Source organism: Zosterops lateralis (assembly GCF_965231275.1).
Source record: "Zosterops lateralis genome assembly, chromosome: 35".
Taxonomy (NCBI): Eukaryota; Metazoa; Chordata; class Aves; order Passeriformes; family Zosteropidae; genus Zosterops; species Zosterops lateralis.
The window spans coordinates 437927-579531 of NC_139795.1; the positions used below are offsets into that span (position 1 = coordinate 437927).

At 50.8% G+C, this 141605-nt stretch overlaps 4 protein-coding genes, 2 long non-coding RNA genes and 2 pseudogenes across 10 annotated transcripts in view; 7 read left to right on the forward strand and 1 right to left on the reverse strand.

The window, feature by feature from the left end:
- The window catches only part of LOC310921562 (class I histocompatibility antigen, F10 alpha chain-like), a 10822-nt pseudogene extending 10273 nt beyond the window's left edge, over positions 1 to 549 (forward strand). The window contains exon 8 of the transcript in view: positions 404 to 549. The product of the transcript in view is annotated as a class I histocompatibility antigen, F10 alpha chain-like (transcript). The remainder of the gene's footprint in view (positions 1 to 403) is intronic.
- Positions 550 to 14281: 13732 nt separating this feature from the next.
- On the reverse strand, positions 14282 to 72600 carry LOC310921489 (uncharacterized protein). Its single transcript, XM_083881623.1, has 2 exons — positions 72508 to 72600; positions 14282 to 16369 (listed from the first exon to the last, which is right to left on the reverse strand). Exon 2 carries the CDS (start codon positions 16340 to 16342, stop codon positions 15182 to 15184), a length of 1161 nt encoding a protein of 386 aa, XP_083737749.1. The 5' UTR covers positions 16343 to 16369; positions 72508 to 72600; the 3' UTR covers positions 14282 to 15181.
- Positions 33474 to 36769, forward strand: LOC310921492 (uncharacterized protein). The gene is made up of 2 exons (XM_083881625.1): positions 33474 to 33917; positions 34227 to 36769. The coding sequence occupies exons 1-2, from the start codon at positions 33903 to 33905 to the stop codon at positions 34572 to 34574; spliced, it is 363 nt and encodes a 120-aa protein (XP_083737751.1). The 5' UTR covers positions 33474 to 33902; the 3' UTR covers positions 34575 to 36769.
- On the forward strand, positions 41342 to 43431 carry LOC310921499. Of its 2 annotated transcripts, XR_014592146.1 has the most exons (4): positions 41342 to 41519; positions 42582 to 42773; positions 43139 to 43234; positions 43336 to 43431. It is a non-coding gene; the product is annotated as an uncharacterized lncRNA (long non-coding RNA). The 2 variants fall into 2 exon arrangements; XR_014592147.1 differs by lacking the exon at positions 41342 to 41519 and having other exon boundaries at positions 42365 to 42773.
- Positions 43430 to 44286, forward strand: LOC310921498. Its single transcript, XR_014592145.1, has 3 exons — positions 43430 to 43533; positions 43632 to 43709; positions 43830 to 44286. It is a non-coding gene; the product is annotated as an uncharacterized lncRNA (long non-coding RNA).
- Positions 72601 to 73577: 977 nt separating the features above from the next.
- Positions 73578 to 75507, forward strand: LOC310921629 (uncharacterized protein). Of its 2 annotated transcripts, none has more exons than XM_083881812.1 (2): positions 73578 to 73664; positions 73965 to 75507. In XM_083881812.1, exon 2 carries the CDS (start codon positions 74290 to 74292, stop codon positions 75007 to 75009), a length of 720 nt encoding a protein of 239 aa, XP_083737938.1. In that variant the 5' UTR covers positions 73578 to 73664; positions 73965 to 74289; the 3' UTR covers positions 75010 to 75507. The 2 variants fall into 2 exon arrangements, with proteins under 2 accessions (XP_083737938.1, XP_083737939.1); XM_083881813.1 differs by having other exon boundaries at positions 73580 to 73664; positions 74036 to 75507.
- Positions 75508 to 91730: 16223 nt separating this feature from the next.
- Positions 91731 to 98180, forward strand: LOC310921503 (class I histocompatibility antigen, F10 alpha chain-like; annotated as a pseudogene). The gene is made up of 5 exons: positions 91731 to 91806; positions 95673 to 95938; positions 96359 to 96634; positions 97520 to 97791; positions 97870 to 98180. The product of its transcript is annotated as a class I histocompatibility antigen, F10 alpha chain-like (transcript).
- Positions 98181 to 108957: 10777 nt separating this feature from the next.
- LOC310921491 (uncharacterized protein) lies at positions 108958 to 112144 on the forward strand. The gene is made up of 2 exons (XM_083881624.1): positions 108958 to 109079; positions 109738 to 112144. Exons 1-2 carry the CDS (start codon positions 109065 to 109067, stop codon positions 110683 to 110685), a joined length of 963 nt encoding a protein of 320 aa, XP_083737750.1. The 5' UTR covers positions 108958 to 109064; the 3' UTR covers positions 110686 to 112144.
- Positions 112145 to 141605: the final 29461 nt, after the last annotated feature.

Below are 141605 nucleotides of genomic sequence, written 5' to 3' on the forward strand. Positions count from 1 at the left end.
TAGACCTACTTATCCAAGTACCCATTTTTACTTGGTAAAATTTATTCAAAAAATTTTTTTGAAAGCTCTTTCACTCACACTCACTCACTCACACTCACTCGTGAGCTCTGGAAGCAGTTCGTATGACCCGCCCTTAGGGCCCCGACCACTGCCACAGCCAGCCCCCGGTACCCGTCAATGGCCTCAGCACCCCTGGTGCTTCCGTCACCACCCCAGCCGGTACCCTCTTTCACTCCTGCGCGTCCGGCGTATCCCCGTAAGCAGCCGGTCAACCTGGGCCCAGAGTTCCAGTCACTACTTCTGCCAGGATACACACACACAGTATGCGACTCACTCACTCGCCCTATCGTTAAGTTCCTCGCACGTTGGAACTCCCCTAACTTTCACTCACTGCACCCGGTAGCACCGGCCTTAGATACCCCCGACCAGCTTTACCTCTCCGTGTCCGGTAGCATAGAACTCTTGCCTACCCCCGCCCAACACGACACACTCAAGCCCGGTAGCGTATCTAATCCGACCCCCGCCCAGTGCACTCTTCACACCCGGTAGCGTGCTCCCCTTTGAGCACCCCCGCCCAGTGTGACCGTCCTGTACCCCGTCAGTTACCTCAGCCTGGCCACCCCTCTCCTGGGAGCAGCCCCTGGTAACCTCGGCCAGTACCTCTTTCTCTCCCCACACCCCTGCAGGTCCCTGGGAGCAGCCCCTAGCCACCCTTTCTCCTGCGTCGGTGTGGTGCGTGCCTCACACACTTGTCCCTGGCCTCCCCGCACACTTGAGGTGACCTGGGTGGTTTGCCCCTACAGGTTTAGGGGAAACCCACAGTACCACTCACTCTATGACGTGCCACTCACACTCTATTCAGCCTCCGCACGTCCGGAGGGGGGTCCCCTACACCCCTGGAGACGCCTCGCTCACTCTGTTTCCTCTCGCTTCCTCCTGTTCCTGACCACTCCTCTCGCGAAGATGTGGAAATGCAGTACTGAGGAGTCCTCACTCGCGGCGGGGGTCCGAGCTGCCGGCCCCCGTCTCACTCACACACACACTCGCACGTCTCCTGCTCCCGCCACCGAGTTTTATACTTACCCGGTGCTCCTCAACGGCGCCCCCTTGTGGCTGCTGTGCGTCCCTCGAGGCTGGCGTGCGTTGTCCTCGCTGGTTGTCCCTCGAGGCTGGCGTGCGTTGTCCTCTTTGGTCCAGGAGGCCAGCTGTCCAGGAGGTCCAAGGTGGGCGGCGCCTTCCCGTCTCGGTCCTCTTCTGGGCGTGGCCAATCCCGGACGAACCCCCAGTTGTTATGAATAAAAATGGGCGGAGAAAATATTAATCTCCATAAACGCCTTTATTAATCAGCTCTTATTAATATTTGCCCGAGGGGTTTGGTCGCCGTGGAGGAGGAGGGCTTTATCAGCTCTGCTGCATGCAGTTCAACAGAGCTGGAGGACTGGCCCTCGCCTGGGGAGCAACCCCAGAGTCCTGTCAGTTCTTTGTTTTCTCCTGTGGTCTCATCTCTGGTTTGGTCTTTTTAACTTACGGCTAGTAAGCAAAACTGGAGAAATTAGCTCTTCTGATTCTCTAGGGTCCACACGGCTGAGTATTAGTTCTTATCCATTTTAATTTTATTTGGTTTTTATTTGATAAGGGGTTTTTTATGTTAGATTTCATCCCGGGACGCTTTTGGAGTTCTTAATTTGCATGCGGGATCACCGGGGCGGGCACTTGGAGCTCTCTGCGGCCATGGGCTAGTTTTTGCCGCAGAAATGGCGTCCCAGTCTCATGCCGCTCTACAGCGGCGGCAGTGCTGTGGGGGGGGTGGAACGTGGTGGGTGTGGGGTTTTTCTTTTGAAGTGGGGCAGCGGTCCGGCCGGCTCGGGGGCGCTTCATCTGGCCGAGGCGGCTGACCGCGTGGCGGCTGCGGGTGGATGGGCGGCCGGGGCTCTTTTCTCTGCTCCGGCACGGGGAACGGCTGGGGCTTGGGGAGAGGCTTTTCCGTGCTCCGGCACAGGGAACGGCTGGGGCTTGTGGAAAGGCTGCTCCGCGGCTGCGGGTGGGGGCGGCCGGGATTTCTCCGCGCTGGACCGGCGGCGCCTGACTGCGGGCGGCTTTGCGGGCTGGACGGCCGGGGCTTTTCTGCGCTCCGGCACGGGGCTGACTGCAGTCAGGCTTCTGCTCGGCTGGAACTCTTTGTGCTGAGCCTGGGGGGGAAAGCGGCCGGCTCCTCTGCCCTCCGCTCCGGCGGCGGCGGCGGGGGTTGGGACCTCCCCGTGCCAGACGGCCGACTGCCTCGCGGCTGGAGCTTTACTGAGGCGGGAGCCAGGCGGGCGGCTCCGCAGGCTGGACGGCCGGTGCGGGAGGCTTCGCAGACTTTTGGGGTTTTTTTTCCCACCGGCTCCCGGCCGCGGATGGGGCTGGGATGGGGCTTTTCTGCAGCGAACCGGGGGGGGAAGACGGGGCGGCATGGGGGGGGGAAAGCGGCCGGCTTCTCTCCGCTCCGGCGGCGGCGGCGGCGGGGGTCGGGACTTCCCCGTGCCAGACGGCCGACTGTTTTGCGGCTGGAGCTCCGTTGAGGCAGGCAGCTCCGCTGCGGTTCTTTCGCCCCATCTCTGTCCTGGGGTGGGGGCGCGGTGCTTGAGCTTTGATGGGAACGGGTTCTTTGTTTTTGAGGTGGTCTGGGAGGAAAGGTGCCACGTGCCACTGAGGTGGCTTTCCACTGTTACATCATAGGACAAACACCCCAAATTTCATTTTTAACACAGGTGTCCAGGAAATGGGATTCAGGGGGGTCCCTTCCCGGGTTCCAGGGTTCAAGGGGTCTCGGAGCCTGAAAATGGAGGTTCAGGGGGTCCTGGTGCCCCGAAATGGGGGTTCAGGGGGGTTTCCTACGTGGGAATGGGGGTTCAGGAGATTCCAGGTTCCAGATAAGGGGGTGCAGGGGTTTTTGGGGCTGGGGAAGGGGTACAGTGAGGTCCTGGTGCCTCGAAATGAACGTTCAAGGGGGTCTCTGTGCCCAGGACCAAGGGGAGTTTACCCAGAAATGGAAGTGCTGTGGAGTCCCCGTGCCCAGGAATTGCGGTTCAGGAGGGTCCCGGTGCTGGGGGCAGTCACCGGTCCTTGGGCGGATCCCGGTGCCGCAGCTTGGGAGACGCGAAAGTGACCAGGGAAGGGCGGGGAGGGAACAGAGGAAACCCTGGGAATTCCCCTGAAGCCCTCCCCCCCCCCCCCCCCCCCCCCCCGGACCTCCCATCTGAGATCTGAGACCTGAGACCCTCCAGGGCCACGCTCTGCGGGACCCCCGGGCCGGGCTGTGCTGAACTCCCGGGCCCTGCACTCAAACTCTGCCCGGACCCCGCTAGGTTCGGCCCAAAGCGGGGGAAGCACCAGCAGCAGCGGATCCAATTTTTCCTGCGGCTGCAGGTCCCACCCCCCGGCCGAGCAGGACTGGGCGCAGGGATTCCGATCCCGGATTCCCGATCTCCTGCTCTTGCTCTCTCCTGTTGTCTCCCTTTCCTTTGCATGATCACAAACCCCAGAGCGGCTGGAGAACCCCTTATTGTTCAAGTTTCCCAGGAAAAGGAGGCCTGGGGGTGAGATGCCCTGGGCTGGCCGGGAATGGGGGCCTGGGGGGTCCCCGGGGTAATGGAAACAAGGGATCCAGGGCTGGGAGAGGAGGATACCTGGGAAAGGGGGTGCAGAGGGGTGTCAGGGGGGATAAAAGGGTGCAGGGGGGGCCTGGAGCAGGGGAAGGACATGCAGGGGGGGTCCCAGTGCCTGGGAATGGGGCAGGGGGAGGGGCTGGATCCAGAAAATGGTGGTGGCTGCTGGGAAGGGACTGGGACAGGCTGGGATGGACTGGGACACACTGGGAAAAGAACCCACTGGGAGCAGAACTGGGGCACCAGGGATCATACTGGGGTATACTGGAACCACACTGAGGGCTACTTGGGAGCATGCTGGTGACAACTGAGGCATACTGGGAGAGACTGGGAGTGGTTTGGATCATCCTGGGACTGACTGGAATCATACTGGGAGTGGCCAGTTCCACAGTAGGAGCGAATAGGAGAAACTGGAATAATGCAGAGGGCAGCTGGAATCATACTGGAAGCAGCTGGGCCCATACTGGGGTCATGCTAGGGTTATACTGGGACTGACAGGGTTATACCTGGAGTGACTGGAGTAATACTGGGAGGCTTTGGGAGTGACTGGGATCATACTAGGGGGTGATTTGGATCAAACTATACTCATACTGGAAGTGTCTGGAGATTGCTGGGATCATACTCAGCGTGACTGGACTTGCACTGGGAGCAACTGGAACCATAGTGGGTGCAAATGGATCGTAGAAGGTTTGACTCATAATGGAACTGACTAGGGCCACACTGGACTCTTACTGGGAATAACTGAGAGTGAAAGAAACCATACAGGTGATGACTGGAAGCCACCGGGACCATGTTGGGGACAGCTGGGAGTGACTTGGATCCCGTGTTGGGATCCTACTGGGACTGACTTGGAACATACTGGAGGTGACTGGGATCATCCAGGAGGTGACAGGGAACCAAAATTGAGGCGGCACTGGCGGAGCTTGGAGGCGGCCCCAGCGCAGGTGGGAGCCGCGCTCGGTTCTGCCAGGGCTCGGGGCTGGCTGCGGGCGGAGGGGGCGGCAGGGGGCTCTGGCAGGTTCCTTGTGCCGTGTCGGCGCCGTGTTCCCCGTGGCCTGAGGGCACCGCGGGAGCGGCTGCCTGCGGTCTCCTTCCCACTGCTACCTCGGCAGGAGCCGCTGCCGGAGCAGCGCCGGCTCGTCCCGGTTCCTGTGGGGAGGACGGAGGTGGCCGCCCTGTCCCCGGGGCTGTGCGGGAAAATTCCCAGAGGTCGCCAGAGGTTTGTGTCTCCAAAGGAGAGCAAGGAGTCCTGTAAAAGTGACTTTATTCCTGAACAAAGGGAGAGGCCATGCGGCATTTGCCGGGGGGTCTCTCCAATTGTTGTAGTACGCAGCCTCCTTTTTCTCCTGATTTTCCCTTCTGCATCTCCCTGTCCCTTTGCCCCGTGGCGAAGGTCCTTGGAAAGTTCCGACTTCCCGATCCGCCTCCTGCATGTCCTCATTAATATGCACCCTCCTCTTGTATAACATCCGATATTCACGGCTCTGGTCAATCTTTGTTGTTCTTCTCCATGTTCAGGAATTTCACAGGATCTTGGCTAAGCAGCAGTCGGTGTCAATGAGTAACATTTTCTGAAACTGATGGTTTCTGCAGTTAATTCCTTATCTCCAAGTCCCTGGCCCTATCTCCAAGCAGATTCACTCAGTGGCTCTGTTTTTCCTTCCTGGGTCCTCTTTGGTTTTGGGATTATTGTCAGTGACCTCCTTCCCTGTCCTTTTGTAGCCGTGTGTGGCTCAGGAGGCCTGGCTGCCACCTGCATCCCCTTGCTCAGCTGCTGAATGAGCTGCCCTCAGCAAGGTGTGGTGCAGGGCCCAAAGATGAGAGTCGCTGTAGCACAACAGAGGAGAAAGAGCATTTGTTTAACCCCTGCTGTGCCAGGGAACCAGGAAACCGTGTCCCTTTCCCATCCTTTCCACGTTTGGAATGGAACATGAGCTGCTTTCTTATTTCCTTTTTTATTTGTTTTGCCACTTTTCGGTTGTCATCTATATGCTAACAGCATCTTGAGTAATTTAATTTTCCACAAACTGCTTTTGCTCATATATAATCTGATCCTATGACATGGTGAAATGCTGCATTCTTCATTTGAGTGGATTGGTGGGCCAGACTGAGGAGCTGGATCTGTCTGGTTGGTTATTATTTCGAGGACATCTTGTAATCTAATTCTGCCATTGAGATGATCAATGGGTTCTCTGGCTCCTGATGTGAATTGGTTTGGGTTCTCAGGGGCTGGTCCATCGTGTTGTAGGATTTGTTCAGGTGGCCGTTCATCTTTTCCCCATTTTTGGGTGCTCTCTCCAGCCAGGGCTGCATCAATTGATCTCTTTTCTCTAATTAAATCATCACAGACTTGGATTCCCAACTGATTTCTCTGAACTTGTGCTAGCACAAACACCCCAGTGGTCTGATGCTCCCTGTGTGACACAGACAGTGACAGTACATGTTGGAGTGGGGAGAGGGATAATTCCCCCCACTTATTGTAGTGAAGTTTTCACACCATTCTCCACTGGCTGTTTCCCTTTGCAGCTGAAGCAATTTGTGTTGCAGAGTCAGATCTCCTCGCTGTGGGCTCTGCCTTTGGCTGTGCCAATTCCATCTGTGCAAGCAGGCAGAGCTTGGGCTGAGGGGCAGAGGGAATCAGCCCAATTCCTCCCGCAGGCAAGAAGAGCCTGGTGCACTGTCCCCACTTTTCCCCAGCAGTGTTAATTTGCATTTCTAAAGCTCCTCTCCTGGGTGCCTGGAATGGAGCTTCTCTTCCAGAGCAGCCATTCAATGACTCACATGCGGCCCCACCAGAATCTGTTTTTTTATTCTTTTTTTAACAGTATTTTATTAACTGTTTATGCATTATAGGGTCACCTTAACGTTCTTCTAGTTTTGCAAAATGCAATCTAAATGTGAACACTGAAAAACCCATACCAAAATTTTGCCATCACTAAGGACTGCACACAAACATACACAGAAACTGTCAAAAGCAATCAGGGATTTTTTACTTCTTCTCTTAGGACTAAGAATTGATTCTCACACCCCTGGCCCAAACCTAACTGACAATATAAAAGGACGATTATTACAAAAAATTATTCTGATAGTGTAATCTTCTAACTCAAACTGTGGGAAAAACGAAAACTCTCCAACAATATCTTTAGAGAGTCAGGGCTGTGCTTGATTCTAGCCAGGATGTGCAAGAGAAAGAATTTCATCCAACCATAGCCCAGGAGTGCAGAGAAAATCATTCCATGACATGTGAGTTTTACTGGATTTTTCCTAAACTTTATACAGTCTGTACCCATAGAAATCCATTGTTTTTGTTATAAATTATTAGAAGCCAATTCAAATTAAAAGAATTGTTATAAATTATCAAGATCCAATCCAAAATAAAAGAATTTATTTAGCAATTTTCCAAGATCGAATTAAAAGGCCACAATAAAATTGGACAACGTCAATCGAATGCTGGGTGGACACGGTGACAGCAGCAAAGGTGCCGTCCAACCTTGCCCACAAATACTGGGTCTTGGTGTACAGCTTTTATACAGTTTTTTGGTGCAGAGGCTAAGTCTATTGAAAGTCCGAATATTCATGCATTTCTTTATTCCCCGAGTAAGGTTTTGAAAGGGTTTCCCATAAGTCTGAAAGAAGTCTCAAGAGCCTTCCAGGACTCCTCCTTTGGGGTGCTGATTTGATCATCTTCTGGATCCTCCACCAAGACTGATATCAGGTCTTGAGTAGCTGTGAAGTAGAAGTCCATCCGTGATGAATGGCCCATCTTCAGTCCAGCCCTGTCTTTCTGTTGCAAATTTTGTGGTTTCACAGCTGCACAATGGGCCTTGGAATTTCAGAGACGCCCCAAGTAGCTTTTAATACTCCAAAAATTTAATACAATATTTTATACACTAATTTATATACTACATCTATGACAGTTTAATGTTCATTGCTTCCAAGTTCTGAAGTTCTGAATATTCCCTATTGGAGCTGGATTTCTTTGCCTCTGATGTTAATTAGGTCCTCACTGCTGGATTTCCTTATCAGCCTTTTCCAGACCAGGTGTCTCCAGCTATTCCAGGGGCAGTGTCTGGGGTAGATGTTGGTTGCTGTTTGCTGATGGTGGTTGATGTTTTGTTGATGGTCGTTATCTTTGTGGGTGCCTTTTGGGCTCTTCCCAGTCTGCTGAGATGTTAAACTCATCTCTGTTGAGTGGTGTAAAATCCTTTTAAAAAAACTCTATAAAATTCCTTTCTCTGAGGCAAAGGCAAACCAAGGCTGACTAGAGAAATGAAATACACAATAATTTCCAAGTTGGTATATTTTCCAGCCCAGTATGTGAGTCTGACTGAGACCCAGAGTCAAATTCTCCCGTTGTCTTCCCCAGCCCGTGTGGCAAGTGCAGGCACAGAAAGCCCTGAAGCTGAAGCAGTGGCAGCAAGACTCTGCCCCCAGTGTCTGGAGATGGCCCAGGAGGTGCCCAGGCAGACTATTCCAGCAGAGGATCTGTGGGCAGGCACAGGGGCTTCCCCTGCTGTGGAGCCCTGGCTGCTGCTCCCTTGCCTTCAGGGCGGGGTCAGTCCTGGACTGTTTAACATTCACAGACAACTCCAGTTCCTTTTCTGAGTCTGGGAGAGCCATGGCTGGGGCATCAATCATTTTGGTTTCTTCATTTTCTCAAGGTTTGTTCTCTTTCTCATGTCCATACCATAACATTGAGGCTTTCTGGGGTTAAAAAGTCATCCAATGTTCTGGCTCGAACAGAGAATCCTCAATCCAGGTCCTGCAGTTACCCACTGATCCTTAGAATTGTCGCATCTCCTTTTTAGTCCTGGGTAACATTACTTCTGACATTCCCTGGACCCTCTCTGGGTTAATACAGCACCAACCTTCAGTCAAAATATGTCTCAGATTTTTCACTGTTTTCTCCACCATATCTGCTTTTTAATTCAAATACTCAAAGATGCTTTTTAGCCTGAAAATTGAGCCATTTCACAGAGGCTTCTTCTACCACTTCTTGTCCTCCTGATTGAAACGAGTCATCCACATCCTGTATTAACCCAGTTCCTGAGGGTGAGGTAAATTATTTTGATATTTTCTGCAAGGCTTGCCCAAATAAGGCTGGTGCTTACATGCATCCCTGCAGAAAGACTGTCCATGTCCTTCCCATTTTCCCTTCTACCACTTGTTCCCACACAAAGGCCAAATCCTGTGTCAATGGGCATCCCTAGAAAGCATCTTTGACAAGTCCTGAATGGTAGCAGTGTGAGGAGGGAACATGGTTCCAGCTGGTGTAAGGATCTGAGACTCTGGGGTGCCTGGGTTTAATAATCTCATTTCTTCTTTTAGGTCCTGCACCATTCTGTGGATTCCATCTGATTTCTTGATTGGCAGCATAGGAGCTTTATAGGGAGAGATCCCTGCTCCAAAAGCCCTGCCTTTGACAGGGGCTCAATACCAGGCTGTGAGCCCTTCCTTCCCACCCTGGGAATAGGGTATTGCTTTTAGACACCACTTGTCCTTCAGAGTAATTTGGAGAGGCTGGGGATCTAATTTTCCCTCTTTCCCTGGGGCTGCCCACACTTGTGGGTTCACTTCAGCCTCGGCCTTGCCAGACATTTGACACAAAGGTACTACAGAACTGGCCTGTATATCACCTTCTGCAATATTAATTTGCATTCCCAATTTAGCCATCAAATCCCTTCTCAGTAAATTACAATCACATTTAGGAGCAAATAAAAATTTCATGCATTTCAAACCCATGCCCCACATCTGTTAAAAGTGGTTGAATAAAACACACCTTCTCATCTTTCCCACTTATCCCCTGGATAAGCAAAGACAATTTTGGCATTTTTCCCCCCTTAGCTCTGAGATTGAGAGTGGATGGAGAGGCCCCTGTGTGTATGAGGAAAGGCCTCCTGTGGATCCAGCCCCAGCCTGAATGTTGTCAAGGGCTCCAGTGTGGTGGGTCCCTGGTGTAATGGGAGCTCTGGCAGCCCTAGGAATCCATGTCCCTGCAGGGCTGGACTTGCTCCTGCTGAGGGTGCTGCTGTGTGTGCTTGCAGTGTCCCTGTGGGCTGCAGATGGATCCCTGCTTCCTTGGCAGGGGCTGTTTGGGTGGGCTCTCCCCTGCCGAGGAGGGCAATGCCTGTGCCAGGTGCTTGTGGCCGAGCCTGTCCCCTCAGTGCTGGGGCCCCCTTGGGCCCTGGGCTTCATCCCTCAGGGGCTGTGGAAACTCTGCCATGGCCTTTGCCTTCAGCTTGGCCTTTTCCTCCTCCCTTCTTGCCTTCACCTGCTGTGCCTTTGTGACCAAGTGCTGCAGGGGCTTCTTGTGCCCCTCCGGCAGCCCCTCTGAGTGCCTGTGGGTGCTCACCCTCTGACAGCTGCTAAGCTTTCTGCACAATCATTCCTTTCTCCAGCGCCCCAAACAAGATCCTTCAAAGATGATCCAGGAATAATGCACATTTCCCAGCTGCTCCTTCCTTGCCGCTGGTGCTTGTGCTGGCCGTGCCCTGCAGAGCCCGTATCCCAGAGCCGGTGCCTGTGGTGCCGCAGTGTCCAAAGGCGGCTCCCCCGGCGGGCAGGGCTGGCAGCTCCACGGGGCCGGGCAGCGGCCGGGGCGTCCCGCAGCCTCCTGGGGGCCGGGGGCCAGTGCCGGCCCTGCCCGGGGGGTGGTGGGGTCAGGCAGCGCCCGGCACTGAGCCCCGGCTGCCCCACAGCCCCGGCCCGGCCCCGCAGGTCCCCACAGGCCCCCAGCCCGTGCTCCCGGTGCCGCCCCTCTGCGCCCGCTCCTGCCGCTCCCCAGCACAGAGAAATCCCCTGGGATCCTGACCTCCTTGTTTGCCTCTCCTGGAAACCGGGGCTACAAAGGATCTTCATCATCTGGCAAATTTAGGGGATAAGACCCTGCTGTAAACTGTCGCAGTCCTCAGTTTTTTTCTCTTCCTGTTCTTTTCCATCATCGTTTTTCTTCCCACAGAGATTCCTCCTGCTGCTTCTTGCCTTAATAAGAATATTCCTGCACACTCTGCTTCAGCCTAACCCTTCCTCACACACCAACACCATCCATCCTGTTGTCTAAATCCCTTCTGGACTTCCCTTGCTGCCCCTCTGGGTGTCCATGTCCTTAATTACCTCTGGGGGTATTTGCAAACTACCTCAACATTCTCCCAAGAGACCCTTCAGAGATATTTTGGCATGGTCATGCCTTTGGCCAGGATGCCTTCCTGCCTTTCCATTGTCTGCCCTCCATGGGTGCCCTGCCACGTTTACTCCCTGAAGATCCCTGTGTCCTCACAATGAGATTTTCAGTGCTCTCTCCCAGGGCTCTGGGCACGGTACGGGCTACAAGGCCACAAGGCGGGGCTGCTCCAGGCCGCTTCCACTTTGTCCCTCTGTTGTTCGGGGCTAAGTGTGGCGCTTTGTGACACGGGCGTTTTAAGGGCCCTCGGTGATGCAGGACATGGTGGTGCTGCCGTGAATGACAGTGTTTGAGATTGCTTAAAAATCAGTGGCAGGGGCACGAGCAAAAGTCAGATTTAATATGAAGTGACAGCACAACGAGTTGGTTGGCAAGATTCACTCTACTGCCTACAGGACCGGTAAGGCACAACAAGGGAAAACAAGCACTAACAAAACCAAACAAAATCCAGGCAAGCAGACTAGAAATGAACCGAGAACTCTCTAGGGGTGTGTGTGTGTGTGTTGTGTTTGGGTGCATGGGACAAAAGACAGAGTGGGTAAGGATCAAAAGGAACATGCCCCAAAAACTTAAAAGCACTGAGCAGCATTTTAACTTTGTTATGAATAAGGTGTGGTAAAGATTGGCTCATGCAAATGAGAAAGAGTTGTTGAGTAGGGTGGGGAGAAGTTTGTTGTGGCTTATAGTTCTTTTGACATGTACTTTTGCTATTCCAGTGTAGTTTAGAACCTTTTCTGTTTTCTCTTCTATCCTTCCCTCTCCTTTTGTGGCTCCTGCCTGGCAGCTCTGGCTGGCAGGCCTGTACAAACATGTGGTGCAGGAGTTTATTTGTCCCTTGTGAGGGGCGGCAGGGGGCGGGGACAGTTGGGCTGAGGGAGGGGCAGGGTAACTGCTCAACCAATCAGGATACGAGAAGGGCTCTACCAATGAAAGGTATGGAAGGACTGATTGACAGGCCTTAGGAGGAGCCAAGTCTCCATATATGAGCAAAGCTGCCGGCTGTGGGTGGGGCTGGAAGGACATACAGGGACTGTCGAGCCATTCCTTTTCTGACCCAGAGACGGGGCTCCTGAGAGGCATATTGAAAACTTTTGCTCCACTTTCAGTCTCATTTGAAGGGTGAGACGGTACAGATGTTACAATTCACGCCATTACAATCAGAAGCCAAACTATTTCCTAATTATAATACAATATAAGTGTTTCTTAGCCTATCAGCTTTTGCTACACAATGCTGTTAGTGCCTTAAAGCCAATCATCTAAAATTATCTCTCGTGGGTCTTACTACAATACATTTTTCATAGTTCTATTTCTCCAAAATGTCTAGTCTATTTGCAAGGCCATTATTGGAAACTTGTTTCCAGTTCCATTTCTCTCTCAACATCTATCCTCTTCCATGGAATTTCTAGGTCAGCATTTGCATGCAGATGCATCCTAGGTGAACCTTCTGTCAGGCTTTGAGAAGTCTCTACAAATCCATTTCCCATAAAGGACTGCTCATGAATATTAATGAGGCTCAGGGTAGAAAAGGCTGAGACGCCGTTTTGTGAGCGGTGCCTCTGGTGGGTCGAGCTCCCAGAGCTGTTCCCCCCTTTGCTTTGTAACTTTTCATAGGTTCAAATCAAATTTTATTTACTCATTCCCACCTGAGTTTTGAGTTGTTTATAACAATTTTCATGTGCTAGGCTCCCATGAGTAGCATGCTCAAGAGATGCTCTTTAAGCTCAATGAAAATGCAGGCTGTGGCAACTCAGCTGTTGTAAAACAAACAAAATCCCCTTATTTTATCTCAAAAGAAATGGGACCAAACCCTGACCTTGATTTCAAGGGAAGGATTTTGTCGAACTTAGATCTGTGTTGTCTTATGTGATAGATGTTTTGTATGGCTCCACTAAGTCAGGATTCCTGACTGTAACATCAACTCTCTCTACTCCAGCTGAGGGGATCAATGGTGTAAAGGATTCTCAGTATGGTCATTACATGAGCAGAAGTGTCTGGCTCATTGGCCAGCCCAGCATAGGAGGAGTGAATGTGTGACTCAGCTGAAGGCAGAGGATAAAATGCAGAAAACTAGGGAAGAATTTGCAAAAGTGCAATGGCCTTCAGCTGCTTTCAAGCATTTCTTCAGCTGGCCTGTCTTCCCAGAGACTGCAGTGCCTCAGAGCTGTGCTACAGAGAAAAGTCATGGGAGTCACTCTGGTGTCTCAACTGGGTCTTGCAATTGCTGTATTTTGCTAACAGTATTTTATATTTTGATTGTGCTTTTTTTTGCACCACTCTGGAAAAACAGAAATCCCATGTAGTATCAACTACCTTCAAATGAGTAAAGTTGATCTTAGGGATGGCACCTTCCACGTGTGGAATGCTTCATAGAATCTGCTGAGACAACATTGGATTCTGACATCTGTTTAGCTAAATGCTCTTGCAGTGTTATCTGCACCACCTTCCTCTCCACCTTATTACTACCATCTCTAGGTATTGCTTTAGAAAATTAAACATCTTCCAAAGTACCATTTCTTGTGGGTTTTTTTTCAGCTTCAGGGAGTCTGAGCCTTGAAATCTGTCATCCCTTTGATGCAGTATCCTTGCCCAACCTCCAAGAAATGTAACAGTGAGGACTAATTCATAATTTACGTATCTTCCTAGTTTAATGCAATGGTGATTCCAGATGGAATTTTGTGTAGGTTGAAATTGTTTCTAAAACTTGGTGTCCAACTAGTCAGGATGGGGTTCTTACAGAGGTGGCCTAAAGATAGGAAATCTCCTGTTTGGTGCTAAGCCCCTACAGAGGAAAAAGAACCCCACACCATGAAACCAACAAACCAACCAACAAACAATCGAGCAAAGGGAAAGACCCAACACAAATCAAGACCAATAAGGTGATGGTATTTCTTAAAGAAAGAAACCATGTCAATTCTTTTAAAATACTGAGTTGGTGGTGTTCATGTTTCCATTCCCTTCTGATTTTTGTATGGAATATAAAAGAAAAGCACATTTGAGTAGGAGGGAGATTGGAACTGCCTTTGCCAGGTAAGGGAGAGTGAAGAAACACATCTCTGTATGAAGATTAAGTATTGTCAATTGCTGTAAGGGTTGGAAAATAATGCCACTAATGAATTGAAGTAGAGGTTTATCTCTTGGTTTTTAATAATTCATTCAGAATGTTCAAACCAGTTCTTTCTTCTGTTAAAATATATGCGGTGATGTGAGGTGGTCGTCTTGGTTTGTTATCCTGTCCCTACAAATTTACCAGAAAAATCCTTTCCCTTGCTCTAGATATCAATTGCACTGAACACTGAAGAGGCTTGATTCAGAAAAGGAAAGGGAGCAGTAACAAGGCTTCCTCCTCAAGGCAATTGGCAGTGACAGTACAAACACTCTTGTCTGTGTCATCTGAGCAAATACCCCGATTCTTGTACATTGGCATGAAGAAAGTTCCTGCAGACTTCAGAACATCCAGAAAACATGCATTTATTGCTCTGTTTCTGCTATGCGGGACATTTTTGAAGCTGAGTGGGAGTAAGGAGGTGAGTTTTACCTGCATCAGAATACAGTTTTTGCACTAGAGAAATTTGCAGGCAGGATAAACAAAGGTGACATAGCAGTACCATATTCACAAATGCTCCTTAAATAATCAATGAGCTATAACTCCCTCCTAGGGGTGCACTATATATGTGGATATAGATATAGGTGTGGATACAGATTAGGAATATATGTGTATGTGTGTGTGTGTGTGTGTGTGTATATATATATATATACACTGTTGCCCTGATTTTTCTGCCTCCTGATGTTTTACATTCTCGGACTGGAGCTTTCTCGCACTTGTGATATAAATAAAGTAGATTGTTTTTGCATTCCTCTCTGTAATGGACTTCTGGCTTGACCAGTGGGTCAAACAGGTGTTAACCTTGCCCCCCAATCGCTGGTCAAAGTCCAAACCCTATTCAAACCCTGAACCCAAAAATAAAGTGTCTTCTTTTCTCATCTCACATCCTGACGGGTCAATGTGGTTCCTTTCGTGTCCTCGAGCGACATCTGGTGACCGCGAGTGGGAATTGCAGCCTGTGGGTTGTGGTGAGGTGCTGTGAATTTTTAAGGTAACGGGGTTCGTTTGCAGCCTTTGCTGGAATGATGTTCCCAGCATTCAGGGTTGATGCTTTGGTCTTGGACCATAGGCAAGGCTTGCTGGAGTGGAAGAAAGCTTCCATTTCTGGGGATGATTTTCGGCATTTGTATTTTTATGGGACAACTTACGGGGGTCATTGGGGATCATCCAACGCCGATACTTCCATGGGGGATAACCCTGGAACAGTGCATGAAGCTCTTCCCACACTCAGGGCACTTGCAGGGCTTCCCCTCACTGGTGCCTCCGTTGGTGTTTGGTCAAGTCAGAGCTACTGGAGAAGCCCTTCCCACACTCAGGACACTCGTAGGGCCTCTCCCCGGTGTGGATGCGCCGGTGCTTGTTGAGGTTTGAGTTGTCTTTGAAGCCCTTCCCGCAGTCGGGGCAGCTGAAAGGCCACTCCTCTGTGTGAATCCGCTGATGTACAAGGAGATCACAGCTCCATACAAACCTCTTCCCACACTCAGGACACTCGTAGGGCCTCTCCCCAGTGTGGACACGCTGGTGCCTGATGAGGGTAGAGTTGCGCTTGAAGCCCTTCCTACACTCAGGGCAGCGGAAGGGCCTCTCATCTGTGTGAATCCGCTGATGGACGAGGAGATCAGAGCTGGTCTGAAACCTCTTTCCACACTCAGGACATTCATAGGGCCTCTCCCCAGTGTGGATGTGCTGGTGTTTTCTCAGGTCAGAGCTCCATGCAAAGCTCTTTCCACATTCCAAGCAGGTGTAGGCCCTTTTCCCAGTGTGGATCACCTGGTGCCTGATCAGGGCCGAGCTTCCTCTGAAGGACTTCCCACATTCTCCACACTTGTAGGGCTTTTCCCCAGTGTGAATCCTCTGGTGTTCCCTAAGCTGGAATCTCTGGCTGAAGCTGATCCCACATTCCCCACACTCAAAAGGCTTTTCCCCAGTGTGACTCCTCTGGTGTTTCCTCAGGCCAGAGCTGTGGGTGAAGCTCTTCCCACATTCCCCACATTCATAGGGCTTTTCCCCAGTGTGGACCACCTGGTGTTGTGTCAGGTGACCCTTCTGGTTGAAGCTCTTCCCACATTCCCCACACTCGTAGGGCCTTTCCCCGGAGTGGATTCTCTTGTGCCGGATCAGACTGGAGCTGTGGTTGAAGCTCTTCCCACATTCCCCACACTCGTAGGGCCGTTCCCCAGAGTGGCTCACCTGGTGCTGCATCAGGTCAGAGTTCTGGCTGAAACCCTTCCCACATTCCAAGCACTTGTGGGGCTTCTCCCCTCCATGAGGCTTCTCCACCAGCTCTGAGCTCCGCCTGGATCTCCGTCTGCCCTCCTGGCACAGGGCGGGTCTTTCCTCCTCGCAGCTCCCTGGGCTGGGTTTGCAGCCCCTCCTCGTGCGGAATCTCCAGGGTTTTTGCTCTTCCTCCATCCAGCCACTCCTTCGGAATGAAAAATCCTGGTTTGCAGAGAAAACAAGAGGAGAGTGCCTTAGGCTGGGGGTTCCTCCTTGCCCAAGTTAATCTCAGGAAATCATTGTCATCTTGTGTCTGTAAGAACCTCCAAAACACCAAGATTCAGCCCCAAAGTCCCCCAAATATCAAGACAAATCAAAAACTTCCCAAACAACAAGACTCAGCCAAAATCTCTTCTAAAATATTAAGATTCAGCCCCTCGCAAAAAACCAAAGCATCAACATTTAGCCCAATAAAGCTCAGAAACACCAAGATTCCTTCACATGGAAATCATGTATCTTGCTCTCTGGTCACCTGCTGCATGTGCAGGGCAATACTCCTGGAGCTGGGAGGAGGCTGCAGATACAGGGAGGGGTGGAACCTTGTGCTGCCTCCTCCTCTTGCTCCTCCTCCTCCTGTGGCCCTACTCTTCATCACACTCCTTTTCCTCCTATTATTTCTCCTTCTTCTGCACAATCCCACCTTCTCCTCCCATGTGCATCCTTTGATCATTCTGTTCTTCAACCCTGCTTCTTAAGCAGGTGCATATTAAGGGGGGAATGTAGTAGGTGGATTGGGAAGTCTGTACCTCTCAAGTACTTCAGCCTATGGGGAAAAGGGAGAGGGAGATGCAGCTGGGAAAATTAGGATGAAAAGGAGGCTGTGTTCTCCCAAAATATCCTATGGTCTCTCCCTTTTTTTTATGAATGAAAATAATTTTACAGGACTCCTCTGTCTACTTTCTGGACACAAACCTCTGGTGATGTGAAATTTTCCACACACCTTGGGGCCCCTCTGGAATTCCTTCCACCGTCCGGGGCAGCGGGCAGTGAGTGGAGCTGAAGGGGGCTCACCCAGTTTGGGGAACCAGCTCCCTTGGGTTGCGGCGGCACCAGGGATTGATTGGGGACCCGAGAGTGTCCAGGAGACAGACGAGTGACGCATCAGGGGGCTCTGTGAGGAGTGGGCAGGGAGAGAGCACTGAAAATCTCATTGTGAGGACACAGGGATCTTCAGGGAGTAAACGTGGCAGGGCACCCATGGAGGGCAGACAACGGAAAGGCAGGAAGGCATCCTGGCCAAAGGCATGACCATGCCAAAGTATCTCTGAAGGGTCTCTTGGGAGAATGTTGAGGTAGTTTGCAAATACCCCCAGAGGTAATTAAGGACATGGACACCCAGAGGGGCAGCAAGGGAAGTCCAGAAGGGATTTAGACAACAGGATGGATGGTGTTGGTGTGTGAGGAAGGGTTAGGCTGAAGCAGAGTGTGCAGGAATATTCTTATTAAGGCAAGAAGCAGCAGGAGGAATCTCTGTGGGAAGAAAAACGATGATGGAAAAGAACAGGAAGAGAAAAAAACTGAGGACTGCGACAGTTTACAGCAGGGTCTTATCCCCTAAATTTGCCACATGATGAAGATCCTTTGTAGCCCCGGTTTCCAGGAGAGGCAAACAAGGAGGTCAGGATCCCAGGGGGTTTCTTTGTGCTGGGGAGCGGCAGGAGCGGGCGCAGAGGGGCGGCACCGGGAGCACGGGCTGGGGGCCTGTGGGGACCTGCGGGGCCGGGCCGGGGCTGTGGGGCAGCCGGGGCTCAGCGCCAGGCGCTGCCTGACCCCACCACCCCCCGGGCAGGGCCGGCACTGGCCCCCGGCCCCCAGGAGGCTGCGGGACGCCCCGGCCGCTGCCCGGCCCCGTGGAGCTGCCGGCCCTGCCCGCCGGGGGAGCCGCCTTTGGACACTGCGGCACCACAGGCACCGGCTCTGGGATACGGGCTCTGCAGGGCACGGCCAGCCCAAGCACCAGCGGCAAGGAGGGAGCAGCTGGGAAATGTGCATTATTCCTGGATCATCTTTGAAGGATCTTGTTTGGGCCGCTGGAGAAAGGAATGATTGTGCAGAAAGCTCAGCAGCTGTCAGAGGATGAGCACCCACAGGCACTCAGAGGGGCTGCCGGAGAGGCACAAGAAGCCCCTGCAGCACTTGGTCACAAAGGCACAGCAGGTGAAGGCAAGAAGGGAGCAGGAAAAGGCCAAGCTGAAGGCAAAGGCCATGGCAGAGTTTCCACAGCCCCTGAGGGATGAAGCCCAGGGCCCAAGGGGGCCCCAGCACCGAGGGGACGGGCTCGGCCACAAGCACCTGGCACAGACATTGCCCTCCTCTGCAGGGGAGAGCCCACCCAAACAGCCCCTGCCAAGGAAGCAGGGATCCATCTGCAGCCCACAGGGACACTGCAAGCACACACAGCAGCACCCTCAGCAGGAGCAAGTCCAGCCCTGCAGGGACATGGATTCCTAGGGCTGCCAGAGCTCCCATTACACCAGGGACCCACCACACTGGAGCCCTTGACAACATTCAGACTGGGGCTGGATCCACAGGAGGCCTTTCCTCATACACACAGGGGCCTCTCCATCCACTCTCAATCTCAGAGCTAAGGGGGAAAAATGCCAAAATTGTCTTTGCTTATCCAGGGGATAAGTGGGAAAGATGAGAAGGTGTGTTTTATTCAACCACTTTTAACAGATGTGGGGCATGGGTTTGAAATGCATGAAATTTTTATTTGCTCCTAAATGTGATTGTAATTTACTGAGAAGGGATTTGATGGCTAAATTGGGAATGCAAATTAATATTGCAGAAGGTGATATACAGGCCAGTTCTGTAGTACCTTTGTGTCAAATGCCTGGCAAGGCCGAGGCTGAAGTGAACCCACAAGTGTGGGCAGCCCCAGGGAAAGCGGGAAAATTAGATCCCCAGCCTCTCCAAATTACTCTGAAGGACAAGTGGTGTCTAAAAGCAATACCCTATTCCCAGGGTGGGAAGGAAGGGCTCACAGCCTGGTATTGAGCCCCTGTCAAAGGCAGGGCTTTTGGAGCAGGGATCTCTCCCTATAAAGCTCCTATGCTGCCAATCAAGAAATCAGATGGAATCCACAGAATGGTGCAGGACCTAAAAGAAGAAATGAGATTATTAAACCCAGGCACCCCAGAGTCTCAGATCCTTACACCAGCTGGAACCATGTTCTCTCCTCACACTGCTACCATTCTGGACTTAATGTCAAAGATTTTTTGGGGATGTCCACTGACACAGGATGGTGAACAGGATTTGGCCTTTGAGTGGGAACAAGAGGTAGAAGGGAAAATGGGAAGGACATGGACAGTCCTTCTGCAGGGATGCATGGAAGCACCAGCTTTATTTGGGCAAGCCTTGCAGAAAATATCAAAATAATTTACCTCACCGCCAGCAACTCGGTTAATACAGGATGTGGATGACTTGCTCCAGTCAGGAGGACAAGAAGAAGTGGTAGAAGAAGCCTCTGTGAAATGGCTCAATTTTCAGGCTAAAAAGCATCTTTGGGTGTGGAGTCCCTTCAGTCCACTCAATGTAATATCCAGGGTCTGGCCTTGGCAAGACAGCCCTAGCTACCCTTCCTGCCTGAGGGTATACTTCCAATGTGCTCTGTACACAATGGTTTGGCCGGTTCTGTCCCCCCATAATGACCTTGGCCTTGTGGTTCCTTCCCCCTTGGTGTGTCTCCATTGGCTTCAGGGCAATGCCCTTACCTGCCCTTTGCCCTGTCTCCAGACCCTCTACTTAAGGTGGGGTTCTCTCTCTCAAAATGACAGCTTGTGATGTATTGATCCAGAGAGGGTCTGGGAAATCTGAGAAGCAACAGTATCCAGGACTAAAAAGGAGATGCGACAATTCTGAGGATTAATGGGTAATTGCAGGACCTGGATTGAGGATTCTCTGTTCGAGCCAGAACATTGGATGACTTTTTAACCCCAGAAAGCCTCAATGTTATGGTATGGACATGAGAAAGAGAACAAACCTTGAGAAAATGAAGAAACCAAAATGATTGATGCCCCAGCCATGGCTCTCCCAGACTCAGAAAAGGAACTGGAGTTGTCTGTGAATGTTAAACAGTCCAGGACTGACCCCGCCCTGAAGGCAAGGGAGCAGCAGCCAGGGCTCCACAGCAGGGGAAGCCCCTGTGCCTGCCCACAGATCCTCTGCTGGAATAGTCTGCCTGGGCACCTCCTGGGCCATCTCCAGACACTGGGGGCAGAATCTTGCTGCCACTGCTTCAGCTTCAGGGCTTTCTGTGCCTGCACTCGCCACACGGGCTGGGGAAGACAACGGGAGAATTTGACTCTGGGTCTCAGTCAGACTCACATACTGGGCTGGAAAATATACCAACTTGGAAATTATTGTGTATTTCATTTCTCTAGTCAGCCTTGGTTTGCCTTTGCCTCGGAGAAAGGAATTTTATAGGGTTTTTTTAAAAGGATTTTACACCACTCAACAGAGATGAGTTTAACATCTCAGCAGACTGGGAAGAGCCCAAAAGACACCCACAAAGACAACGACCATCAACAAAACATCAACCACCATCAGCAAACAGCAACCAACATCTACCCCAGACACTGCCCCTGGAATAGCTGGAGACGCCTGGTCTGGAAAAGGCTGATAAGGAAATCCAGCAGTGAGGACCTAATTAACATCAGAGGCAAAGAAATCCGGCTCCAATAGGAAACTAAATACTCAGAACTTCAGAACCTGGAAGCAATGAACATCAAACCAATGGATTTCTATGGGTTAAGATTGTTTATAGTTTAGGAAAAATACAGTAAAACTCACATGTCATGGAATGATTTTCTCTGCTTAGCCGGGCAATGCGTGGATGAAATGATTTCTGTTGCACATCCTGCCCAAAATCAAGTAATGTCTTGACTCTCTAACACTGAAGATTCTGTTTGAGCATTTTTGTTTTTCCTGCAGTTTCTGTGAAAAGATCACACCATTAGAATGATTTTCATTATAACCCTACTTTTATGTAGTCTGTTAGGCTTCAGCCAGCGGTATGAAAATTAATTTTTAATCCTAGGAGAACAAGAAAAAACCTGATTGCTTTGGAATATTTTTGTGTATGTTTGTGTGAGGGTCTTAGTGATCACAAAATTTTGGTATGGGTTTTTCAAAGTTCACCTTTAGGTTGCATTTTGCAAAACTAGAAAAGCTTTGAAGGTCACCCTTTAACACATAAATACGTAATAAAATATTGGTTAAAAAAATAAAGCAGATTGAAGGAGAGGGAACACATGAGAGTCATTCAGTGACTGCTCTGGAAGAGAAGCTCCATTCCAGGCACCCAGGAGAGGAGCTTTAGAAATGCAAATTAACACTGCTGGGAAAAAGTGGGGACAGTGCACCAGGCTCTTCTTGCCTGCGGGAGGAATTGGGCTGATTCCCTCTGCCCCTCAGCCCAAGCTCTGCCTGCTTGCACAGATGGAATTGGCACAGCCAAAGGCAGAGCCCACAGCGAGGAGATCTGACTCTGCAACACAAATTGCTTCAGCTGCAAAGGGAAACAGCCAGTGGAGAATGGTGTGAAAACTTCACTACAATAAGTGGGGGGAATCATCCCTCTCCAACATGTACTGTCACTGTCTGTGTCACACAGGGAGCATTAGACCACCGGGGTGTTTGTGCTAGCACAAGTTCAGAGAAATCAGTTGGGAATCCAAGTCTGTGATGATTTAATTAGAGAAAAGAGATCAATTGATGCAGCCCTGGCTGGAGGGAGCCCCCAAAAATGGGGAAAAGATGAACGGCCACCTGAACAAATCCTAAAACACGATGGACCAGCACCTGGGAACCCAAACCAATTCAGATCAGGAGCCAGAGAACCCAGATCCAGCTCCTCAGTCTGGCCCACCAATCCACTCAAACGAAGAATGCAGCATTTCACCATGTCATAGGATCAGATTATATATGAGCAAAAGCAGTTTGTGGAAAATTAAATTACTCAAGATGCTGTTAGCATATAGATGACAACCGAAAAGTGGCAAAACAAATATAAAAAGGAAATAAGAAAGCAGCTCATGTTCCATTCCAAACGTGGAAAGGATGGGAAAGGGACACGGTTTCCTGGTTCCCTGGCACAGCAGGGGTTAAACAAATGCTCTTTCTCCTCTGTTGTGCTACAGCGACTCTCATCTTTGGGCCCTGCACCACACCTTGCTGAGGGCAGCTCATTCAGCAGCTGAGCAAGGGGATGCAGGTGGCAGCCAGGCCTCCTGAGCCACACATGGCTACAAAAGGACAGGGAAGGAGTCACTGACAATAATCCCAAAACGAAAGAGGACCCAGGAAGGAAAAACAGAGTTACTGAGTGAATCTGCTTGGAGACAGGGCCAGGGACTTGGAGATAAGGAATTAACTGCAGAAACCATCAGTTTCAGAAAATGTTACTCATTGACACGGACTGTGCTCAGCCAAGATCCTGCAAAATTCCTGAACATTGAGGAGAAGAACAAAGACTGAGCAGAGCCGTGAATATCGGATGTTATACAAAAGGGAGGCGCATATTAACGAGGACATGCAGGAGGCGGATCGGGAAGTCGGAACTTTCCAAGGACCTTCGCCACGGGGCAAAGGGACAGGGAGATGCAGAAGGGAAAAACAAGATAAAAAGGAGGCCGCGTACTACAACAATTGGAGAGACTCCCCGACAAATGCCGCACGGCCCCTCCCTTTGTTCAGGAATAAAGTCACTTTTACAGGACTCCTCGGGCTCCTGTGGGGATACAAACCTCTGGCCACCTCTGGGAATTTTCCCGCACAGCTCCCCCCGGGGACAGGGCGGCCACCTCCGTCCTCCCCACAGGAACCAGGACGAGCCGGCGCTGCTCCGGCAGCGGCTCCTGCCGAGGCAGCGGCGGGAAGGAGACCGCAGGCAGCCGCTCCCGCAGCGCCCTCAGGCCACGGGGAACACGGCGCCGACACGGCACAAGGAACCTGCCGGAGCCCCCTGCCGCCCCCTCCGCCCGCAGCCAGCCCCGAGCCCCGGCAGAGCCGAGCGCGGCTCCTACCTGCGCTGGGGCCGCCTCCGAGCTCTGCCTGTGCCGCCTCACCGGGCTCCGGCCGCTGCCGCCGCTCCCAGGCCGCACACGCGCTCCCACAATGGCGCCTCTGCCCAGCCACGGGCGCCCGGGGGGCGGCCCCGGCAACGGGCTTGGCCCCGCTCCGCCCAATCAGCGCGCGCCCACAACCGGCACTGACGGCACAATCAGCCAATGGCGGCGAGAGAGGGCCGGGCTGTGCACACGGCCCAGACCCGCCCCGCGCTCTCAGGCTCCGCCCCCGGGCTGTGGGAGGGAAAGCCGCAGATGAGGAACCGCCCTGGGACGGGCCCGGGCCCGAGTCGGGATTGAGCTGGAAACACAAAGTTCTCCGCCGCTCCCGGCCCGCCTTTCCCAGCGCTGCGTGTTCACCGGCACCGGCTCCGAGGAAAGCCGTCAGTTCTTCAGTTCTCCCAGCCCTAATTAGGAGTATCAGTGCATGGCTTTGATTTCGCCAAAAAAAAAAAAAAAAAAAAAAAAAAAAAAAAAAAAAAAAAAAAAAAGGAAAACCCCCAAGGCCCTTGGGCTGAGTGGAGGAGGGGGGAGATTTCTGGCAGAAAACTCCAAAAATCATTTTTCCCCAGAGCTGGGAAGAACAAACCAAACCCAAGTGAGGTGGGGCCAGAGCCGACGCGGGAAAAAAATTCTACAACTTATACTAGTTGTTAGAGTGGTATGTATTTATTGACGTCGAAATGCGTGGGAAATAATTTTACTAAAGACACGCATACTTTCTAGGGGATTTGCTTCTTTTTTTATTTTCTGAGGTCTTACATATGTATGACATTTTACAGACTCTTTTCATATATATTTATTTTTTGATTTTGTCTATTCTTGCTTGGTATGGTAATTACTTTATCCTTTTCTGGGTATGTTCAGTTTTTACTGGTGGTGGTCTTCAGGCCGTGGTGGTGGTCTTCTTTTATTCACTTTTTCACTTTTATCTCTCCTATGTGTGCTTTGGCTTTTTTTGCACAATTTTAAGAGAATATATTATCTTAGACTCTGTGTTCTTCTTTTTGTCTGTGCCTTTAACGTTGTTATTCTGTTGTTTAGGCTAGTTTTTCTAGTTTATTTTCTGATTATGCTGAAGGTTTTATACTTGTAATGTTTAAATATATGTGAAAGGGCACAGTGTTACTAAATGCAATTTTATATATTCTAAAATACTACTTGGAATATATTCTAATATACTGTATATGCTCTTTAATTTACTATAAAGGATCAGTTGTGATTTTTTAAATTTATGCCTCATCTTCCTTTTTTTTATAAACTTAGTAAATTCTTTTACTCCTAATGGGGCTTTTTTTTAGCTCTTAGTCTATTATTTTAATAATTTCTTTTTTAATATTATTCTGTGTATTTTAGATAGTGAGGTCAGAGTTGTTACTTGCTTTAGTATTTTTTAGTTCTATATAAGTGTTGCAATAGACATTATTAAGTTTATTTTTATTACTATTAGCAAAATAATGACAAAGTGTTTAGGATTTTAGTTGCTGTTGGTGACTATCTAAAGAGTATCTCACTACCTGTGGCTTAAGTTTTGTTTTATTTTTTGCAGGATTCTACTTTTTTTTTTTGGTATCATGTTGGACAGTTATTAATGTTTTCTGTCTGTTTTTTTAATTTTTTAAATAATTTTTACTAGATTTTTATATTTTATTAATTGTTTTACTAGGGTTAGGTTTATTTTAATTGGTGTGGATAACAATTGGTGATAGGCTGTATAATTAGACTTGATCAGTTGGTGGGATACTATTGGTACTAAATATAAAATGTCACACTCAACAATTTTAATGAAATTATATATTTAAAAATTAGAATGGTTTCGAGCAGGTAGAGACACATTGTTTTTATTTATTTTTAGAAAGGTACAAGTGGTTTTTAAGCACACACAAGTATGGCCTATGTATATAATTACAGTCTTTTGATCAATGTTTGGGTGAATCCTAAAATGACAAAGACTTTGTTCAGTGTCAAGACATATTTTGAGCATCAGTTGTGTTGCTTTTGCATATAAATTTTTGCTGCTCTCGGGTAATGCAAGATTTTAGATTTACAGTTTGCTATTTTTTATTTACTGTTCAGGTTTACAGCTTATGTTTAATGGGATTATCAGTGGCTGTGTTGGTGGTGGGATTATGGGTAAAATTTACTAGGGTTAGTCTTTTGGATTTTAATTGGGAGGATTTTTTTTTTTCTCTTATGATTAGGGCAGCAGTTGAGTGCATCTATAATTTTGCTTGTATACAACTGAGAGCCAAAGATACATTGTCTTGAGTTACATTGAGTGTTTTTATTATCAGTTTATGGTTTAGGTTCTTAGCTTTTTTTATTTTGGTAACATTTTTTAAATTTGCTATTGATTAACTTCTAATTTCAGTAGATATGATTGTAGGGGCTGCTTTAATTTTGTCAAATTATTTGCTGAAGAAGTTATTTTAATTATTACTGTTTCTGAATCAATTTTGTTTAGGACTTCCAGTCCTGTCTCTAGTATTTTGGTTAGATTTTTCTGTTGTTTGTCTCTAAGGTGTGTTTGCTTTTGTATCTATGTGGTTCAACCCTTTAAAAATGTTTTCAGAAATGGAGCGCAGTTTGGCTGGACCTCTGAGATATTAATTTGTATTAATAATTCTACTTGCTTTAGGGACTACTTTGGATTAGACAACAGTTGTTGCTGGCCTGAGTTTTTAATAAAGTATGGGCTAGCTTCATGAATTTTAGGCTCGGGTTTTAGCAACGTAATTTGCGTTTGGACTTGAGTACTGGTGTATGCTGTAATAAGCTCAGTTTTGGTGTTTATTTTAAATTTGAATGGAAGTCTTATAGTATTTTGTGCCTAAAGACAAACTACTTCTACAGCCTGTTTCAAAGTAAAATTATACTAACAATTTTCTGTATTTAAATGATTATAATTTTTTCAGTGTTTATCTGAAGAGGAGGCTGAGACATTAATTTTAATGTTTTTTTATGGGTAGTTTTATAAACTATCTTGCATTTTACTCTAATTTTTTTAATGGTCGTTTGGAGTGACTATAACTTTTGGTTTTGCCATTCTTGTTTTTTATCTGGTTTTTATGCATAATTACTGTTGATAAGTTTAGATCTAGTAAATTAGAATTCTTTTTTATGGATCTAGTGTAGTGGATAAAAGCTTGGGGCTATGGCTACTCAGTGTTGCTCAAGTTAGACACACTTTTTGACTCTCAGAATACAATTATGATTACAAACAGGACAATTTTTTGCACATATTTGTTGTGGGTTAAGTTAATAGGTATTTTTAGTCACAATGCATTTATTTTAGATTTTAGTTTTAGTTTACTATTGTCCGGTGTTACTCTCTGAGAATCTTCTGGATTTTTTTTCTTAACTCGGCTGTGGTGTATCTAAGCACTCTGTTCTTTAATTTTAATTGCAGTGTAAGTATAAGGAGCACTTGGTACAGTTTTTTTCACTGTGGTTCTAAGGTTTTTTCTGCAAGAGACTTAACATACACGTAGTCTTCAGGTTGTATGTTATGTACTGGTACATTAAGCCCTGGGCTCTGAGTTCTAGCCACATGTTTTTAATTGCTCTGAGTTGTTTATTTTAGGCTACTATATAAGCAGTCAATGGGGTTTTTTTGAACTTGAGTAGACAACTTTTTTTGTATGCTATATGGTTTTCTGTACAGCATTTTAAAAGGGCTTAGTTTTTCTTTAGTTTTGGGTTCGGTCTGAATTTTTGTTAGTGCTAATGGAAGGGATTGGGGATAGGGTAAACTAATTTCTTGACTCAATTTTGCAATTTGTTGTTTAATTAAATGGTTTATTTTTTTACTTGGCTACTTGATTGGGGGTGGTATGGGGAATTTTTAATTTATGCTTAGGTGACAAAAGATCTGTTGCACGATATTTGAAATGAAGTGTAGCCCCCTGTCTGAGGATATCGTGGCTGGAACTCTAAAGCGGGGTATTATTTTTTGTAAAAATACTTTAGGTACCTCTCGGGCTTTTGCAGTTTTTGTGGGGAAGGCTTCTGGCCATTTTGAAAAGGCATCTGTTAATACTAATAAATATTTATACTTCTCTTTTTTTGGCAATTCAGTGAAATTTATTTGCCATTGTCTCTCAGGTTCCTGGCCCGTTTTAATTTGGCTTATTTTTGGTTTAGGTATATTCTTGGGTTTGGTTTGGAGGTAAAGATTACAGTGCTGAGTTACTTGAGCGACAGTGGAGAATAGATTTTTGGCTACTATTCTTTTAATTTGATCTTCTTTTACTAATGGTCATAATAAAGGAGAAGGGATGATTATTTTCTTGTCTTCTGTAACTGCCTACTCTTTGGTTATATGGGGTTTTTTTGACTTTTAATTAATTTTTTGTCTCTTTTGTCATATACTGACTTATTTTCAAGAGGAATTTGCCTGTCTGGAACTAAAACTTCTTCTGCTACCTCACTTTTTGCTGCTTTTTTTGCCTCTTTATTTGCCAGTTTGTCTTTCTTTTAATTCTGAGCTCACTTTTTTTTAAATGGGCTTTTATATGCATGATTGCTACTTTTTCAGGTGATAGGACTGTTTGACGTTTTCTCTTGTGAGTTTAGTTCAGTAGTCTTCTTTTTTTCTAAATGGCTTTATGTGCATGCACTACTCTAAAAGCATATTTTGAGTCTGTATAAATGTTTATTTTATCTTTTTTTTTGCCATTTTAAGAGCATTGGTTAGTGCGATTATTTTAGCTTTCCGTGCAGAGGTGTTTGCTGGTAAGGGTCTGGAACCTCTTTACAGGTAGTGACTGCATATTTAGCATATCGCTTTCTACTAATAGCACCGTTGCTTTTATCAGTAAACTAGGTTTCTGTATCTGTGAGAGGGGTGTCCTTCAGGTCTAGTTGGCTGGAGTGGATGGCTTTGATGGTTTTTATGCAATTATGTTGTATTGGCTTTTCTTGGCTCTCGCAGAGGAAAGAGGCTGGATTGATGATGTTAGTCACAACTATTTTTATACTATCTTGTTAGTATAATTGCTGCGACAGCTTTAGGCACTCAGGCCATCCCTTAGCTGCTGTATCTAGCTGCTTTGAAAAATAGGCAATTGCCCTTTGACATGGGCCCAGGTCTTGGGCTAATATCTTCAGGGCAATCCCCTGTTTTTCATGGGAAAACAGGAGGAATGGTTTACTTACATCCAGGAGTCTTAAGGCTGGAGCTGACTTGAAAGCTTTTTTCAGTTGTTTGTAGGCCTAGTTGGTCTGTTTGTCCACTGAAGGTCTTTACCCCCGTTCGCAGTAAGTAGGGGTTTGATGAGTAGTTTATAATTGTAGATTTATAATCTACACTATTTATGACTCTGTCCTGGAGTCCGCCCAGGCTATACATGGCTCTTCTGTTCTGGTGGCTATTTTCTGGCAGGGTTTTTCAAGGCTCCAGATCCATTGCAAGTTGTCTTTTAAATAAGGCCTATAGAAGCTGAGTTTTGCTCTTGCTTTTCAGGCTTTTTTATTTAAATGCAAAAAAAAAAAATTTGACTGGCTTTATGGATAGGAATGCAAAAGAAGGCATCTTCTAAATCTAGAATGGTAAATAAAATTAGCTCTGGTGTTAGGCATGTTTGCAATGTGTATAGGTTGGCTACTATAGGATAAAGATTCTGTTATTTTATTCACTGCCTGTAAGTCTTGTACTAGCTGATATGACTGGTTTAGTTTTTGAACAGCTAGTATGGGGTTTCAAAATTGGGTTGTTATTCTTTTAGCAATCTTAGCTGTAATTTTTTTTTATTGTGGAGCTAATTCTTTCTCTGGTTTTTTTTTGGGTTGTTTTTTTTTTGTTTGTTTGTTTTGGTTTTTTTTCAAAGGGTATTGTTTAATTTTAACTGGTTGCCTTCTTTTTTTAAACTTAACTTGTATAGGGGTAGTCGTTTTTGCCTTTTCTGGCATATCAAAGGCTCATATTTTAGGAAATATCTGGTTTTAATATTTTCTTGGCAATTTTTCCTTTAGCCTTAATTGCCGTTAGTATTAGACTTAACACCTTCACGTATTGCTCGTTGTTCACATCTAGAACAATTTTTTCCCTAAATTTAATGTTTTTACAGTTTTTCAAATTGGCTAGTTGCTTCTACTACAGTAACATAATTATCATTTATAGGTACTAAATTCTTTTTCAAAGCAGAATTTGTTGCTTCAGTGTCAATTAAAAATTTTATTTGTTTCTTCTTCTTCTCTAGCTTCATTTTATAACCAGTGGGTCTGCTGGGGTAGACACTTAGTCTTCTTCAGCTTTTTGCACATGTGCTACTACCCCCTCTTTTCCTTGTTTCGTGTCTGCTTCGTCTTTGTTCCTAACACTTATTTTTTAGTGGCTAAACTTTTTAAAATTTGCACACTGGCCTCTGCTCAGCTGAGGCTGGTCTTGTTTGGGTGACTCTCATTTACACCTACGTTTTCCTCTTTTTTCTTTTTATACTACTGTCACAAACTTTTTCTTTTTTTTTGTTTGTACTTTTTTTTCTTGATTGCTAAAAGTTTTTTATGGTTCTTCTAACAGGACTTCTAAGTTTCTTCTATTTGACTTCCTGAGTTTTGAAGTTTGTATTTTTATCTTGGATGCTGGATCCAGTGAGGTATGGCAGCATCTGGCATCTCTCAGTGGTTTAGAAATTTAGATGCTTTTTTTAGAGGGACTTTGTTTTATTATGTATAAAGCCGACTAATTTATAGTCTTAGGTATAGTTTTCTTTACTCTTTTTGCTATCTACTCTTGGTAGCTTAACAACTTTTGTCTACTTGCTGTCTTTTTGGGGTCTTAACATGGGTCTTGAAGGGGAAAATAGAATGCTTTTACAGCTTATGGAAGGCTGGAAAGCTATTAGCTTGTTAGAGTTATAGCTGTATTACTACAGAAATGTATTTGAGATACGCTTTGCACACAAGGTACCTGGTCCTGGCAGGCCCCGCCTGTACAGGCGCCTGCGGCTGGTGCCGAAGCGGGGGGGGGCGGAGAGCGCAGGGCGCAGCGAGCAGTTTTTTTGCTGAGTCAGACTTGAGCCAGCGAGCCGGCAGGGAGAAATACGGCGGGCTGTGTGCGGGACGGGCAACAGGGACTGGGCGCGCAGCGAAAGCCGAGCGGGCGGCGAGCGGCGCTGCCGAGGGTGGGGAGAGCGAGTGAACGGCGGGCAGCGGCTCAGCAGTGCCAGCAGGGCGGGGGGGGAAGGCGAGCGAGCGGCAAGTGGCGGCACTCCGCAGGACCGGCGAGAAGGGGAGAGCTAGCGACTCCACTGCGAGACGGCTCAACCACTCGTGGCGTGGGGAAGCCAGCTCTCTATTCTTCCTCTCACTTTGTGCCGCCAGCTTTGCACGACTCCCCAGTCCCGCGGGTACGGGAAAAATCAATATCTCTGGTCGCTTTCCGGGCTATTCTGCATTTCTGGAAACGAAGTACTTTTCTCAACTTGGGACGGGCTGAGAGGAATCTTATGAATTATATAATACACAGTTTTCTTTACAATAAACAGTCTGAATACACATTACTAAACACACAACACAAACTGTTGACACTTAAACTGAATCTTTTAGCTGCTTCAGCCATGCAAAGCAAAGGGTGTCTCTGATGCATAATATCTACACACAATCAACACAAACACGTCTGACTACTACATTTGTGCACAAATTAGCAACTCTTCAGGCAGAAATTCACTCAAATTGTCTTGAGACGCCTTGGGAATGAGGATTTCTTTTCTTCTTTCTCAATACTAAATTTTCTAGTGTGCTTTGCTCACACTATGCGCTGTCGCTTCCTGGCTGTCTCACACATACACACACAAAAGTTCGAACTTTGTTCTTGTAACTTCATAACCGCCGTTTACTAGTGCAGGGGTTCTTTAGGTCTACCTCCAAGGCCTCTAGCGGGTACGCTTTCTATTTTAGATTAATACATACTTTCATCTGCGTTGGCTTCGACAGGTCTTTTTGTTCCCTCGCGGGTGAGCAGGCACGTAGGGGATTTCTACTGGGAATGTTCGGCGGTGTCTGGGGAGTCCCACTCTGCCCGCCCCCGTGGCTGGACAGAGGGTCTCCCTTCTGGCTTGCCAACTGAAACGACTCGGAAAGAACTCTACAACTAATACTAGTTCTTAGAGTGGTATGTGTTTATTGACGTCGAGATGCGTGGGGAATAATTTTACTAAAGACACGCATACTTTCTAGGGGATTTGCTTCTTTTTTTATTTTCTGAGGTCTTACATATGTATGACATTTTACAGACTCTTTTCATATATATTTATTTTTTGATTTTGTCTATTCTTGCTTGGTATGGTAATTACTTTATCCTTTTCTGGGTATGTTCAGTTTTTACTGGTGGTGGTCTTCAGGCCGTGGTGGTGGTCTTCTTTTATTCACTTTTTCACTTTTATCTCTCCTATGTGTGCTTTGGCTTTTTTTGCACAATTTTAAGAGAATATATTATCTTAGACTCTGTGTTCTTCTTTTTGTCTGTGCCTTTAACGTTGTTATTCTGTTGTTTAGGCTAGTTTTTCTAGTTTATTTTCTGATTATGCTGAAGGTTTTATACTTGTAATGTTTAAATATATGTGAAAGGGCACAGTGTTACTAAATGCAATTTTATATATTCTAAAATACTACTTGGAATATATTCTAATATACTGTATATGCTCTTTAATTTACTATAAAGGATCAGTTGTGATTTTTTAAATTTATGCCTCAGGGCACCCCACCCATCCCAGTGGGTTCGGCCCCTCCCCTTTCACTCCCCAGGAACAGCGCCGGGACTGGGGGGACACAGGGGGGTCCCTTGGGGATCGGTCCTTTTCCTGCCCCCCCTTTTTCAGCCGGGATCCCCCGTTATCACCAGGACCTCCCCCAATTTACCGCCCCCCCCAAGCAACGGGACCCCCCCCATTCACTGCCCCGCCCCCTTCACCGACGTCCCAAAGAGCTGGGGCACCCCCGATCCATGAGCCCCCCCCCACAGTGCTCCACGACCTCCCACTCACCGCTCCTCCCCCACTCACCACGCCCCCCCCCGGCACCCCCCGGGCCTCCCCATAGATTGAACCCCCCGGAACGCCCCCAGCCCCTCCCCCCTCGGCCCGCGCTGGGCCCCGCCGGGGCCGAGCTGGCTCCACCCCCGGGGCCGCCGCCTCGCGGAGTCTTTTAATAAATGCCCATCTGTCTTGTAGCCACGCCCATAAAGGGGCGTGGCTGCTCGGGGGGAGGGCAAGGGGGTGCGGCAAAGCTGTGAGGAGGCCGGGATTGGGAAAGGCGTGGGAATGGGGGTGTTTGGAAAAGGGGAGGGGCCCCTTGAGAGGCGGCCAATGGAGGCATGGCCGGGGCGTGGCTGGAAGGGGAGCGCGGGAATGGGGAGGGGAGGAATAGGGGCGTGGAAAAGGAGCGGGGTCGTCAATGGGAGTGTGGGAAGCGGAAACAAAGGGACCCTTTGGGGACATCGGGGGTGTTTGGGGACCTCGGGGGTTCCCAAATCATCCCAAATCCTGCTGGATCCCAAGGAATGGTCCCAAATCCTGGATCCCGAGCAATCTTAAATTCCAGATCCTAAATTCTGCTGGATCCCAAGGAATGATCCCAAATGACCTCTGATCCCAAATGATCTCCAATCCCAAATCCTGGATCCAAAAATCCCCAGATTCCAGATCCTACTGGATACCCCAGATGCAGTCCTCAGAGATCTCCAATCCTGGATCCCCAAACAATCCCAAATCTCAGACCCCAAATCTTGCTGGATGCCCAAAAAAACAATCCCAAAAAACCAATTCCAAATCAGGGTCCTGGCAGGGTAAATCAGGGCCCGGGGCGGGGGGGGCGGTGAATGGGCCCTGAGGGTGTCAGTGGGGTCCTGGCAGGGGAAATAGAGCCCTGAGGGATCAATCTGGGCCCCAAAAGGGTCCTTGAGGTCCTGGCAGGGCAAATTCTGCCCCTTGTGGGTCAATCAGCGCGGCTGTGCTGGGGCGGCTGGAGGAGGTGACGCTGGCGCTGGAGACCTTGATGGTCGCTGTCACCCGGGACAGGGAGGTGACGCTGTGGGGGACGCGGGGACAGGGGTTCCCCAACGGCGCTCGGGGACATCCTGGTGGCCTTGGGGACATCGGGGGAGGGGCACAGGGAGGTGGCGCGGAGGGTGGTGGTGGCCCAGGGGGCGCTGGCGGGGTAAGGACAGGGTGGGGACGTGGGCGTGGCACTGTCACCGCCGGGGCACGGGGACACCCCGGGGGACTTTGGAGACGTTGCGGACACCCTCGTATCTTTCTCTTGGGGGCAGCAAGGCCACCCTGACGCCCCCTGTCGCGTTTTGGGTCACCACGATGTCCCCGATGTCCCTGCGGTGTCCCCAACAGGACCCCAGTGTGTCCCCAGTGTCCCCACCATCGAGGGGACACTTGGGCCTTGTTGGGGACATGGAGGGGGGGGACATCGGGACTTGTTGGGAACAGTCAGGGGGACACTGGGGACACTCAGAGAGACATTGGGGACCTGGCAGTGGCCCCGCGGGTGAGAAGGCGGGGCTGGGGCGGTGACTTCACTTCCTATTTCCGGCCGGCCGCGCCGCATTCCCGAGCGTCCGCGATTGTCACCGGGGGCTGTTCAATCCCTGCAGTGTCCCCAGAGTGTCCCCAGTGGCCATGGAGCCCCGCGAAGTGCGACAATCCCGGCGCAGGGGGGCGGGAGGGGACAAGGGGGACACGGAGGATGGCAGAGGGGATAGGAGGGCGTGGAGGGAAGAGGGGAGGTGACAGAGGGGTGGAGGGGACCGAGGGTGGCGGGGAGGTGACAGCGGGGTGGTGGCAGAGGGGATAAGGGGAGTGACAGGGGGATGATAGAGAGGACAGAGGGAGACGAAGGGACAGAGGGGACAGCAGAGCCCTCCAGGGAGGGGACAAAGGAGGTCACTCCCAAAAGCCATAAATGCCACGAGGTCCCTGACACCTCCCCTGTCGTCTTTCCAGCTGCTGAAGGCCCAGGTGGACATGGTGGCCACCCTGGGCGAGCTGGTGGCCACCGTGACTGCACCACGCAGGGACATGTGGCCGCTCCTGTACCCAGAGTCCCTGCACACAGACCTGAGGAAATTCATCTCAACCCTCTGGGACACCCTGGACCATGGCGATGTCACCTCCCTGGGCCAGCGTGGTGTCACCCCCCTGGGCCAGGCCCTGGCCACCCTCGGGGCCACCCCGGGGGCCACCTGGGCTGATGTGAGAGCCTCAGTCAGAGCCTGGCGGGAGTTGGTGACTGCAGTCGAGGAGGGCTGGTGCCGGCTGACTGAGGAGGCCATGGAGCTCTACGACACCTGAGACAATGAGGCCATCACCAAGGACATCACCACTGTCTGGGCTGGGAACCTGCAGGAGGAGACCGCTGGCCCGGGGACAGCTGCAGACAACCTGGTGGCCACGGGCCAGCAGCCGCCAGTGGCCCTGACCTCGATGGCCACCAGGCAGATGGGAGCAGCCACCAGGAGGGGGCAGCAGGCAGAGAAGGCCCTGGGACTGGTGGCATGCTTGGTGGCCACATGTGACAGAGCCATCGCGCTCCCCATGGAGCTGCATGGCCGCCTTGAGGACATGGAGGCTGCCCTGGAGGGGACACAGGAGGTGTCCCCTGATGTCCCCGAAGCCTTGGTGGCCGCAGTGGCCGAGGCCGAGCAGCTGTGGGAGGCCAGCACCTGCCTGGCCACGTGTCACCTGCTGGGGACACTTGAGGATATCCACAGGCTCCTCTTGAGTCCCCATGACAGCCCTGGTGGCTGCACAGTGGCCGAGCAGTGCCAGAGAGCCATCGAGGACATCCCGAGGCTGCTGTGGGTACAGCGACGTCCCCTCATCGGGGCGGTGATGCCACTGGAGACATCACTGGTGTCAGGGATCTTCTCTCTCCCTGCACGGTGTTTGAGACAAATTTGGGTAATTTTCTGGGAATTTTCATTGAAATTGTCCCAGATCCTGATGGGAATTCCTGGGCTGATGTCACTGGGGACACTTGGGGACACTCTGGGGACACTCCGGGGACGCTCATGGAGGTGGTGGCAGAGGCAGGGGGGTGAATGAGGCCCCTTGGTGCCTTGCAGGAGAGGTAGCAGACCCGGGTGTGATTTGGGGGGGCCGGGGAGGTCTCGGGCAGCCCCCGCCACCCCCGATCACGGCCCCGCTGCTGAGCACTGACCCCACCCTGGGGGTCACCGGGACCCTCCAAAATCCACACCCACACCCTCTTCAGTGGAGCTGGTGCCTGGAGAGACTCCTGGAACAGAGGCTGGACAGAGTGAAATTAACAAAACAGGGATTTATTGAAAGGGTTCTAAGGATTCACCTGGGGCAGCACAAGAGCCTGGCCAGGGCTACACCCAGGATGGACCCAAAATGGACCCAGGATGGACCTGAAATGGACCCAATGGGATGCGGGCTACAAAGCAGTGAAAATTCTCAGGGCAGTGCAGAAGAAGCAGCCAGGGCGGGACAACAGTGACTCTGCTCCCAGCACGGTGACAGGCCCCTCTTTTAGTGAGGCAGAGGATAACCAGGACCCAGTTTGTGGCTGCTCCCAGGAGCAGGGGCTCACCACACAGCAGAAGAAACAGGAAGGAGCTGCACTTCTGCAGCAGCAGGGAGTTCCTCTCCCCAAGCAGCAGCTGCACTGTTCCCCTCCAAAAGCCCAGATGGAGTGAGCGAGAGTTTCCCCTCCCTGCCATCAGAACTTCTCAGCAACTCAATGGGAAAAAAATTCCACTGGTAGCAAGGAAAAGAAAAGGAAAAAAACCCCACCCATTCATATGTTCAACTTTACCACTCACCTGGGGTCAATAAGGTGTGTGCGGATCCCAAGGAATTCCCAAAATCCACCTCACTTCCTTAAACCACTGCTGTTACAAAGTATGGTGCCCTCTCTGACAACATCCCCAAGAGAACCCCAAACCTCGGAATTATGTGACACAGCAAAACTTTCACCACTCTCTTGGCTGTGTTGGTGTGACTGGGGTCAGCTCCTGGTCACCCACTGAAGGTGTCACCAATACCAGCATGTACTGGTATCCCTCCTTGCCTGGGAACTCTGCAAAATCGATTTGCCAAGGATCTCCAGGAAGATCCCCCACCTTTGTCCCTTCTAACACAGCTCCTTTCCTTGTGTCAGGGTTGTTCTTACAGCAGATTTCACATTTGCTCATTGCTGACTGTACAATGTCAGTCATTCCCTTTCCTATTACTGCCTTTTTTAGATGTTACAGAAGATTTTCAACTCCGAAATGTGTGCTTTCATGTTCTCTTTGAGTTAGTTCCCAAAGGATCAGGGGTGGCACCTGATTCACTGGTGCAACAGCCCACCCACTTTCTGTGATCTCAGCCATAAGGAATTTAATTTGTTTGTGGTCTGCTTGGCCATATTTTGGGGTGAACTCCGACAAATAAATCTCTTTTTGTGGAATGACTATGAGAATACCTTTTCTTGCAATCCCTCTTGCTGCTTTATCAGCAAAGCAATTTCCCAGTTCCGTTGTGGTTTTCCCTTTTTGATGACCTCTAAAATGCATGAGTGCGAATTCTGCGGGTTTTTAAATGCTCTCTAAGAGGGCGAGTGTTTGTTCAGTGCGTTTGATTTGATTGCCTTGAGTGTTCATAAGTCCTCTCTCCTTCCAGATGGTTCTATGGGCATGGACAGGAGGGGCCCCCAGAGGCTGCGCTTGTCTCCACAGGTGCCGCAGCATCCCGGGAGTGGGGACAGCGCACCCAGAGCTGGCACCGCCTTCCTGAGCCTCGGTGTACCCCAGGGCCGGGACCAGCAGTGACCTCTCCTCATGTCCCTTTCAGTGTGCCATCACTGTGGGTTAAAGCTGTTCCCGGGGCCAACCTCCAAAAGGCTTTTTCAGCACTGCTGATGTCTCAGGAGCAAGGTGCTGTTTGTTCCAGGCAGAAAGATGCCGGCTGTGAGCTGGAGGAGAGTGAATTCTACTGTGTTCATGAACTTGTGAAGGAGGCCCTGGAGAATGAATCAGCAACAGGGAACATACTCAGAAGATTCCCAGGTGAGTGCAGGGCCACACCTGTGGCCTCTAGGGAGGGGACAGTGTTACCTCCCAAGGACAGGGCTGGCAGGTGTGTGGCTTTTTCCTGATGTCTGGAAGAGGCCTCATGCTCTGCTCTGCCCCGCCCCATCAGTGGCTGGAACCAACAGCCCCAGCTGCCCCCAAGCCTGCTGCAGTCTGTCCCCACCCCTGTGTCCCTGCCTGTGTCCCAGGCTCTTGGCTCCCTGGCTGCCTGGCTGAGTGAGGGGCAGACTGGCTGACAGCTCCCTCCTGTGCTCCCTGGGCATTGGGTGAGCAGATTGGAAGGCTGAGTCTGGTTCTGGCAGCCAGCAGCTCTTTCCTGCTCCAGGCAAGTGGTTCAGGTCCTATTCCGTGGTCACCTTGGTGCTGATTGTGCTCATGGTCCTGGCGCTGGCTTTGGTGCCGGCCTTGGCTGTGCTGTCAGGTAAGGGAGGGACAGCAGCCTGGGCCCAGCCCCTCGGGGCAGGGCAGGGTCCCTGCTCCCTGCACAGGGGAATCCTCAGACCTTCTTCTCTTCCCCCTCTAGCACAACAGGCTTCAGTTACACCTGTGACTCCACTGTTGGTTGTGGGCTGTCCCTCTGGGTGGGTTGGGTACAATGGAGTCTGCTACTACTTGTCAAGGGATTACAGCACCTGGGAGCAGGGTCAGGAACAGTGCTCTGAGCTTGGGGCCTCCCTGGCCATTGTCAAGGATTGAGGCCATGGTGAGTGAGGGGCTGCAGGCGGGGTGGCTGAGGGCAGCCTGGGGGTGCTCCTGGGCCGGGCTGGGTGCTGGTAGGGCTAGGGGTGCAGCCCTGTCCTGGGGCCTTGCAGGGAAGGAGCCCCGGCGTGCAAGGGGAGCCCTGGGCACGTGTCCCCCCGAGGGGCCAGGGCAGCTCCCACTCCTCTCTCCTGGGCAGGATTTGCTTTTCCACCTCTGTGGGAACGTCGATTACTGACGCGGGCTGCGCAGGCGGGGCCAGCACCTGCAGTGGGGGAACGGCAGCAACTTCAGCTCCTGGTGAGTGCCGGGGAGCTGGGCAGGGCATGGGGGAACAGGGGCACAAGGTGTTCCCCTGGGAACCAATGCTGCCTCTGCTCCTCCTTACGGAGTTCCTGTCTTTGGTAATTCCGAGTATGTGTACCTGGCTGACAATAAATTCAGGAGTGAGAGTTGCTCAAATCCGCAGCAATATCTGTGCAGCGAGGCCCGAGCTCCCCTGTAACAGGGGGTGGAGAAAGGACCTTCTTCCTGCTGGGCAGTCACAGCTTCATCTCTTAGCCCAGCACAGGGCTGTCCTTCTTCAGCTGCACCCAGTACTGTGTGTTCAAAGAAGTCTCTGCAATACATGCTGCCACCAATGATACCTGGAGGGAGTGGCTTGCCCTCATTACACAGCAAGCTCGAATGGGAAATACAAATTGCCCTGGCCTCTTGAAAATCATCACAAACTGGCCTGAAAGTGAGACTTTTGGACTATCCTTGGAAGAGGAAGTAGAACAGCTGACGTGCTGAGGAGGAATCCCAATTTTGGCATCAGGCACCCGACTGTGAAGAATGGTCTGTCAGCTACTGTGTCTCTCTCTCTCTCTCAGCTTCAGAGGACAACGGTCGGAGCTGCTGCTTGGGAAAGAGAATTTGCTGCCACCGCCATAACCCAGCCCAGAGCTGCTGCTTCTCCTGTAGGGTGAGTCCTCAAAAAGCCATTGAGGACATCCTGAGACTGGAGGGACAGTGATGTCAATGCTGTGACATCATTGGAGTGGCATGTTACTGGGGAGACTTGGGGACACTCAAGTGCCACCAGCTCCTCGTGTCACCAGGACCTCATGCAAGAGAAACTGGGGAATGTCCTTGTGCCACCACCAAGAGCTTCTAGAGTGTCACCAGGACTGGCCCCATCCCTGTGCAAGGGTCCCCGGTGTCCTCAAGGTCTCTCTGTGTGTCACACGCCACCTTTGGGCACCCACTAGGGACCACCCCCCCCCCCCCCCGAGCACCAGGACCCTCCTGAGCACCGGGAACCCCCTGCACCAGGATCAGCCTCTCCCTCAAGCACTAGAACCCTCACCCATCATCAGCAGCAGCCTCATGCACCAAGACTCCCCTCTCGTGCATCGAGACTCACAAATTTCCCCATCCTCATGCACTGGGACCCCCCCTCAGGACCCCCTCACACACCAGGGCCCTTAAGCTCTTGAGTTTCACCTCCCCCCTTCTCGTGTACTAGCACCACTGGACCCCCCTGCCTTACCCTGAAAAATTGCCTCGTGCACTGGGACCCTCCCCCAGTGCACTGGGACTACCGGAGACACCCCCATCGATCAGCGCTGTCACTGTGCACTGGGACCCCCCTCGAGCACTGACCCTCCCCCGCATTGTGCACCAGGACCACCAGAGACCCCCTCAAACATCGGCAGCCTCAGGCACTGGCACCACAGGAGGACCCCCCCCCCAAATCACCATCACCGTGCACTGGGACCCCCCTCATGCACCGGGACCACCGGAGACTCCCCCATGAATCACCGGGCCCGGGACCCCCTGTGCACCGGGACTGAGACTGGACTCCCCCTTGTGTACCGACCCCCGCCCGTGCACTGAGCCTGGACCCCCTTTGTGCCCCCCCCCCCCCCCCCCCCATCCCGGGGGTTCGGCCTCTCCCCTTTCACTCCCTGGGAACAGCACCGGGACTGAGGGGACCGAGCAGGACTGGGGGGGGCACAGGGGGGTCCCCAGCATCGGGGGTCCCTTGGGGCTCGGTACTGTCCCCCGTTATCACCAGGGACCTTCCCCCAATTTACCTCCCCCCCATCAAAGCGCTGGGACCCCCCCGATCCATGAGCGCCCCCCAGTGCGCCAGGACACCCCACTCACTGCCCCTCCCCCACCCGTGGGACCCCCTCCCCCACTCACTACATCCCCCCCCTCGGCCCCCCCCGCGCCCTTCCATTGATTGAACCCCCCGGAACGCTCCCAGCCCCTCCCCCATTGCTCCCCACGAGCCCCTGGTCTACGTTCTCAACTGGGAAACACCAAATCCTTTGGAATTCCAACCTGGGACCCCCCAAAACACTGGTGGCAGTGGGAGGGAACACCGGGCTGGAGCTGGTGGCACTGCCCTGTCCCTGGTGCCACCTGTGCGGTGTCCCCGTGTCCCCGCAGTCTCCCTGCGCTCGGCCCGCGCTGCCCTGGGGGTGGCTGAGGACGGTCCCCGCTGCTGGCCCTGGCTGCGGTGGCCGTATCCTGCCAGGCGGGGGTGGGGACTGTCCGGTGGTGACGTCATCCCGCTCTGTCCCTTCTGGAAGCGCCACATTCGCACCTGTCCGCGACTGCCACTCCGGGCCTGTTCGCCCCCCGGGAGTGTCCCCAAGGCGTCCCCGGCGTGTCCTCATCAGCCATGGAGGTTGCACGAGGTGCGACAATCCCGGCGCGGGAGGGGGAGGGGGACACGGGGGGTGGCAGAGGGGACAGGAGAGCGTGGGAGGAAGAGAGGAGGTGGCAGAGGCGTGGAGGGGATCGAGGGTGGTGGTGGGGGGGGGAAGAACAGTGGGAGGTGGCAGAATGGGACGGGGAGACAGCAGGCGGTGGCAGAGGGGGCAAGGGAATGACAAAGGAACAGAGGAGACAACTGAGCCCTCCAGGGAGGGGACAAAGGGGACCCTGGGAGGGCATCGGGGCCACGCCAGGAACCCGCAAGTGCTACAACGTCCCCGCGACCTCCCCTGTCCCCTCTCCACCCTCTCCAGCTGTCCCCCTCTCTGCTGGAGGCTCTGGTGGACGTGGTGGCCACCCTGGGTGAGCTGGTGGCCACTGTGACCGCACCACGAAGGCGCCTGTGGCCGCTCCTGTACCCAGAGTAACTGCACGCAGACCTGACAAGATTCACCTGGCGCCTCCAGGACACCCTGGCCTAACGCAGTGTCACCTCCCTGCAACACCGCGCTGTCACCTCCCTGGGCCAGCCCGTGGCCGCCCTCAGGGCCACCCCGGGGGTCACCTGCGCCGATGTGAGAGGCTCGGTCAGACCTGGCGGGGGGCGCTGGATGCGCTCGAGGACAACTGGTTGTGGCTGGTTGAGGAGGCCGCCGATCTCCTCGATGACTGAGAGAACGCGGCCACCACTGAGGCCATGGCCGAGGACATCGCCACCAGCCTGTCTGGGGAACAGCGGGACAAGACCGCTGGCTGGGGGACAACTGGAGACAGCCTTGGAGCGCAGGTGGGAGCCGCGCTCGGTTCTGCCGGGGCTCGGGGCTGGCTGCGGGCGGAGGGGGCGGCAGGGGGCTCCGGCGGGTTCCTTGTGCCGTGTCGGCGCCGTGTTGCCCGTGGCCTGAGGGCGCTGCGGGAGCGGCTGCCCGCGGTCTCCTTCCCGCCGCTGCCTCGGCAGGAGCCGCTGCCGGAGCAGCGCCGGCTCGTCCCGGTTCCTGTGGGGAGGACGGAGGTGGCCGCCCTGTCCCCGGGACTGTTCCCGGCCATGCGGACCGGGCCGACAGCCCCTGGTGCAGAGGGAGATTTCCCCGCCCGGGGCTAGGATGGGACGGGATTAATTTGAACGCCCCTCACAACCGAAAGCACTCTGGGAATGAAAGGCACACAGGGTCGGTGGAGGCAGGAAAAGCCTTTTCCCACACGGTTTCCCGGAGATGAAGCCACTTATGTTCGGCTTTTTCTGCCAGGCCCCGCCTCTCCTGTTTCAAACAGGGACACAAAGGGCGGTGGCAGCGCTCAGTGTCCCTGGGCTCCAGCCCGCCCGGACAGGGGCTGCAGGGGACGGTCCTGCGCCTCCTCGGGGCTGCCGGTTCTTCCCCTCGGAGGCCGAGCCCGATCCGCAGCCGCCCCAGGCCGGCACTCGGCAGGTCCCAGGCGCTGTCACCGCCTGTCCCGGCCCGGAGCTCGTCTGCAGCAGCTGCAGAGCCGGAGGGGGCCGGGGCTGCGGCCGCCCCGCCGGGCTCGGAGCTCCCGGAGGCTGCGCTTGTGTCCGCAGGTGCTGCCGCAGCGTCCCCGGGCAGCAGGGACAGGGCAGGACGGAGCTGGCACCTCCTTCCTGAGCCTGGAGAACCGCAGGGCCGGAACCAGCCGCGATCTCTGGCACGGGCCATTAAATCTTCCATCGCCGTCGTTGTAAAACTGTTCCTGGGTCGGAGCTCGGAAAGGCTTTTTTAACCCTATTCCCTCAGGAGCTAGGTGCTCTTTATTCCGAGCAGAGAGATGCCGGCTTTGTGCTGGGAAATGCAAATCTGGGGCCAAGAAAGGCCTTCTGAAGAAGCTCCATTGTCTCCAGCCAGAGTTACACACTTGCCTCGGGCGCAAGAAGCCACTTGTCCTAAGCAGGAAGGGGGCACTGGTGGGTGTGCAATGAATGAAGATGTGGAGAATGAGCTCCGCTCCAGTACTGGGAGTGTGAAGAAGCCCCTGAAATGCCAGAATGGATCAGAAGCTGCGAACGTACAGAAGAAAACCCTACAGTTTCTGTGTGAGTGCAGGGCCAGCGCCGTGGGCTGTAGGGAGGGGACAGTGTCACCCCACAGGTGCACAGGGCTGGCAGGGCTGTGGCTGTTTCCAGGGCTCTGGAAGAGCCCTCCTGCTCTGCTGGGCCCCCGCAGGGGCCGGGACCGACACCCCCGGCTGCCCCCGGCGCTGGGCAGTTCTTCTGGCCCCGGCTGTGCCCTGGCCCTGGCTGTGCCCCTGTCCCTTGTTTCTCTTGCTGCCAGCTGAGTGAGGGGCACACAGAATGGGGGATCCCTCCTGTGTCCCCCGGGTGTTGGGTGGGGGGATGTGAGGGCTGGGCGTGCTCAGGACAGCCCCGTCCTCACAGCCAAGGACTCTTTACTGCTGCAGGTGAGAGGTTCAGATCCCATCCCAAGGTCACCCTGGTCCTGACTCTGCTCGTGATCCTGGTCCTGGCTTTGGTGCCGACCTTGGCTGTGCTGTCAGGTAAGGGAGGAGCAGCTGCCTCAGCCCAGCCCCTTGGGGCACAGCAGGGTCCCTATTGCCTGTGGAGGGGAATCCTGGACCTTCTTCTCTTCCCTCTGCAGAGGGAAGACAAACAATTATTCCAGTTGTTCCTGACACTCCATGTCTGCTGGCCTGTCCTGCTGGGTGGGTTGGGATCTGCTACTTCCTCTCGAAGGATCTGCTACTTCCTCTCGAAGGATCAGCATACCTGGGATCAGGGTCAGGCTCAGTGCTCTGAGCTCGGGGCCTCCCTGGCCGTGCTCAGGGATGAGGAAATGGTGAGTGAGGGGCTGGGGGGTGTGGGGTGGCTGAGGGGAGCCTAGGGGGCTCCTGGGCTGTGGGTGCAGATCTGACTGCTGGTCTCTTCACTTCCCAGGAGTTCCTGTCCCTCCTCTGTGGGAACGTCAGTCGCTGGGTGGGGCTGCGCAGACGGGGGCAGCAGCTTCAACTCCTGGTGAGTCCCAGGAAGCCGAGCAGGGCCTGGGGGGGCATGTCAGGGCATGAGGGGATGGGCAGGGGATGGGGCAGGAAGTGTCCTTTTGTGTGCCAGCATTGTCTCTGCTCCTCCTTGCAGGTTTCCTGTCCTGGGCGATGCAGTGTGTTTTCCTGGCTGAGAATCATCTCAGGTGTGTGCCGTGCTCAAATCTGATACCCTACTGTGCAGCAGACCCCAAACTCGGCTGTAACAGGGGATGGACAAAGCACCTTCTCTGTGCTGGGCAGTCACAGCTTTGCCCCTTTCCCAAAGCCTGGGATGTCCTTCCTCAGCCACAGTGTCTGCCTTGCACTGACCCTCAGGGTCACCTCAGTGCCTGATCTCATGAACATCTCATGCTGTTTGATCTCTGGGTCACCTCAGTGCCTGGTCTCCAGGAGATGAACCTGCAAGAAGAGGAGATAATGTGGAAGCTGATGTGTGGCTGCCTGAGCTGGGGGTTTCTTTCTCCTTCTGGAGCCACTCCAGGACTCATCCTGTTTATCTTGCACTACACATTTATACACTAAGCCTGTATATATATGTAGATATAACACTCTTGAAACAGATTTCAAATATGTTGCTGCTGGTTTTGTACTCTATATAATTTTGGGTTTTTTATTAAATGCTTGTCAAGCCCCCAGTGTCCCTCATGCTCCCTTGGTGCCGGCAGCCCGGTCCCTTCCCTGCTCCCCCTCCCACATTCCATCCCGGCTGGCAGAGCCTTGGAGCTGCTGTGGGGGCCGTGGGGCTGCCCTGGGGGCTGTGCCCTGAGCCAGGGCCCCTTCCCAGTTCTCCCAGTCTGCCCATCCAGCCTGGAGCAGCCAGTGAGGGCTTCTGCTGGGACAGTAGAGAATTCTGGAGGTTCCCACATTGATTCTGTTTGTCTTGTTCTCCCCAACTGGAGAGAAACTGTTTTTGAGGGCCCCTGCTCTTCCCTCCCTCTTCTCTAGCCCTTTCCAGTTTCTATATCCACATTCCCCCTTCACTTGGCACTCTTGGAGCTGTGTTGCCTCTCTGCCTCCTTGAAGGAGAAGAGGAAGGTGGAAGGAGCTGTGATGTGCCTGTCACTCTGGCTCAGGTGGGCTGAGGTGGGAGCAGGCTGTGGGGAGGAAAGAGTTGGCCGTTGAAGGAGCATATCCCCTCCTTTGAGGAGCTCTTTCCTAGGATCAGCATCCCTTCGGCTGCAGCAGCTCTGGAGTCACCTGAGGCAGCTTCCACAGGATGCCCCTGTGCCACCCCCTCTGTGCTTTCACACTGCTGACCACAGCAGCCATCCCTGCTCTCAGGAGGGACAGAGCATCTTTTACCCAGCAGGGCCTCAGAGCCATTTGTTGGATGGAAAAAGAGCTTTGGGTGATGTTTGTCTCACGAGGGGATGGAAATGGAGGGGTCAGACCAGGGGGACGTGCCAGAAATGGGGCCCTGGGTTGGCTGGTGCTCATTGCAGAATTAAAAAAAATCAGCTTAGCCAGGCCACTTTCTCCTAAATAGTGATAAATTCCTAAATTTTGGATGCTTCTGTAGGTCCTTGGAAGGGACCTACAGGTCCTCTCTCAGCCCCTCTGCAGAGGGTGATGAGCAAATCTCCCTAAACACACAATCAGCAATGGAGCCTCACACTCTTAACACCTTTAATTCCTTTAATTTGGGGCTGTTTTGTACCTTTCCTGGCATCAACAAATGTAGGCCCATCCTGGTTTCCAAAGGGAGTAGCTGCCTCATGGAAATGACCTGAAAACAAGGAACTGAAAGAGAATCAGAGTTCTTGAGCTCTTGGGAGCATTCCCCCTCCTCTCCTCGTGAAGGTTCATTTATAACCACATTTCCAAAGAGTGTCCCTGTTTTTTGGGAATGAAGTGGTGGGCTTCAAGCTCCAGGAAAGGCATTGAGATGTTGGAGCATGTGCAGAGACGGGAATGGAGCTGGGGAAGGGTGTGGAGAACTCAAGAGGAGCAGCTGAGGGGGCTCAGCCTGGAGACAAGGGGGCTCAGGAGGGACCTTCTCACTCAAATTACCTGCAAAGGGGCTCAGAGCCAGGTGGGGCTGGGCTCTTCTCCTAAGAGAGAGAGGAAATAGGGAAAAATTCTTCATGGAAAGGGTTATCCATCCCTTCCCAGGCTGCCCAGGGCATGAGGGGAGTTCCCATTCCTGGGGAGATTTAACAGAGCCGAGGATGCGGCACCTGGGGACACAGTCAGGGGTGGCTTTGGCAGGGCTGAACTCCACGACTTTGGAGACATTGTCCAACTTCAACAATTCCACAATTCTTGCAATGCCACCTGACTTTTTTCCATCACAAATCAGCACATTGGATAGAGGGAAGTGAGGCCAAAGCTCTCTTTGCACAACCCGAATTTTGGGTTGGTTGGGCCTTTTTTATTATTAAAGGTGTCTCGATTGGGAGCCTTTTGATTCTTGGGAAAAACATGGCTGGAGTGGGGCCAGCACAGGCTCCTCGATGGGGTCCCATTCCCGGAGGAGAACAACCTTTCCCCGGCTTCCTTCGGCAGAGGCTGCGGCAGGTTCGGTGTTGCCCGTCCGGGCCCGGGGACGCGGGGGCGGCTCCGCGCAGCTCCCCTGGCCTGGGGCCGGGCTGGGCCGGGCCAGCGACCCCCGCCCAGGCTCCGAGGGTCCAGCCCGCGGGGTCGGGACCAGCCGGACCTCCCGCCATCCCACCATGGCCACGGAGATCGTTAATGCCCGCCCGGATCTCGGCCCCGGGGAGCGCTGCGGGAAGCGGCTGTCGCGCCCTGAGCCGGGCTGTGGGTTCGGGGTGGATTTTGGGGGCCTTTGGAGGGGCTGCGGTGGTGCAAAGCTCCGGGTGGTGCAGAGAGAGGAAGCGACAGTGGGGTGGGATAAGATCCCGGCTGTGGTTTGGGATCCCGGCGGGGGATTTGGGTTTGAATTTCTTGGATCCATTGTTTGCATGTCTCGGAGCGCTTCGTTCCGTGGCTCAGTTAAACGGGATTAATTACTCAGTTAATTCATACCCTGGGATTCCTGTCTCGGGGATGCCTCCCTCGGAATTCCTCTCCCGGGATTCTCTTCGGCGATTCTTCCCCCGGGATTCCTCCCTCTGCGATCGTTCACACTCACTGCCGCGGGGTTAAACACCCGCTGCTCTTCCACCTCCCTCCTCCCCTTCAGCCCTGCTAGGATCAAACCCCGGCTTTGCAGGATGACTTTTCAGCCCTGACATGCCCCAGCTCGGCCGTTTGAGCCTCATCCCTGTGTGCAGGGGCTGAACCGGGAAAACTGAACTCCACACCAAACGTGATTTCCAGGAGCTGCTTCTTCCAAAGGGTCCGTGCTCGCAGTGAAAGCTCCAAATGAGCCCTAGTTGCACTGCTTGAAGGAGACCTGGGATGCTGAAGGGATGCTGGTGCCTTTAGATATCTGACCCAAGTTATGATGCTCCTGGTCTATTTTCCCTGCACTTGTGGGGCTCCTGCTTTGTGTCTTTCTGCTACACTTGTGCCTCGTGCTTTTTCCTGCTGACTCGTTTTGGTTACTGCATGGAGAAAAAACAGCAGAAGAATCAGAACTGTTCAGGTTAGAAAGATCTGGAAGATCCTAAAGTCTTACCACTAAATAAAGGGTTTAATTCCTGCCATGGAATAATTCCACCAGGAAAAAATCCCACTAACCTTTGAACCCTGGGGGCTGCTGGGCTCTGAGCTGCTTTTGGAGACAAAACAGCCCAAACCTACAGAGTTCTGCCTTGTTGGTGCAGGGCTGGGTGATCTCCTGTAACCTCTGTCCCCGCAGCTCTGGGCTGTCCTCGGTGGCCCCGCGTGGCGCTCGGTGCTGGCTGGTGAGCGTGGGTGGGGAGCTCCCCCCAAACATCCCAGGGGGTTCCTCATGGTTTTTCTGCGGGTTGTGGATATTCAGACCACAAATGCCCCTTGGCAGATCATGGGGGTCCACGACGGCTTGGGGTTTTCTCTTGGGCCCTGGGGAGGGGTGCAGGTGGTTGCTGCCGGCAGAGCGCGGGCGGCTGTGGGATCACCAGATCATCCCTAAGCGAGATCCTAGAGAGGGGGGACAGTAGGAACCACGGGACCCCCATCAGCCCAGGGAAGGGGGAATCCCCAAAACACCAAATTGTGGAGATCAGAGAGGGGGAACTCCTGGGAGGATTTTTTTGAGCTGAATCTTGGTAGTTTGAAGAGTTTAATGGACACAGAATGCCCGGTGACTTGCTGAGATGGACTTGGGCAGTAGAAACCCCCATCTCAAGGGGCTCACCCCTTGTTTTTTCCCCCAAACCAGGATTTGTCATTCCCAAGCTTTGGCCAGATGGAGAAGGAGGAAATGCCCCGGAGATCCTGCAGGAGGAGGGGCTGCAAACCCAGCCCAGGGAGCTGCGAGGAGGAAAGACCCGCCCTGTGCCAGGAGGGCGGCCGGAGATCCAGCCAGAGCTCAGAGCTGGTGAAGCCTCATGGAGGGGAGAAGCCTCACATGTGCTTGGAATGTTGGAAGAGCTTCAGCCACAGCTCCAACCTGTCTCAGCACCAGGTGATCCACACTGGGGGAAAGCCCTTAGAGTGCCTGGAATGTGGGAAGAGCTTTAGCCAGAAGTCTGGCCTTGACAGCCACCAGGTGATCCACACTGGTGGACGGCCCTATGAGTGTGGGGAATGTGGGAACAGCTTCAGACAGAGGTCCCACCTCATCAGCCACCAGAAGATCCACAATGGCAAACGGGAATGGCCCTGTGAGTGTGTGGAATGTGGGAAGAGCTTCAGCAATAACTCTGACCTCATTAAGCACCAGAGGATTCACACTGCGGAGTGACCCTGTGAATGTGGGGAATGTGGGAAGAGCTTCAGCCTGAGCTCCAGCCTGACCTGATACCAAACAATCCACACCAGGGAAGGCCCTACAGGTGCTGGAATGTGGGAAGGGCTTTAACCGCAACTCCCACCTTGTCAGGCACCAGTGAATCCACATCAGGGGGAGGCCCTATGAGTGTCCTGAGTGTGGGAAGAGCTTCTCCAGTAGCTCTATCTTGACTCAACACAAACAGAGGCACCGCTAAGGGAAGCCCTGCGAGAGCCCCGAGTGCAGGAAGAGCTTCGTGCGCTGCTCCAGCTCCATCCCCCATGGGAGGATCGGCGTTGGATGATCCCCAGTGACCCCATTGGGCAGAACCCTGGTGATCCGTGGTCCTGGTGATCCCTGTTGGGTGAGGGGAAGGTGTTGGAGAGATTTCTTTCCCTTCTCCTTGTGCTGCTGTGGTTTTGTTGGTAACAAATTCCCTCCCTGTGGCCAGGCTGCATCTGTTGTGCCGATGCTGGAGTTTGCTGAGGGATCTCTCCCTGTCCTTGCCCCCACCCAGGACCCCTCAGTTCCATTTTCGGTCCCCTGTGTTGCTGCGAGGGGCACCCCCGTACCGGAGTGGCTTTGGTAGGTGCCTGGCATCAGGCCAGCATCACCCCATGCCACAGGCACCCCTGAGATCCCAGAGTGGGGGTGCATTCCCCCCTCCTCCTTTCCAGGCTGCAGTGTGATCTGAGAAATGCTCGTTAGGTCTTGTCCTTGGAAACAGCACCTGGGCTCAGCTTTTTCCAAGCTTGTCAGAAATACTGTCTGCTCCCAGGAATTGCTAACAGGCTACTGTTTTCCTTATGACCAGCCTTGGAAAATATTCCTCTTGCCTAAGTATCACAACATTCCTATTCTCACACATTTAGAGACAAACTGTGGCCAGGATGAAACATTGTTATGACTGAAGCCCACTCTCCTGTGACCCTATCAATAGTGGTCCCAAAGGAGACCCTTTGAGCTCTCCTGGGCCACCATGGGCTGTGACCAACAATGTCCCTCTGTGAGGGCCTCTCAGAGCCAGTAAATCCTCGGGTTTGCTCTGCCTGGAGGATCCCGAAAACACAACGTGTCCCGGGCTGATGCCCTCACTAATGCTTCTGCTGCTCCTCTTCCTTCTCCTGCTCCACCTCTTATCCCCACTCCTCCTGTTCCTGTTCCTGGGTTTGCTTCTCCTTTTCCTGCTCCTCCTCCTCTCTCCCTCCTCTTACTCCCGCTCATCCTCCGTGCCCCCCCAGGTCCCCCTTTCCCATCCTGCTCTGCCCGACGGCCACCAGCACACCAGCACCAGTTGTTGAGTGGGGGACGGGCAGGGGGCTTGGGACCCGCCCCCCCCCCCAGTGTGGATCCATCCCCCACCAGAACCCCAGGGATTCGCCCTAGGGATTGAATGATGGGCACACAAAGGGACCTCCCATGGAACCACCTTTTATCCATCCCAGACCCACCTTTCCTCCCCTCTCCCATTGTTCCCCTAACCCACAGTCCCCTCCCAACTCAATCTGGGGGTCCATCCCCCCTTTACTTCAATTCAGGCAGCTCCTGGCAGCTTTTTTCTAGGAGGAATTCCTGAGTTATTGGGATTTTTGGGGTGCAGTTTTGGAGAGAGACAGCTGTGTCCAACTTTCCCCTCCCTTTGTTGCCTCTCAGCTGCCCCCAACACCCCAGGGCTGCTAGGATTTCCCTCCTGGGGAGAAGGACATTCATTCCTTTCCAGGAGCCCAATGCCCAGATGGGGGTCCAGGTCAGGGGGTCCTTGAGCACCTGCCCCAGAACCTCTGCCAGGATCTCCCAGCACAGCCAGAGCTGCTGGGTGTGAGGGCCCCAAAGCCCTCAGCAAGCCCCAAGTCCCTCCCAGGAACCCTCAACTCCCTCAAACCAACAGACGCTGCAAGTTCCCCACATGTCACTGGCCATGTCCCACCATGTCCTCATCCATGGCTGTCTCCCCACTACATTCCCATCCCTGTCATTGTACTCCACATCTCCATCTGTGCCCATGTTCCCTCATGTCCCCATGAATGGCCACATCTCCCTTCATGTTCACGTGTCCACATGTCACTCTCTGTGTCTATGTCTCGTCATGTCTATGTCTTCCCATCCCCTCCCAATGTCTTAGTTCAATGTCTTTATTTTTAGCCCAGTGCTGGATATTTTAAAGAGATGAAGAGAAATGAAAAGAAAAACAAGGGCAAAAGAAAAGATTTTCTGCATCCATGTCAGCTGAAGATCCATGTGTTTGTGTGGAAGAACCTTTTTTGGAGGGGTTTCCACCCCACTGCCTCCAAAATCTTGCTCTTTGCCCCAGTTCATCACCATTTGACTGCAGAAGATGCCCTTGGGCAATAGGAAATCACAATCATGGAATCCCATAGAGGCTGGAAAAGACCTACAAGACCATCCAGTATTTCTTGATGCCACCAGAAGATAGAACTGATAGATTTTTCTAGTGTAGAAAGTCAACAAATCCACTCTCCCAAAGGAATTCCCATTGTCCGTCTGTGTCCCGATGGATGTTCCTGCCCCTGCATTCAACCAGGTGCCCATGGGGAAACAGGAAAATGTGGATCCTCCAGAGCCAGGTGTCTTCCCACCATGGATCACCAGGACCACGGATCACCAGACCTCTGCCCCATGGGGTCACTGGGGATCATCCAACGCTGATCCTCTCATGGGGGATGGAGTTGGAGCAGCGCACAAAGCTCTTCCTGCACTCCGGGCTGCTGGTCCAGGTCAGGGGCTCCTTGAGCAGCTGCCCCAGAACCTCCACCAGTGTTGCGGAATGTTTTTATTGTGTTTTCAACTGCAGCTCAGTTTCAATGGTCGGTTCTATAACCCCACCTATTTTGTACTGTTATAGTATTTTTTATCCCTAATGGATTGTCTCTTTTCCCCTTGTATTGTTGGTTTTGCCCTGGTTGTCTATCTTCCCTAGACCTGCCTTGCCCTCCTCCTACAGAATTGTCAATCCTTCCCTAACCCTGACCCTTCTTCCAGACTGTTCCCTTTCAATCCCCCAACCCTCCACGCCCTAGTGGTTAGTTTGGGCTGTTCCCTCCCCTTGTGTTCTTTCACTGGTCTATGTATTGTACTCCTGCTTTATGTTCCTCCTCCATGTAACCCTTATTGCTTGGAAACTGTGTCCTCTCCCAAGACCTCCCCCACTTATAAGCCTCTGCCAGCCCAGGTTCTGCCCCCTTTTTCTGTACCCGACCCTCCGGGGAATAAACACCTTTGGAAATCATACAGGAGACCTCTCCCTGTTCCTTGTCCCTGCCCATGGACACAACTTCCATCTGTGCTGTGCAGGTGCTTCGTGCTACAGCCACAGCCACACCCCGGATGGCGTCAGCCCTGGGGGGGGCGGCCACTCTTGGGGACGGTGCCGGGAGCAGCTGGGCAGAAGAACTCCGGCCTCGAGTCACACCAGGGTCTCCCAGCACAGCCAGAGCCGCTGGGCCTGGGGTCCCCAAAGCCCTCAGCAAGCCCCAAGGCCCTCCCAGGAACCCTCAACTCCCTCAAATCCAGCATCCTCCACAGCCCCTGCAAGTTCCCCCCATGGCACCAGCCATGGCCATGTCCCCACATGTCACTGGCCATGTCCCATCATGTCCTCACCCATGGCTGTCTCCCCACCATGTTTCCATCCCTGGCCCCCATATCTCCATCTGTGCCTGTGTCCCCCCCGTCCCCATAAACTGCCATGGCCCCCTTCTCCATGTCCATCTGTCCTGTGATAAAAATAGGGTAAAAATTCGTGTATAAAATAATAATTCGATGTATAATGAAACAAAGCTAAAGTAAAATTGTAAAATCCAGTAGAAGGGTAACCGTTCTCTCTCAGCCTGCTAATCTCAGTTGCAAAAGACAGGACGAAGATCATCAACTTAGACAAAAGACACTGGCCAACCCTGATAAGAATCACTTCCTTGCCAAGGCAAGGAGAAATTCCTTCCTGACGACGATGCCAATTTCATCAACCTTCTGGTGCCACAAGCGGAATGAAATCAACATAAGACAGACTCTTGGAATTGACATAAGAAAGGAGCCTTCCCGGAATGAGACAACTAGACTTGATGAGATCCGGGAGGGCCATCGAAAAGAAATCCGGACTATTCAACCCACCTTGGACACCTGAACTGCCTAAGGGCAGAAAATTCCTATAAAACGGTGGACTGAAAACTGCACCGGCGTGGACTAGGGCGTCTGGTACATCGGTGCGGACCTCTATCCACCCAGCGCGCGCTGACAATTTCCTATTATTGTGGTTTTTCTCTTTTTCAGGTGCTCAATATTCTGTTGTTAATAAATTGTCATTTATTAACCTGAAATTTGCCTTTGCATTTATAACAGATTTGGTGCCGTGACTCGGATTCGGAGGAAGCTGCGGGGACCTGCGATCCAGGAGGGTACCCCCGCTGATTTCGGCGGCCTGGTGAGTGAGGAGACCCCCGCGGCTCCACCCGAACCTCCGAACCAAATTTAGGAGTGAGAAAACCACAAAAATAGGACAGGGGAAAGAACGGATCCAGGGGCAAAGAGAGCTCAGGAAGGCAAAGGGCCTTTGGAAAAGTCGACTTGCAATTGCTCGTAAAACGTCTAAGTGCACGAAGACATCCACGCAGGAAAAGGAGCTGTAAGTACTGCTGGTTGAGCGGGTGATCGGGCGAGTGTGTGAGACGTGATCTGATCACGAAGCGAGTGTGGACTTCAAGGTCGCATTTCCGTCTTTTCCCGCGAGGGGAGCGGTCGGCCGCGAAGGAAGCGATTTCGTGTGAAACTCTCTTACATCACTCGTCAAAACCGGGACGAGGGAAGTCTCAGGGACCGATCACGGAGTGGGCAAAAAGGGGAAGGGTACGTCCTGTTGAGCTCGGGAATTGGTAAACCCTTTTTGCCAGCGGACCAAGGTAAGGGTCCAAAGAAAATCCGAAAGGATTGAGAACCGATCAGGAACCCTCGGCACAGCTCGCTGGAGGGGGAGTGATCGAAAAAGCCCCATCCACTGAGAAACAACCAAAGACACAACGCACAGGCAGAAAAGTCGACTTGCAGGGAATTTCGAAGATTTGGTAAGGAAATTCGCGAAACATGGGACAGAGAAAGAGTAAGCCCCAGAAAAAGACCTCAGAAAACCCCCTTCTGGTAAAGGAAAGGGAACCATGAAAATCCCTCGAAATAGTCCCTTGGGGTGGATGTTGGAGCATTGGGGAGATTGTCCACAGAGGAAAGAAAAATCTAAGGAAAGAATGATTTACTATTGCATGGATGTGTGGGGTGGAGAGAAATTGGGGGATCACCTCACGTGGCCAGTAATGGGATCATTTGAAAGCTGGACATGTAGTAAGTTAAATCGCTATGTGAAAAACAAGAGCCCCTCGGACCCCGAGGAAAGGGAATACGCCCGGCTTTGGCTAAACACCCGAGCTGGTTTGTTCCCGATAAAACAGAAAGGGCGGCCCGGAACCGGGACCGAGCCCTGGGAGCCCCTAGATCACCTCCCACCTCCCTATATTGGGCTGAATTCCCCACCCTCTCCAGAGCAAGTGGTGCCCACAGGCCCCTCCGATCCTCCAAACCAGCTTTTGGGGGCACAGGCATCTCAGGTGGGGAGTCATGCCTCCCCTCCATTGTCCCCACTGGCAGCTCCCTCACTGCCACCCCCGCTCCTGCCTCTCCCGTCTGGCCTGGGTCCGTCGGCGGCGCCCCCGCCGATAGATGCCATGACCACGGGAGCCCCCTCTGAGATCCCGTCTGCGCCAGCTTGGGGGCACTCTCGGTCACCTTTTCCGCCGCAACCAGGGTTGCTCCGAGCGGAGGAGAGACCCCCCTCTGCTGCACAGGCGGCAGTCCCGCCCCCGCAGTCCGGGAGAGGGAGACAACCCACTGCTACCAGTTCTCCCCCTGCTAGCAGAACCCGATTGAAAGCAAGGAGGATGAGTGATGAATGGGGAGAGAATGAGAATGTGGGACACAGTTTACTTCCATTAAGGGAAGTACCAACGGCCCCAGGGGTCATTGGATTTGTGAATGTGCCTCTCAACACGGGAGACGTAAGAGCGTTCAAAAAGGAAATGGGGCGATTGTTGGATGATCCTTTTGGTGTGGCGGACAGGTTGGATGAGTTCCTAGGGAGCAGCATTTATACATATGAGGACCTGATGGCAATCCTGAGGTCTTTATTCAACAGTGAGGAAAGAGAGATGATAAAACAGGCGGGTATCAGAGACTGGGACCGGAGGAACCCACAGGGGACACCTGGGGATCGAAAGTGGCCCAGCTCTAGCCCAAACTGGAATGCACAAACAGAGGACGGGAGAAGGAGCATGGTAGATCTAAGGAACATCATAATTCAGGGCATCCGGGAAGCTGTCCCAAGGGGTCAGAATATTAGCAAGGCTTTCAATGAATGTCAAGGGAAAGAGGAGTCCCCCTCTGAATGGATCGAGCGATTAAGGCGAAGTCTACAGATATATTCTGGGACGGACCCTAATTCCCCTGTGGGGGAAGTTCTGCTCAAAACTCAGTTTGTGGCAAAGTCATGGGAGGACATTCGGAGAAAATTGGAAAAGATAGAGGGTTGGCAGGACAAAAGCTTGCAGGAATTGTTGCGGGAAGCCCAGAAAATATACATGAGGAGGGAGGATGAAAAACAGAAAGTACAAGCTAAGGTTTTGGTAGCTGCGGTGAAGGAGGTCCAGAGACAGGAACAGGCTTCGGGGAAATATAAAACCTTACCCCGAAAGTCTCAAGGCCCCCGAAAAGCAGCCCCAGACACGAGAAGGGAACTGCCCGAGTGCTACTATTGCAAAAGGGTAGGACACCTTCGGAGGGACTGCAAAAAGAGAATGAAAGATGGAAAAGTGTTTCAGGAAGATTAGGGGTGTCAGGGGCTCTTCACCTTGGGGACCAGGACATCTAACGAGCCCCTGGTAAAACTGAAAGTAGGTCCCCAGCGTCAAGAAACCGTTTTTCTGGTGGATACCGGGGCAGAAAGGAGCACTTTACAAAATCTACCAATAGGGTGCACGGTCGGTAAGGAGAAAGTTGTGGTGGTGGGTGCAAAAGGGGATCCCTTTAGAGTACCTGTGATAGAAAGCGTGGAGATTGAATCAGAAAATAAAGTCTGCCTAGGGAATTTGTTGTTGGTAGAGGAAGCTGATTACAACTTGCTAGGGAGAGATATGATCATCGCTCTTGGAATTAGCATAGTTGTAATAAGTTCCGATCTTGTAGTGAAAATGTTTAAACTCACTGAGAAGGATGAGGCAGACATCAATCCAGAGGTATGGCACTCTAAAGGGGAGGTGGGGAAGCTAGAAATAGACCCTATTCATATTATAATCGAGAGCCCCGAGGACCCTATACGGGTCAAACAGTATCCCATTCCCCTGGAAGGGAGAAAGGGATTGAAGCAGGTTATCGATGACCTCTTGAGGGGAGGAACAATAGAGCCATGCATGTCCCCCCATAACACCCCTATACTGGCTGTAAAGAAGGCAGATGGAAGCTATCGGTTAGTTCAGGATTTGAGAGCAGTGAATACCCGAACCAGGACTAGGTTTCCGGTAGTGGCCAATCCGTATACTTTGTTGAATCGGCTCACGCCTGAGGATGTGTGGTATAGTGTGATTGACCTGAAGGATGCATTTTGGACTTGCCCTTTGGATGAGAAAAGCAGGGATTACTTTGCTTTTCAGTGGGAGGACCCCGATACCAACAGAAAACAGCAGTTGAGATGGACGGTGCTTCCGCAAGGATTTGTAGAATCCCCTAATCTATTCGGGCAGGCCCTGGAGCACCTCTTGACTCAGTTTACCCCAAAGGCAGGGACGCAATTGTTGCAGTATGTGGATGATCTGCTAATAGCAGGATCTTCAGAGGAGCGGGTGAGGGAATGTACAGTGGAACTGTTAAACTTTATTGGAGCTAAGGGTCTGAAAGTTTCAAAATCCAAACTGCAGTTCACGGAGCCCGAAGTGAAGTACCTGGGGCATTGGCTGTCCCAAGGGAAAAAGAAATTGGACCCTGAGAGAGTCGCGGGAATTATAGCATTGCCCGCGCCAAAAACTAAAAGGCAAATACGCCAATTATTAGGGCTCCTGGGATACTGCAGGCAGTGGATTGAGGGTTTCAGTGAAAAGGTAAAATTTCTGTACGAAAGATTAAACACCGACAGGGTGAAGTGGACCGAACAGGATGAATTAGATTTTCAAAAATTAAAAAGAGGTTCTCATGACAGCCCCAGTACTGACCCTTCCAGATGTGAATAAAGAATTCCAGTTGTTTGTAGATGTTAGTGGGCAAACTGCACAGGGAGTCCTGACTCAGGAATGGGCCAGCAAAAAGAAACCCATAGGATTTTTATCAAAAATCCTGGATCCTGTGAGTCGAGGTTGGCCTACGTGTTTGCAGGCTATAGTTGCAGTGGCACTCCTGGTGGAAGAGGCGAGAAAGATTACCTTCGGAGCCTCTCTGGTAGTTTACACCCCTCACAATGTGAGAAACATTCTGCAACAAAAAGCGGAAAAGTGGCTGACCGATTCCAGGCTTCTGAAATATGAAGCCATCCTAATCAGCTCCCCAGGATTGGAGTTGAAAACCACCTCGGCACAAAACCCTGCACAGTTCATGTTTGGAGACCCCTCCGAGGAACTGTTGCATGATTGTGCTGAGATCGTGGAACTTCAGACAAAAGTAAGATCAGATTTGGAGGATCAGGAATTGGAGGGGGGAGAGAAATGGTTTGTGGATGGGTCGGCAAGAGTAGTCGAGGGGAAAAGAAAATCAGGATACGCAGTGGTGGATGGCAGAACAGGAAGAGTGGTGCAATCGGGTCCTCTGAGACCCGAATGGTCGGCCCAGGCTTGTGAGCTTTATGCTCTCCTGAGAGCTCTAAAAGGGTTAAAGGGAAAGAAGGGGACCATATTCACTGATTCTCGGTATGCGTTTGGGGTGGTTCACACTTTTGGGAAAATTTGGGAAGAAAGGGGCTTGATAAACACAAAAGGAAAAGGTTTGGTCCACGGTGAAATGATTCGACAAATCTTGGAGGCAATCAGGGAACCAAAAGAGATTGCGGTGGTGCATGTGAAAGGGCATCAGATCGGATTGCAATTTCAGACGCGTGGGAATAACCTGGCTGACCAAGAGGCAAAAAGGGCAGCATTACTCACAGTAAGAATCCCCGAGGTGATTGGGGAGGAAAACTCCGGAATCCAAATATGTCCCTCTGAAAGGGACATTGAAGGATTTAAGGAGATGGGAGGGGCATTGGAGATGGGAAAATGGAAATTGCCGGATGGAAGGGAATTGGTCCCGAAAGGTGTGGCCAGAGGGATCCTGAGACGCCTGCACGAACAGACCCACTGGGGAACACGGGCATTGGCTGACCAGTTTCTGAAATTCTTTGGGTGCAAGGGGATCTTTGAGTTGGCAAAACAAGAGGTACAGGGGTGCGTGACTTGCCAGAAAGTGAATCGATCCAGATCCAGACAAGCGGCTTGGGGAGGTCATCCTCTTTCATACCGGCCGTTTGAAAGGACCCAGGTGGATTTCACTGAATTACCAAAGGTCGGGAGATATAGGTACTTATTGGTTATTGTGGACAAATTGACACATTGGGTAGAGGCGTACCCAAGGGCAAAAGCCACGGCTCAAACGGTTTCCAAAGTATTATTAGAGGAAATAGTCCCCAGGTACGGAATCGTGGATTGCATAGATTCAGATCAAGGGACTCATTTTACCTCGAAAATCATAAAACAATTAACCGAGGCCTTGGGAATCAGATGGCAATATCACACCCCCTGGCACCCTCAAAGTTCAGGGCAAGTAGAAAGAATGAATCAGACCTTAAAAACTCAGTTGGCAAAACTCATGCTGGAAACTAAGATGTGTTGGGTAAAATGCCTTCCCCTTGCTTTGTTGAACATAAGAACCATGCCTCATTCTGATACGGGACTGTCCCCCTTTGAAATGTTGTATGGGATGCCATACAAACACGGAATGCCTGTGGGACATCCCCGAGTCGAGGATGTGCAGTTACAACCTTATCTCATCACTGTAAACAAAAATTTACAGGAGCTCAGAAGGCGTGGACTCATCCCCCAAAGTGCCCCTCTCGGATTTGCGATTCATCAGATTCGGCCCGGAGATAAAGTGTTAATCAGGACTTGGAAAGAGATTCCTCTCGCCCCGCAGTGGGAAGGACCGTTCCTGGTACTACTCACGACTGACACCGCAGTTCGAACCGCTGAGAAGGGTTGGACTCATTCATCAAGGGTGAAAAAGATCGAGGACCCAAAAGCCTCGGACTGGAAGGTCACCACCCCTCCTGGAGAGCTCAAAATCAAACTCAGGCGTCAACCTAGATGACCGACCAGATAAGTTGTAATACCCCAGGTTGTGAGTGCTTTCCTTTCATTCACTTTGAATGCGTGTACTGTAAACAGGTTTGGGTCACCCATTGTTGGAGAGGGAGTCGACCTAAAGGTTTGTGCACTAACTGTCTAATCGAGGAGCAGGTTAACACAGACCGCCTCTTAGTACTTGCCACTCAGGCCGGACTTTTGGAATTAGATTCTCCTGAGTGGTATCAGATTTTCAAAAAGGGAATAAAGGGAAAATTGGACGCTAAAGCAGAACCCTTAGCAATTGAGTGCCGGAGGACCATCAAGGTACCTTGCCGAGGAGATACAATCAAATTATCCCGGTGGGCAACCTATAAGAGAAGGTTTGCCATCAGGACCACACGGGCCCCTGAAGCAAACCCTTGCTGTCGAGAAGATGGTTTACCCCGCCGTATGTTCCCATATGGGCGATGGGCAAGGCAGAGGGGTTTTTCGGTGGGGAATCCTGATGGTCCTGAGCCTAGCCATGTGCTGGGCCAAGGGGGCCCTTCCAGGGGCGCTCCTGGGGGAGAATCCTCCCGCGAAGTGTGAATGGTGCTTAACAGCACCAGAAACCGGGCCGATAATGGATTGCCCTCTAAAAAGGCAGTTGGGTGATTGTTGGGCTAATGGCACTCGATTTCACCTTTGTGAATTGGAAGGAAGGGTCCGGTGCCAACGCTCAGGGGCAAGTCCTAAGGGCGGGCTGTTCAGGGATCCTGCTCACTCACTCGTTAGACGAAGGCGGGAACTCGAAACTCCTTACCCGGTACCAACACGTCAACAATGTAACAGAACTGTATATATGGGAGGAAAAAGGCAATCTACCTTCCTTGCCTACTATAAGGTGAATCCCCTGTGCTACGACAAAGCGAAACTAAAAATATGTAATATGGGTGGAAAATTGTATTGGGAAGGGAGGAATCTCAAACATGAGGAAACGGGTTTCTTGGACTCAGAACCCATCATTTTCGAGTTATTGCCTCTGGGAGATAAGCGTGTGTTTGCAGTTTGACCAAGTTTTTTGTTTTTCAAGGGACGAGGAAGGGATGGACCCTGAAAGTAAAATGAAACAGGTAACATTGGAACTCAGGAAAAAGGAAGCTGAGGCCAGAAAGAGGAGAATTGAGCAGGAAAGGTTGAAATCGCTCAGTGAACAGTACGAGCAATTGGAAAGGCAATACGGGGATGGGGGATTTCCGGCCCCTAACCAAAACCTCTTTGTAGAACTAATGCAGGAGATAGCCACTGAATTGGGGCTGACGGATTGCTGGATTTGTGGGGGATTAAAGTCAGCCGAAAGGTGGCCCTGGAAAGGAGAAGGATTAGCCCCGGAACAACTTCTAAAATGGGAAAGCTCTAAAATGTCAAAAATAATAAAGAGACCGGAGGGATGGATTTTGGAAAAAAGGATAGTGGGAACTATCTGCATCAGCCGGGAGGGGAAGGAGTTCACCGACCTGGTGGGTTATACTCCTTGCATAAATACCCTAACGGTGAATGACAAAACACGGGTCTGGCAACCTGAACCACCCTCCGGATATTGGAGCCAAATTCGAGAAAAAGATTGTGAGTGGTTTGAGACTATGGGACTTTGTTGGCACAAAAGTCCCGGGGCTAATCCATTTCAGGCACTAGCGGGACTGAGAGAGTACTGGAACGAGCCGGGTAGAACCAATATAGGCTGGAAAGCTCCAGATGGGATATATTGGATTTGTGGAAAGAAGGCCTATAGCGAACTTCCCCGGAAATGGAAGGGGTCCTGTACCCTAGGAATGATAAGACCCTTCTTTTTCACCTTGCCCAGAGCCGAAAGCAGTTTGTTAGGAGCTCCTCTGTTCGAAACATTAAACCGACAGAGAAGGGAGATAAGACAGGTGCTACCCATAGCCGGAGGCAACCAGAAATGGGGGGAGGAGGAGTGGCCCGCTGAAAGAATCATTGAGTATTATGGGCCAGCCACCTGGGCGAACGATGGCAGTTGGGGATATCGAACACCCATTTACCTCCTGAATAGGTTGATTCGGTTGCAAGCAGTGGTAGAAGTGGTTTCTAACCACACCTCAGAGGCCTTGGAACTCCTGGCAAAGCAGCATTCACAAATGAGGGCTTTTGTGTATCAAAATCGGCTTGCCCTGGACTACCTGCTAGCAGAGGAAGGAGGGGTCTGCGGCAGATTCAATGAATCAGAATGCTGCATCGAAATCAATGACTATGGGGAGACTATCAAAGGGTTAGCACAGGAAATCAAAAAGGTGGCACATGTGCCAGTCCAGAAGTGGAATTCAATTCTTCAGGCTTCATGGTGGGACCAGCTGTTCGGACAGGGGGAATGGTGGAAGAAGGTAATATTCTTTATAACGTGCTCCATTGCAGGCATTGTCTTCCTCCCGTGTCTGATCCCTTGTTTCATTCGACTGATACATTCAGTCGTCCAAGGGATGCAAATAGCATCCCTTCCCATGGATCCAGAGGCAGCACAAGGGAAAACTGTGTCCAAAATAATGAAACTTGAGGAAGAAAAAGGTAAAAGAAGGGCTGCAGAGGCCCTAAAGGAATTCGAAGAGGAGTGGAAGCTCCAACAAGGTGATGAATCCTCCCAGGAGGACTGGGAAGAATGTGACTTTTTAAACTAAAATTGAGGTCAATAAAGGGAGAAAAGCGAATTTTTAATTTGATGAATTATTAGGTGGGGGACTGTGATAAAAATAGGGTAAAAATTCGTGTATAAAATAATAATTTGATGTATAATGAAACAAAGCTAAAGTAAAATTGTAAAATCCAGTAGAAGGGTAACCGTTCTCTCTCAGCCTGCTAATCTCAGTTGCAAAAGACAGGACGAAGATCATCAACTTAGACAAAAGACACTGGCCAACCCTGATAAGAATCACTTCCTTGCCAAGGCAAGGAGAAATTCCTTCCTGACGACGATGCCAATTTCATCAACCTTCTGGTGCCACAAGCGGAATGAAATCAACATAAGACAGACTCTTGGAATTGACATAAGAAAGGAGCCTTCCCGGAATGAGACAACTAGACTTGATGAGATCCGGGAGGGCCATCGAAAAGAAATCCGGACTATTCAACCCACCTTGGACACCTGAACTGCCTAAGGGCAGAAAATTCCTATAAAACGGTGGACTGAAAACTGCACCGGCGTGGACTAGGGCGTCTGGTACATCGGTGCGGACCTCTATCCACCCAGCGCGCGCTGACAATTTCCTATTATTGTGGTTTTTTCTCTTTTTCAGGTGCTCAATATTCTGTTGTTAATAAATTGTCATTTATTAACCTGAAATTTGCCTTTGCATTTATAACATGTCCCCATGGCCCTCTCCATGTCTATGTCCTCCCATGTCCTCACCCATGTCTTAGTTCAATGTCTCTATTTTTATCCCACTGTTGGATATTTCAAAGGCATGAATAGAAATGAAAGCAAATCAAGGACAAAAGAATAGGATTTCTGTGTCTGTGCCAGCTGAGGATCCATGTGCTCGAGCAGGAGGGAAGAACCTTTTGTGGAGGGATTTCCACCCCACTGTCTCGAAAATCTCAGTCTTGCCTCTACTCCATCACCATTTGGCTGCGGAAGATTACCTCGGGCAATAGGTTGGAAAATACCTCCAAGACCATCCAGCATTCCTTGATGCCCCCAGAAGACACAATTGAACACAAAAGATTTTCTGAGCTTGAAAGTCAACAAATCTGCTCTCCCCAAGGAATTCCCATTGTCAGTTTGTGTCCTGATGGATATTCCTGCCCCTGCATTCATCCAGGTGCCCAAGGGGAGATAGAAAGATGTGGAGCCCCCTCAGCCAGGTGTCTTCCCCATCTGGATGACTAGTGTAGGAACTGACAGTGGTCAGAAAATAGATTTTCAGGCTCCAGGCAGTAGGTTGAAGCCTGTAGGGAAGTCAAGTACATAATGCTCTCACTCTCACCTGTGAAATCTTAAGGAGGATCAAAACAATTCTTGGAAAGTGAGAGACTGTGAGCAGGTAGTGTTTTTTTCCTGTTCCTTTTTGACTTGTCAGAAACAGTTGAGAGGTGTTGTTTCAAATGACCAATCATATTCATTGTACCAAAACAATGTATAAAAGAGTCTGTCTTTCAATAAATCTTTGCTATAAGCCCTTCAGAGAAACTGGAGTTACACGTGTCGTTAATTACGCTGTCCTGAATCCTAATGATACACCAGGACCATGGATCACCAGGGCTCTGCCCAACGGGGTCACTGGGGATCATTCAACGCCGATCCTCCCATGGGGGATGGAGCTGGAGCAGCGCACGAAGCTCTTCCCGCACTCGGCACACTCACAGAGATTCCCTTAGTGGTGCCTCCGTTGGTGCTGGGTCAAGTGAGAGCTCTGTGAGAAGCTCTTCCCACACTCAGGACACTCGTAGGGCCTCTCCCCAGTGTGGACACGCCGGTGGACAGTGAGATGTGCGTTTTGCTTGAAGCCCTTCCCACAGTCGGGGCAGCGGAAGGGCCTCTCCTCTGTGTGAATTCGCTGATGTTTGAGGAGAGGGGAGCTGGTCTGAAATCTCTTCCCACACTCAAGACACTCATAGGGCCTCTCCCCTGTGTGGACACGCCGGTGTTTTATCAGGTCAGAGCTCCATCCAAAGCTCTTCCCACATTCCAAGCAGGTGTAGGGCCGTTCCCCAGTGTGCATCACCTGGTGTCGGATCAGGGCCGAGCTTTCTCTGAAGCTCTTTCCACATTTCCCACATTTGTAAGGCTTTTCCCCAGTGTGGATCCTCTGGTGTTCCCTCAGGTGGAAACTCTGGATGAAGCTCTTTCCACATTTCCCACACTTGTGGGGCTTTTCCCCAGTGTGGATCCTCTGGTGTTCCCTCAGGCCAGAGCTATGCCTGAAGCTCTTCCCACATTCTACACATTCATAGGGCTTTTCCCCAGTGTGGATCCTCTGGTGTCGCATAAGGCTGCCCTTGTGGCTGAAGCTCATCCCACATTCCCCACACTCATAAGGCCGTTCCCCAGTGTGGATCCTCTGATGTTGTATCAGATGGCTCTTCTCTCTGAAGCTGTCCCCACATTCCCCACATTCATAGGGCTTTTCCCCACTGTGGATCCTCTTGTGCTGGATCAGATTGAAGCTGTGGTTGAAGCTCTTCCCACATTCCCCACACTCGTAGGGCTGTTCCCCAGAGTGGATCAACTGGTGTCGGATCAGGCTGGAACTGTAGCTGAAACCCTTCCCACATTCCAAGCACTTGTGGGGCTTCTCCCCTCCATGAGGCTTCTCCACCAGCTCTGAGCTCCGGCTGGATCTCCGGCTGCCCTCCTGGCACAGGGCGGGTCTTTCCTCCTCAAAGCTCCCTGGGCTGGGTTTGCAGCCCCTCCTCCTGCAGGATCTCCGGGGCTTTTTCTCCTCCTCCATCTGGACACTCCTTGGGAATGAAAAATCCTGGTTTGGGGAAAAAACGAGAGGAGAGTTCCTTAGGCTGGGGGTTCCTCCTTGCCCAAGCTGATCTCAGGAAATCATTGGCACCTTGTGTCTGTAAGAACCTCCAAAACACCAAGATTCTGCCCAAAAGTCCTGCAAACATCAAGACATAGAGGAAAAATTCCTCAAACATCCAGACTCAGCCAAAATCTCTTCTAAAATATAAAGATTCAGCCCCTTGCAAAAAATCAAACCATCAACATTTAGCCCAATAAAGCTCAGAAACACCAAGATTCACCCCATGAAAATCGTGGATCCACCTCCCTGGTCACCTGCTGCATGTGGGGGGGCAACACTCCTGGGGCTGGGGGGAGGCTGCAGATACAGGGAGGGGTGGAACCTTGTGCTGCCTCCTCCTCCTCCTTTTCCTCCTGTGTCTCTACTCTTACTCACACTGCTCTTCCTCCTACTATTCTCCCTTGTCCTGCACAATCCCACCTTCTCCTCCCATGTGCATCCTTTGACCATTCTGTTCTTCAACCCTGTTTCTCCTTCCCTTCTCCTCCTTGCCCCAGGCTCAGCACCCACTGCCGGCTCCCTCTTCCCCCCCAGACCCACAGCATCCCACCGGAGGGGCACAGATGCAGCTGGGCCAGCTCGGGCTGGGGCAGCGCTGGGCTCTCGGCCCCAGTCCGCCCACACTCGCTCCCCACTGCAGCCGCTCCCGCCATGACAGCGCGGGGGACCCGGCCTTGGCGCTCCCCTCTCTCCCACCTCCCCAAATTCCCCTCGCGGGGGGCGCTGGGGCCGAGGGGGGGGGGCGCAGGTGGGGTCCAGGTGGGGAACGCTGGGAGCTGCGGGTCTGCCTGGCAACTGGTGAGTCATCACCACCGCGCGCTCCGATTGGGTGAGCGCTGCCCGAGGGGTGGGGCTGCAGCAAGCGGGGACACCCTGCTCCAGGGGGGATGTCCCGCAAACGGGGGACCACCATGAAAGGAAGAAGAGGAAAGCGTCTTTACAAACAATTCCTGCAAATCTGCTTGGACATAGGACCAGGCACTTGGACATAAGGAAGGGACAGAAGAAGCCATCAGTTCCACAAAATGTTATTAACTGACCACACAGACTGCTGCTCAGCCAAGATCCTGCTAAACTCATCAACTTCGACAAGAAGAAAAAGAACTCCTGAGTGCTGTGAATATCGTACCCTATACAGAACTGGGGTGCATTTAAGGGGAGTTTGTGTTAGGCGGTTTGGGAAGTCTGTACCTCAATTAGTTTAGCCTATGGGGAAAGGAGAGAGAGAGACATGCAGCCAGGAAAATTAGGATGAAAAGGAGACTGCGTCCTCCAACAATTGGAGAGACTCCATGGGAAATGGCCCATGGCCTCTCCCTTATTTTAGGAATGAAGCGACTTTTACAGGATTCCTCTGTCTTCCTTGTGGACACAAACTTCTGGTGATGTCAATTTTTCCACACACCTTGGGGCCCCTCTGGAATTCCTTCCACCGTCCGGGGCAGCGGGCAGTGAGTGGAGCTGAAGAGGGCTCACCCAGTTTGGGGGATCGGCTCCCTTGGGTGGCGGCGGCACCAGGGATTGATTGGGGACCCGAGAGTGTCCAGAAGACAGATGAGTGACACATCAGGGGCTCTGTGAGGAGTGGGCAGGGAGAGAGCACTGAAAATCTCATCAGTGAGGACACGGGGATCTTCAGGGAGTAAACGTGGCAGGGCACTCATGCAGGGTAAAAAAGGGAAAGACAGGAAGGCGTCTTTGCAAAAGGGATGAGGATCCCAAAATAAATCTGAAGGGCCCCTTGGGAGAATGTTGAGGCAGTTTGCACATTTTCCCAGAGGTAATTAATGACCTAGATGCCCAGTTGGGCAATAAGGTAAGTCCAGAAGGGATTTAGACAACAGGGGATGGATGGTGTTGGTGTGCTGGGAATGGTTACGGAGAAGGGGAATGTGCAGGAATATGGTTAAGGCAAGAAGCAGCAGGAGGAATCTCTGTGGGAAGAAAAACGATGATGGAAAAGAACAGGAAGAGAAAGAATACTGAGGACTGGGATGTTTTACAGCAGGGTCTTATCCCCTAAATTTGCCAGATGATGAAGATCCTTTGTAGCCCCGGTTTCCAGGAGAGGCAACAAGGAGGTCAGGATCCCAGGGGGTTTCTCTGTGCTGGGGAGCGGCAGGAGCGGGCGCAGAGGGGCGGCACCGGGAGCACGGGCTGGGGGCCTGTGGGGACCTGCGGGGCCGGGCCGGGGCTGTGGGGCAGCCGGGGCTCAGCGCCGGGCGCTGCCTGACCCCACCACCCCCCGGGCAGGGCCGGCACTGGCCCCCGGCCCCCAGGAGGCTGCGGGACGCCCCGGCCGCTGCCCGGCCCCGTGGAGCTGCCAGCCCTCCCCGCCGGGGGAGCCGCCTTTGGACACTGCGGCACCACAGGCACCGGCTCTGGGATACGGGCTCTGCAGGGCACAGCCAGCACAAGCACCAGCCGCAAGGAAGGAAGGAAGGAACAGCTGGGAAATGTGCATTATCCCGGGAAGGATCCAGATCATCTTTGAAGGACTTTGTTTGGGTCATTGGAGAAAGGAATGATTGTGCAGAAAGCTCAGCAGCTGTCAGAGGATGAGCACCCACAGGCACTCAGGGGGGCTGCAGGAGGGGCACAAGAAGCCCCTGCAGCACTTGGGCACAAATGCACAGCAGGTGAAGGCAAGAAGGGAGCAGGAAAAGGCCAAGCTGAAGGCAAAGGCCATGGCAGAGTTTCCACAGCCCCTGAGGGATGAAGCCCAGGGCCCAAGGGGGCCCCAGCACCGAGGGGACGGGCTCGGCCACAAGCATCTGGCACAGGCATTGCCCTCCTCGGCAGGGGAGAGCCCACCCAAACAGCCCCTGCCAAGGAAGCAGGGATCCATCTGCAGCCCACAGGGACACTGCAAGCACACACAGCAGCACCCTCAGCAGGAGCAAGTCCAGCCCTGCACGGACATGGATTACTAAGGGTACCAGAGCTCCCATTACACCAGGGACCCATCACACTGGAGCCCTTGACAACATTCAGACTGGGGCTGGATCCACAGGAGGCCTTTCCTCATACACACAGGGGCCTCTCCATCCACTCTCAATCTCAGAGCTAAGGGGGGAAAAATGCCAAAATTGTCTTTGCTTATTCAGGGGATAAGTGGGAAAGATGAGCAGCTGTGTTTTATTCAACCACTATTAGCAGATGTGGGGGATGGGTTTGAAATGCAAGAAGTTTTATTTGCTCCTAAATGTGATTGTAATTTACTGGGAAAGGATTTGATGGCTAAATTGGGAATGCAAATTAATATTGCAGAAGGTGATACACAGGCCAGTTCTGTAGTACCTTTGTGTCAAATGTCTGGCAAGGCCGAGGCTGAAGTGAACCCACAAGTGTGGGCAGCCCCAGGGAAAGAGGGAAAATTAGATTCCCAGCCTCTCCAAATTACTCTTAAGCAACCAGGACAAGAGGTGTCTAAAAGCAATACCCTATTCCCAGGGAGGGAAGGAAGGGCTCACAGCCTGGTATTGAGCCCCTGTCAAAGGCAGGGCTTTTGGAGCAGGGATCTCTCCCTATAAAGCTCCTATGCTGCCAATCAAGAAATCAGATGGAATCCACAGAATGGTGCAGGACCTAAGAAGAAATGAGATTATTAAACCCAGGCACCCCACAGTCTGAGATCCTTCCACCAGCTGGAACCATGTTCCCTCCTCACACTGCCACCATTCAGGACTTGATGACAAAGATGCTTTCTGGGGATGCTCATTGACACAGGATGGTGAACAGGATTTGGCCTTTGAATGGGGACAAGAGGGAGAAGGGAAAATGGGAAAGACATGGACAGTCCTCCTGCAGGGATGCACAGAAGCACCAGCCTTATTCGAGCAAGCCCTGCAGAAAATATTGAAAGAATTTACCTCAGCCCCAGGAACTGGGTTAATGCAGGACGTGGATGACTTGCTCCAGTCAGGAGAACAAGAAGAAGTGGTAGAAGAAGCCTCTGTGAAATGGCTCCATTTTCAGGCTAAAAAGCATCTTTGAGTATTTGAAAAAACAAAAAGCACAAGTGGAGAAAAAGGTTAAATTTTTAAGACATATTTTTACTGAAGGTTGGTGCTGTATTGACCCAGAGAGGGTCCAGGGAATGTCAGAAGTAATGTTACCCAGGACTAAAAAAGAGCTGCTACAATTCCGAGGATTAATAGGGAATTGCAGGACCTGGATTGAGGATTCTCTGTTCTAGCCAGAACATTGGATGACTTTTTAATCCCACACACCCACAATGTTATGCTATGGACATGACAAAGAGAACAAAACTTGAGAAAATGAAAAAAGCCAAAATTATTGATGCCCCAGCCATGGCTCTCCTAGACTCAGAAAAGGAACTGGAATTGTCTGTGAATGTTAAACAGTCCAGGACTGACCCCGCCCTGAAGGCAAGGGAGCAGCAGCCAGGGCTCCACAGCGGGGGAAGCCCCTGTGCCTGCCCACAGATCCTCTGCTGGAATAGTCTGCCTGGGCACCTCCTGGGCCATCTCCAGACACCGGGGGCCCAGCCTTGCTGCCACTGCTTGAGCTTCGGGCTTTCTGTGCCTGCACTCGCCACAGGGGCTGGGGAAGACAACAGGAGAATTCGTCTCTGGGTCTCAGTCAGACTCACACACGGGGCTGGATGGGATCACATTGCTGGAAAATATACCAACTTTAAAAGTACTTTATATTTTATTTCTCTAGTCAGGCTTGCTCTGCTTTTGCCCTGGAGAAAGGAATTTTAAAGGCTTTTTTTTTTTTTTAAGGGATGTTACACCACTCAACAGAGATGAGTTTAACATCTCAGCAGACTGGGAATAGCCCAAAAGACACCCACAAAGACAACGACCATCAACAAAACATCAACCACCATCAGCAAACAGCAACCAACATCTACCCCAGACCCTGCCCCCGGAATAGCTGGAGACACCTGGTCTGGAAAAGGCTGATGAGGAAATCCAGGAGTGAGGACCTAATTAACATCAGAGGCAAAGAAATCCGGCTCCAATAGGAAACCAAATACTAAAAATTCACAACTTAGAAGCAATGAACATCAAACCAATGGATTTCTGTGGGTTCAGACTGTGTAAAATTTAGGAAAATCTAGTAAAGCTCACGTGTCAAGGAATGATTTTCTCTGCACACCTGGGCCATGTGTGGATGAAATGATTTCTGTTGCACATCCAGCCCAAAATCAAGTAATGCCTCGACTCTCTAACACTAAAGATATTGCTGGAGAGTTTTTGTTTATCTCTGTGTTTCAGTGACAAGATTACACTATTAGAATAATGTTTGTGATAAATTTGGGGTAAAAATTCGTGTATGAAATAATAATCTGGTGTATAATAAGAGCAATGTTAATAAAATGTAAAATCCAGTAGGAACCAAACCGTTCCCTCCCTCAGCCTGCGTTCCCTCCCTCAGCCTGCACGGCTTCAGTTGTGAAACAGGAGAAGAATCATCAGACGAGACAAAGACTCTGGCCAACCTTGATAAGAATCACTTCCTCGCCAATGCAAGGAGAAATTCCTTCTTGACAAGGATGCAGATTTCATCAACTTCCTGGCACGACATGCAAACTGAAATCAACATAAGACTGACCCGTGAAATTGACATAAGAAAAGAACCTTCCCGGAATGGAACAACGGGACTTGACAAGATCTGGGAAGACCATCGAAAAGAAATTCAGACTATTCAGCCCACCCTGGACACCTGGACTGCCTAAGGGCAGAAAAATCCTATAAAAGGGTGGACTGAAAGCTGCACCGGCGTGGATTTGGGCGTCTTGCACCCTGGTGTGCAGACCCCTGTCCACCCAGCGCGGCGCTAATATTCTCCTATTTTGTGGTTTTCTCATTTTTCTGGTGTTCGATATTCTGTTATTAATAAATTGTCTTTTATTAATCCGATATTTGCCGTTGCATTTATAATAATTTTTTATAATAATCCTACTTTTATGTTGTCAATTAGGTTTGGGCCAGGGGTGTGAGAATCAATTCTTAGTCCTGGGAGAAAAAGTAGGTAAAACTTGATTGCTTCGCAATGTTTTTGTGGACGCCTGTGTGAGGCTATTAGTGATCACCAAATTTTGGTATGGGTTTTTCAAAGTTCACCTGTAGGTTGAATTTTGCAAAAGTAGAAGAGCTTTAAATGTGACCCTTTAATGTATAAACAGTTTACAAAATATCGCAAGGAAAAAAACTTAACAAACCCAAACCACAAACAGATTGTGGGAGAACCACATGTGAGTCATTGAATGGCTGCTCTGGAAGAGAAGCTCCATTCCAGGCACCCAGGAGAGGAGCTTTAGAAATGCAAATTAACACTGCTGGGGAAAAGTGGGGACAGTGCACCAGGCTCTTCTTGCCTGGGGGAGGAATTGGGCTGATTCCCTCTGCCCCTTACCCCAAGCTCTGCCTGCTTGCACAGATGGAATTGGCACAGCCAAAGGCAGAGCCCACAGCGAGGAGATCTGACTCTGCAACACAAATTGCTTCAGCTGCAAAGGGAAACAGCCAGTGGAGAATGGTGTGAAAACTTCACTACAATAAGTGGGGGGAAATCATCCCTCTCCCCACTCCAACATGTGCTGGCACTGTCTGTGTCACACAGGGAACATCAGACCACTGGGCTGTTTGTGCTACCACAAGCTCAGAGAAATCACTTGGGAATCCAAGTCTGTCATGATTTAATTAGAGAAAAGAGATCAATTGATGCAGCCCTGGCTGGAGGTAGCACCCAAAAATGAAGAAAATATGAACGGCCACCAGAGCAAATCCTACAACCAAATGGACCAGCCCCTGGGAACCCAAACCAATTCACATCAGGAGCCAGAGAACACACTGATCATTTCAATGGCACAATTAGATTACAAAATGTCGTCGAAATAATAACCAACCAGACAGATCCAGCTCAGTCTGGCCCACCAATCCACTCAAACGAAGAACACAACATTTCACCATGGGATGGGATCAGATTATCTGTGAGCAGAAGGAGGAGGACAGGGTGGAAAATTAAATGACTCAAGATGCTGATGGCAAATAGATGACAACTGAAAAGTCGTGAAACAGATAACAAAGGAAATAAGAAAGCAGCTCATGTTCCTGTCCAAACGTGGAAAGGATGGGAATGGGACACGGTTTGGTGGCTCCCTGGCACAGCAGGGGTTAAACGAATGCTCTTTCTCCTCTGTTGTGCTACAGCAACTCTCATCTTTGGGCCCTGCACCACACCTTGCTGAGGGCAGCTCATTCAGCAGCTGAGCAAGGGGATGCAGGTGGCAGCCAGGCCTCCTGAGCCACACACGGCTACAAAAGGACAGGGAACGAGCTCACTGACAAGAATCCCAAAACCAAAGAGGACCCAGCAAGAAAAAAACAGAGTGAACGAGTGAATCTGCTTGGAGATAGGGCCAGGGACTGGGAGATAAGGGAGGAACGGGAGAATCCATCAGTTTCAGAAAATTTTACTCATTGACACGGACTGTGCTCAGCCAAGGTCCCGCGAAATTCCTGAACACGGAGAAGAAGAACAAAGACTGAGCAGAGCCGTGAATATCGGATGTTATACAAAAGGGGGGCGCATATTAACGAGGACATGCAGGAGGCGGATCGGGAAGTCGGAACTTTCCAAGTCCCTTCACCACTGGGCGAAGAGACAGGGAGATGCAGAAGGGAAAATCAGGAGAAAAAGGAGGCCGCGTACTACAACAATTGGAGAGACTCCCCGGCAAAGGCCGCACGGCCTCTCCCTTTGTTCAGGAATAAAGTCACTTTTACAGGACTCCTCGGGCTCCTGTGGGGATACAAACCTCTGGCCACCTCTGGGAATTTTCCCGCACAGCCCCGGGGACAGGGCGGCCACCTCCGTCCTCCCCACAGGAACCGGGACGAGCCGGCGCTGCTCCGGCAGCGGCTCCTGCCGAGGCAGCGGCGGGAAGGAGACCGCGGGCAGCCGCTCCCGCAGCGCCCTCAGGCCACGGGCAACACGGCGCCGACACGGCACAAGGAACCCGCCGGAGCCCCCTGCCGCCCCCTCCGCCCGCAGCCAGCCCCGAGCCCCGGCAGAACCGAGCGCGGCTCCCACCTGCGCTGGGGCCGCCTCCGAGCTCCGCCAGTGCCGCCTCACCGGGCTCCGGCCGCTGCCGCCGCTCCCGGGCTCGCACACGCGCTCCCACAATGGCGCCTCTGCCCAGCCACGGGCGCCCGGGGGGCGGCCCCGGCAACGGGCTTAGCCCCGCTCCGCCCAATCAGCGCGCGCCCACAACCGGCACTGACGGCACAATCAGCCAATGGCGGCGAGCGAGGGGTTTTGATTTCCCTCTAAAAGGGAAAAGCCCCAAGGCCCTTGGGCTGAGTGGAGGAGGGGGGAGATTTCTGGCAGAAAACTCCCAAAGTCGTTTTTCCCCAGAGCTGGGAAGAACAAACCAAACCCTAATGAGGTGCGGCCCCCCCACCCATCCCGGGGGTTCGGCCCCTCCCCTTTCGCCCCCCAGGAACAGCGCCGGGTTTTGGGGGGCCCGAGCGGGACTGGGGGGGCATAGGGGGGTCCCCGGCACCGCGGGTCCCTCGGGGCTCTGTCCTGTCCTCCCCCCCGCCCTTATCAGCCGGGACCCCCAGTTATCAGCAGGGACACCGTCCAATTTACTGAGGTCCCCCCACTCACCGGGACCCCCCAAACCCATGGGACGCCCCCCACTCACGACGCCCCCCCCCCCCCCCCCGACACTCCCAAGCCCCCGGGCCGTGTTCTCAACTGGGAAACACAAAATCCTTTGGAATTCCCACCTGGGACCCCCCCCTTCCCCCCCACCCCCCAGGACCCCTAAAACACTTGTTACACTGGAATGGAACTGGTGGCACTGGGCCAAGGCTGAGGACACTGGGATGGAAATGGGCTGGTGGCACTCGGGTGGTGACAGTGGGACAGAACTGGTGGCACTGGGCTGGTGGCACTGGGATGGAACTGGTGGCACTGCCCTGTCCCTGGTGCCACCTGTGCGGTGTCCCCGTGTCCCCGCAGTCTCCCTGCGCTCGGCCCGCGCTGCCCTGGGGGTGGCTGAGGACGGTCCCCGCTGCTGGCCCTGGCCGCGGTGGCCGTGTCCTGCCAGGCGGGGGTGGGGACTGTCCGGTGGTGACGTCATCCCGCTCCGTCCCTTCCGGAGTTCGCCGTCTATGACTCCGGGGTGGTTTGTCCTTCGGAGTGTCCCCAGAGTGTCCGCAGCCGCCATGGAGCCCCGCGAGGTGCGACAATCCCGGCACAGGGGGTGGGAGGGGACAGGGGGTCGCAAAGAGGACAGGAAGGCATGGGAGGAAGGGGGCAGATGACAGAGGGGTGGAGGGGACCGAGGATGGTGAGCGGGGGAACAGCGGAGGAGGAGGTGGCACGGGGTGGCAGAGGGGATAAGGGAGTGACAAAGAGACAGAGGGGACAGCTGAGCTGTCCAGGGAGGAGACAAAGGGGACCAGGGGAGGGCACAGAGGCCACCCCAGGCAGCCACAAGTGCCACCAGGTCCTCACCACCTCACCTGTCCCCTCCCCAGCTGCTGAAGGCCCAGGTGGACATGGTGGCCACCCTGGGCGAGCTGGTGGCCACCGTGACTGCACCACGCAGGCGCCTGTGGCCGCTCCTGTACCCAGAGTCCCTGCACACAGACCTGAGGAAATTCATCTGGACCCTTCGGGACACCCTGGACCACGGCGATGTCACCTCCATGAGTCAGCGTGGTGTCACCCCCCTGGGCCAGGCCGTGGCTGCCCTCAAGGCCATCGGGGGCAACCCGGGACAATGTGACAGCCACAGTCAGAGCCTGGCAGGGGGTCGTGGCTGCAGTGGATAAGAGCTGGGGCCAGCTGGGCGGGGAGGTCATGGAGCTCCAGGTCAACTGGGAGATCGCGGCCATCGACGAGGACACTGATGAGGACACTGACAAGGACATTGATGAGGACACTGACAAGGACACAGACGAGGACACTGATGAGGACACTGACAAAGACACCAACGAGGACACCGACGAAGCCACCACCGAGGCCACCACCACCAGCCCAGCTGGGCACCTGCGGGATGAGACTGCCGGCTGGGTCACAGCTGGGAACAGCCTGGTGGCTTCGACCCTGCAGCTGGCAGTGTTCTTGTCTTTGATGATAGACGTGTCTATGGCGCGGCTGCTGAGGGCCTTCAAGGCCACAGAAGAGGCCACCAGCCAGACGGGGGTGGCCACCAAGAGGAGACAGCAGGCAGAGGAGGCCCGAAGGTGGCTGTGCCGTTTGATGTTCACGTGTCAGAGAGCCAGGATGCTCCCCTTTGAGCTGCTGGGCCAGCTCAGCTACATCGAGACCGCCCTGGGGGAAACACAGGAGGCGTTCGCCGATGGCCCCGAGGCTGCGGTGGCCGAGTTCGAGCTGCTGTGGGAGGCCAGCGCTTGCCTGACCACCTGTCACCTGCTGGTGACACTTGGGGGAAATCGATTTCCTCCTCTCGAGTCCCTATGGCGGCTCCGGTGGCCCTGGTGGCCCCCGCGGCCGTGTGGTGGCCGAGCGGTGCCAAAAAGACATCGAGGACATCCCGAGGCTGCTGGAGGACATTGATGTCACCTCTGTGACATGATTGGGGCGGTGACATCATCAGGGATATGTGCCCCAGCAATGGAGGAGTGCATAGAAAACATTGTTTTATCCCTGATTAAACTTGTAACCATTTCAAAGACTGAGCTTTGTTTTTCACACCCGGGGGTGATTTGGGGCCTGGGGGGGTCCCGGGCAGCCCCCGCCACCCCCGATCACGGCCCCGCTGCTGAGCACTGACCCCGCCCTGGAGGGCAACAGGACCCCCCAAAATCCACACCCACACCCCCTTCAGTGGAGCTGGAGCCTGGAGAGGCTCCTGGAACAGAGGCTGGACAGAGTGAAATGGACAAAACAGGGATTTATTGAAAGGGTTCAAAGGATTCACCTGGGGCAGCACAAGAGCCTGGCCAGGGCTGCACCCAGGGCAGCGCTGATCTCATCGATCTCATCCTCCTCCTCCTCGCAGCCCCTCGAGCAGGAGCAGTCCGGCTCTGCGGACTCTGCTGGAATATCAGCTCTGCTCCCAGCAATCCCGATCCCAGAGAGCGCCGATCCAGCCTGACCCCGCCGGGGGAGCCGGGCCGTGTCCGTGCCGCCCTTGGTGACGTCATGGCCCTGGCGTTCGGGGTTGCAATGGAAACCGACGGGGCTGAGAGCAGGAGAATCTCCGCTCCGGCCGTGGGAGGGCAGAGACCTCAGCCCCGGCTGCTGCTCTGGGCCGGTGCCGGGCCTGCACTAGCTGCCTGTGCCCTGTCCCGTGTCCCCTGTGCCCTGTGCCTTGTCCCCTGTCCCCTGTCTCCTGTGCCCTGTCCCTGTACCCCCCTTGCTGTGATCCCGGCAGTGACAGTGGCGGGCGCGGGGGCCGGACCGGCAGGGGTTGAGGGACCGCACCCGGACCTGCCTGTTCCTCAAGTGTCCCCCGGGAGTGTTCTCCTCCCCCGGAGTGTCCCCGCGGCCATGAAACCTCGAGAGGTGCGACAATCCCAGCGGGGAGTGGGGGAGGGAACGGGGGGAACAGAGGGGACAGGGGGTTGGCAGGAGGTGACAGGAGGTTGTGAAGGTGACAGGAGTGCGTGGCAGGAAGGGAGGAGGTGACAGAGGGGTGGAGGGGACCGAGTGTGGTGGGGGTGGGGGGTGGGGGGGAGGTGGCAGAGGGGACAGTGGGGGATGCAGGAGGTGAGAGGGGAACAGCGGTAGTGGCAGAGAGGACGAGGGGGTGAGAAAGGGACAGAGGGGACAGCTGAACACTCCCGAGAGGGGCAAAGGGGACCCTGGGAGGGCACAGGGGCCACCCCGGGAGGCCACAAGTGCCACGAGGTCCCTGTCACCTCTCCTGTCCCCTCCCCAGTTGCTGGAGGCACTGGTGGATGTGGTGGCCACCCTGGGTGAGCTGGCGGCCACCATGGCCAGGCCTGACAAGGATGTGCTGTGGGCTGTGTCTCCAAAGGCCCTGGGTGCAGCCCTTAGGAGATCCACCTGGCACCTCTGTTGCACCCTGAACCACCATGGTGTCACCCCTCTGGGCCAGCACAGCGTCACCTCTCCGGGCCAGCACAGTGTCACCTCTCCATGTTGCTGCTATGCCACCCTCCTGTGCATCTGTGGTGTCACCTCCTTGGGCCAGTCTGTGGCTGCCCTTGAGGCCAACCTGGGGGCCATCCAGGCCCTTGTCCATGTGAGAGCTGTGGCCAGAGCCTGGTGGACTTGGTGGCTGCGCTCACGGAGAGCTGGCCCTGGCTGGTTGAGGAGCTCACTGAGCTCCACTGTGCCTGGGACAGTGTGGCCATTAGGAGGGGACAGAGGGCAGCAGTGGCCCTGGGGCTGCTGGGGCGCTTGGTGGCTGCCTATGACAGAGCCACCACGTTACCCCATTGGGTGCAGCACCAGCTCAGGGACATCGAGGCCACTCTGAGGTGGACAAGGGAGGTGACCCTTGATGTCCTTGAGGCCTTGGTGGCCACGGTGGCCAAGACAGAGCAGCTGTGGGAGGCCAGCACCCACCTGACCATGTGTCCACCTGCTGGTGACACTTTGGGACATCCACGCCCTCCTCTCAACTCCCCATGATGGCCTCAGTAGCTGAGCAGTGCCAAAGAGCCATTGAGGACATCCCGAGGCTGCTGTGGACACAGTGACGTCCCGTCATCGGGGTGGTGACGCCATCAGGGGCATCACTGGTGTCACGGATCCTCTCCTCTCTCCCTGCACGGTGTTTGAGAAATTTGGGGAATTTTCTGGGAATTTTCATTGAACCCTGTGATAAATGGATATGATTAGTGCTAACTAAATTGTAACTATATCAATACTTTAGAAAATAATTGTTACAAAGTAATAAAGGAAATTAGTGTCAAGAAGCAGATGTGCCACTTTGCAGATGTTACATGTAAAAATGGGATACAGGATATAGTTTTGAGATAAGTATTGTCCCAAGACAGAATCGACCTTGGATAGATAAAGTTGGCCATAAGATCCAAAGCTGTGGTTTTCAAGGCTGATATTTTTTGGAACATAATGCTTACTTACATAACAAAATGCTTAGTATACACACACACAACCTGTAAGGTTAACCAGAGGACAAAGTGAGGAAGAGTGTAAGCCTTCATCAAAGATCACCAAAAGAACACAAAAGACCCCCTGGCAACAAATGAAGCAAGCGCCATGAAGTATAAGTGATGTAGATTTTAGAATTGGAAATAGGAGGGAATTTATGGGAAACATTGATGAATATGTATTAGCATATGGTATATAAGGATAGTCTGAAATGTTTTGTATTTACGTGAGGAGGTGTGGGGATTCACGAGAGTAAGACAGACTTAATTAGCATATCTAGTCTGGTGACTAGGATGCCCTGGAAAGAACAAACAGAACTTTGAGCTCATGAGAAGATGGGATTAGAAATCTGCTCAAGAGAAGAAGATTCAATCGACCCCCTACATGGGTATGTTGAAAAATGTACGAGTTGTTTGTATGATCTTTTAACCTAATTATTGTAGTAGAAATTATTAACCTTACTGAAATGGTATATAAGTTCTTGGAAAACCTGAGTAAAATCGGATTCTGATCATGGTCGGTCTCCCCATCTCTCCTTCAATCGCCGATAAGGAGGGAGTTAATCCCACTCCATACTGCAATCACTGCCAAATTATACATATATATATATATACACACACACCCAAGTGTATTCATCTCAATTAAAATGCTGTTAAAACTTAACTTTGTTGTATATTGAATTGGACATATAGAATTTCATTTATAATAACCTGTTCCAAATCCTGATGGGAATTCCTGGGCTGATGTCACTGGGGACACTTGGAGACACTTGGGGACACTCTGGGGACAATCATGCTGGTGGCGGGGGACTGAATGAGCCCCCTCGGTGCCTTGCAAGAGCAGCAGCAGACCCGGGTGTGATTTGGGGGCCGAGGGGGTCCCGGGCAGCCCCCGCCACCCCTGATCACGGCCCCACTGCTGAGCACTGACCCTGCCCTGGAGGGCAATGGGACTCCCCAAAATCCACACCCACACCCCCTTCAGTGGAGCTGGAGCCTGGAGAGGTTCCTGGAACAGAGGCTGGACAGAGTGAAATGGACAAAACAGGGATTTATTGAAAGGGTTCAAAGGATTCACCTGGGGCAGCACAAGAGCCTGGCCAGGGCTGCACCCAGGATGGACCCAAAATTGACCCAAAATGGACCTTGGAACGACCCAGAATGGATCCTAGTAATGAATTTCACCCTTTTATAAGTTTTGGTCCATTTCCATACTGGGGTCAATTGCCCAATTACACTCCAGGTGATGCAGTCCCACCCTCCCAGATCACTCTCCTCAATCCGCTGCTGTTTGCACTTTTTGGGCCCAAAGCTGCAGTGGTGTCCTTGGTTCTGGGGCTGGAGAAGGAATTGTTTTGTCTGACTGAGCTGTGAGGAGAACTTGCTCACACTTTGTATGAAATTCAGAGTCACACACCAATGCAGAGCAGAATCTGGAAAATATAAAAGCTCAAACTGAAGGCATCATTTCCCCCCTTTAGAGGCTTGACAAGGCCTTTACCTTGACGAGTTTTTATTCTGAATATCTACTAGTAATAGGTATTTAAAAACAGTTAAGTAACCAAAAATAGGTATTTAATAAAAGATAAGTAACTAGTTATAGATATTTAATAACAGATAAGTATCTGACAACAATAAATAACTAACAACAATAAATAACTAATAATAGTAAACAACTAACAATAGTAAATATCTAACAACAGATAAATATCTAACAGTAAAGAAATACCTAACAAAGAAATAAATTTCTAATAACAGTTAATATCTAACACTAAATATCTAATAAAAGATAAATATCTAACAATAGCAATTAAATATTGTTATTAAAGGTTAATAATAACAATAATATTAACGAAGAAGAATAAGCATCTAACAGTAGTAATGCCTTGCACAGTTGGCTATCATGCAAAGAAGAATAATGACTATCATGAAGAGTTCTTTAGGTACAGAAAAGGAATCATTTCAAGATGAAGATAACAGGGACAGACATCAGAACTCCAAAGGAAGAATTTATTCCGTCTCTGTTATCAGAGAGTGAGACTACAGAGTAGAGCCACAAAGAGATTTATCTGCAAGGAGTAATAAAATTTTGAATTGATGAAATGGGGGCAGGTTGTAGTGGGGGGCTGTGAAACCAAGAGAACATCTAAACTCAAAGGAATGTTTGAATAATGCATTAGGGTCTTTACATATGTAACATGCTTGTCATTTTAAAGAAATCTTCTGAGATGGTAAGGTGTCCTGTTGGCTGAATGCCAAGTCACCCCTTGTAATTGTTTAAGCAGTTTGCTTTATTCTGTCTCCTAACTGTCTATTGTGGTTTGAAAGAAAAACGAGTGAGAGGCTCCAAGTCAGAGATATAATTTAATAAAAAGAAAGGTAAAAAGGTAAAAGAGAAAATAAAATAAATGCAATAACACAAAGGATCACTGACAAGGTCAGAATACAACCTGAGCAGGATGGTGGAAGCAGTCCAGGTGAAGTGCTCTTCCTGAAGCAGTGATCCTGTAGAAAGGTCTGGGAGCTCTGGTCCTCTGGGAATCCAGTAGGTAAGTGCTACCTGCACTGTCCCACATACCAGCTTATATCCAGGTGAGAATGCTTGGCTCCTCCCCCTGGGCAGAGCATCTCACAATAGCATGAGAAGTGTGAAATGGGTCCTTGATGGCCCATTAACAGAGATAACCCCTGGAGGGAGTTACCTGTGACTCATGGGCCATTAGCAGAAGACACCCCCAAAGGCGTTAATGGGCCATTAACAGAAGACACTCCAAAGGCCATTAGCAGAAAAGGCAATGGGCTTGGGAAAACACTAGCCCACCTGGTTTGAACAGTTCATTAAGATGGTGATAGAATAAATACTATGTGTACATCCTACACTGCAACCCAGGACATAATCCACCCCTTATTCTATTACCATCTACATCATATCCAAATCAGTACATTCTTACAAAGATATGCATACACATAGAGAATAAAATGTTACACACTGTTCTCACTTAAAATTAAGTCTCCCTGTGGTACACAATGGGTTTCCCCATCTTTCTGCATTACTCACCAAGCGTGACCAGGTCCTTGAGCAAAGACAATCCCACGGATGGGTCTGCCTTTTCCTGAGGCAGGATTAATCCAAACAGTCTTCCCTAAAATCCCTTTCATATGTACTGCAGGGACTTTATCTCCATCCACTGTGTGCAAGGGTTCAGACTGGGCAGGACCACCTCGATTAATAAACCCTTGGGTGTTGACCATCCAGGTAGCTTTGGCTAAGTTCATTTCCCAATTCTTTAAGGTCCCCCCACCAAGTGCCTTCAGGGCAGTCTTTAGTAGTCCATTGCACCGTTCAACTTTTCTGGCAGCTGGTGCGTGATAAGGAATGTGATATATCCATTCAATACCATGTTCTCTGGCCCAGGTGTTTATAAGGCTGTTTTTGAAATGGGTCCCATTGTCCGACTCAATTCTCACGGGGGTGCCGTGTCTCCACAGGACTTGTTTTTCCAGGCCCAGGATGGTGTTCCGGGCAGTGGCATGAGGCACAGGGTAGGTTTCCAGCCATCCAGTGGTGGCTTCCACCATGGTCAGCACGCAGTGCTTTCCTTGGCGGGTTTGGGGAAGGGTGATGTAGTCAATTTGCCAGGCTTCCCCATACCTGTACTTCAGCCATCGTCCACCATACCACAGAGGCTTCACTCGCTTGGCCTGTTTGATTGCAGCACAGGTCTCACAGTTGTGGATGACCTGGGAGATGCTGTCCATAGTAAGGTCCACCCCTCGATCACGGGCCCATCGGCATGTCGCATCTCTTCCTTGATGACCAGAGGCATCGTGGGCCCAACGAGCTAAGAACAGTTCTCCCTTGTGCTGCCAGTCCAGATCCACCTGTGATACTTTCACCTTGGCAGCTTTGTCCACCTGCTCGTTGTTGCGATGCTCCTCATTAGCCCGGCTCTTGGGTACGTGTGCGTCCACGTGTCGAACCTTCACGGTCAGTCTCTCTACTCAGGCAGCGATGTCCTGCCAAATGTCAGCGGCCCAGATGGGTTTTCCTCTGCGCTGCCAGTTGGCCTTTTTCCAGCGATTCAGCCATCCCCACAGAGCATTAGCTACCATCCATGAGTCAGTGTAGAGATAGAGCCTCGGCATTTCTCTCGTTCAGCAATATCCAAAGCCAGCTGGACAGCTTTAAGCTCTGCAACCTGACTCGACCCACCTTGGCCCTCGGTAGCCTGTGCAACTTGTCATGTGGGGCTCCAAACTGCAGCTTTCTATTTCCGGTTAGCACCTACAATTCGACAGGAGCCATCAGTGAAGAGAGCATATCGTCTTTCAGTCTCCGGTAGCTCATTGTATGGTGGGGCTTCCTCGGCACGCGTTACTTGCTTTTCTTCTTCTTCAGATGATAATCCAAAATTCTCACCTTCTGGCCAGTTTGTTATAACTTCCAGAATCCCAGGGCGATTTGGGTTTCCAATACGGCCGTGCTGTGTGATGAGAGCAATCCATTTGCTCCATGTGGTGTCAGTGGCATGATGTGTGGAGGGAACCTTTCCCTTAAACATCCACCCCAGCACTGGTAATCGGGGTGCTAGAAGCAGCTGTGTTTCAGTGCCAATCACTTCTGAGGCAGCTTGAACTCCTTCATAGGCGGCCAAGATCTCCTTCTCTGTGGGAGTGTAGTTGGCTTCGGAGCCTCTGTAACTTTGGCTCCAGAATCCCAATGGTCGGCCTCGAGTCTCCCCAGGCACCTTCTGCCACAGGCTCCAGGACAGACCTTTGTTCCCGGCTGCAGAGTAAAGCACATTCTTCACATCTGGTCCTGTCCTGACTGGGCCAAGGGCTACTGCGTGAGCAATCTCTTGCTTGATCTGAACAAAGGCTTGTTGCTGTTCAGGGCCCCAGTGGAAATCGTTCTTCTTGCGAGTAACCAGATAGAGAGGGCTCACGATCTGACTGTATTCTGGAATGTGCATCCACCAGAAGCCTATGGCACCTAGGAAAGCTTGTGTTTCCTTCTTGTTGGTAGGTGGGGACATGGCAGTGATCTTGTTTATTATCTCTGTGGGGATTTGGCGACGTCCATCTTGCCACTTGACTCCCAGGAACTGGATTTCTTGAGCCGGTCCTTTAACCTTACTTCGTTTAATGGCAAAACCAGCTTTCAACAGACTTTGGATAATCTTCTCTCCTTTCTCAAAGACCTCCCCTGGGGCGTTTCCCCATACGATGATGTCATCGATGTACTGCAGATGTTCCAGAGCCTCACCTTTCTCCAGTGCAGCCTGGATCAGCCCATGGCAGATGGTGGGGCTGTGTTTCCACCCCTGGGGCAGTCGGTTCCAGGTGTACTGCACACCCCTCCAGGTGAAAGCAAACTGGGGCCTGCACTGTGCTGCCAAAGGAATGGAGAAGAAGGCATTGGCGATGTTAATGGTCGCATACCACTTTGCTGCCTTGGACTCCAGCTCATATTGAAGCTCTAACATGTCTGGTACAGCAGCACTTAGTGGTGGCGTGACTTCATTCAGAGCACGGTAATCCACCGTCAGTCTCCATTCTCCACTGGACTTACGCACAGGCCATATTGGGCTGTTGAAAGGTGAATGAGTCTTACTGACCACTCCTTGGCTCTCCAGTTTACGAATCATCTTGTTATGAATAAAAATGAGTGGAGAAAATATTAATCTCCATAAAACGCCTTTATTGATCAGCTCTTTCAATATTTGCTCGAGGGATTTTTGGCTGCCCGTGCGTCATGGAGGAGGAGGGCCTTATCAGCTCTGCTGCAGGCAATTCAACAGAGCTGGAGAACCTGCCCTCGCTGGGAGCATTCTCAGGGTTCTGACAGTTCTTTGTTTTCTCCTGTGGTCTCATCTCTGGTTTGGTCTTCTAAACTTACAGCTAGTAAGCAAAACCGGAGAAATTAGCTCTTTTGATCTTTCAGGGTCTACACGGCTTAGAATTGGTTTCTGTGCGTTTCAATTTTGCTTGGTTTTCATTTTGTGAGGGGTTTTTTGGTGTTAAACTTCATCCCGAGATGCACTTGGAGTCCTTTATTTGCATGCGGGATCAGCCGGGGCGGGCGGTTGGAAGTTCTTGCGGCCGCGTGGCAGTTCTGTCACAGCCATGGCGTCTCGGGGTCTTATGCTGCTTCACAGCGGCGGCAACGCCCGCGGGGGCTCGGGCCAGGGCTTGTGAGGTGGGGGGTGGAACGTGGCGGGCGTGGATTTCTTTCTTTTGGAACGGGGCGGCGGTCCGGCCCGGGGCTCTTTGTGCCGAGCCTGGGGGGGAAGCGGCTGGGGCTCTTCTCGGCTCCAGCACGGGGAACGGCTGGGGGCTGCTCTTCCCCTCTAGTTTCGGCGGGGGTGTCGGCAGCTTCTGGGTTGGCGGCTGACTGCGGGGCTCGGGGCGGGAGGCTTCGCAGGCTCTGGGTTTTCCCCCCCACCAGCTCCTGGCCGCTCCGCGGCTGGAGCCGCGGCAGTGGCGGCGGCTCCGCTGCGGCTCCCTCGCCTCGTCGTTAGGGTGGGGGGGGCACGGTGCCGGGCGTCTATGAAGGGAACGGGTTCTTTTTGTTTTTAAGGTGGTCTGGGAGGAAGGTGCCACGGAGGTGGCTTTTCACTGTTACATTACAGGATAAACATTTTAAATTTCATTTTTATCAATCTCATGTATGGGAATCACAGAGTCTCTGTTAGTGCGGTATTGGCGGCGGTGTACTGTTGTTGTGGCAGTTGGTACCTGTTGTTCTTCGACTCTCAGCAGTCCCACAGCAGAGGGGTCATCTGAGAGACCAGGCAAAGTATTCAACTGTCTGATGTTTTCTTTCTCAACTGCAGCTATTCCAAAAGCCCGGCGATATCCTTTCGGGTCTTTGAAATATCCATTCCTGAGATAGTCTATGCCGAGAATGCATGGGGCCTCTGGACCAGTTGCGATGGGGTGTTTTTGCCACTCGTTCCCAGTTAAACTCACTTCAGCCTCTAATACAGTCAGTTCCTGGGACCCTCCTGTCACCCCAGAAATAGAGATGGATTCTGCTCCTACATACCTTGATGGCATCATGGTACATTGGGCCCCAGTGTCAACCAACGCCGTATATTCTTGTGGGTCAGATGTGCCAGGCCATCGGATCCACACAGTCCAGTAGATCCGATTGTCCCTTTCCTCTTCCTGGCTAGAGGCAGGGCACCCCTATTCCTGGTCATGGCATACATTGTTCTCCTCCTGTACGTATGTTTCTGAGGTCCCTTCCAGAGGATCAGTCATATTATCATTCCTGTACCGTCTGGAGTTCTGAGAGACTGGGGCAACCTTGATTCTAGATGGGCTTCTTGTGGTACGTGTTCCTCTTTTCAGTTCATGTATACCCGGGCTGCTAAAGCGGAAGTGGGTTTTCCATCCCACTTCTTCATATCTTCTCCATGCTCTCGAAGAAAAGACCAGAGGCTACCCCGTGGAGTGTATCCTCTCTCCCTGGCTGGGGGACGCCTGCTCCTAATGGCAGAGACTCTCGTCGGCTCTGGTGAGATATGGTAAATTTCTTCCTTAAGTTCTTTTAATTTCTGATGGCCTTCTTCAGTCAAGCTCCGGACTTGCTCAGCCAGTCTTGTTTCCACAGACGAGACATGGGTGCGAACTGGGGCGATGACAGTGTCCTCATAAATTCTTAATTTATTAGCCAAGACACCCACTTTGTCCTCACCTTCCCTCCATTGCAGTGTTGCCAAGTAACGTGAGCGCATCTCTGGTCCAAGCCGTGCAAGTCTCAGCCACATTCGTGATGTGCACTGGACATCATCTGGGTTTTTTAGGAAATCTCTCGTTTTCTGAAAAAATGATCTCCAGCACAGCCAATTCCCTCAGGCATTGGATACCTTGTTCTATTGTGCTCCATTTGCCTTGGTGCACTTGGAGGTCTTCTTTACAAAGGTATCTGTCTTTCACACTTGTTAGCAGTCGCTGCCAGAGGCTGAGAGGTTCTTGGGTTTTCCCAATCCCCTGGTCAATGACCACATCCCAGGACAGCGATCCCAGTTGCCTGGCCTCAATTCCATCCAGAATGGTGTCATTGGCTGCAGCGTCCCAGATGCGGAGCAGCCAGGTCAGGATGGACTCGTTGGTCTGGCAGGTGAATTCCCTTCGTAGGTCACGCAACTCACCCAGGGATAGAGAGTGAGTGATGATCTCTATCTCTGTCTCCTCTGCTGGCTGCGAAGGTCCTGCTGCATCCTCGTCAGTCACTACGCGGACTGATTTGCTCCTTGACTTCTTTTTCTGAGTGGTGGCAACTGCTACTGGTTTAGGTGGTTCCAGTTCAGTGACAGTTTGTGTGGAGATGCTGGCAGCACCTTTGGCTTCTTTCTCCTCTGTGATAGTCTGCATAGATGTGGACACCGTTGCCTCACTTTTGGCTTCTTTCTCCTCTGTGGTGGTCTGTGTAGATGAGGACACTGTTGCCTTGCCTTTGGTTCCCTTTTCCTCTGTGACAGTCTGTGTAGACATGGACACTGTTGATTCATTTTTGGCTTCTTTCTCCTTTGCGATGGTCTGTGTAGATGCTGATGATGTTGCTTTGCTTCTCTTTCCCTCTTCCTCTTCCTTAGGAACATGCTGTATCACACCAGGTAGTGTTTTGTTCCTAAGTATGGTGCAGAAAAAACAAAGGGCTATGCAGAGAAGAGAAAGCAGGGATGACAATAACATAATACTGTCCTTGGTATCAAGAGGGTACTCAATATTTTCAAAAACTGCTGTGTTATGCCTGAAAAGCTGGAAAAAATCATTCTTTACTCCTCCCCACAGGGGCTGGGTAAGATTGTTGAGGCCCCAGATGTAGCATCCTAGACCAGAAAACGAATCCAAAACTGGGTATATATTCTGAATGCTGTTCATTGCCTTGGAGTTTATCAAGCAATGGACATAGTAGACCAATAAGGCAATTTTAGTACCATACCCTGGTCTACACAGGAGCATTAAGACCGGCAGATAGTACCCCATGTGTGGAAAAATATAGAGAGATAGGTATAAGACACATGTAAGCATGTTGAGCATCATAGCAAACAGGTGTCTTCTCAAATACAAAACTGTAGTTCTGACTTTTCTCAGTGCCTCTGCCCCACGTTGGGCACCAAAAAATGTTGTGGTTTGAAAGCAAAATGAATGAGAGGCTCCAAGTCAGAGATATAATTTAATAAGAAGAAAGGTAAAAAGTAAAAGAGAAAATAAAATAAATACAATAACACAAAGGATCACTGACAAGGTCAGAATATAACCTGAGCAGGATTGTCGGAGAAGGGAGACGCGGACACCATTAGGTCATCAGCAGAACTCAGTTTATTCAAATACAGTTTTAAGTTATATACTTTGCTTAATTAGCTCATACATATTGCAAAATCATAGCTCATTATTGGCTATTAACTATTATCGTCACAGGCACAGCTGCAAGGCCAACTTCTACATTTTTGTGATTAAAGCATAACTGTCTATTCAAGCCTCAGCATCCTGTTTGCTACATTTCTATACTTCTTCCTCTTTTCTCATGATCTCAGTTTCTCTCCTTCATCCTCATGCTGGCCTTGTCCTTGCTTCTAGTTACAATATTAGTCTAAGAGCTATTGTATTAGTCTAAGAACTATTGTATCCCTGTCAATATTAGTCTAAAGAGAACTATTGTCTCTTTTATTCTTTACTTATTCTTCAACTATATTAGTCTGAAGGGAGCTATTGTGTCCCTTATCCTCTCTATTAGTCTGAAGGGAGCTATTGTGTCCCTTATCCTCTCTACAATTTCCCCTTTTTCTTTAATGGTTGCAAGCACTTGTTATCTTTTTGTCCTACTCTTGCCTTACTTAGCTTGTAACGCTATTAAATTTACTCGACTGTGGCCTTTTCCTTCCAACCACTCTTCAACCAAATCCTCCACACAGGATGGTGGAAGCAGTCCAGGTGAAGTGCTCTTCCTGAAGCAGTGATCCTGTAGAAAGGTCTGGGAGCTCTGGTCCTCTGGGAATCCAGTGGGTAAGTGCTACCTGCACTGTCCCACTGTCCTGGGTTGCAGTGTAGGATGTACACAAAGTATTTATTCTATCACCATCTTAATGAACTGTTGAAACCAGGTGGGCTAGTGTTTTCCCAAGCCCCCTGCCTTTTCTGTTAATGGCCCATTAACGCCTTTGGGGTGTTTTCTGCTAATGACTTTTGAGATGTCTTCTGCTAATGGCCCATGAGTCACAGGTAACTCCCTCCAGGGGTTATCTCTGTTAATGGGCCATCAAGGACCCATTTCACACTTCTCATGCTATTGTGAGATGCTCTGCCCAGGGGGAGGAGCCAAGCATTCTCACCTGGATATAAGCTGGTATGTGGGACAGTGCAGGTAGCACTTACCTACTGGATTCCCAGAGGACCAGAGCTCCCAGACCTTTCTACAGGATCACTGCTTCAGGAAGAGCACCTCACCTGGACTGCTTCCACCATCCTGCTCAGGTTGTATTCTGACTCTGTCAGTGATCCTTTGTGTTATTGTATTTATTTTATTTTACTTTTACCTTTTTTACCTTTTTTCTTATTAAATTATATCTCTGACTTGGAGCCTCTCATTCATTTTGCTTTCAAACCACAACACCCACATACCAGCTTATATCCAGGTGAGAATGCTTGGCTCCTCCCCCTGGGCAGAGCATCTCACAATAGCATGAGAAGTGTGAAATGGGTCCTTGATGGCCCATTAACAGAGATAACCCCTGGAGGGAGTTAGCCGTGACTCATGGGCCATTAGCAGAAGACACCTCCAAAGGCGTTAATGGGCCATTAACAGAAGACACTACAAAGGCCATTAGCAGAAAAGGCAGGGGTCTTGGGAAAACACTAGCCCACCTGGTTTCAACAGTTCATGAAGATGGTGATAGAATAAATACTTTGTGTACATCCTACACTGCGACCCCGGACACTGTCTTTTTATTAAACTTATAAAATTTTACCAAGGAAGTGAAGCTTGTTTTTTTCACAGAACACATAAGGAAACACATAAGGAAAGGCTCGAGGGTCCGGATAAGGGTGGGGAGAGTTCAATAACTGGTCACGGGCACAACACACTTGACTTGGGGAAATTAATTGAATTTATTATCAAACAAATCAGAGCAAGAGAATGAGAAGGAAAATAATTCCTATGAAAACACCTTCCTCCCACCTCTCCCTCCTTCCTGGGCTGAACTTTATCCTCCATTCCCTCCCTCTCCCCACCCAGAGGAACAGGGAATGGGGGTCACACTCAGGTCGTGTCACTGCTTCTCCCTTGAAGACAGAAATCCTTGTCCTGCTCCAGCCTGGGGCCCCTCTCACAGGACACATTCCCTCAGGAACAGGCTGCTGCAGCAGGATCCCCACGGGCTCACAACTCCACTAAGAGCCGCTTCCATGGCCCTGCAGGGGCTTCCCACGGGCTCGGGGCCTCTCCCCGGCATCCCCTGCTCCCGCCTGGGCTCCTGCCGGGGCTGCAGGTGGGTCCTGCTCCATCCTGGCCTCAGCCGCAGCTCCCCGTGCCCTCAGGCCCTGCTCCCCCCGAGCTCCCGGTGGTTCGGGGCAGCAGCGGTTCCTTGGCCTCCTGCCCAGGCCGGGCACAGCGCCGAGGCCGCTCCTCAACCGAGGTTTCCGAGAAATGCCGGAGTTCAGGGAAAGGGGGGCTGCTCCGGGCCGTGTGCAGAGCCCGCCCCTCGCCTGCCGCCATTGGCTGCTTCTGCCGTCACTGCGGGATCTCGCGCGCTGATTGGGCAGAGCAGGGATAAGCACCCCGTCCCGTCCCCCAGGCTCCCCTGGCTCCCCAGAGGCGCCATTGTGGGTGCGCATGTGGGGCCCTCCGCCCGCAGCCAGCCCCGAGCCCTGGCAGAACCGAGTGCAGCTCCCACCTGCACTGGGGCCGCCTCCGAGGTCTGCCAGTGCCGCCTCAGCGCTGGCTCCCTGTCAGCCCTGGGATGATCCCGGTTATTCCCAGAGCCTCCCAATATTATTTCAGTCACTCCAGGTATGACCCTGTCAGTCCCAGTATGACCCCAGTAAGGGCCCAGCTGCTCCCAGTACAATCCCGGTTACTCCCTGCATTATTCCAGTTTCTCCTATTGACCCCTACTACACCATGTGGCCACTTCCAGTGTGATTCCAGTCAGTTCCAGGATGATCCAAACCACTCCCAGTCTCTCCCAGTATAATTCAGTTGTCCCCAGCCTGCTCCCAGTAGCCCTCAGTGTGGTCCCAGTATATCCCAGTATGCCCTGGTGCCCCAAGTCCTCCTCCCAGTGGGTTCTTTTCCCAGTCTGTCCCAGTCCATTCCAGCCTGTCCCAGTCCATTCCAGTCTGTCCTAATCCATCCCAGTCTGTCCCAGTCCCTTCCTAGCAGCCACCACCATTTCCCTGATCCTCTCCCCCCCCCACCCTCCCCACCCCATTCCCAGGCACTGGGAACCCCCTGCATGTCCTTCCCCTGCTCCTGGACCCCCTTGCACCCCCTTATCCCCCCTGACACCCCCCTACACCCCCTTTCCTGGGGATCCTCCTCTCCCAGCCCTGGATCCCCTGTTTCCATCATCCCGGGGACCCCCAGGCCCCCATTCCCGGCCAGCCCGGGGCTCCTCACCCCCAGGCCTCCTTTTCCTGGGAAACCCGAGCTGGGCACGGGACTCTGCAGCTGATAAAAATGAAATTTAGAATGTTTATCCTGTAATGTAACAGTGAGGGGCCACTTCCGTGGCACCTCCCCCCCAGACCACCTTAAAAACAAAAAGAGCTCCATTCAAAGAAGCCCGGCACCGCGCCCCCCCCCACCCCTAACGACGGAGCGAGAGACCAGCGAAGCAGCCGGTGCTGCCGCCGGCGGCGTTGCCGCCGCCGATACCAGAGAGGGGAAGAGCAGCCCCGCTCCCCACCCGTTGCCACTGGGGCCGAGAGGGAGACCCCGGCCGCCCCCCCCAAGTTCTGCACGGGAAATCCCAGCCGCCCGCAGCCGCTGCCGCCGGAGCGGGAGAAGGAGGGGCCGGCCGTTCCCCGTGCCAGCACGGGGAATCCTGGACCCCCGCAGCCGCCATGCCGCCCACCAGGCTTAAGCCCAGCCGCAAAGAAGCCCCAAAGCCCGCACGTAGCTTAGCCCGCCCCGGGCCGGACCCCCCCCGCCGGACCGCCGCCCCATTCCAAAAGAAAGAAACCCACGCCCGCCACGTTCCACCCCCACCTCACAAGCACCGGCCCGAACCTCCGCAAACGTTGCCGCCGCTGTGAGGCAGCGTGAGACCCCCGAGACGCCATAACTGCTGCAAAACTGCCACGCGGTCGCAAGAGTCTCCAGCCGCCCGCCCAGGCCGACTCCGCATGCAAATCAGAAACCCCAGGTGCATCTCGGGATACCGTTTAACACCAAAAACCCCTTATAAAATAAAACCAAGCAAAATTGAAACGCACAAGAACTAATGCTAAGCTGTGTGGACCCTGGAGTATCAAAGGAGCTGATTTCTCCGGTTTTGCTTACTAGCTGTAAGTTAAAAAGGCCAAACCAGAGATGAGACCCCTGGAAGAAACAAAAGAAACTAAGAACCCTGGGGTTGCTCCCAGCGAGGGCGGGTTCTCCAACTCTGTTGAACTGCCTGCAGCAGAGCTGATAAAGACCCTCCTCCTCCACGGCGCGCATGGGCAGCCAAAAACCCCTCGAGCAAATATTGAAAGAGCTGATTAACATTTTAAGGAGATTAATATTATCTCCGCCCATTTTATTCATAACACAGCCCCTATGGGATTTGTGATCACCCAAAGGAAAGGGAGACAACAGGAGAGAGCAAGAGCAGGAGATCGGGAATCCGGGATCGGAGTCCCTGCGCCCAGTCCTGCTCGGCTGGGGGGTGGGACCCGCAGCCGCAGGAAAAATTGGATCCGCTGCTGCTGGTGCTTCCCCCGCTTTGGGCCGAACCCAGCGGGGTCTGGGCAGAGTTTGAGCGCAGGGCCCGGGAGTTCAGCACAGCCCGGCCCGGGGGTCCTGCAGGGCGCGGCCCTGGAGGGTCCCAGATGGATCCTTGAGAGATCCAGAGGGGTTCCAGGAGAGGATCCAGGTGAGTTCCCTAGAATTCCCCTTTTCCCTTCCCCGCCGCCTTCCTCGGGCACTTTCGCTTTCACTTCTCTCAAACTGCGCCAGAGCCGCGATCGGGAGCGGCTGCGATGGCTCCAGCGCTGGGGCTGGGGGTGCTCTTGGGGCTCCTGGGGCTCCTGGGAGAGCTGGGGAGCGTGACGAGAGGTAAGACCCCCCCGAAATCGGGACCCCCTTGAACCGCAATTCCGGGGCACCGGGACCACCCTGAACTTCCATTTTGGGTCCTGTGACCCCCTTCGATCCCTTTCCTCAGCACCGAGACCCCCCTGTTCCTCCTTCTGCCGCATCGAGACCCCCCCGTACCCCCTCATCTGGCACTGAGATCCCACTGAACCCCCATTTCTGGGCTCCAGCACCCCCCCAGCCGCCATTTTCGGGCACCGGAGCCCCCTTGAACCCCGAATTCCGGGAAGAGCTCCCAATCTGTGGGTCCCCCCAGTTCCCCCCCCCCCCGCGCCTCCTGTGAGGGGTCCTGGGAGGTCCTTGGGGTATTCAGGGGAATTCTGTCCCCTCCCTGCGCTCCCCCCGGTCACTTTCGCGTCTCCCAAGCTGCGGCACCGGGACCCACCCGGGGACCGGTGACTGCCCCCGGCGCCGGGACCCCCCTGAACCGCAATTCCTGGGCACAGGGACCCCACCGCACTTCCATTTCTGGGCAAGCCCCCCTTCCTGGTGATTTATTAAAAAACTATGGATATTGATCTAATACCAAAATCCAACTATGACGGATGTTATATGTGTGTATTATAAAATTGGCTTTTCGCAAGATGTGTGCTATATGATTAATAACATAGTAAGGATATAGGATATAAGTTTATTTCTGCTATTGGTAAAAGAAGATTAGATATAATGGGAGTAGTTGATGTAAGTATGCTTAAACTGTCTGTTTGGTTGGGATAACATCCAGTGAACATGTAAAGAGGACCCTGCTATTGATACACCAACTATCAGCATCTCCCACCTGCAGAAAACACAGACCAAGGCCCAAACTGGAAGCGATAAAAAGGACACAGCCACGAAACACGCATGCTCTAAAAAGGCAGACCCAAGGAGGGGCCATGCAAAACAGTTCCTGGAATATGGAAACTAGTTTATGGAATTTTATGAATATTCATATATCGATATAATGGGAAGGGTATTTAACGAGTATCTCTGAGAAAGCAAGGTGTGGACTTGGCTGAATGCTGAGTCACCCGGCCGGCCGCACTTGGTTTTTTTTATCTCCTAATTGTTTTAATTATTTTATTAAACATATTCCTTAAAATTTACCAAAAAGTGAACCTCATTTTTCACAATGGACAAAGACTCTCTAACAGTTTAAAGTTAGAAAATGTATATTTGTTACGACGCCGGGCAGCGTGCAGGATAGCTCCCAAATACACACGCGCAATTTACAGATCATCACAGGGTCTTTTATCTACAGGAGTATTGAATACACAAACTACAAATGTATATTCATAACTCTGGTACCTCCCATTCCCCGCTTCATATGGTAATTACCCCAAAAAGCCATTAAGCATGCGTAGTTTGTTCTTTAAAATGGGTCGGTGGTCTTTTTTATAGGGTGGGGTCTCAAAATGATGAAGTAAGATGGGTCTTCCTCCCTTGACTTTTTAACCTTTTGTGTTAGTGACAGCTAAATCCTGTTTTTTCCAGGACTGTTTGATTTATGATTGTATTGTATTCATGGGGTCTATTGATTATTCAGGATGCAAAAGCCTAGTTTGACAGCTTCCCTGATTTATCAGTTCCTTCTAAGATTTATCAGTTCCTTCAGTCTGGCTTCTGTTAGCAAAAGGGAAGTCCTAGCTACATTATCTCAGCACTATCTATTTTGACTACAGTCTTTAATTCTTCTAAATCAATGCCTCACTGGGCACAGAGACCCCCTTGAACGTTCATTTCGGGGCACCGGGACCCCACTGTACCCCTTCCCCAACCCCAAAAGCCCCTGCACACCCTTATCTGGAACCTGGAGCCCCCTGAACCCCAATTTCTGGAAGCGACACCCTCCTGAAGTCCCATTTCTTGGCACTGGCACCCCCCTGAACCTCCATTTTCAGGTGCCAGGACCCCTTGAACCTGTGAAGGGACCCCCCCCAACCCCCCCTAGAAGCCCCATTTAGTGGGCAGCAGGACCCGCTGCATCCCATTATCCGGCACCGGGACCCCCTGAACCCCCATTCTGCTGTAGAAGGACCCCCCCGAGCCCCGTATTCCTGAGAATGGGGGCTCCCCTGCACCCCCTTCCCCAGCTCCAGATCCCCTCCATGCCATTATCTGGCACCAGGACTCCTCTGAAACCTGATTCCCAGGAAGTGAACCCCCCTGAATCCCCATTCCTGGGTACGGGAACTCCATTTCGAAGGAACAGGGACCACCTTCCCTATCCCCGGGAGCCCTGTGAATCCCCAGTTCCGTGCACCAGGACCCCCTGTACCCCCTTATCCAGCACTAATGTCTCCCTGCAGCCCCTTTCCTGGCCCTCCCCCTCTTGGAGACCCCAAACTCCTGGACTCCATTCCTCCCTTTCCCAGCCCTCACCCTCGACCTTCCTCAACATCGGGCACCCGTGCACCCCCTTTCCTGGGCACAGGGACCCCCTGGACCTCCCCATCCGGCCTCTCCCAGTGCCCTCACCCCCCTTTCTTTGACTTCGAGACCCCCCTAAAGGTCCCTTCCTGGGCATGGGGACCGCCCTGCACCCCCTTATCTGGGACTGGACCCTCCTGGACCCCCTTCACGTATTCTAGGACCCCCCCCCCACCCCGCACCCTCTTATTCAGCACTGGGACCCCCTGCACCCCTTCCCGGACATCCCGCCCTTCCCAGACCCCAGACCCGCCCTCTTCCTTCACCTTGGCACCCCCAGATTTCCCAAATTTCCGTGTCCCCCCCAGTGCTCCACTCCCAGCGCTTTTTTAAGGAGGGGATCACAGGGGCTCCCAGGTGGTTCTCAGAGGGCTCCAGGGGGGTCGCAGCGGGGATCCAATGGGATCCAGATGAACTCCCTGGAATTCCCCTTTCCCCCCGTCCCCTCCCCCAGCGCGTTCCCTCGGTCTCTTTCTCTTTCCCGTTGCCCATGCTGCGCCTCCGGGATCCGCCCGCTTCTCCCAGCCCCAGACCCCCCTTTCCCTGACCCAGGGAACCCCCTGGATCCCCATTCCCCTAACCCTAACCCTTTCCCAGCTCTCAGACCCCATTTCCCTCAACACCTGGGATCCCCGGACCCCCATTTCCTGGGCACAGGAACCCCCTGGATCCCCCATCCCGCCTCTCCCAGTCCCTTCATTGAACCTCGGACCTTTCCCTGCTGTCCCGGTTCTGCTTCCTGATCCTTGGATGCCCCCAGATGCCCCCAGTCTCTGTTTCCCCCCAGTTCTTCACCCTCTGTGTCCTGGGGTGGGGGGGGGTGGGGGGGGTGGGTGGGTGTCCCAGGGGGTCCAGGATGGTCCCTGGGGCATTGTGGAGGATGCCAGGGGGAATTCTGGGCCCTGAGATCCCCCTGAATTTCCACCCCAGGCACTGGGACCCCTCCCTGCACCCCCTTATCCTGCACCACCATCCCACCTTCCCAAATCCCCAGACCACACTTTTCCTTGACCCTGAGCACCCCTGGGCCCCCATTCCTGCTTTTCTCAGCCCCCAGCCCCCCCTTTCTGCTGCATCAAGTACCCCTGAGCCTCCTATTCCCAGATCTCCCCACACTGTGACCCCTCTTTCCTTTGCACTGGGGACACCTGGAACCCCCATCCCACCTCTCCCAGTCCTTGCACAAATCCACACCCCCCTCCCCCCCCGCCACCTTCCATAACCCTGGAACCTCCTGAGCCCCCATTCCTGGACACCGGGACCTCCCTGCACACCCTTTCCTGTCGATCCCACCTCTCCCAGCCCTGCAAACCCTTTCCTTGGCCCTGGGATCCCCAAACCCCTTCCAAGCTCTCCCAGTTTCCCCTTTCATTGATCCATGGCCCCCTCAACCCCCTCAAATCTCCGTGTCCCCCCAGTTCTCCACTCCCTGCGTTTCCTGGAGGTGACAGTGTCAGAGCCCAGCCTGGGGATCCCCCAGTTCATGGACATTGGGTTTGTGGATGGGATCCCCTTAATGCGCTATGACAGTGAGTGGGGCCGGGTGGAGCCGCTGACACAGTGGAGGAAGGATGGAGCTGAGCCAGGATTTTGGGATAGTGAGACCCAGATCAATGTGAGGAAGAAGCACCTGGATGCCAGGAAAACTTGGAAACACTGCGGGACCGGTACAACCAGAGCAGGGGTGAGTGGGGACATCTGTGGGGGTGGAATGGGATTTGTGGGGCTGGAATGGGAACTGTAGGGCTGGGATGGGATCTGTGGGTCTCAGATGTGGATTCATAGGGCTCCAAGGGGCTGAGATCCCCCTTCGAAAGGGGATCCATTAGGATGGTCTGGGATATCTTGTGATCCATGGTGTTGGGATGGTATCTGTGGGGCTCAGTTGGGGTGCATGGGGATAGGATGTAAATCCATGGGGCTGGGATGGAATCTATGGGGCCAGTTTTGTTCCATGGGGCTGGGATGTGGACCCATGGGTTCCAAGGGGCTGGGATGAGGCTCTGTGGATTTCCATCTAATTCTGGAGTTCCATAGGGTAGGAATGGGGCTCTGTGGGGCTGCAACACAATTCCATGGGTCTCTGTGGGTACAATCCCCCCAGGTCTCCACACACTGCAGCAGCTTTCCGGCTGTGACCTCCTGTCTGATAGGAGCGTCCGTGGATCCTTCTGGATTGCCTATGACGGGCGGGATTTCATCTCCCTTGATCTGGGATATGGGAGATTCATGGTAGCTGACACTGCTGCTGAGATCACCAGGAAGTGCTGGGAACATGAAGGGACCACAGCTGGTTATTGGACGAATTACCTGAAGCACGTCTGCCCAGAATGGCTCTGAAAATTCATTGGATATGGGCAAAAGGAGCTGGAGTGCAAAGGTGGGTGGGAATATGGGATTTGGGAATGGAGGACTGGAGAACACAGTAATTCCTGTCAGAATTCTATGGGATCTCACTCCATCCTATTCCAGTGGGAATTCCATGGACAGATCTCACTCTTATCTCATTCCCATGGAATGTCACTATCTCTCCGATTTTGAGTCCAAGATTCCCCTAATTAGAGGTTTTTTCCTTTTCAAAGTACCATGCCAGAATTAGAAAGAGGAGCGGATCTCGCAGCTCGGTCTTGAAAGGTGTTTATTAACTTTTTTATCTGAAGGTCAGCACACTGCTGAACACCAGGCTTAGCACGCTGAAAGACACTGCTGCCAAGAGCACGAGACCTGTCATCCAAGGTCTCTTAAGGACTTCTAACCCAATTAAGTCTTGAAACATACTATATTTACAATTTTGTACCAATAATTACCACTAATTATAGACACACAATTTTTTACATCACCTACATTCTACCAATGTCTTTGTGCCACTGTCACAGCAGAAGATGGAATAGAAGAAGAAGAAGAAGAAGAACTTAAGGCACCGCCCAAAATTCTCCATCTTGTCTCTATCTACTTCCATTCTAAAAACCCAAAACTGCAAATTTTCATCCTGTGACAAACTAAACTACTATCTAATTTAAATTTTAGTTGTTCTCTTTTCCTCAATAAGTGTTGGCAATTTTTCCCATGGGCTAAGGTCAAAGGCAATGCTTTCCTGGGGTCCCGGCAGGGGTCCCGGACTCCCCAGGGCAGTTTGAGGGGTTTCCCCGTGCCCTGGACTCCAATAATTATCATCCTATTCCAGTGGAAATTCCATGGGCAGATCTCACACCCATCCAATTCCCGTGGAATTCCATGGATACATCTCACCATTATCCCATTCCAGAGCCCCCTGATGTCCATGTGACTGGAAAAGAGGAACACGGGACACTGATCTTGTCCTGCCACGCCTACAATTCTACCCCAACACCATCACAGTCAACTGGCTGAAGGGGGATGAAATGTGGGATCAGAAGATGGAGTGGGGCGGGATCGTTCCCAACAGCGACGGCACCTTCCACACCTGGGCCAGGATTGAGGTGCTGCCGGAGGAGCGGGAGCAGTACTGGTGCCGGGTGGAGCAACCCGGAATGCTAGAGCCTGGGATCTTCGCTTGGGGTGAGGCTGGGAATGTGGGAATTGGGAATTCCCAAATGGGGATTCCCCTTCCCCTCCTCACCATCCCGCATTTCCCAGAGCTGACATCTGGCAGGAATCTCACCATGGTGGTTGCTGTGTCCCTCATCGCTGCCATCCTCGTCCTCACTGTCCTCATTGGATTCATTGTCTGGAAGCTCCAATCCGGTAACACACGGGATGGGGGTCGGGAAGGGGCACGGATCCACCTGGCACCAATCCAGGAATCCTGTGCCACTGAGGCTGATCCCACTGTTTTTCCCCAGGGAGGAGGGACAGGGATGGATACAACATGGCAGCCGGTGAGTCCCAGTGGTGGATCCAGCTCTGGATTCCCTCTGTGCGGATCCCAGGATGGATCCTGGGGTTAATCCCGGTGTGTGATCTGTGCTGGAATCTCATGGATCTTCTCTTTCTGCAGGAAGAGATCTGGGAACCAATGGCTCAACCGCAGATCCAGAGTGGGATCACGGTGGGATTCTAGAGAGAGATCGGGGCAGGATGGATGGACTGGGGATCAGGGAGGGATTTTGGATCAGAGCAGGGGTCCAGAACGGGATCAGATAGAATTGGAGAGTGGGACTGGGGCTGGATTCTGGAGTGGGATCAGTCAGGATGGATGGAGCCAGATTGGTGCAAGATGGATGGAGCGGGATCAGCGCTGGATTCCAAATAAGAATCATGTGGGATGGATGGAGCAGGACTGGGGCAGGAGGGGAGGGGCTGGATAAGGTAGTTTTTTGGATCAAGGCAGGATTCCAGTGCGGGATTAGTTGGGATGGATGGAGCAGGATTTGGGCAGGATGAATGGAGTGGGATCCAGTGGAATGGGTGGAGCAGGATTGGTATGTGATGGATGGAGGTGGATTGAGGCAGAATTGGGGCGGGATCAGTGGAGTTCTGGAGCAGCTACTGCTCTCCATGGGCTGCAGCCAGGTCCATCCTGGGGAATGGGGACAGGGATAGGGTGACGCTGTGACCCTCTCTCATCCCGGCAGGAATCACTGCCTGAGTGATCCATGGAGCTGGATCCAGCCTCTTTCCTCTTCTTGGGAAAGCCGAGAGCTGTCAGCAGAGCTCATCCTGCTGCTCCCACCCTCCCCACACCTCTTGCTAATGGATGAATTTCCCATTTTCCAGTGTTTTAAAGCCAAGAAGCACAAATGCTTTAGTTCTGGTGTTTATCCTGCTTTGGGCAATAAATCCTACTTGGGGCAATGTTGTAACAGGTAAAAGAATTATAAAAGGCCTCATAAAATCAGGCCTGCTCTGCTAAATTGCCCGAGCTAGCCTATCACTTCTAAGTAATTTGCAAGTTCCCATGCAAAAACAATCTTGGTATGGAAACTGGTTAGCATAACAACCTATTCTGGGATTGAAAAACAAATGCACCTTGTGATAAATGGGTATGATTGGTGCTGATGAAATTGAAACAGTAATCGATATTTTAAGGTAGTAAAATAATAGTTAAAGTGTAACTTTGAGGAGAGGAAGGAGGAAGGCCCTCCCTCCATCTCCAGATGTTCAAGTGAAGAGCAGGAAGACAGACAAGAGGCTGAGATAAGGAAGTTATATTTATCTGGAGATTGCAAAGTTTTGGGTCAAATCCAGAAAAATGTTAATTAAAATAAATTTGTTGCTTTAGTGTATCATGAAATTATTTGGATGTGCAAATATAGTATTCACTGACATAATAGCTGCTTAATACACATGTGTAACCCAATGGGTCATTAAAAGGACAGTGAGGAAGACTTTGAGCTTTCTTCACAAACGACCCCCGGAGGTGAGGAGACCCCGGGAAAGGGGATGGTGGGGCATGTGTAGTAGAGGTGGTGATGGGTGGAGATAAGGGTGACGACGATTGACAGAGAGACATGGACTCCATGGGGTGCACACATGAAGCTGTATATTGATACACCTGGCTGAGTTTATATACCTTTTCATTATATAACAAGTAATACTGCCAAGTGCATTGCTTTAGTCATGCCTCGCACTAACACAGGTATGTTCTGTCTTATCTCAGTCCTGCTTGCTAAGCACATCTTGTACCAAGCACATCGCTGTCTCTTACATTCCTTTCTCAAACTTCTGCTTTCAGTTGCCAAGGCTTGAGGCCACCTAATGTTGACATCTCCATTTGTGTCATGAGCTGAGCAGTGCTCCCAGCTCGGCTCTCTAGCAGTATCGCTCTCCCTCACCATTCCACAGGGGCTTCACCTGCTTGGCCCATTTGATTGCAGCACAGATCTCACAGTCATGGAGAACCTGAGAAATACTGTCCATGGTGAGATCCACCCCTCGGTTTCCTGCCTACTTATAGGTAGCCTGTTGGGGGTTGAGTTTTTCTTTCCTCTATTCTTTATTTGTTGCCAGTGGAATTATTTCCCATTGTGTTGCTAAGAAGCACTGATGGCTGGGTGCTTGAGACAGTGGGGTGGGGAAATTCTCACTCTATCTGAGCCTTCAGAGGAGGGCAGTGTAGCTGCGGCTTGGGGAGAGGAACTCCCTACTGCTGCAGAAGTGCAGCTCGGTCCTGTTTCTTCTGCTGTGGGGTGTCCTGGGTTGACAGTGCTCTCTATCCCATAATCCCATATCCTGGACTCCCTTGTTATGTCTAAGAGGTGTTCCGTCCCCTTTAGGGGGGGCGGGCACTGGCCTGCTGGCTGGCTCCGCTGCTGCTTTGGCTTTGGCTTTCTGCTTCTAGGCGCTTGCTGTCTCGCAATTTTTCTGCTAGTTTCTTGCCCTTTCGTTCTTTTGGTTTTTTTTCTTCCTTTCTTTCTGCCGCCTCTGTGCTCTGTTTGTTTTTTTTTTCCCTTTTCCTCTTCTCCCTTTCCCCCCCCCCCCCCCCCCCTTTTAAGATTTAGGACCGGCACCCGGAGCTGATCTGGCTGGAGGAGTCCGTAGAGGATCGCCGGGGCTTGTAAAGGAAGCTGGGCGCCCTCCCCCTCACAGTAACCTGAGCTTTTTCTGTTCTTTTTTTTCCCCTTGTGTCGGGGGGGTGTTTATTCATTTGTTAATAAACCGGTTTTTTCCACTTTGTGTTCAAGAGATTCCTTCCCAAACCCAGGGTTGGGGGGAGGGGTGGTAGAGGTTTTGTTATTAGGGGATTCCTTGAAGGTTTTCCCCTAATTCAACCCAAACCAGAACATGGGGTGAGCCCCTGCTCCTGGGGCAGCCACTGGTTATCTGGTTATCTCCTGCCTCACTAAAAGAGGGGCCTGTCACCGTGCTGGGAGCAGAGTCACTGTTGTACCGGCCCCCTGCCATTTCTGTGGCACTGCTGTGAGTCTTTTCATTGCTCTGTAGCCCACACCCCCTGCCTGCCGAGACCTCTCCCGCCAGAGTTTCTGATCCATCCCTTCCCATCTTCACCCACAGCTCTGGAGTTTCTGATCCATCCTGTTATAAATGTATATTATAAAATTGGCTTTTTGCAAAATGTGTGCTATATGATTAATAATGTTATGGTAAGAATATAGAATATAAGTTTTTTATTTTTGCTATTAGTAAAGAAAATTAGGCATAGTGGTAGTAGCTGATGTAGTATGCTCAAACTGTCTGTTTGGTCGGGATAACATCCAGTGAACATGTAAAGAAGACTCTGCTACTGATATACCAACTGTCAGCATCTACTATCTGAAGAAAGTATGGACCATGGCCCAAGCTGGAGGTGATAATGAAGACACAGCCAAGAAACACACATGCTCTAAAAAGGCAGACCCAAGGAGGGGCCATGCTAAACAGTTTCTGGAATACGGAAACTAGTTTATGGAAAAATATGAATATTCATAAACTGATGCAATAGAAAGGGTATTTAACGAATGTCTCTGAGATAGCAAGGTGTGGACTTGGCCGAATGCCAAGTCACCCTGCCAGCTGCTGACTGTACTTGGTTTTTTTGTCTCCTAATTGTCTTAATTATTTTATTAAACATATTTCTTAAAATTTAGCAAAAAGTGAACCTCGTTTTTCACTATTTGGGGGCTCTGCTGGGATATACCTCGTCCCTGAAACCCCAGGAAATCCAGAGCAAGGGAGGCGCCCCACCTGGGTTTTTGGTGGTGCAAAACTTTGTTTTTCCTGGTAAGAATTGGGGATTGCAGGTAAACACCTGAAGAGACAAGCAAGGAGAGAGAAAAAGCAAGTAAGGAAAAGGGAAAAGACGCCCTAAAACTGCAGTATTTTTGCTCCCTAAAAACCTCGCACACAAAGAACCTGAGAAAGAAAAAGGATTTTAAGTATTTCTTAGGGGAGCGGGTTAAAGGGGATCTGTGTGGTGTGTGAATGGGACACTGTGGTTGGGTACTCCAGACTGGAGAGATGAGTGTGGTGGCTTCCTAAGCTGCAGTTTTATTATCTCGTAAGGGAAATGGCCAGCACAGAAGTGAAGCAAAAGATAAAAAGAGTGAAAGTGACCCCTGGGTGGCTGGGACAGGGTCCCAGGAAAAAGGGGTTGTAAAAAACCCCGGGTGGCTGGGACGGTCCCAGGGAGGGGTTGGACCCCTCAGGGAGGGAGCCGATAGTTTTCCTATACAATCCACTGGGAAAGTGGGATACTGGGGGGGGCGGAATGGTTTGAACCCCCTGGTCTGGGATGGTGTGAAAAATGAGGTTCACTTTTTGGTAAATTTTAAGAAATATGTTTAATAAAATAATTAAGACAATTAGGAGATAAAAAAAAAGCCAAGTATGGCCGGCCGGGTGACTTGGCATTCAGCCAAGTCCACACTTTGTCATCTCAGACACATGTTTTGAATACCCTTCTTATTACAATAGTTTATGAATCCCATAAACTAGTTTCCATATTCCAGGAACTGTTTTGCATTGTCCCTCCTTGGGTCCGCCAAACAGACAGTTTAAGCATACTTACATCAACTACTCCCATTATATCTAATCTTCTTTTACCAATAGCAGAAATGAACTTATATCCTATATCCTTACTATGTTATTAATCATATAGCACACATCTTGTGAAAAGCCAATTTTATAATACACATTTATAACAGACGAGGTCCCAGGAAAAGGGGTTGGACCCCTTAAAGGAAGGGAGCAAAGGTTTTCCTGGCACAAACCACTGGGAAAACAGAAAAATGTTAAAAGGTTGAGAGCCAAGTAAAGGATCCAAGAGCACCTAGGCTTGCTGCTGAATTAAAAGGGTTATGTAAGACCCAAGAGCATTTTGGGGTTGGCCAAATATAGGTATTTTTAATTTTGCCAGATTGAGGAAAAAAACACAAAAAGGCTTGCAGGTATAAGGTCCAAGACACCTGGGCTTTAAAAAAAAGAAAAAAAAAGGCTGCCAGGTTGAGAAACACTAGAGGCTTGAACAGTGTGATAATACAAGAACATCTGGGAGTTAGTCAAATACCTATGAGTAAATACTAACAACTAATCTTTAAAAGGTACCAATCTTTTTGTGTTGTCTTTGTGTAAGTGGAAGTAAGTGCAGCTGAAGAGGTGTGCTTGTTGTGGAGTTTATTTGTGTTAAAGAAGTGAATTGTTGAAAGGGTTAAAATGTCTGAAGAGAAAGAGGGGAACTGCAGGCCAGAGATTTGTGCTCACGGAGAGGGGGAATTGCGAGGGAATCAATGAAGAATTCAGGTTTAGGAAGGTTGTTTGTAATGACAGAAGTGCTGGAAACAGAATGGGAAGGGGAGGAGGAGGGGAAGGAGATTGGAATCTCTTTGAAGCGTTGGCCCCTGTGCTGCTGCCTGCCCGCCCCTGCCCTTGCCCCAACTGGCGCCGCCGCCTGTGCTCCCGTTCCCCTCGGCCCCCGCGCCAGCCCTAAACCCACCGGGAGCTCAGTCTCACCCAGCCTTGGCTGCCCTGACCGCGGCCGCTCCGCCTGCCACGCCGGGGGTCCCACTGCTCCGACCACTCCACCGCCGTCCATTTCCCCGCAGCCCTGTCCTCACCTGCTTCTGTTACAACAGAGGTTGTTCACACCCCCTCGTTCTTGGAGGGCTCGGCGTGGAGTCCTGTTTTTCTCCCCTCTGCCTTAGAAGAATTAATCCATGAAACAGATTCTGTTCTTACATCTGTAATGAATGACTTTCTCTTTGAGACAGAAAGCCTAGTTAGAATCCAAAACTGTCTCGATTTAAGTTTTGAAGACAGAAAGAAGGGAGAAAACCAAACTCTGACAGAGTTACATCGAAAAAAACCCACAGAGTTTGGTTTTCAAGAGATGAATATCTTATAAAGCCTTTAGTGACTTTAAAAATAGGTCCTAAAGAGGAAGTATTGCAATTTTTGTTTGATCTTAAAACAGAGAAAACATGTATCATTAAAAGCCCCATAGGATGTAAGATAAGTAAAGAAATCTCAGAAATGGTGACTGCAGAAATGAAAAAGTTTGAAGCATCTATCATAAAAAACGTAGTAATTAAAAGGAATACCGACATATGGATGGGAAATATATTATTAATGCCTGAATTGGGTCTTAATGTGATCTAGGAATATTATTGGGAATGAAGGCTATACAGAAGAATAATGAAAGTTTGGCAAGAAAAAAAAGAATCCTCTTAGAAAAAGAGAGAAAATGTATTGATGGTTTGTAAGAAAATCTTACAAAGAAAAGAATGTGACTTTAAAAGGTGTAAAATGTTTACTGATTGGGGATAATACATACTTAGGAAAAAATAGGAGAAAAGAGGGCTGTTTAAAAAAAGGATTAATGCAGTTTTACAGATTAATGGGGAAGTTAATTTTAAAGAGCTTTTGTTGTTGTTCTTGAGGAATGAATATGTAATATAGACTGTTGGTTTAAATTTTTTAAGAAGGTGCATAGTATTGTGTTCTTGAGAGGAGTTTTCTGTGCCTTAGAAGAGGGGAAAGGTGGTGTTCAGGCTGTTAGAGACAGTATAAAACAGAGACCAAGCGATAACTAGGTAAAATCCCAAAAATGGGACAAAAGATCGGTCTCCGCTGCCCCTGCCGCTCCCCCCACCCCCCCCGCCCGACCGACCCTGTTCCCCTGCCGGCTGCCCCCGTACTCGGCCATCCCGCCTGCCCCGGTCCCTGTACCAACGACTGCCCCTCGCACGTTGCTCCCGCACCGCTGGAGCCCAGCCGCCCATAACTGCCGTGCCTGTGTTTGCTCCGGGCCAGCCCGTATGCCCGGGGCTCCCTCCGATAGACACGGGACATGTCCCAGCTCCAGTCCCAGCAGCGTGGGCTGCGGCAGCTCTGCCAGACCGTCCCCATGGTGACGACAGCCGCTGATGGCCAGAGGACTTCTCCTCTTAAAGGGGAAACACCATACCAACATAAGGTTACAAAACAGGAAAACTGGGATAGAGAAATTAATTTATTCCCATTACTAGAAGTTCCTATGGAGGGGGAAGCACAGGGTTTTTAAGTGACCCTTTGACTTCTTCAGAAGTCAGAAATTTTAAAAAGGAAAAAGGTTGATACATGAGGGTCTTATGTTAGAGGTCTTGAAAGGTTTTTGTGGGTTTTTTTGGTTTTTTTTTTTTTTTTTTTTTTTTTTTTTTTTTTTTTTTTTGAGAATTTGGGACATTTTTAGAGGTCTTAGAAGTTGTTGGTTTTTTTAAATTTTGGGGCCATTGAAATTGCATGAAGAGATAGCTATAAGATATCAAAGGGGGGATGACCTCAGAAATAGGAAGGAATAGTTTTGATGGAACAAAAGATTGGAGTTAAAAGAGTTATGAGAATTCTAATGTTTGATAAGAAGGAATTGGAAATTTAAAGAACGTGGTGAAGAAAAAGAAGAAGGGATTATAGATGAGATTGAATTTTTTTAATTGAGAAATTTTCTAACAAAATTAATACTCAAATGTTGTAAATGTGTGTGAAAGTCTGAAAGTAACACCCTAAGAAGTAATGTTTGAATTATGAAACTGTTGTTTTTAAAGTAAATAAAGATGAATGTTAAAAGGCATATATTTACCATTGCAAAATAGAAAGGATAGTTCTTTAACCCCACAACAAAAAGATGCTTTTTCAGATATCTGAACAACTGAAGCTGCAGTATGATTGACAACTAAAGCTGCAGTTTTGAATCAACAGCAGCAAGATCAAAAGACTGGTGTGAGAACAAGTTGAATTTTAAACAGAGCTGAGTGGTGATGAACTAAAAAAACCTCAAATAAATTTGGAAGTTTTGGACAAAGAACTTTCTCTGTTTTACTTCTCTGCATAACACTTAAAAATTAGTCTGGTGTGTCAAATCCTCATACCTCTGTTTCTTCACAGCTAAAAGGAAAATGGACTTTTAAGTAACTCTACAAGTGTGGGGAATTGAAATTATAATATGTAATATTGTTTTGAAAGTGTTTATGTCACCCCATTGTATAATGCAGGTACGTAAAAATCACAAGATGAGGACTGGCTCCATATCCCTCACATTTTGGCTAATTTATTTTAGGTTTTATACCTTACAGAACAGACAATATGTTTTGCCTCTTTTATTTCCCTGTTTTTTGTTTAAGGTAGTTCTTTCATACTAACTTAAAAACATTTTATTACTTATTAATCTGTTTCGTTTAAAAAAGGAGGGCAAAAAAGAGTGCCTATGTAAAATACCAAGAGGATATGTTATATAAGAAGATGTCAGATTTTTCTCGTACTGGAGTATAAGGAGAGGTAGTATGAATGACAAAATACTTGCTGCTTGAAAATATTATTGTGATATATGCAAAATATTTTAGTAATTTTGTTTCTTTCCCTGCTTAATAAGTTATTATAAATTTTGCAGAAACTGTTTTGGAAGTTTTACTTAGTTTTCCAGCTTGTTGCAGAGGAGACCTATCTCACAAAACTGGTGGTGCTAATTGCTGTCAAAGGGGGTTCTCATCGAAGTTTCTAAGGAGTATCTAATCTCTCAAATCAATGCATAGCAAATTGAGTGTTTTTGCCTTGGATAGAAATAAATCCTATAGTGTATGTATCTTTCTGAGTTCTCCTAAAATAGTAAAAAAAAAATCTTCTAGAATAACAAGAATTCATTGTTTTTCTACCCCAAAAATAAGCTAAGCAAAAGATCTACCCACTAAAAACCTTCAATATGATAAAGGTCAAACATCAAAATATTTATTAAGTTAACAAGTTAAGAATAGCCCATAAATACCTTAATAGAAAAGAAAAAAATAAAGAGGTAAAAGTAGTTTCCATTTTTTACACTCTGTAGTTTAAGTTATTTTGTTGTTGAGTAAATTTTTTCTCTTTAAATTTCCTTTTAACCTGTCCCTCAATCCTAGTTACAGCTAAAAAAGGTAAAAGCTTTCAAAAATTAAATAGTATCAAAGATGATTCCCTAAAGAAAAAAATGACACCCTAATTTCAATAAAATGATCATACAAAAAAATCGCAATACATTGAATATCTGAATTGAAGATGCAGTTATTTTAGTTTCACTCAAAGTGCAGCTCAGGCCAGCACAATTAATTGTCAGTTCTAAAAAGGCTTTGCAGCTGGCCTTTGGATTAAAAGACTTTACTGTCTTTTAGTGATGCATGTGTACATATATCCCAGTAAATGGGGATTACCAGTGCCTGTTGAGTGGGAAATACCTGAGGAACGGTGGGAAATTACAGTTAAGAAATGTCAAAGGCAATTTGTCTGGAAACTAACAGAAAGGGAGTGACAAGGAAATAGAGGGCAAGACTGGGTTGGCTGCTGTACTTGCCACCAAGAAGATCATATACTCCTGCTGTGGATACAACCCCATAAACACAAAGAATAAAGATATAAGCCATACCAGAACCTCTGTTATTCCTTTTTCTGTCACTTCACTCATTCTTTGTCTTTTGCCTTATAGGATATTGGCAAAATCATGCCACAGATGCTATAGGAAATTATATATGGAAAGACACCGAGGTTCTTTTCTTATTACACATACTCATATTGACAGTCACTGTTATAACCCATCCAAATTAGATAATTGTATTCATAATGAGAAAAAAAAATATTAGATTGTGAAAAACTTAGAGACCAATGGTGACAAATTGGAAAGTAAGTGTCCAAAAGATGAAAAGATGGATTTGTTTCACATATGCTGTTGAGAATAAAATCCAAAATTTAGTAAAAGAGCATCTAATAAATAAAAAGAGAAAGCTAACACAACAATCAAACCCAGTACAAAACTAGACCAACAATTAGAAAAAAAAAAAATATCTTGAAACTGAAAAATAAAAAACTGGTTGTGGAATTAGAGGAAAAAATATGCAAAAAACTTAACCAACTGTTGAGTCTGTAAAAGAGCTTTATGTCAGAAAAAACCACATATTATTAAAAAAACAAAATAATGTAAAAGATTCCTTTTGAAGAAGCAAAATTTTTGGTTGATTAAAATTGATAAAAATCCAACCGGGGGTGTGGCCAAGGCGTCTCTGGGGCGGGGCCTTGGGAGGGGGCGGGGTCAGAACGCGGAAGTGCAATCGTGAAAGGGGCGGAGCAATGAGAGGAGCGTGCAGTGGGCGTGTCTAGGAATAAGGGGCGGTGCTAGAACAGCGGGCTGGGCATAAAAGGGGGAGCGGTCAACCCCGGGGATTCATCCTGATCTCCCCCCCTAAACCCCATCTGGGACCCCCCAAAACCGCCCCAGGACCCCCCAAACCCCACCTGGGAACCCCCAAAGCCCACCTGGGATCCCACAAAATCCAGCTGGGATCCCCCCAATCCCCCCAGGACACCCCAAAACCCCTCAAGGGATCCCCCATAACCCTTCCTGGGACCACCCGAACTCCGCCTGGGATCCTCCCAAAACCCTCTCTGGACCCTCCAAACCCCACCGGAGACCCCCCAACTCCACCCAGGACCCTCCAAAACCCCCCCGGGATCTTCCCAAAACCCCCAAAACACTGGGACACTGGGATGGGACTGGGGACAGTGGGACGGGGACATCGGTATGGGGACAATGGGGTTGTGACACAGGGATGGCACTGAGAGCACTGGGATGGAACTGAGGACACCGGGCTGGAACTGGGTTGGTGGCACTGGGCTGGAACTGGTGGCACTGCCGTGTCCCAGGTGCAGCTGTGCGGTGTCCCCGTGTCCCCGCAGTGTCCCCGCAGTGTCCCCCGGCCCTGGGGGTGGCCGAGGACGGGCCCCGCTGCTGGCCGGGGGGGGCGGGGGGAAAGGGCAGGGGGTGTGTCCGGCAGTGAGGTCACATCGTCACTTTCCAGCGCGACATTTCGCACGAGTCGCCGAGTGCCGCTCCGGACCTGTTCGCCCCGCGGGAGTGTCCCCGGGAGTGTCCCCGCAGTGTCCTCGGAGTGTCGCCAGCGGTCATGGATCCCTGGAAAGTGCGACAGTGCCGGCGCTGGGTGGGGGAGGGGACAGGGGGAACACCTAGGGTGGCAGAGGGGATGAGGGGGGTGACAGGGGGTCCGGGGGAGGTTGGGGGGTCCTGAAGGGGTTTTGGGGGATCCCAGGTGGAGTTTGGAGGCTCCTAGAGGAGTTTTAGGGGGTCCCAGGTGCAGTTAAGGGGGTTCCATGTGGGGTTTGAGGGGTCCAGGTGGGGTTTGGGGTGTCCTGGAGGGGTTTTGGTGGCTCCTGGGGGGAGTTGGGAGGGTCCCATGTGAGGTTTAGGGGGTCCTGGGAAGGTTTTGGGTCTCTTGGGGGGAGGTTCTGGGGATTTCAGATGGGGTTTTCGGGGTCCCAGGTGTGTTTTGGAGGGACCTGGGAGAATTTTGGGGAGTTGGGGGATCCTGGAGGGGGTTTGGGGGGTCCCAGGTTGGGTTGGGGGGGGGTCCCCTGTGGGGTTGGGGGATCCTGGGGAGATTGGGGACAGTGGGGGGTGGCAGTGGGGTTGCAAAGGGGGCAAGGGGGTGACAAAGGGACAGAGGGGACAGCTGAGCCCTCCAGGGAGGGAGCAAAGCGGACTCTGGGAGGGCACAGGGGCCATCCCAGGAGGCCACAAGTGCCACGAGGTCCCTGCCACCTCCCCTGTCTCCTCTCCAGGTGCTGGATGATCTGGTGGCCATGGTGGCCACCCTGGGCGAGCTGGTGGCCACCGTGACCATGCCGTGGAACATGTGGCCGCTCCTGTACCCAGAGGCCCTGCACACAGCCCTGATGGAATTCATCTGGCACCTCTGGGATGCCCTGGAGCAGGGCAGTGTCACCTCCCAGGCCGCGTCTGCCCTCATGAACACCCCAGCGGCCACCTGGGACGATGTGAGAGCTGCAGCCAGTGCCTGGCAGGATTCAAGGGTTCTAGTCTGGAAGAGCTCGATCTGGCTGGCAAATGAGGCCATCAATCTCCTCGATACCTGGGAGGACAGGGACACCACCAAGGCCACCGCCCAGGCTGGGGACCTGCAGGACAAGATCGTCACCTGGAGGAGAGTTAAGACCATCCTGGTGGCTGCGACCCAGCAGCCATTGATGGCCCCGGTCATGGAGGTGTTGGTCTCATTTCTGATGGTGCAGAAGTCCCGGGTGCTGGTGGCCACCATGAGGAGACAGCAGGCGAAGGCAGCCCGGGCACTGCTACAGCGCTTGGTGGATGTGTGTTACAGAGCCTCCCTCTTCCTCTGTACGCTGCAGCAGCAGCTGGAGGACATTGAGTTGGCCCTGAAGGAAAAGGAGGTGTCCGCTGATGTCCCCCAGGACTTGGTGGCTGCGGTGGTCAAGGTGGAGTGGCTGTGGGAGGGCAGCACCCACCTGGCCATGGATCACCTGATGGGGACACTTGGGGACATCCACAACCTCCTCTCAAGTCCCTGTGGTGGCTCTGGTGTCCCCGTTAGCCCTGGTAGTCCCGTTATTTATGGTGGCCCCGGTGGCCACTCGGTGGCCACTCGGTGGCCAAGCGGTGCCAAGAAACCGTGGAGGACATCCCGGGGCCCTGCAAAGAACAGCGCACAGCGCCATCGTGTGGCGAAATATGTAATGGCAGCTCAGTGACGGGAACACCTGAACAACCTGAGGGTACCTGGGGAAAACCCGAGCCAGGGGCAGTTTGTGACACCACCAGGTATCGCCCAAGCCACCCCGACTTATTACCCCCAGGGACACGATGTGAACTGACAACTTCCAAATTGATATATTCTGTTAAAAACTGTTGCCATGAATGCCTTCCCATAGGAGTTACTGGTGTTTCAAAACAAAAACAAGACTTTCTAATTATAGGCAAGGACAGTAACAGGGATCTTGGACTTACAGTTATTCCAGCTGTCGTTTCAGCAAATTGTAATGAAGAGCTGAGGGTTTTAGCTCTTGCTTACAATGCTCCAGTGGTAATTAAACCAAAAACACCAATAGCTGTTGCTATTGCATTGCCAATTAATATAAATAAGGGAGCTGGATACCGAGAAATACCTTCTGAGGGCTTTAGCCCAGCACCTAATGTCCGTTGGGTAAAACATGTCACCAATGAAAAGCCAGAGCTGGAGTGCAGTCTGACATACGGTGATAAAACAGTTAAGATTACAGGCATGCTGGACACAGGGGCAGAGATCGCTGTGATTTTTCATAAACATTGGCCGAGAGAGTGGAAGCTGATGAAAGCATACTGTATTCTCAGAGGGATTGAAGGAGATACAATGTGTAAGCAAAGTGAAATCACCATTACTGTCACAGGTCCCGAAGGAAAGACAGCAGACATTCAGCCCTGCGTGGGGAATTACTCAACAGTGTGGGGGAGAGATGTGTTGTCCCAGTGGGGAACAAAGATGGAAGTGGATTCTTAATGCAAACCACAGTGACGCCTGCCTATTGCCATAATACTAAGCCTTCTGATGATAGTTTACGTACTTTCCTTCAGTCTCTCAAAACAATGTATATTGTTTTCACTCCTCTCAGTGATGGACTTTTGGATTGACCACTGGGGTCAGAGAGGTGTTCCTCTCATTGACCAATCCTTGACCAAATCCCAAATACTATACAAACCCTAAATCATAATAAACTCTCTTCTTTTCCCTGCTTCTACCTGTTTCGTGTCCATAATTGTGACAACTGGTGACTCTGCCGTGTGAGAACGGACCATCTGGACTGCTCGTGAGAAGTGCAGTGTGTGAGTCAGATTGTTTTCAGGTAACGGCTGTGTGTGTGTGAGTAGCCTTTGCGGAAATGATATTCCGTATCCCTGCGTTTGATGCTGGGGCCTCGAAGGTCTGGCGAGGTTTGCTGGATCGGGCAAAGGCTCCCGTCTCGGACACTGATTTACGGTGTCTATATTATTATGGAAAGGTGAAAGGCTTCTTTGCTGATGACGGGCGGTGGCCTCGAGAGGTGCCTGGAACCGCCTTGGTGATTATCTCATTCGGGCTTTGGCCGTGACTTGCAGGGCAGGCATCGCAGAGCTGACAGTGCTTTGGAGAGAGATTGATAATGCTAGAAGGAGACATAAGAGTTCAGGAATTCCCGTGGGGGCCTGTGTTGCCCCTGGGGCCGTGCTGGCCCCACCCATCCCACCCATTCCTGCGCCCAGGAGGCAGAGGACTGGGGGGGTGTGTGTCGTCCCCCCCCCACCCCTTGCGCCCTCCCGGGCGCTGGGGTCATTGACTCGACCCACACCTCTGTCGGAGGCCGGAGCTAGGGAGTCCCCGTGTGGCATTGCCTCGGAATACCCCCTCGGAGTGGCGGACGTCCACCGGAGTGGCGGAGTTAACCCCGTCTGATGGTGGGGGGGTGGTGGAGCCTCTGCTGGAGGCGGCTGCGGCGGGCTCTGCGCCTGGAGAGGTGAAGGAGACCTCAAAGGGTGAGCGGTCTGTCCCGCCCCACACGGGGGGACGGCGCCCCCGATGGGTCCCCGCGGCACAGGCGGGACCATGCCGACCGCTCCCCTCCCCGTGCCTGCCCCGCCGGGCGCGGCGAGTGCCGTGGCCCCCGCCGCAGGGGCTGGCCCGGGCCCGAGCGGCCCTGAGCCGCGCCCCGCCCGCTCCGCGGGGGCTGCCCCGCCCGCGCCGCCTGCACCTGCCGAGCCTCTGGCTGTCGCGGGGGGTTGTGCCACGGCTCTTCCAGCCACGCCCCTCCCGGCGCCACATTCCGCCCTCTACGCGGGGGCTGCCCCGCCGCCTGCTGAGGCTGTGACTGTGGCGGGGGGCAGCGCCACGGCTCCATCAGCCGCGCCCCTCCCGGCGCTCCGTCCCTCCCCCGTGCTGGATCGAGGGGCCAGCGGGGCGGCCTCGGTCCGTCCCGCGCCGGGTTCGCGTGCCCCGGCTCGGCCCGTGGCTGAAACTGGGTCCCCTGTCCGGGCTGCGGTGGCCAGCGCTCCTGCGCTGCCGACAGACACGGGCTCCATTGGGGCTGCAACGCTCCCGGAGCCGACGGGCCCGGCCCCGCCGCCTCCCACAGAACCCGGGGCTGCAGCGGTCGCTGGCCCCGGGGGATGCGCTTTGGGCACAGGCAGGGGCGTTGGCCCCAGGAGGCCAGTGCCTCCCTGGGGAGATCACGACTGTTCACCTTGTGTTTTTTGAGTTTTCTCTTCACAGAACAGAGAGCCCGTGGCGAGAAGATGGCTTGTTCTGAAGCTACCGGGCTGGCTCAAATTCTTTGAATTGTGGTTCTCGCCAGAGACTGTTCTGAATGATTTGTACCCTGTCTGTCCCTGGAGCGGACATTGTGATCCTCTCCCTTGCCGCTTGGCACTCTGGAAAGGACTTTCTCTCAAGACAACTTAGTCGCCCTTTGAGGCTTGTTTCAAGAGCTGTTGGACCAGGATTATCTGGGACAGACCTTGGGACACTCCTGTTTTCTGCATCGAGACAGAACTCTGGGTAATGGAGGTTGCTGCAAGACCTCTGAAAAGTTAATGCTGTGGTGGAAAGCATGGGGATGTTGCAGGCTGATGTGCTGTCACCACCATGCTTTCCACAGATTGGCTGATCCTCGTGAATCTGAAAGATTGTTTGTGATTCAGTTGCATCCTACAGGTATAATGGGCCAATGCAATGATGAATGTCCGATCCCTTGCACGTTTTTGGACTGGGGCGTCCTGCCCCATCTGCTGTAAAAGACGGCAAAAATTAATTGTTTGAGCTAATTGCTCAATTTCAGCTGCAAAAGACAGTGAAATAATTGTCTGAGCTGACTGCTCGACACCAGCCGCAAAAGACGGTGATCCTTTTGTTTGAGCTTTTCTGGACTGATAATTAAATGCAGGCAACAGTGCTTGCGATTGATGGGTGCAGATTTTTGTAAAATTCATACTCTCGGTTTTACAGGAGGCATTTGAAAGGAGCTTTGTAAGCAGTGTTATTCTGCGAAGTGCTCTGAAAGATTTTTAGGGCAGATCACCTGTCATCTGCCCAGCCATGAGCTATTGCACATGGCAAAATTCTTCAATAATACCCAGGAACCAGTGCACTGTCATTACTGATGGGTTGGGAAGGACAGGAAAGGCCATTGTTACTTGGAGGATGGATCTGAGTGGCCAGTTTGGTAGGTCATGAAGATGGGTCAGCCCAATTGCATTGAGGGCTGCTGTCATGGCATTTCCAAGTTTTCCCAGGAACCTTTCAATTTGGTCACGGATTTCACTTGTGTTGCCGACATGGCACAGCAGTTGAGTTATTCAGTTTTGAAGAGAGTCAGTGATGCTGCTTTGCTTCATTTGTTGACGACTCTGTGTTGTGTCGTTGAGGAAAAAAAAAAAGAAAAGGAAAGAAATCTTTTAAACAAAAATGGAGAATGCAGGGTGAAACCCTGCAGAGTTGAATGGCAAAGCTTTGCATGCCATCAAACACCTTACTGGTGCCACAGAATTCTATTACCCCTGCCATGTTGAAAGCTGGAGACCGTGACCAAATGAAAGGCAGCAAATGGAAGAACCATCAAGTGATGATTCAGATGCAGAGGATGTGAGTGTTCACTCTGCTGGTCCTTCCACCAGACTGAACAATGTTCATTTTTCTTTTTTCCTTTTCTTTTTTCCTAATGCAGAAAGGGTGAGATATGGCCATAATACTAAGCCTTCTGAGGATAGATTACATACTTTTCTTCAAAGTCTCTCAAAACAGTGTATATTGTTTTCATTCCTCTTGGTGATGGACTTTTGGATTGACCACTGGGGTCAGAGAGGTGTTCCTCTCATTGACCAATCCTTGACCAAATCCCAAATACTATATAAACCCTAAATCATAATAAACTCTTTTCTTTCCCCTACTTCTACCTGACGGGTGAGTGTGGTTCTTTTTGTGTCCATAATTGCGACACCTGCCACTCGTCATTAGGTTACCATTCTTAAGTTATTGTGGAAAACCAATCAGCCCGTTTGGATAGATCTGTGGCCTCTTGAACAGAAAAAATTGAATGCGCTCAAAAAATTAGTGAGTGAACAGCTACAAAAAGGCCACATCAAACCCACAAATAGTCCCTGGAATTCCCTAGTGTTTGTCATTCACAAAAAGACTTCTCTGATTCCTGGAGATTGCTTCATGACTTGAGGAAGATCAACAAAGTGACAGAAGACATGAGGCATTTACAACCTGGATTTCTTTCTCTTTCAGTGATTCCAAGAGACTGGCCTCTTGTTGTCATTCACTTACAAGATTGTTTTTACAACACTCCACTACATCCAGAGGATGCTCCTCGATTTTCCTTTTTGGTTCCAGCCATCAATAGAGGAGAACCACTGCAAAGGTACCACTGGACGGTTTTGCCGCAGAGAGATGCAAAGGAGCTGCAGCCGCTCCGGCCCCGCCAAACCCGAGAACGGCCCCGCGGCCGGTCCCAGTGAACCCCTGAGGGGCCCCTTCCATCCCGCTGGTGACTTACCTGGGCTTGTAGGGACCCCTCTGGCACTGACAGCGGGATCTCCACTCCGAACAGCAGCTCCCCCTGAACAAAACGGGTTTGAACACTGCGGGAATTTAGACAATTTCCTGCAGCGCTACTACGCATGTGCAGCACAGCCGCCCGCACAGCAAAATGGCGGCTCCCTGCAAAGACCTTCCGTACAACAAGATGGCTGCTCCCTGTGTTTTTCCGTACAACAAGACGGCGGCGCCCTACACGGAGCATGCGCCCTGCCGCCGGCGCCATTTTGTAACCACCGAGACTCACAGCCTCCAACTACAGCGCCACCTCTGGCCCCCGTGCCCGCTGCAGGGTCGGGCGGCCCCGGAACACCGGCGGCGGAGGTGCCGCGGCTGCAGCCGGCCCCGGAGGTGCGTGGCCCCGGGTGCCGCCAGCGGGGTCCCTGTGATCCTCCACAGCAGGAGTCACCAGCCATGGCGAGTGACCCCTGGGCACGGCCAAAGAGGCTTTCAGCATCCCCACTGTTATAAATGCAAAGGCAAATTTCAGGTTAATAAATGACAATTTATTAACAACAGAATATCGAGCACCTGAAAAAGAGAAAAACCACAATAATAGGAAATTGTCAGCGCGCGCTGGGTGGATAGAGGTCCGCACCGATGTACCAGACGCCCTAGTCCACGCCAGTGCAGCTTTCAGTCCACCGTTTTATAGGAATTTTCTGCCCTTAGGCAGTCCAGGTGTCCAAGGTGGGTTGAATAGTCCGGATTTCTTTTCGATGGCCCTCCCGGACCTCATCAAGTCTAGTTGTCTCATTCCGGGAAGGCTCCTTTCTTATGTCAATTCCAAGAGTCTGTCTTATGTTGATTTCATTCCGCTTGTGGCACCAGAAGGTTGGTGAAATTGGCATCGTCGTCAGGAAGGAATTTCTCCTTGCCTTGGCGAGGAAGTGATTCTTATCAGGGTTGGCCAGTGTCTTTTGTCTAAGTTGATGACCTTCGTCCTGTCTTTGCAACTGAGATTAGCAGGCTGAGAGAGAACGGTTACCCTTCTACTGGATTTTACAATTTTACTTTAGCTTTGTTTCATTATACATCGAATTATTATTTTATACACGAATTTTTACCCTATTTTTATCACAGTCCCCCACCTAATAATTCATCAAATTAAAAATTCGCTTTTCTCCCTTTATTGACCTCAATTTTAGTTTAAAAAGTCACATTCTTCCAAGTCCTCCTGGGAGGATTCATCACCTTGTTGGAGCTTCCGCTCCTCTTCGAATTCCTTTAGGGCCTCTGCAGCCCTTCTTTTACCTTTTTCTTCCTCAAGTTTCATTATTTTGGACACAGTTTTCCCTTGTGCTGCCTCTGGATCCATGGGAAGGGATGCTATTTGCATCCCTTGGACGACTGAATGTATCAGTCGAATGAAACAAGGGATCAGACACGGGAGGAAGACAATGCCTGCAATGGAGCACGTTATAAAGAATATTACCTTCTTCCACCATTCCCCCTGTCCGAACAGCTGGTCCCACCATGAAGCCTGAAGAATTGAATTCCACTTCTGGACTGGCACATGTGCCACCTTTTTGATTTCCTGTGCTAACCCTTTGATAGTCTCCCCATAGTCATCGATTTCGATGCAGCATTCTGATTCATTGAATCTGCCGCAGACCCCTCCTTCCTCTGCTAGCAGGTAGTCCAGGGCAAGCCGATTTTGATACACAAAAGCCCTCATTTGTGAATGCTGCTTTGCCAGGAGTTCCAAGGCCTCTGAGGTGTGGTTAGAAACCACTTCTACCACTGCTTGCAACCGAATCAACCTATTCAGGAGGTAAATGGGTGTTCGATATCCCCAACTGCCATCGTTCGCCCAGGTGGCTGGCCCATAATACTCAATGATTCTTTCAGCGGGCCACTCCTCCTCCCCCCATTTCTGGTTGCCTCCGGCTATGGGTAGCACCCGTCTTATCTCCCTTCTCTGTCGGTTTAATGTTTCGAACAGAGGAGCTCCTAACAAACTGCTTTCGGCTCTGGGCAAGGTGAAAAAGAAGGGTCTTATCATTCCTAGGGTACAGGACCCCTTCCATTTCCGGGGAAGTTCGCTATAGGCCTTCTTTCCACAAATCCAATATATCCCATCTGGAGCTTTCCAGCCTATATTGGTTCTACCCGGCTCGTCCCAGTACTCTCTCAGTCCCGCTAGTGCCTGAAATGGATTAGCCCCGGGACTTTTGTGCCAACAAAGTCCCATAGTCTCAAACCACTCACAATCTTTTTCTCGAATTTGGCTCCAATATCCGGAGGGTGGTTCAGGTTGCCAGACCCATGTTTTGTCATTCACCGTTAGGGTATTTATGCAAGGAGTATAACCCACCAGGTCGGTGAACTCCTTCCCCTCCCGGCTGATGCAGATAGTTCCCACTATCCTTTTTTCCAAAATCCATCCCTCCGGTCTCTTTACTATTTTTGACAATTTAGAGCTTTCCCATTTTAGAAGTTGTTCCGGGGCTAATCCTTCTCCTTTCCAGGGCCACCTTTCGGCTGACTTTAATCCCCCACAAATCCAGCAATCCATCAGCCCCAATTCAGTGGCTATCTCCTGCATTAGTTCTACAAAGAGGTTTTGGTTAGGGGCCGGAAATCCCCCATCCCCGTATTGCCTTTCCAATTGCTCGTACTGTTCACTGAGCGATTTCAACCTTTCCTGCTCAATTCTCCTCTTTCTGGCCTCAGCTTCCTTTTTCCTGAGTTCCAATGTTACCTGTTTCATTTTACTTTCAGGGTCCATCCCTTCCTCGTCCCTTGAAAAACAAAAAACTTGGTCAAACTGCAAACACACACGCTTATCTCCCGGAGGCAATAACTCGAAAATGATGGGTTCTGAGTCCAAGAAACCCGTTTCCTCATGTTTGAGATTCCTCCCTTCCCAATACAATTTTCCACCCATATTACATATTTTTAGTTTCGCTTTGTCGTAGCACAGGGGATTCACCTTATAGTAGGCGAGGAAGGTAGATTGCCTTTTTCCTCCCATCCATACAGTTTTGTTACATTGTTGACATGTTGGTACCGGGTAAGGAGTTTCGAGTTCCCGCCTTCGTCTAACGAGTGAGTGAGCAGGATCCCTGAACAGCCCGCCCTTAGGACTTGCCCCTGAGCGTTGGCACCGGACCCTTCCTTCCAATTCACAAAGGTGAAATCGAGTGCCATTAGCCCAACAGTCACCCAACTGCCTTTTTAGAGGACAATCCATTATCGGCCCGGTTTCTGGTGCTGTTAAGCACCATTCACACTTCGCGGGAGGATTCTCCCCCAGGAGCGCCCCTGGAAGGGCCCCCTTGGCCCAGCACATGGCTAGGCTCAGGACCATCAGGATTCCCCACCGAAAAACCCCTCTGCCTTGCCCATCGCCCGTATGGGAACATACGGCGGGGTAAACCATCTTCTCGACAGCAAGGGTTTGCTTCAGGGGCCCGTGTGGTCCTGATGGCAAACCTTCTCTTATAGGTTGCCCACCGGGATAATTTGATTGTATCTCCTCGGCAAGGTACCTTGATGGTCCTCCGGCACTCAATTGCTAAGGGTTCTGCTTTAGCGTCCAATTTTCCCTTTATTCCCTTTTTGAAAATCTGATACCACTCAGGAGAATCTAATTCAAAAAGTCCGGCCCGAGTGGCAAGTACTAAGAGGCGGTCTGTGTTAACCTGCTCCTCGATTAGACAGTTAGTGCACAAACCTTTAGGTCGACTCCCTCTCCAACAATGGGTGACCCAAACCTGTTTACAGTACACGCATTCAAAGTGAATGAAAGGAAAGCACTCACAACCTGGGGTATTACAACTTATCTGGTCGGTCATCTAGGTTGACGCCTGAGTTTGATTTTGAGCTCTCCAGGAGGGGTGGTGACCTTCCAGTCCGAGGCTTTTGGGTCCTCAATCTTTTTCACCCTTGAGGAATGAGTCCAACCCTTCTCAGCGGTTCGAACTGCGGTGTCAGTCGTGAGTAGTACCAGGAACGGTCCTTCCCACTGCGGGGCGAGAGGAATCTCTTTCCAAGTCCTGATTAACACTCTATCTCCGGGCCGAATCTGATGAATCGCAAATCCGAGAGGGGCACTTTGGGGGATGAGTCCACGCCTTCTGAGCTCCTGTAAATTTTTGTTTACAGTGATGAGATAAGGTTGTAACTGCACATCCTCGACTTGGGGATGTCCCACAGGCATTCCGTGTTTGTATGGCATCCCATACAACATTTCAAAGGGGGACAGTCCCGTATCAGAATGAGGCATGGTTCTTATGTTCAACAAAGCAAGGGGAAGGCATTTTACCCAACACATCTTAGTTTCCAGCATGAGTTTTGCCAACTGAGTTTTTAAGGTCTGATTCATTCTTTCTACTTGCCCTGAACTTTGAGGGTGCCAGGGGGTGTGATATTGCCATCTGATTCCCAAGGCCTCGGTTAATTGTTTTATGATTTTCGAGGTAAAATGAGTCCCTTGATCTGAATCTATGCAATCCACGATTCCATACCTGGGGACTATTTCCTCTAATAATACTTTGGAAACCGTTTGAGCCGTGGCTTTTGCCCTTGGGTACGCCTCTACCCAATGTGTCAATTTGTCCACAATAACCAATAAGTACCTATACCTCCCGACCTTTGGTAATTCAGTGAAATCCACCTGGGTCCTTTCAAACGGCCGGTATGAAAGAGGACGACCTCCCCAAGCCGCTTGTCTGGATCTGGATCAATTCACTTTCTGGCAAGTCACGCACCCCTGTACCTCTTGTTTTGCCAACTCAAAGATCCCCTTGCACCCAAAGAATTTCAGAAACTGGTCAGCCAATGCTCGTGTTCCCTAGTGGGTCTGTTCGTGCAGGCGTCTCAGGATCCCTCTGGCCACACCTTTCGGGACCAATTCCCTTCCATCCGGCAATTTCCATTTTCCCATCTCCAATGCCCCTCCCATCTCCTTAAATCCTTCAATGTCCCTTTCAGAGGGACATATTTGGATTCCGGAGTTTTCCTCCCCAATCACCTCGGGGATTCTTACTGTGAGTAATGCTGCCCTTTTTGCCTCTTGGTCAGCCAGGTTATTCCCACGCGTCTGAAATTGCAATCCGATCTGATGCCCTTTCACATGCACCACCGCAATCTCTTTTGGTTCCCTGATTGCCTCCAAGATTTGTCGAATCATTTCACCGTGGACCAAACCTTTTCCTTTTGTGTTTATCAAGCCCCTTTCTTCCCAAATTTTCCCAAAAGTGTGAACCACCCCAAACGCATACCGAGAATCAGTGAATATGGTCCCCTTCTTTCCCTTTAACCCTTTTAGAGCTCTCAGGAGAGCATAAAGCTCACAAGCCTGGGCCGACCATTCGGGTCTTAGGGGACCCGATTCCACCACTCTTCCTGTTCTGCCATCCACCACTGCGTATCCTGATTTTCTTTTCCCCTCGACTACTCTTGCCGACCCATCCACAAACCATTTCTCTCCCCCCTCCAATTCCTGATCCTCCAAATCTGATCTTACTTTTGTCTGAAGTTCCACGATCTCAGCACAATCATGCAACAGTTCCTCAGAAAGGTCTCCAAACATGAACTGTGCAGGGTTTTGTGCTGAGGTGGTTTTCAACTCCAATCCTGGGGAGCTGATTAGGATGGCTTCATATTTCAGAAGCCTGGAATCGGTCAGCCACTTTTCCGCTTTTTGTTGCAGAATGTTTCTCACATTGTGAGGAGTGTAAACTACCAGAGAGGCTCCGAAGGTAATCTTTCTCGCCTCTTCCACCAGGAGTGCCACTGCAACTATAGCCTGCAAACACGTAGGCCAACCTCGACTCACAGGATCCAGGATTTTTGATAAAAATCCTATGGGTTTCTTTTTGCTGGCCCATTCCTGAGTCAGGACTCCCTGTGCAGTTTGCCCACTAACATCTACAAACAACTGGAATTCTTTATTCACATCTGGAAGGGTCAGTACTGGGGCTGTCATGAGAACCTCTTTTAATTTTTGAAAATCTAATTCATCCTGTTCGGTCCACTTCACCCTGTCGGTGTTTAATCTTTCGTACAGAAATTTTACCTTTTCACTGAAACCCTCAATCCACTGCCTGCAGTATCCCAGGAGCCCTAATAATTGGCGTATTTGCCTTTTAGTTTTTGGCGCGGGCAATGCTATAATTCCCGCGACTCTCTCAGGGTCCAATTTCTTTTTCCCTTGGGACAGCCAATGCCCCAGGTACTTCACTTCGGGCTCCGTGAACTGCAGTTTGGATTTTGAAACTTTCAGACCCTTAGCTCCAATAAAGTTTAACAATTCCACTGTACATTCCCTCACCCGCTCCTCTGAAGATCCTGCTATTAGCAGATCATCCACATACTGCAACAATTTCGTCCCTGCCTTTGGGGTAAACTGAGTCAAGAGGTGCTCCAGGGCCTGCCCGAATAGATTAGGGGATTCTACAAATCCTTGCGGAAGCACCGTCCATCTCAACTGCTGTTTTCTGTTGGTATCGGGATCCTCCCACTGAAAGGCAAAGTAATCCCTGCTTTTCTCATCCAAAGGGCAAGTCCAAAATGCATCCTTCAGGTCAATCACACTATACCACACATCCTCAGGCGTGAGCCGATTCAACAAAGTATACGGATTGGCCACTACCGGAAACCTAGTCCTGGTTCGGGCATTCACTGCCCTCAAATCCTGAACTAACCGATAGCTTCCATCTGCCTTCTTTACAGCCAGTATAGGGGTGTTATGGGGGGACATGCATGGCTCTATTGTTCCTCCCTTCAAGAGGTCATCGATAACCTGCTTCAATCCCTTTCTCCCTTCCAGGGGAATGGGATACTGTTTGACCCGTATAGGGTCCTCGGGGTTCTCGATTATAATATGAATAGGGTCTATTTCTAGCTTCCCCACCTCCCCTTTAGAGTGCCATACCTCTGGATTGATGTCTGCCTCATCCTTCTCAGTGAGTTTAAACATTTTCACCACAAGATCGGAACTTCTTACAACTATGCTAATTCCAAGAGCGATGATCATATCTCTCCCTAGCAAGTTGTAATCAGCTTCCTCTACCAACAACAAATTCCCTAGGCAGACTTTATTTTCTGATTCAATCTCCACGCTTTCTATCACAGGTACTCTAAAGGGATCCCCTTTTGCACCCACCACCACAACTTTCTCCTTACCGACCGTGCACCCTATTGGTAGATTTTGTAAAGTGCTCCTTTCTGCCCCGGTATCCACCAGAAAAACGGTTTCTTGACGCTGGGGACCTACTTTCAGTTTTACCAGGGGCTCGTTAGATGTCCTGGTCCCCAAGGTGAAGAGCCCCTGACACCCCTAATCTTCCTGAAACACTTTTCCATCTTTCATTCTCTTTTTGCAGTCCCTCCGAAGGTGTCCTACCCTTTTGCAATAGTAGCACTCGGGCAGTTCCCTTCTCGTGTCTGGGGCTGCTTTTCGGGGGCCTTGAGACTTTCGGGGTAAGGTTTTATATTTCCCCGAAGCCTGTTCCTGTCTCTGGACCTCCTTCACCGCAGCTACCAAAACCTTAGCTTGTACTTTCTGTTTTTCATCCTCCCTCCTCATGTATATTTTCTGGGCTTCCCGCAACAATTCCTGCAAGCTTTTGTCCTGCCAACCCTCTATCTTTTCCAATTTTCTCCGAATGTCCTCCCATGACTTTGCCACAAACTGAGTTTTGAGCAGAACTTCCCCCACAGGGGAATTAGGGTCTGTCCCAGAATATATCTGTAGACTTCGCCTTAATCGCTCGATCCATTCAGAGGGGGACTCCTCTTTCCCTTGACATTCATTGAAAGCCTTGCTAATATTCTGACCCCTTGGGACAGCTTCCCGGATGCCCTGAATTATGATGTTCCTTAGATCTACCATGCTCCTTCTCCCGTCCTCTGTTTGTGCATTCCAGTTTGGGCTAGAGCTGGGCCACTTTTGATCCCCAGGTGTCCCCTGTGGGTTCCTCCGGTCCCAGTCTCTGATACCCGCCTGTTTTATCATCTCTCTTTCCTCACTGTTGAATAAAGACCTCAGGATTGCCACCAGGTCCTCATATGTATAAATGCTGCTCCCTAGGAACTCATCCAACCTGTCCGCCACACCAAAAGGATCATCCAACAATCGCCCCATTTCCTTTTTGAACGCTCTTACGTCTCCCGTGTTGAGAGGCACATTCACAAATCCAATGAACCCTGGGGCCGTTGGTACTTCCCTTAATGGAAGTAAACTGTGTCCCACATTCTCATTCTCTCCCCATTCATCACTCATCCTCCTTGCTTTCAATCGGGTTCTGCTAGCAGGGGGAGAACTGGTAGCAGTGGGTTGTCTCCCTCTCCCGGACTGCGGGGGCGGGACTGCCGCCTGTGCAGCAGAGGGGGGTCTTTCCTCCGCTCGGAGCAACCCTGGTTGCGGCGGAAAAGGTGACCGAGAGTGCCCCCAAGCTGGCGCAGACGGGATCTCAGAGGGGGCTCCCGCGGTCATGGCATCTATCGGCGGGGGCGCCGCCGACGGACCCAGGCCAGACGGGAGAGGCAGGAGCGGGGGTGGCAGTGAGGGAGCTGCCAGTGGGGACAATGGAGGGGAGGCATGACTCCCCACCTGAGATGCCTGTGCCCCCAAAAGCTGGTTTGGAGGATCGGAGGGGGCTGTGGGCACCACTTGCTCTGGAGAGGGTGGGGAATTCAGCCCAATGTAGGGAGGTGGGAGGTGATCTAGGGGCTCCCAGGGCTCGGTCCCGGTTCCGGGCCGCCCTTTCTGTTTTATCGGGAACAAACCAGCTCGGGTGTTTAGCCAAAGCCGGGCGTATTCCCTCTCCTCGGGGTCCGAGGGGCTCTTGTTTTTCACATAGCGATTTAACTTACTACATGTCCAGCTTTCAAATGATCCCATTACCGGCCACGTGAGGTGTTCCCCCAATTTCTCTCCACCCCACACATCCATGCAATAGTAAATCATTCTTTCCTTAGATTTCTCTTTCCTCTGTGGACAATCTCCCCAATGCTCCAACATCCACCCCAAGGGACTATTTCGAGGGATTTTCATGGTTCCCTTTCCCTTACCAGTGGGGGGTCTTTCTGGGGTTTTTTTCTGGGGCTTACTCTTTCTCTGTCCCATGTTTCGCGAATTTCCTTACCAAATCTTCGAAATTCCCTGCAAGTCGACTTTTCTGCCTGTGCGTTGTGTCTTTGGTTGTTTCTCAGTGGATGGGGCTTTTTCGATCACTCCCCCTCCAGCGAGCTGTGCCGAGGGTTCCTGATCGGTTCTCAATCCTTTCGGATTTTCTTTGGACCCTTACCTTGGTCCGCTGGCAAAAAGGGTTTACCAATTCCCGAGCTCAACAGGACGTACCCTTCCCCTTTTTGCCCACTCCGTGATCGGTCCCCGAGACTTCCCTCGTCCCGGTTTTGACGAGTGATGTAAGAGAGTTTCACACGAAATCGCTTCCTTCGCGGCCGACCGCTCCCCTCGCGGGAAAAGACGGAAATGCGACCTTGAAGTCCACACTCGCTTCGTGATCAGATCACGTCTCACACACTCGCCCGATCACCCGCTCAACCAGCAGTACTTACAGCTCCTTTTCCTGCGTGGATGTCTTCGTGCACTTAGACGTTTTACGAGCAATTGCAAGTCGACTTTTCCAAAGGCCCTTTGCCTTCCCGAGCTCTCTTTGCCCCCAGATCCGTTCTTTCCCCTGTCCTATTTTTGTGGTTTTCTCGCTCCTAAATTTGGTTCGGAGGTTCGGGTGGAGCCGCGGGGGTCTCCTCACTCACCAGGCCGCCGAAATCGGCGGGGGTACCCTCCTGGATCGCAGGTCCCCGCAGCTTCCTCCGAATCCGAGTCACGGCACCAAATCTGTTATAAATGCAAAGGCAAATTTCAGGTTAATAAATGACAATTTATTAACAACAGAATATCGAGCACCTGAAAAAGAGAAAAACCACAATAATAGGAAATTGTCAGCGCGCGCTGGGTGGATAGAGGTCCGCACCGATGTACTAGACGCCCTAGTCCACGCCAGTGCAGCTTTCAGTCCACCGTTTTATAGGAATTTTCTGCCCTTAGGCAGTCCAGGTGTCCAAGGTGGGTTGAATAGTCCGGATTTCTTTTCGATGGCCCTCCCGGACCTCATCAAGTCTAGTTGTCTCATTCCGGGAAGGCTCCTTTCTTATGTCAATTCCAAGAGTCTGTCTTACGTTGATTTCATTCCGCTTGTGGCACCAGAAGGTTGATGAAATTGGCATCGTCGTCAGGAAGGAATTTCTCCTTGCCTTGGCGAGGAAGTGATTCTTATCAGGGTTGGCCAGTGTCTTTTGTCTAAGTTGATGACCTTCGTCCTGTCTTTGCAACTGAGATTAGCAGGCTGAGAGAGAACGGTTACCCTTCTACTGGATTTTACAATTTTACTTTAGCTTTGTTTCATTATACATCGAATTATTATTTTATACATGAATTTTTACCCTATTTTTATCACACCCACCATCGGCGTGAGCCTGCCATGGGGAGCAGCCCCGCCGAGGTTCCGGCTTCTTTTCAGCCTCTGCCAGTGCCGGGATTGGAGCACGGGAGAGGCAGTTTTGGTGTTTGGACTCAGGATTTTATTAATTCTTATCTGCATTACAGCCTCACAAGCTGTGAGTTCTGCACACTAACTCGCTAAGCACAAAATGGAGAGTCTCTCTCTATCCCTACCCGCTGTTTTCAAGGACAGATCATCCAGTGAAAAAGTGACACTCAAATTATTTCTATTTTTGACCCAATGACCCATTCCCCTTGGTCTGCAATGTGGACTTTATTAACCAATCAAATAAACCACCCAAACCTATGAACAAGAAGGTGAAGAAGTTGTGTTTCTGCAGGTACAGGACCCAGGTGGATTCCAGTGGAGAACGTGAAGCCAAATCAAGCACAGGAACACACTGACAACCCCAAGAGCAGAGAAGCAGCACACAGACGTGAGCTGCACAGAGACTGTAGGTGATGGCAGACATCTTTTGTCCCACGTGCCAGATCTGTGAACCCTGGGGATTGTATTAGTGTAAAAAGTGTGGGAATCGTTGATATCGTAGAGCTCTGTTGGCACAAGTGTGGTGTACATGGTGTTATGATTTAGAATCCCAAACAAAGCACAAGGCCATTGAATTTTTAGTTGCAGTGGGTCACGATGAAGAAAACAGCCCCCATCTTCCTGTCCTTAGGGAGGAATGTAGGAGGGAATTTTTGACAGAATCAAAAGAGATTCAGATTTGCTGAGTTGAATGCAAACAAAATAATTCAGTGCCTTATATCTGGCTGGTCCCGGGTGAAATTTGTGAAAGAACCAAAAAAGGGAATGTGCTGAGAGATGTGCTTGGAAATTAAAAATGAAAAAGAAAGTGCCTTAAATCAAACAGTGTGAAGTTAAATCAGGTATCATGTTTCTATCTTCTTATTTTGTTTGCCTTCACCAATGCAACCTTACCTGTTGCTCAACCAAAGACCAACACTTGGGGATCAGTAATGTTGTAGAATCCCTTTGTTAGAGAATAGTTTAAGGGAAATAAGGGGTTCAATTGAATGTTATGCTTTTTTGTGTGCTTGCTTTTAGTAATTTGTTTGCTTTTAGTAACACAAATTTTCTAGTTAGTCAACCTGAAACAAATATCTGAGTGACTTTAGCCAGTGCATCAGGTTTAGATGCTATGTGTCTGTCCAATGCAACCCCAGAAAAGCCATTTTCCACCTGTCTAGTTGGTGTGCCAGTGGATGCTTGGCCAATTCCAGAGAAAACTGACAGAGCCATTCAAGGTACACTTCCAGGATCATCCACATGGGATTTTTGGTCCCCAGTAGATGCATGGAACTGGTGGGTTCCTCACCTTCCCAAGGCATCTTGTGAACCTGAAGCATTGGAGATCTTTGGTTCTGTAAACATGATTTTTTCATGCCAGATTTAAATATACAGGGAAACATCAATTTTTGGTTAAGGATGTTTGTCCTTAGCACTCTGTATACAAAAATGAGGTTAATTGGTGTAACCATACTTCTTTAGTTCAGTCTGCATTTAATGATAGCCCCTTTCAGTTCCCACAGGGAATGTTTTTCATTTGTGGAAACAGAGCCTGGCCTGCTATTCAGCACACATCACAGGTGGGCCATGGAGCTTGGGGAGACTTACTCTGCTAACACCTGATGCACAAATGTTTGCCATCATGAGACATAAAGGAAACAGGCTTATCCATCAATGCAATTCTGACTGCAAAAGTAATTTTCAGCCTTGGGGTCTTGGAAAAGGGTTCTCAGCATCTTTTTTATTAGCACAACTCAGTTCAACAGTAGCCCTAAAAAACTGGATTGACTGGGTGTCATGGTTTGAAAGCAAAACGAGTGAGAGGCTCCAAGTCAGAAATACAATTTAATAAGAAGAAAGGTAAAAAGGTAAAATAAAATAAAATAAACGCAATAACACAAAAGACCACTGACAGAGTAAGAATACAACCTGAGCAGGATGGTGGAAGCAGTCCAGATGAGATGGTCTTCCTGAAGCAGTGATCCTGTAGAAAGGTCTGGGAGCTCTGGTCCTCTGGGAATCCTGTAGGTAAGGGCTGCTTGTACTGTCCCAAATCCCAGATTATATCCAGGTGGGAATGCTTGGCTCCTCCCCCTGGGCAGAGCATCTCACAATGGGATGAGGAGTTGTGAAGTGGGTCCTTGATGGCCCATTAAACAGAGATAAATCCTGGAGGGAGTTACCTGTCAGTCCTGGGCAAGGCATTGATGGGCCATTAGCAGAAGAGCCCAAAGGAAGGGGGCCTGGGAAGACACTGCCCCACTTGGTTTCAACAGTTCATGAAGATGGTGATAGAATAAATACTTTGTGTACATCCTAAACTACAACCCAGGACATCCTCCTACCTCTGTTTCTTCACAGCTACAAAGAAAATGGATTTTCAAGTAACTCTACAAGTGTACAAGTGTGGGGAATTGAAATATGTAATATTGTTTTGAAAGTGTTTATGTCACCCCACTGTATAATATTGCAGGTACATGAAAATCACAAGAAGACGACTGGTTACATAACCCTAACATCTTGGCAAATTTATTTTATATTTTATACCTTACAGAACAGACAATATGTTTTTGCCTCTTTTATTTTCCTTATTTTTTTGTGTGTTTAAGGTAGTTCTTTCATACTAACTTAAAGACATTTTATTACTTAATAATCTGTTTTGTTTAAAGGAGGGCAAAGAAAAACACATATATGTTGGTGCTCACAGAATATAAAATGAACTACTACCCAGCAAAGTGGTAGTTAAGAAAAGAGTTTTCAACTAAACTTGTACCGTGTCAGAATTAATACAGTAGCTGTGATTCCTTAGTATACACACACAAACATACAGATATTTGTAACCAATAGGGGACATTTTTCAGTTATGCTGGCAGCGTTGTCCCCACAAAAAGTTACAGTTAATTACTGATAGAAATCTAGTTCTGCCAGGTTTATCCTCAAGAGCAAATTTTTTTTCTACTATTTGAAAGTCACAAGAAGAGATATAAAGATTTGCTCTTCTAAGTGGGTGGGTCAAAAATAATTATATAACTTCATAAGGTGGAAAACTTTGTAATTCACCTCTTAGACAGAGGTTGAGATGTAGTTATTGGTTGAGAGGTTTTTTTTTTCTTCTTCTTTTTTGGGGAGTTCTTTGTGTGTTTGTTGAGTTTTGAAGGTGTTTTGGTTTTCTTTTATATAAGAAGATGTCAGATTTTTTTGTAGTGGAGTATAAGGAGAGGTAGTATGAATGACAAAATACTTGCTGCTTGGAAATATTATTGTGATATATGCAAAATATTTTAGTAATTTTGTTTCTTTCCCTGCTTGATGATGTTAAATGGCAGTAGATTATTATAAATTTTGCAGAAATTGTTTTGGAAGTTTTACTTAGTTTTCCAGCTTGTTGCAGAGGAGACCTATCTCACAAAACTGGTGGTACTAATTGCTGTCAAAGGGGGTTCTCATCGAAGTTTCTAAGGAGTATCTAATCTCTCAAATCAATGCATAGCAAATTGAGTGAGTGTTTTTGCCTTGGATAGAAATAAATCCTATAGTATATGTATCTTTCTGAGTTCTCCTAAAATAGTGAAGGAAAATCTTCTAAAATAGCAAGAATTCATTGTCTTCCTGCCCCAGGAACAGGCTGAGCAGAGGATCTGCCCACCAGAAACCTTCAATATGATAAGGCTCTAACATTGGAATATTTATTAAGTTAACAAGTTAAGAATAGCCCATAAATACCTTAATAGAAAAGAAAGAAGTAAAGGGGTAAAAGAAGTTTCCATTTTTTTACACTCTGTAGTTTAAGTTAGTTTTGTTGTTGATAATTTTTTTTCTCTTTAAATTTCTTTTTAACCTGTCCCTCAATCCTGGTTACAGTTAAAAAAGGTGGAGGCTTTCAAAAATTAAATGGTATCAGCGGTGATTCCCCAGAGAGGAAGAGGATACCCTAATTTCAGTAAAATGATCATGCAGGAGAATCACAGTTCATTGAATATCTGAATTGAAGATGCAGTTATTTTAGTTTTACTCAAAGTGCAGCTCAGGCCAGCACAATTAATTGTCAGTTCTAAAAAGGCTTTGCAGCTGGCTTTTGGATTAAAAGACTTTAGTGCCTTTTAGTGATGCATATATACATATATCTTGGTAAATGGGGATTACCAGTGCCTGTTGAGTGGGAAAATACTTGAGGAATGGTGGGAAATTACAGTTAAGAAGTGCCAAAGCAAATTTGTCTGGAAACTAACAAAAAGAAGTGACAAGGAAATAGAGGGCAAGACTGGGTTGGCCGCTATACTTGCCACCAAGAAGATCATCTACTCCTGCTGTGGCTACAACCCCATAGGCATGGAGGGTGGAGGTATAAGCCATACCAGAGCTCTGTTATTCCTTTTTCTGTCACTTATTCTGTGTCTTTTCCCTTATGGGATATTGGCAAAATCATGCCACAGATGCTATAGAAAGTTGTATATGAAAAGACACCGAGGTTCCTTTCTTATTACACATACCCATATTGACAGTCACTGTTTTAACCCATCCAAATTAGATAATTGTATTCATAATGAGAAAAAATATTGGATTGTGGAAAACTTGGGGACCAGTGGTGACAGGTTGGAAAGTAAGTGTCCAAAACGGGAAAAGATGGATTTGTTTCACATATGCTGTTGGGAGTAAAATCCAAGATTTAGTAAAAGAGCAACTGATGAATAGAAAGATAAAACCATCACAGCAATCAAACCCGGTACAAAACTGGACCAGCAATTAGAAAAAGAAATAAATATCTCAAGACTGGGGAAAAAAAAAAGGAAAGAAAAAAAAAATCTGTTTGTGCAATTAGGGGAAAGAATAAGCAAGGAACTTGACATAACAAACTGTTGGGTCTGTGGAGGGGCTTTGATGTCAGAGGAACAAAAAAAAAAAGAAAAAACATCATGGTGTGAAAGAAACAAAATAATGTAAAAGAGCCCTTTTGAAGAAGCAAAATTGATCTAAAAAAACCCCAAAAAAACAAACAGTGGAGGCTAGAAAACAAGGATTATGGCTCAAGCCAAATGAATTATTAAAGAAGAAATGGGGAATTGTTATAAATGTATATTATAAAATTGGCTTTTCGCAAAATGTGTGCTATTTGATTAATAATGTTGTAGTAAGAATATAGAATATAAGTTTTTTATTTTTGCCATTAGTAAAGAAAATTAGGCATAGTGGTAGTAGTTGATATAAGTATGCTTAAACTGTCTGTTTGGTCGGGATAACATCCAGTGAACATGTAAAGAAGACTCTGCTACTGATATACTAACTATCAGCATCTACCATCTGAAAAAATTATGGACCAAGGCCCAAAAATGATGACACAGCCCAGAAACATGCATGCTCTAAAAAGGCAGACCCAAGGAGGGGCCATGCTAAACAGTTCCTGGAATATGGAAACTAGTTTATGGAAAAATATGAATATTCACAAACTGATGCAATAGAAAGGGTATTTAAAGAAAGTCTCTCAAATAGCAGGGTGTGGACTTGGCTGAATGCCAAGTCACCCGGCAGGCTGTACTTTGCTTTTTTTATCTCCTAATTGTCTTAATTTTTATTGAACATATTTCTTAAAATTTACCAAAACGTGAACCTCATTTTTCGCAATCCCTTCCATCCCTTCAGCCACAGCTCCACAGTTTCTGATCCACCCCTTCCATCCCTTCCCGGCTCGGACAAAGCCACCATTCCCGCGCGCTACCCGAGCCCGCCCCACAGCGCCCCCTGCAGCCGCGGGGGGATCATCGCACCTGCCCCGCCCACCGGGAGCCACCAGCGCCCCTGCTGGCCCTGCCCGGAACTGCACCAAAGGGGAAAGTGCCGCGCTCAGGGAAGCTGTTCCTGGGTTCTGCTTCTGTTTATTATTAATGCTGTGCTTGGTGTTTGTTTGTTTGCCTGGTTATACACACCAATAAAGAACTGTTATTCCTATCCCTATATCTTTGCCTGAGAGCCCCTTTAATTTTCAAAATTATAATAATTTGGAGGAAGGGGGTTTGAATTCCCCATTCCAAGAAGGCCCTGCCCTCCCTAGCAGACACCTCTCTTTCCAAACCAAGACAACACGACTCTCAAAACTCAAGTTAGCAAAAGTTGTCAGGAAACATCCAGGACAGGGATTGAAGCCTGCCTATGGCTTTGCTGAAAATACACACACAGCCAAGGCAAAGGGATAACATCAGTCCCTATGAAATACTGTATGGCAGCCATATCAGATTCCAGGTGTTCCAGGGAAAATTCACATGAAGGGGTGTAGAAAACAGTTAAGAAGCAGGACTCAAAGTACTGCTGCACTCATTACAGAAGTAGATGTGCCAGAGGGCCACAAGCTCTGGCAAGATGAGGCAGGACCCTGAAGGAGGAAGAGATAAGGGTGTGTTTGGTATGCAGGAACGTAGAGGCCTGTGCAAGTCTCTGCCAGGCCATAGTTAAGCAATGTTATTAAGAAACATAGATATGGTTGTTATGGTTGTTATTGACTAAGCAAATAGTTCTTTTTAGCTCATGCTTGAAAGAGATATAACCCAGCAGTGTGTTCAATAAACTTGGCTTCATTGATGCAAACCATGGAGACCTCCTCTCTTCAATCGCCCAATAAAGAGGAAACTTGATTTACAGAGATATCTGATGGCTTTAGGTTCCATCTTGCAGAAGCTCCAGAATTACATTGTGCTACCCAGACCCACAGGGCTGGACACACCTGCAGTGATGCAGATGAAAACACACTTGAAATGATTCCCCTTCTGTGCCTAAAGAACTGCTCATGATAATTGTTACTCTTCTTTGCATGTTAGCCCACTGTGCGAGCCATTTCTACTGTTAGATGTTTATTACTGTTTATTGTTATTGTTTATTTTTAACCCTTAATAACAATACTTACTCGTTATTGTTATCTTTTATTAGATATTTTTCATTACGTATTTACTGTTATTAGATATTTATTAGATACTTACTATTAGATATTTATCTGTTGTTGGTGTTGTGGTTTGAAAGCAAAACGAGTGAGAGGCTCCAAGTCAGAGATACAATTTAATAAGAAGAAAGGTAGAAAGGTAAAAATAAAATAAATGCAATAACACAAAGGACCACTGACAGAGTCAGAATACAACCTGAGCAGGATGGTGGAAACAGTCCAGATGAGGTGGTCGTCCTGAAGCAGTAATCCTATAGAAAAAAGTCTGGTAACTCTGGTCCTCTGGGAATCCTGTAGGTAAGGGCTGCTTGTACTGTCCCAAATCCCAGCTTATATCCAGGTGGGAATGCTTGGCTCCTCCCCCTGGGCAGAGCATCTCACAATAGGATGATGAGTTGTGAAGTGGGTCCTTGATGGCCCATTAAACAGAGATAACTCCTGGAGAGAGTTACCTGTGAGTCATGGGCAAGGCGTTGATGGGCCATTAGCAGAAAACAGCCCTACACTAGAGCACTGCCCCACTTGGTTTCAACAGTTCATGAAGATGGTGATAGAATAAATACTTTGTGTACATCCTACACTACAACCCAGGACAGTTGGTTATTTACTATTGTTAGTTGTTTACTATCATTATTTACTGTGGTTAGATATTTGCCTATTATTAGATACCTATTATTAGTAACTTATTTGTAATTAAATACCTATTATTGGCTACTTAACTGTTATTAAATATCTATTATAAGTAGATATTCAGAGTAAAGACTTGACAAGGTAAAGGCCTTGTCAAGCCTCTAAAGGGGGAAAATGATGCCTTCAGTTTGAGCTTTTATATTTTCCAGATTCTGCTCTGCATTGGTGTGTGACTGAATTTCATACAAAGGGTGAGCAAGTTCTCCTCACAGCTCAGTCAGACAAAACAATTCCTTCTCCAGCCCCAGAACCAAGGGCACCGCTGCAGCTTTGGGCCCAAAAAGTGCAAACAGCAGCGGATTGAGGAGAGTGATCTGGGAGGGTGGGACTGCATCACCTGGAGTGTAATTGGGCAATTGACCCCAGTATGGAAATGGACCAAAACTTATGAAAGGGTGAAACTCATGACCGGGATCTACCTGGGTCCATTTTGGGTCCATTTGGCTGGTTTTGATGCCCCCAGGTATCCCCAAATCTGCTCCTGAGGTCCCCAGGTGTCCTCAACCCTGTCCTGGTGCCCTAATCCTGTCCCCAATGTTTCTCAGTGTCCCTAAACCCTGTCCAATTGTCCCTGGTCCTGATGTCCCCAAACCTGCCCGCAATGTCCCCAATGTGCCCAACTGGGTCCCCGACATCCCCAGATGTCCCTGAACTTAGTCCTGGTGTCCCCAGCCTTGTCCCTGATGTCCCCAGGTGTCCCCAAAATCCATCCCCAGCTGTCCCCAGTCCTGGTCTTGGTGTCTCTTGCTGTCCCAAACCCCTGTGCCGAATGTTCCCCAGGTGTCCCCATGGCAAATTGTGATAAAAAGCTGAATTTTCATGGAATTCCCAGATTTTAATCCCTCTAATTTGGATAAAAAGGTAATTTTCCAGAAAATTCCCATTAATGCCTCTAATTGGGATAACTTGATTATTACAATCCCAATCAAGCATTCCTGGATTTTAATGTCCAAAATTGAGGTAAAATTTTGATTTTCCAGGAAATTCTTGGGGTTTAATGCCTCAAATTTGGATAAAATTTGGTTTTCCACAGAATTCCCAGTTTTTAATGCCTCAAATTGGAATAGCAAGTTGACTTTCTAGGAAATTCCCTGGGTTGGTAGTGTAAAACAGAATTGGCTAAAAAAATCTACTTTCATCCAAATTTGAAGCAATAAAATTTAGGAATTCCATGGAAAATGAACTTTTTAATCTGAATTTGAGGCATTAAAATCCAGGAACTTCCTGGAAAATCAACTTTTTAATCCTAATTAGAAGCATTAAAGTCCAGGAATCTCCTAGAAAATCAACTTTTTATCCCAATTTGAGGGATTTGGGGGGGGTCTCTGGTCCCATTTCTGGGGGTTTCCCATGGAATCCTGGGAACTGGAATTTTGGCAGGATTCCTGAGGAATTCCTGGGAGTTCAGGGAGTCCCGGGTCCTGTTTTTGGGAGATTCCCATGTAATTCCCAGAATTTTTGGTATTTCCCAGGGAATTCCTAGGATTTGGGAGGGGGGCCTGGGTCCCGTTTTGGGGGATTTCCCATGGAATTACCAGAATTTTGGGTATTTCCCAGGGAATTTCTGGAATTTTGGGAGATTTCCCATGGAAATTTCACATGGAATTCCTGGAATTCGGCACTCTGTCACTCCCTGGTTCCCTCCTGCCACCCCCTGTGTCCTCTCCATGCTCCTGGTCCCACTTTGACACCACTCCTGTCCCCCCTGCCCCTCCCTGCCCCCCGCACCGGGGTTGTTGCACCTTGCAGGGCTCCATGGGACCTGGGGACACTCTGAGGACACTCTGGGGGACGCTGGCGGGACACGCGGGAATGTGGCACGGGAAATGTGGCATGGGCGGGGCTTGGGGAGGGGGGAAGAAGTAGGAAGAGGTGACGTCACCACCCCGGCCCCGCTCCCCTGCCAGCGAGGCCACTGTGAAGTCCCCAATGTTCCCCTCATGTCCCTGTAATAGATATAAAATATTAATTCGCGTATAAAATTGTTGTATTAAAAAGTATAGACTATTAAAAAACTACCAAGGACATCTCCAAAGTTCCTGGACCCATTTTGCAACTGTAGAGTACCTCGTTTGCAACAGAAACAGCAAGGCCTGGCTGGAGATAGCCCATACATCTAGGAGGAATGTCTACTTTACATCCACTTAAGAGCCTCATATCAATCTTGAAAGACAAACTACACCTGCACCCAGAAAAAAGACTCAGGAAGATCCTCTGGACTCACAGGAAACCAAAGTTCAGGACCACATGAATAATTCGGATTTTCATCTGCACCCCAAAGAAGAAGTCCAGGAAACTTTTGAGACTTACAGGAAATCCTTTCAAACCAAGCCCAGGAATGTGAGAAATACATGAATATTCGGACTTTCTCAATAATTGTAGCCTCCAGACAAAAAAACTGTATAAAACTATACACCAAAAACCCAGCATTCATGGGCAAGGTCGGAGAGCACCATTCTTGCTGTCAGCCTGTCCACCCAACATATGATCGATGTTGTCTGTTTTTATTGTGGCTTTACAATTCAATCTTAGTAAATTGTTAAATAAATTCTTTTATTTTGAATTGGCTCTTAATCATTTATGACATCCCCAACAAGGCCCAAGTATCCTCCTGATGTCCTGCTTGGTACACTGGGGACACACTGGGCTCCTGTTGGGGACACCGTGGTGACATTGTGGTGACTCAAAACACGACAGGGGATGTCAGGGTGGCCCTGGTGTCCCCAAGGGAAATACATGGGGTGTCCCCAAGGTCCCCAAGGTCACCCGGGTGTCCCCGTGCCACGGTGGTGACAGTGCCACCCCTGTGTCCCCATCCTGTCCCTGTCCCTGTCCCTGCCCCACCAGCGCCCTCCAGGCCACCTCCAGCCTCCGTGCCATCTCCCCGTGCCCCTGCCCTGATTCCCTCAAGTCCACCAGGATGTCCTCAAGTGCCTGGGCAGCGTTGGGGAACCCCTGTCCTTGTGTCCCCCACGGCGTCACCTCCCTGTCCTGGGTGACAGCGGCCACCAAGGTCTCCAGCGCCAGTGTCACCTTCTCCAGCTGCCCCAGCACAGCCGCAGTGGCCTCATTGGTGGCCATGGCGGACTTGGCGTTGTCCTTGGCCTTCACCGCCAGCCCGGCGCGTTGGCGCAGGCGCTGGGCCATGTCCCGCTGGTTGCCCGCGGCGGTGGCAAGGTGATGCCGCGATGTCCCCAAGCCCTGCCAGGCCACCTGGCAGGACACGACCACCGTGGCCAGGGCCAGCAGCAGGTGACTGTCCTCAGCCACACCCAGGGCAGCACGGACCGAGTCCAGGGACACTGCAGGGACACAGGGACACCGCACAGGTGGCACCAGGGACAGGGCAGTGCCACCAGTTCCATCCCAGTGCCATCCAGCCCATTTCCAGCCCAGTGTCACCAGTCCTGTCCCAGTGTCCCCTCCCAGTGTCACCAGTTCCATCCCAGTGTTCCCAACCCAGTGACCACAGTTCTTTCCCACTGTCACCACCCAAGTGCCACCAGTCCAGTGTCCTCAGCCCTGTCCCAGTGCCACAAGCCCAGTGTCCCCATCCTAGTGTCCCCCACTGTGTCCCAGTGTCCCTGTTCCAGTGTCCCCAGCTGTGTCCCACTGTCACTCCCACTCTGTCCCAGTGTCCCTGTTCCAGTGTCCCCAGCTGTGTCCCACTGTCACCAGTTCTGTCCCAGTATCACCAACCCAGTGTCCCCAGTTTTGTCCCACTGTCACCATCCGAGTGCCACCAGCCCAGTGCTCCCAGTGCCAGCCCAGTACCACCACTCCATTGTCCCCATACCAGTGTCACCAATCCAATACTACTGTCCCAGTGTCACTGAGCCAGTGCCACTGCCCTGTTGTCTCCCCAAAGTCCCCGGCCCTGTGTCCCCAGTTCCACGCCGGTGTCCCCACCCCCATTGTCACCATGCCAGTGCCACCACCGCAGTGAGCCATCCCAGGGTCACCCCAGTGTCCCCAGTCCCCTCCCAGTGTCCCCATCCCCGGGCAGAGGAAGGTCTGAACTGGTCTGTACTGGCCTGCACTGGTCCATACCAGTCTATACTTGTCTGAACGGGTCAATACTGGTCTGGGCAGGGGGAAGTCTCTACTAGTCTGTTCAAACCCATACTTGTCTGAACTGGTTCCCACTGCTCTGTACTCGATCATACTGGTCCATAGTGCTCTATAGTGGCTCATACTGGTCCATACTGGTCTGTACTGGTCCATACTGGTTTTTACTCACACACAGCTGCACACAGCACCATCATCCCCATGGCCAGCTCATGCCCGGTCCGGAACCAGTGCTGGCACCGCCGTGCCCGTCGCTCCTCGCACTCCAGTGCCGCCGCTGCCGCCTCAAAGCTTGCCCCGTACTGCTGCAGCCACTCCGGGTCCTCGTCCCCAAGGGTCCCCAGGGCCACTGCCGGGGCCACCAAGGCCTTCCGGGCCACCTCCAGCCCCTTCAAAGCCACCTGGGCCTGGCCCAGCACAGCCTTGGCCTGGTCCAGCACTGTGGGGATACTCCCTGGTGCCACCAAGGCCTCGGCCAGGGCCACCAGGGCCACCCAGGCCTGGTCCAGTGTGTCCTTGGCCCATTCCACCTCAGCGGGGAGGGTTGGGAGGGACACCTGGGGGCAGGAAAGGGGGGTCAGGGGGGTGGGGAAGGGTTTGGGGGGTCCCCACGTGGGGTTTGTGGCATTTCTGGGGGGAATTTTGAAGGGTCCTGAGAGGTCTTTTGGGATCCCAGGTGAAGTTTTGGCAATCCTGAAGGGGATTTGGGAGACCCTGGGAGGGTTTCAGGGGGGTCCTAGAAGGCTTTTGGAGGTCCCAGATGAGGTCTGGGGGTCCCATGTGAGTAGGGGACAATGACAGGGAAATGGCACAGGGGGACAGAGTGGACAAGGGGGAAGAGAGGGCTCCCAGGTGAGGCTCCCGAGCGACTTGAGGGGACCAAGGAGGTTCCCAGGGGAGAATTTCCAAGAATTTGGGGTTTCTCAGTTGAGAATTCCCAAAGATTTGGGGTTTTCCAGTGACCTAGGTGAGGATTTGGGGTTTCCGGTTGCCTAGGTGAGGCTCCAGGGAGGTTTCAGGGCTCCCAGGCGCCCAGGTGAGATATTGGGGGGTTCCACCTGAATCTCCCCAGGAATTTTGGAGTTCCCACCCCCCCTTTGCCCCCACCCCTCTGAACTCCACAGACTCCAGAACTTTCCATTTCCCTTTTCCCTCCCGGCTGTGTCCACAGCCCTGGGGGTTCACAGACTTCATCAAACCCCCCAAAAAATCCCCCAAAATCCCCCAAACCTCCTCGGGGCCCACTGGGGATGACCGCAGAGCTTTTGGTGTTCCCACCTCGGGCTCTGTCCCCATCCGATCCTGGAGCTCTGAGGGCTGAGGGTGTTGAGACTGGAGGAGGGAGAGCCCCACACCCCGATCCCCCCCCAAGGGGCGGAATTCACCCTGTCAGGACCTCAATGAGCCTTTCAGGGCTGGATTTAACCCCCTAGGGCTCCATTTTACCTGCCAAGACCCCACTGACCATATCATGATCCCATTTATCCTTCTAGGTCCCATTTTACCCCCTTAAGATCTCATTTAAGCCCTCAGGACCCAATTTATCGTTTAAGGACCTCATTCAGCCCTTTCAGGGCCATGTTTATCACCCCACAACCCTGATTTACCCCCAAGGAGCAGAATTTGCCCCGCCAGGACCTCAGGGTCCATTTCAGGCCTGGGATTGATCCCTCAGGGCTACATTTCCCATGCCAGGACCCCATTGACCCCCTTGGGGGCCTTTCATGCCCCCCCAGGGCACTGATTTACCCTGCCAGGACTCTGATTTGGATTTGTTCTTTTTGGAATTATTTTTGGGGATGCAGCAGCATTTTGGGTCTGGGATTTGGGATTGTTTGGGGATCCAGGACTGGAAATCTTTGAGGACTGGATTTGGGATATTCAGCTGTATTTGGAATCTGGGGTTTTTTTGGGATCCAGGATTTGGAATTTGAGATAATTCGGAATTATTTCTTGGGATGCAGAAGGATTTGGGATCATTCAGGATCTGAGATTTGGGGTCATTTCGGGATGGTTTGGGACACAGAATTTGAGGTCATTTGGGATTATTTCTTGGGATCCAGCAGGATTTGGGATCATTAGGTAGCCCCGATGACCCCAAAAGTCCCCGATGTCCCCAAAGAGTCCCTTTGTCTCCCCTTCCCACACTCCCGTTGATAGGCCTGCCCCTTTCCTGCACTCCCCGCCTGGACCACACCCCCACATCTTCCCATTGGTCGTTGCTCCTGGGGCTCGGCCCTCTTTTCCACACCCCCATCCCCACACCCTTCCCAAATCCCCGCCCCCCCACTCCGCCCCTCCCCACTGCTCCCTCTGAAGCGCCCCATCCCATTGTCCCCATACCAGTGTCACCACCCCATTGTCCCCAGAGGAATGTCACCATCCCAGTGCCACCACCCTACTGGCCCCAGAGGAATGTCACCATCCCAGTGCCACCACCCCACTGGCCCCAGAGGAATGTCACCATCCTGGTGCCACCACCCCACTGTTCCCATGCCAGTGTCACCATCCCAGTGCCACCATCCCACTGTCCCCATACCAGTGTCACTGTCCCAGCGCCACCACCCCATTGTTCCCATACCAATGTCCCCACCCCAGTGTCCCCCATCCTGTCCCAGTGTCCCTGTCCCAGTGTTCCCAGTTCCACCCCAGTGTCCCCAGTCCCATCCATGTGTCCCCAGCCCCCTCCCAGTGTCCCCAGTCCTTTCCTGATGTCCCCATCCCAGTGTCCCCTCTCAGTGCCCCCAGTCCTGTCCCAGTATCCCTGTCCCAGTGTCACCAGTCCCCTCCCACTGTCCCCAGTTCCATCCCAGTTTCCCTGTCCCGGTGGCATCAGTCCTGTCCTGGTGTCCCCAGTTCCATCCCAGTGTCCCCTCCCTTGTGCCACCAGTTCCATCCCATTGTCACCAGTGTTTTGGGGGTTTGGGGTAGTTCCAGGTGAGGTTCGGGGTTCCCAGGTGAGAATCCCCAAGGATCTGGGGTTTCCCAGCTGCCCAGGTGGAGTTTGGGGGGTCTCTGGTGTCCAGGTGAAGGTCTCAAGGGACTCCCAGGTGGGGTTTGGGGTTTCCCAGTTAAGAATTCCCAAGGATTTGGGGTTTCCCAGCTGTGCATGTGAAGCCCCAGGGAGGTTTCAGGGTTTCCAGGTACTCAGGTGAGATTTTGGGGGGTTCCACCTGAATCTCCCCAGGAATTCTGGGGCTCCCACCTCCCTTTGCCCCCTCCCCACCCCTCTGAACTCCACAGACCCCGGAACTTTCCACTTCCCTTTTCCCTCCCAGCCATATCCATGGCCCAGGAGGTCTCCCAAACTACAACAGACCCCCCAAAATCTCCCCAAATCCCCAAAAAACCCCAAATACCTTTAGGGTGCCCACTGGGGGTGACACTGGGGGTTTTGGTGTTCCCACCTTGGGCTCCATCCCCATCCCCATCCTGGAGTTCTGAGGGCTGAGGGTGTTGAGGCTGGAGGAGGGAGGACTCCACGCCCAGGAGGGCCCCACGCCCTGATCCTCCCCCAAAGGGGCAGAATTCACCCTGCCAGGACCTCAATGCCCTTTCAGAGCCGAGTTTAACCCCTTGGGGCTTGGATTGAACCCCAGGGCTCTGTTTGCTCTGCCAGGACCCCACTAACCCTCTTCACAGCCTGATTTCCCCCGCCAGGACCCTGATTTACTCACATCCATCCTTTCAAGACTCTACTTACTCCCTCAAGGACCTCATTATTATTTCCAGAACCCCATTTACTCCCTCAGGAGTAAATTTACTCCATTTACCCTTCCAGGACCTCCTTTGCCCCTTTCAGGACTGTGATTATCACCCCACAACCCTGATTTACCCCCAAGGGGCAGAATTTGCCCCGCCAGGACCTCAGGG

What these genes read in the sequence shown, in the direction of transcription:
- LOC310921489 (XM_083881623.1), bottom strand. Translation starts at nt 16,342, where the DNA reads ATGGAGGAAGAGCAAAAACCCTGGAGATTCCGCACGAGGAGGGGCTGC.
- LOC310921629 (XM_083881812.1), top strand. Translation starts at nt 74,290, where the DNA reads ATGGAGCTCCAGGTCAACTGGGAGATCGCGGCCATCGACGAGGACACT.